The sequence below is a fragment of the Schistocerca gregaria genome, chromosome 3 (genome assembly GCF_023897955.1).
Source record: "Schistocerca gregaria isolate iqSchGreg1 chromosome 3, iqSchGreg1.2, whole genome shotgun sequence".
Classification (NCBI taxonomy): domain Eukaryota; kingdom Metazoa; phylum Arthropoda; class Insecta; order Orthoptera; family Acrididae; genus Schistocerca; species Schistocerca gregaria.
This window is the reverse complement of record NC_064922.1, coordinates 604,352,102-604,469,749: the sequence shown is the minus strand read 5'-3', so window position 1 is coordinate 604,469,749 and position 117,648 is coordinate 604,352,102. Positions and strand designations below refer to the sequence as shown.

At 39.5% G+C, this 117,648-nt stretch overlaps 1 protein-coding gene across 1 annotated transcript; it reads left to right on the top strand.

Annotated features, from left to right (window-relative positions):
• The first annotated feature begins 14,068 nt into the window (after window positions 1–14,068).
• Window positions 14,069–107,610, top strand: LOC126355144 (uncharacterized). The gene is made up of 5 exons (XM_050005340.1): window positions 14,069–14,144; window positions 35,620–35,680; window positions 80,420–80,564; window positions 97,838–97,924; window positions 107,390–107,610. The coding sequence occupies exons 2-5, from the start codon at window positions 35,631–35,633 to the stop codon at window positions 107,501–107,503; spliced, it is 396 nt and encodes a 131-aa protein (XP_049861297.1). The 5' UTR covers window positions 14,069–14,144; window positions 35,620–35,630; the 3' UTR covers window positions 107,504–107,610.
• Window positions 107,611–117,648: the final 10,038 nt, after the last annotated feature.

Sequence of the window (117,648 nt, the reverse complement as noted above, 5' to 3'; positions counted from 1 at the left end):
GGATTTGTGTAATGCTTTTGTTCCAAGCGGGTTTTACCAGTGGCAAAAGGCAATTGAACGTTTCAGACTTCATGAAAAATGCACACTTCACTGTTCGTCCGAGACCGCTGTGGCAACTACGAAACAAGGTACCAATGTGTCATCCCTTATCTCAACACACAACTGAGAAGATATGACACATGCACGAAAGGTGATTTTAAAGACAATAACGTCCCTCCAGTTTTTAAGTCAGCATGGAATAGCAGTTAAATGAAATTGTTTCGTTGTCTAGCGATGTACGGCAAAACAATGTGAAATCTGTTAAGGAGAGACAATATTTTTCTCTTATTGTAAATGAGATTTCCGCCATATCAGTGAAGAAATAACTATCCGTATATTTCAGATATGTCGCAGATTGAAGATGTTTTTATGGGCTTCTATGAAGTAGCTTCAGCATGTTTTAGGACGTTGTCTGAAGTTGTCCAGGATGTCATATGACGTTTATCGCTCGACATAAAATACCATACTGCCGTGGTCAACGTTACGATGGCGCGAGCAACGTCAGTGGACATTCAACCAGATTACAAAGTAGGATTTCTTAGTTGGAGACGAGAGCTATATTTGTACATTGTTCGGCGCAAAATTTGAATTTGGTAGTACAAGGTGCGATGCAAAGGTATTAGTTATATGCGAGACTTTCTGGTGATTCTTCGTGAATTAGTATCGTATTTACTGTGAAACCACAGAAAAAAATTAAAAAAGAAAGAAAACAGTGTGAAGTGTGTCATAACTGGAGGAGGAAATGATGTGTACAAAAACCAGAGTAGCCTTGCAGTAAAAGCACTGAAAGAATCGCTAGGAAAAATTTCCTAAGCCAGGGTATTTGTCGTAAGCATTCCGCACAGACAGGACTGAACTGAAAAAGTAAAGAAATCATCGCAAAAAAACAACAGATAATTCAGGAAGATTTGTACCAGTCTTGTGCACTCAAGTTTCACTGTGGCAACCAGTTGTGTCATAAAACATTTTACCAGACACAGACTGCACAGAAACCAGCTAGGCAAGGAAATGCTGGCCAAACAAATTCTCCAGACCATAAAAAACTGTAGGAGTGGACACCCACGAAAAAATCGCACTACCTGCAATAGGCTCGCTGCCAATGGCATATGAAAAGAAGACCGTACAAACGCCACATGAGGGAGAAACATCACTGGCAACACCTCGTGAAGAAGAAATGACATCAGCACCAGCACGTGAAGCATCAATCTCACCAGTGGCGTTATCAGTAGCAGCATTAGGAAATGAAGCAGTTGCAGCAGAACCATCACATACCATAACAAAAATTTCGCCGCAACAGTAACTGCAGTACTGTGGGGAGGGGGAAAGAGAAGCGCGGTTGTAGAATCAGTGACAAGTGTTGCAGGTAAGTGAAAAACAGTGCCTCCTCTCTGTATAAACGATGTTTTAGTGGAATGCACCAAGATGAAGAATCCCATAAGATAAGTAGTATAAAGATACCACAGCTTCTCGCCAAAAGGTTCAGTCTGAAGGGAATAACAGTTCCGAGATTAAAAGTTACTACCTTTACATTCAATAAATAAAAGATGAAGATTTTTTTGTAAATACTTTTGGCCTAGGTATTTTTTGTTTGAATGAACATTGGGCTATTGTGGGTGAGCTTACAGTGGTGAAACTTGATAACAATAATATACCGTGGTAGAGTAATATGGCGTACAGGTACGCGGTGAAAGCGTCTACACAGCAATTGCCGACATAGTGTAACTGAGGCGGAATAAGGGGAACGAGCCCGCATTCGCTGAGGCAGATGGAAAACCGCCTTAAAAACCATCCACAGACTGGCCGGCACACCGGACGTCGCCGGGTGGATTCGTGCTGGGAACTGGCACGCCTTCCTGCCCGGAAAGAAGTATATTAGATCGCATAGCTAACCGGCCGGCCAAGTTTATCGCTTACTGCATTTTCACTGTATCCGAGTAAAACTTCAACAGCAGGCACAGCGTTTCAAATTATTACTTCTTTACTGCTAACTCTTTTCGTAACATAGTTTGCAGACAGTATCCACAAATACAGTTCCTACAAAATTAGGTCATTGTTCGACTTGTAGTTAATGAGGTGTGACTTTATAAACATTGAAAAACTAACTTTTGCTTGCAATAGAGCGTAAATCAGCCAGGCTCCACTCATCCAGCGTTTGATAATGAGAGCACTTAGCAATTTCCATCTAACTTTACAAGTAATTTAAACTCTTTCTCACTGACATATCTTTCTTTAAATATTTAGCCCGTTGACACATTTGTAAAGTAATAAGACGTTTGAAGCTGTTTCAAAGATATGTGAGAGTTCGGTTATTTAAAGAATAGGGGCGAGGCGTTTCTAGTTAATTACTGGAGACCGGATTATAAGCATTTGCATGTTGCACATGCATTTGCATATTTGGTTCCTTTTCACCGTTTATTGCATATTTTAACCACAAAGTAGTGATGATTCATATTTTCGCTCTATGTTTACAATATTTTAAAAATTTATACAGCTGGACTCTAGATCGATCTAGTTTTGATGCCTCACAGATTAACCGCGACCTAGAACTGCGTGCACGCTGCCATACCGTACGCGTCGACAACAATTAAATTAAACTACGCAAGCTTCTAGTTGCACGTCCAGTGTTTCAATTTAGCTTTCTATTTACTTGTACACAGCTGAACGTGTTTACGACGTGTAGAGTGTAATGTGTTGTGCGCCATGGCGCCCGAAAAAAGAAACGTCGTTTCGTGGAACATTTACATATGACGGAATTGACATATAGACCAGCATGTCAAGACAAGTCTTCATATCGCAGGAATGCAGAAGAATGGACTACGACAACAACTTCTGACAACAACAAGTTGCAGTAACAGGGATTTGTCCAAAGGTAAACAAAATCTTCGGTTTATCGTGGATCTATGCGAAACATTCATTGCAAGCAATATTCCTCTTCACGAATTTACAAACCCTATCCTCAAAGGCTTCTTGCGCAAATATTGCTTAAATCAAAATATACCAAATGAATCAACATGCATAAAAATTACATACCGACAATTCACGTAAATATTCTGGAAGATATACGCAATGAGTTCAAGGAATCTTATCTGGATTCCAGTTGATGAAACTACAGACACTTACATTGCAAATTTAATTGTTGGTGCTTTGAAAGAAGAGCCTTCTTCTTCCTGTTAGCGGTCTGCAAAGAACTTCAAAAAGTAAATCATTCTACAATCGCCAGATTTGTGAATGAGGGTATTAGAAAAATATTTCAAGAATCTCCTGCAGATGAAATGGTGTTTGTGTTCATTTCAGATGCTGCTCCCTATAAGACCGAAGAAGGAAAAGCCTTCTAAGTATTTTATCCCAATTTGATTCGTGTGACGTGCTTTGCTCATAAGGTGCGTCCACACTACTCGTGCTTGCCAGACGTGTGCTCGTCATACTCTTCTTTCAGGAGACTTGTCTGACTTGCGCTCGTGCTGCTTTCATCTTCGTCCCCACTACTCCAGTTGCTTGCCAGACCTTGGCCCGTGAGGATCCGCACCGTACTCGCAGTCCTCGCCAGTGCCAGTTTCCTAATTTAAAAAATGGACGTGCGGTTCCAGGCACTTCAGTCCGGAACCGCGTGACTGCTACGGTCACAGGTTCGAATCGTGCCTCGGGCATGGATGTGCGTGATGTCCTTAGGTTAGTTAGGTTTAAGTAGTTCTAAATTCTAGGGGACTGGTGCCCTCAGATGTTGAGTCCCATAGCGCTCAGAGCCATTTGAACCTTTTTTTCCCCCTTGGGATGCGCCTTTTAGCTGAGGAAGAAGATGCTGCAAGGACCCAAGAGAACTGAGGTGGTGGATGATGTATGCTGATGTCGGCTGCCAAGATCGAATTTCAGACGGTGGTATTTTTCTAAGAATATGAGTAATGATATCATCGTTTTTCCAGACGATCGTATCCTCCCAGGTAGACAGAAAAAAGTACCCTATGTTATTGTCGCAGGCGACGTGTTTCCCCTTAACCGTCATATAATGAAGCCGTATATTGGACAACAAGCAATTAAAAGAATTTTTAACTATGGACTTTCTAGAGCACGGTGGATTGTGGAACACGCGTTCGGAATACTTTCTTCCGTATTCCAGATACTAAGAATGCCTGTATTACTACAGCCTGATAAAGCCCAAAGTATTATTATGAATTGCATATACCTCCATAATTTCTTGCAAAAAAGTTCTGCTTCTAGACAAATTTATACCCCTGTGGGAACAGTGGATCACGAGGAAAACAGGCATTTAAAGCCAGGAACTTGGAGAAACGAGATCACTCCTATTACATCGTTTACACGATTAACGATCATTCCATGACGTTCAACGTAGACTGCTCAAGAAATTAGATATGAATTCGTTGCTTATTTCATTTCCGAAGAGGGAAGATTGCATTGGCAAGGTGATTACCAATAATATATTTTAAAAAATTTTCAGCTACTAGCTACGTATGTACTAGTGACTGTCTGACTGCATACATTTCAGCTACATATATATGTCAAGTCTTACCTTCATTAATTCCTATTTCATTATTTTTATTTCCTCAAATAACACAATATAAAAATAAAATATACATAAATGTGTTATTTATTACTACTGTATTTATTTATTACTAGCTGAGTACGCAGCGTTGCCCCAGTATGTATTCCAATCCTGTTAGTCCATTTCCTCCTTTCCCCTCTGTGGCGATCAGAGCCCAGTTTGCATAAACCCTATAATTTAATCACAATTAGAACTTTTTAATTTTTAAATTTCAAAACTATAAGCAGTTATTAGGTATACTGCTAATAGAAATTGTAGTAAGCTAAAATAAATGTGGGCTGGCCAGTGCGGCCTGCGGTTCTAGGCGCTACAGTCTGGAGCCCAGCGACCACTACGGTCGCAGGTTCGAATCCTGCCTCGGGTATGGATGTGTGTGATGTCCTTAGGTTAGTTAGGTTTAATTAGTTCTAAGTTCTAGGCGACTGATGACCTCAGAAGTTAAGTTGCATAGTGCTCAGAGCCATTTTTTTTTTAAATAAATGTGAATAAAATATCTTAAGATAAGGAATGAGATGATTAATAGTATATAAGGGAATGATAGTGTCAAGAAAGGAGAATATAAGATGAACATCAACAAAAGCAAAACGAGGATAATGGATTGAAGTCCAATTAAATCAGGTGATCCTGAGGGAATTATATTAGGAAATGAGGCGCTTAAAGTAGGAAAGGAGTTTTGCTATTTGGGGAGAAAAATAACTGATGATGGTCGAAGTAGAGAGGATATAAAATGTAGAGTGGCAATGGCAAGGAAAGCGTTTCTGAAGAAGAGAAATTTGTTAACATCGAGTATAGATTTAAGTATCAGGAAGTCGTTTCTGAAAGTATTTCTACGGAGTGTAGCCATGTATGCAAGTGAAACGTGGACGATAAATAGTTTGGACAAGAAGAGAATAGAAGCTTTTGAAATGTGGTGCTACAGAAGAATGCTGAAGATTAGATGGGTAGATCACATAACTAATGAGGAGGTATTGAATAGGATAGGGGAGAAGAGAAGTTTGTGGCACAACTTGACTAGAAGAAGGGATCGGTTGGTAGGACATATTCTGAGGCATCAATGGATCACAAATTTAGCATTGGAGGGCAGTGTGGAGGGTAAAAATCGTAGAGGGAGACCAAGAGATGAATACACTAAGCAGATTCAGAAGGTTGTAGGTTGCAGTAGGTACTGGAAGATGAAGGAGCTTGCACAGGATAAATAAGCATGGAGAGCTGCATCAAACCAGTCTCTGGACTGAAGACCACCACAACAACAACAACAAGGGAATAACATCAAAAAATTTAAAAATAACAAATAAGCAGGGACCGAAATGTAAGCTGAGAAAGACAAAAAGTTAAGCAGCTTTGCAGACAGAACCCAAAAGGGACTGAACCCCATTGAGTTTGTTAATAGGTTTTTTATAAATTTCCAAAAATAAATATTTTTTACTTACATCTGTGTTGATTGCCTTCCCCGGCTGATATTTGCAGTGCAGAAATTCAAACGCTTTGAAAGTGAACCAGTTTGGAGCGTTCACTTCCTCAACCTCAGCGCCACACTGCCCAGGCTCATTTTTCTTCTGGCAAACTTTCCTGTAAGTGGCTAATAAGATGGTTTTTCTTTCTCTCTTTTTCTTTTTTAATTCGGCCACGTACACTCGAAGTTCTGTGGCGACGGAATCCCACACTTCACTTTTTAAAATTTTATTTTATGTTGGGAGTTTGATGCATCTCACAGCGCAGGATGCTGTTCATAAATATTTGTGAATTTAATGGTAAAATCGTCGGTCCACTCAATTTTTAAAGAAAAACCGATGTGCACAACACAGAAAAAGAAAAACAAAGACAATGCTATAAGACTGCAGCGAGCCAACTGGTCAATGCTTGTTGCCGTGCATGCGACTCGCGCAGCTCGCCGCGCATCCCTTTGATGTACCGACAACAGCCGGAGCCAGACAAGCCATATGCTCGGGCGGCTCACAAACCTGTTTCGTGGCGAGCCCTCGGACCCTACTTGCCTCCACATTACTCATATGGCTCGCAAGTCTCACAAGTACACAAGTCACACGAGTAGTGTGGACGCACCTATAGAGTACATCGCCTTGCTGAAGAAGTATGTTCCACGTTTGCGGATGTAAATAAACGGATTTCATTCACGAGGAAAGTGTTTGTAAAGGTTCTTGCTCACTTCAAGACCTACAAAGGAAACTACCAAATGTGCCTTTACCTCCTGAGCCAGAGCTAACTCATTGGGGTACGTGGGTCGAAGCTATGTTGTTTTACAAATGAACATTTCGAGGCCATTAGAAGGGTAGTAAACGACTTAGATAGCGCACAGGCTTTGGCAGTTTGCCAGTGCGAGGATTGATTCCGGTATTAAAAAGGACATAGCACTCATTTTTTCCATGTACCTGCAAGTACTAAAAAGCTTGAAACTCAAGCTTGGCGTTGAATGAATCTATTCAGTTACAGAATAAAATTATTGTAAGGAAAACCTCCTCTTTGCCGGAGGTATTCCCAAGAAAACTTAAAGAAAAGTTTGAAAATTTTTTAAACAATAACCCAGGCTTTGAACGCTTGTACCGAATTGATAATTTTATTTATGGGACAGGTGAACTTTTACCAGTAACTATAAGTGCCAACATAGCACCCAAATTCAGATACTGCCCAGTTACCGTAGTTGATGTAGAACGGTCCTTTTCTGCTCATAAAAATGTTTTTTTGAGTGATCGAAGACACAATCTTACTACCGAACATTTGGACAGTACTTGGTCGTTTATGTTTACAGTAGTAGAAAAATGTAAAATACTTTGTAAATGATGTTTTGATCCCAAAGTATTAATTAAAATTTATACTGTGCAAAAAATTAATGATTTTATGTTGCTCTTTAAATAAAATAAACGGTGCTTTTCTGCTCATAAAAATGTTTTTTGAGTGATCGAAGACACAATCTTACTTCCGAACATTTGGACAGTACTTGATCGTTTATGTTTACAGTAGTAGAAAAATGTAAAATACTTTGTAAATGATGCTTTGATCCCAAAGTATTAATGAAAAGTTATTCTGCTCAAAAAATTCATGATTGTATGTTGCTCTTTATATAAAATATTACGGACTCTTTGAGCGTTCTCCTCATCTTGCGATATATCTCGAAGTTGGTCCTGTACTTATCGATTGTTTTGCTGCGCCTCTCTCGCATTGCGTCCGCTTGTTACCGACAACAATAGCAAAGGAGGAACAATTCGTGAATTTTTAGAAGATATCCCAGAAATGCCCCGTTGCCAACCTCTGTCAGAAAGTATTCGGAAATGATATCATTGTTTCAATGTATCGAGTTTTCGTGTGGCCGGCGCTTTTCTTCGTAATTGATATGCACAGGTTCGACTTGAGATGTAATGCGCGCAGTAACTACCATGTTTGTTATTATTTAATCTTTCATATTTCGATACTTTTCATGCATTTTTAAGCATTTTTCATGCGTATTTTTAAGGTTTTCATGAGGCATATATTCCGGTCTTTATTAATTACACTTCACGAATCTCTGCTATAGGAAGATGAATCGCTTTATACATATCTATACAGCTCATTGTATATTACATTACTATTTATATATTACAGATTTTATAGATACTGCTTACACAATTTTGGTAATACAATCGTTATATAAGGGGAAATATCGTATTAAAATCAGTCTTTATTGGTTTAGTGTCGAACCCCTAAACCCCAAACGAGACGACATTTCTAACATTTAAATCTCCTTTCCAAGCATCTTTTGTGCTACAAATCGTATCACTGATGACTTTTAGAATGGGAAAGTACCGTCACGTTCTATTTGATCCGACAATATCAATAAAGTTTTCTGATTGTAACAGTTAACGTGTACGCATGACATTTTTTAAAATAGAGCAACTCATGATGGTAGGGGCATTATTCGTTAATCTATACGCTTCATAACTTAACAGATCATCGGTACATTATTTCGCGATGTGTTATACAATTTCAGTGGGTAGAGTGTTACATAGTTGCCTACTAGATAATAATTACGAAAAAGTTAGTTGTTCATTTGTCTTGTATCTGAGGTTCTGTGAATTAGTTTATAGACTCCTTGGATGAGCTACAGATTCCTAGCAAAAAACACGATTCATAGCAAACGACACACTCATTGTTAACGTATATCTCAACTGTTACAGACACGATCGCCGACTATCGTACTTTACAGGGAGTCGTAAGTACTACAGCCTATTATTTGCAGCTCATTTGACCAGTGTAGATCGTCACATATTAAATAGGTAATTAATTTGATAAAAAGTGGGTAAAGCTGAAAGAGGATGTTTTACTAGGCATAGTCCTCTTGGAGGTGGTATCTCCTTCCACTGACCTCTGAAGCTGCTTACCGAGCGATTTGTAGGGGACTTCGAACCACGTTGCGGATTTGCTTTTTTCTCGTTAACAGTTAATTCCCAGAGGCTATCGAACCTTGGATTTGTAATTTGACATTTATCTACGATTTTTTTCAACTGTGGGCATGGATGCCCACAGAAATTCATTAAAGTGGGGAAAAGATTCGAAAATCGTCGTTTTCTGTATAACTGATTCTGTGACTTTGGAAACGTGTGCTACCCCGAGAACTAATATTGATAGGATGTAACCAAAAATAAAGAAAACGCCACATCAAAGGTCGTCGAAAAGGAAAAATAGGTTATAAACTTAAAAAAAAGAGTAGTCATATTTGATGGCACTTCGTTTGCATACAGAGCTGATCGTGGTAATGGATTTATTGCATTACTTTCATAGTACATTATTTAATGTACACTCACGAAAAGATTTGCCTTGCAAGCCATATTTTAGGTTGATCGAGAAAAGGGTAATTTCCAAGAATGATTGCCTATCGAAGTTGGAGGGCTCCAAACGATACGTATCGAACGTGCGATAGCAAATCGATTATGAAAGTCTTGGCGCGCGTTACAAGTATGTTTCACAGCCGTTCTATATTCTGTGTATGGACACTGGCGTCATCTGAAGAGACGAACTCCACAGAGTGGTTCACGAATTCGTGGTCGAATCCTTTGGCTTTGAGAATCTGGTACGACTGAAACCCGTTTGTGATGACTGTTGTTCCAGGCAGTAAGAAATGTTTTATGAGACCCACTAAAGTCACCTTGTCTCGGGACAATACCCTCACAACAAAACACTTGCAGGGCTCCCTTTCTGTCCCACCGAAAACCCAAATATGATCTACTTCACTTTTAGAAGGTCGTCCTCTCTGATTCTTTCGTCTAGCAATAAGAGATTCGTCTACTTCTGCTGTTTTATTCGGTCCACCAATTGGCACACTGTCATTTTTCACAATCACGTAGCACCCTTCTCGGCAAAGCCTGAAGTAGTCACACACGGTATTTGCCGATACCTCAGTTTCTGATGCTGTCGCTTGCAACGTGTAATCTCGAATCCAGCATGACACTAAAAATTACGCTCGTCTCAATCGATAATATGGAGGACTCGAACCACGTATTTTTCCTGATGCTGCTTCGCTTTCCGCAAAGTCCACAATGAAATTGCAACGGAATCTCAGTGTCGACACTCCTCTTACGCAGTTTCACAGACTTCGCAGCACCACAGTCAACACAGTCCCTCCTTTCCTCGTCCGGCAGAGATCCATATTTCCGGCAAAAAGTCAAACATTTGTCTATGCTGGATATGTATGGTATTAGTTTTCCATGTGAGGCAATCCGCAGAAGAAACGTCAGAAGCAGCAGACATTATACTCTCTATCAGTGGCGTAGCGTGGTTGGAAAGGTTGGGTAGACTCTGCAGTTATTATAGGGAGACAAAATAGTACAATAAACTATAATTTAAACAAACTACTACTACTACTACTACTACTACTACCACCGCCACTAATAATAATAATAATAGCTAACTTGTTCAAGAAACGATGACAAATTTGTAGAACTCCAGCAACAAGACAAGAAGCACTTACATTTTCTTGTACACAAGTTCAATGCGCCTGCCTTTTCTTTCCACGAGTAAGTCTATAACTCGGTCTACAAAGGTCTGATCACTGGATAGCTCCCCAAGTACTGTCTTTTCTATTGCTAACGTGCTCAAACACGACAGCCGGATGTTGGACATCGAATTCCTTAAATAATTCTTTACTCGTTTAAGAGTACTCATGCTTTGTTCGCTGCTTGCTGCAGATGCGGGTAGGGTCAAAACCAAACGCAGGAACTTCGTTGTTTCTTCATAAACGGAATCTAAATCATCGCTGAAAATGTACTTTAAGAGGATTCTTGGTGATAAAAGTTTTTTCTCATCAGCGTATATGTTACACAGTTCATTTTCAACTTGTTCTTGTTTGAAAAAAAAAAAAGGCACTGTTCTAATAATTGAAGCAATTTCAACTTTAGGAATTCTTTTTAATAGTTCGGGAAACACTTTTCGTTCAAAAGTTCAACAAACTGAATTGGGGGAATATCTTGAAACCTTCTTTCCATCTGAACAATTTGCAAATCCAGTATCTCGTAAGTTAGTGACCTGAGAGATGTCTTTTGACTGTCACAGAATGATAAGTTGCCATTTAAAGACAAGCTGCATTTAATGCATTCATCAACGAATGTTTCCGTTCTTAATTGCCGTAAGTTTCTCAAAACAGTTCTTATTTCGTCGTGGCAAGCAGTTATACTGACAGATTTTCACAGAATAACATTAAAGAGATTATCAACTTAAACAAAGCACTCTCTGTAGAAGCAAAGCAAGTAGGTAAACGTAGGATCATTCATCCGTCGTTTCATTTCCAAAGCACAGCTCAAAGATTCTGGGTCCCACTGAGAGTATGTCTCACCTAATATATAATTAAAAGAACTATATAGTACTTAGAAATGACTAGATGTGGAAACAGCCCTGGAACGAAAGTTCCAGCGAGCGTTGCTTGCATGTGGCAGTTTAAATCCTGTCTCAGTTAGCAATACAGTTCGTTTTGATGATTTGCTGAAAAACGAATGGAATGCAGTAAGATCACTTACAAACATGCGTACTTGTCGTATGATTTTGGAGGCATGTAACAGTACCACATTCAGTTGGTGTGCATACCAATGAAGAAACAGCGCATAGGGGCAGAACTGCTTCACCAATTGTAGTCCTTTTTCTCTGCCCACCGTTACTGAAGCGCCATCATATGTTTGACTAATCACTTTTCCTTCCACATTCCATTCTTTCAATACTGCATGAACAATGTTTGACAAATCTTCAGCAGTTTTATCTCCAGAAACATCGTAAAATCCAGCGAATCGTGCCTCAATTTTGTCTGCAATACAGTATCTGAATATTATACTCATTTGACTTTTACATGATATGTCTAATGTTTCAACAGTCTGAAACGAAATGAAATTGCAGTTCTGACTTTCAGATTTTATTTTCTCTTTAACTGCCAGAGTTATCATTTCTATTACATCATTCTGTATATCTGGAGACGTTCGTTTAAAGGTTGAGGATGATGACAGATGGTCTCGGATTAACTGATCTCCTTGAGCTAGTAAATCCAACTATTTTAGATAGTTACCTTTGTTGCTGGAGGATTCGTCTTCTCGATGGCCGCGAAAGGCTAGTTCTTGTTTACAAAGAAATACAATTGCCTGACTAAGACGAGCCAATACTCTCCTGCTGTGTGCAACTTGTTCGTTGTATTTTACAGCTGTCAGACCAGCGGCTTCAGAAAGGGCGTGCTCAATTCTACATTTTCCCAATTACTGAAATGATTCTTTGCTCTGCAGGTGAAGTTTTGATATCTGACGTTTTTATGCTTACGTGTCAAAGTTCTTTATTGTACAAATGCCCTCATTGCATCATTCCTTTTCACCACCAAACAGAAGACAAAAATAACAATATAATCTGTTATTAACTGCATCACATTCAGCCAAGCATACTTTTCGTACCAGGCTGCCTGAAAACTGCGTTTTTGTTTGGCTTCACTTAAAACTACACTGAGTATATGAGTCGGCCGTTTGTCCTTCAATTCGCTATTTTTTCGTACGTTAATGAAGAAAAAAGGCGTTTTTAATAAAAATTCTATAAGGTGTACAGTTGCTGGCTCACTCATGTTGGCGACACAACAAAAATATGCACTAAAATCACGCCAGAATGACTATGAACACAAACCGCGCGACTGTTCACTTCCGTGTTAAAAGCCAGCATAGAAGCGGCAGACACTATTCCCGATACGTGCTAGCAAGTGCAGCGCACCGGCCTTCGTGGTAGAGGGGAAGTGGAGGGGCGCAGGCGCACACATCCAGGTAAGGGAAGGGAGGCAGAGACTGGGAGTAGTCGAGTCTCAAGCAGGCAGATATACCAATACTCAGGGTGCGGCGGCGCGGGCTACAAAACTGATGTCTTCGCACATTTAGTGCTCTTCGTAGAAAGTTGTTCATATTTTTGTTATGAATTACTATTGCATCTTTGTTAAGCACGAATACAGGGGAGACTAAGTCTCAAAGTTTCCCCTCACGCTACGCCACTGCTCTCTATCAAGAGGAACCATGTCGATTTCCCAAAGGAATCGCAAACAATTATGGCGAGAATGAAATGTACATGAACTGAAGAAACGACGCAAAACTGATAATAATGACTATCACAAATAATTGATCATAATGCGTGCCACGAGACTTCCATAGTTTACTATCGCACATTCAATATGTATCATTTGGAGCCCTCCAACTTCGATAGGCAATCATTCTTGGAAATTACCGAGAAAAGTATAACTCAGGGCCAGTACACGACTATCACATTATTGTGCGACCATGTCATTTGAAGTGTGGAATTTGTAGCTCTATGACTGCGTGTGACACTGTGTTGCAGAGCTCCCGATTCGTAGAGTGGATGTCTTTCCTACTCTGATATTTCATATCTTTTTTTCTTTTCTTCTAGCACATAAAATGGTATTTTCTTTTTTCGACTGGTACATTTAGCTCAGCAGACTAATTATAGACGTACACACGTACAGTGTAGCACGGCTGTGATATTCTGAGTCCACTGTAATATCTATGTCGTTTAAAACTGAATTGAGAATCAGCAGTCCAACACTGATAAACGTCCACCGACAAACGGTGGTCTACTATTGTGATTCCATTGTTTAACAAAAGGGGAGGATGACCTGCTGAGAATTTTGAACAGATTACGGGAAAGTATACTATAGCTATTTTCATGTTGTGCTGAGAACTGTCGTGGGTGGGGTGACCTCTTTCTGCTACCCTACAAGGATGGTACGCGAAAGTGAGAGAGAAACGAGTGAGGATGTGTTTTGCCACTACTGTGTATAGATTCGCACCCATATTGACTGCAGAACAGTGCCAAAACCGCCACCACATCAAGCAGTCGGCATAATTTCCCGTGAATATCGTGATGTATAAGAAAATAATGATTACTAAAGTCGCGGTATTGCCCCACGCACGTCAGGTTAAATTTACATATCACTAGATTGGCAGACAATCACTGCTAGAAGTTCGTGACAATTCTGCTAAGTATAAAAAACTAAACACTATTTATGGGAAAAGTGACCAAGGTGTTTACCCCCATAAAAGTTAGTTACTAGCATATTTTATGTTTACGATGCATAACACTACACATCAGATTGACTTCTAAACCCTCGTATATACAAAACTAACATCCATCATTCCATGCCTTGACGATTTTGATTTAATTTAGGCCATCTATTGATCTGCTGTACCTGCTTGGTATTGTTTCTGGTACTAGGGAATCAATATGCCTTGAAAATATGTCTGGAATCAGAACAACAAAAATGAGGTCCTGTTGCAATGGCACTGGCCACTTTAATCCCTTAGCCAGGGAAAAGTGGTCATTATGTAAGCCTTCAGAAAAATGCATACTTTATAGTTCCTATATACTATTTTCTTTTTTAATTGAAAGTGTTGTGTGATACCTTACGACATGCAGATTCAACATTTGTAAGCAGTTAGCTGCTGTCGATGGTTTGGTGAAAATTCAGTTTCCCTTGTGGCAGACACGGATTCAGGATTTCTTTTGGAGGGGGAGGAGAGGGGAGGGACAATTTTTTTGTCCGTGGCCTAGCTTCCAAATAATTACTTCTAAACAAAAAATTCATACAGATTTTAGTTTGTTGTTTATTTATTATATGTTGAGAATTATGGTCTGATTGATTTATATATGCATGCCATATGTGCTCCATGAAAGTTTGGCGGAGAGGGGAGGGGGCGAACAGGCACACCAGTCCATTCGCCAAAAATCCTCTCATTCCAAGAGCTCTTCCACCTGTGAAGTTCAATGCTGTTGCACATTGTCATCGGTAATAATGAATAAGAATAAGAATCTTTATTAGCCGTTCAGTATTTTCTTATACAATGGGCTTCATCAATAAGTTCAATTACAGTATAAAGATGGTTATATCCGCATAACAATGTATATATGTCATATGAATGTTAGTGTAGTACAATAGCACACATTTTATATATTGTTACTTTTACAATAAGAAAGAAAACATTATACAGATTTATATTAAGCAGGGAGTATTCATGTTACTGACACTGTCATTATCATATACATGTTGATGACACTATGTCATTGTCCTAAGCTATTAATACAAATATAGAGCACTCGAAATAGGTCTATTATGCCTGTATGTTAGATATTGTTTTTCCAAATTTAGGTCCTACTACAGGCAGAGGTACCATTCTTTATGTTAAAACAGCAAATCTGCCATATTACAATCTTTATATTCATCAACTGAGCAAAATGCTTTACCTTTGAGCCATTGACCCAATGTCATCTTAAATTTATTTTTATATACTGTTTGTACAATTTTAGGGAGCATATTAAACAGTTCGAGGCCTACATATTTATAACTATTATGTATCTTGGACAATCTAGAGTATGGCAGATCAATTGTGTGGTTTCGTCTTGTATTGTGCGTGTGGACAGATGACCCAAGGGGTATTGAGCTATGTTTTCTTTTACGTGTAATAAGCAATAATAGATGTACAAACAAGGAACTGTCACAATGTTAAGGTTTTTGAAATGCTCCCTGCAAGTATCCCTAGGAGAGAAACCCACTATACATCAAAGAGCTTTTTTTGTCATCTGAAAATTAATATTGAATTGGAAGAATTTCCCCAGAGCAGAATACCATATGAAAGATGGGGGTGGATATAAGCAAAATATGAATGCAGCAGTAATTTTGGCTGACATTACTCCTAAGCTTATAAAGTAGGAATGAAGTCGATATTGATTACACCACTGATAAAGACACACATGGGGAAGGGGTACAATGTCACGTTAACACTGACCAGTGAGTGCACTGTGATCAAAGATTGGGGGTTAGTACATCAATGTAACATTATACCTTCCCACACAATAACACTGGGACCACTAAAATGATCCTTTTCAGTAGTATGCCTGGGTGCATTAAGTACTCTTATGTCGCAAGAGGTGTGGAAAGGTAATGCACCTCTATGTACATGAAATAGCAAATATTGTTGCCCAAGAAAGATAGTGTTTCAATGGAAGGACAAAGTCATTCTCTGTTTTTTCCACTACTCAGAGGTGACGTTTATGTACAAAGTTGATCACTTCCAGGTTACGTTTATTGAAGGAATGGAGGAATGCAGTCCTCTGTTCTGCAGCTCATTTGTGGTAAATATGATTGGCATGTGTCTCTCGTCTCCCGTTCTGTTGTGCAGTGGGCATAAAGTTTGTTAGTGGTTTTGTCACAAGCTTTTTGTCATGCCACTGCTTTTTGACATCCACCAGAACTGCCAGTACTGAATAAGGGGCAACAAATGTGTAGAAGTCATCCAGGTAAGCCACTTGCCGGGATGCCGTTGCCCCTTGCTGGCTCCTCATTGGCCATACTTGGCTGACTCTTGGTCACTTCCTACATCACGAGGGCCCACTTCAGTGTTGCTGTGGTCCACATCTTGTTGGACTGCCCACTCTTAGCCAAACTGAACAGACTTTTAACCTTCCTGCCACAGTGCTTATGGTATTAGGAGACAATGCCTCAATGGCTAATTTAGTTTTACGTTTTCTTTGGGAGGGAGTTTTGTATTACTCAATCTACGGGTGGGCATCTGGCCTTCTCTCCCTGGCCTTCACCCTCCCTCTTTCTTAAATCTTAATCGCTCTTTCTTTGCTGTTTCTTTGTCTTGATGTTTGTCTTTTCCTTATTTGTGTTTCTCTAGCTCTGCATTTTTTGGCTGAAGATTTTACTGTGTTGCAGAGTTGATAGCTAATCCTTTTTCATTCTTGCGATCAGCCAGCACATGCCAACTGCTGTATTTTAATACCTTCCACTGCTTTTTTTCTTTTAATGCATGTTTTCCCCTACTGCTTTGCTGCTTTGTATTCTCTTTCAGTGTGGTTCCCAGTTGGTTTTACACTTTTTTACTTCCCCCAACTCCTTTTGGGGATGGTTTTACCCCAAGACCTGGTTGCATGAGGAAAAAGGGACTGAAGACCCTGTAGTTTGGTTCTTTACTCTCCAAACCAACCAAGACAGTCCTGTTTAACAATATTCCGGGATGCATAAGTACCCTCATACGGTGAGATAATGCATCCCTATTTCTCTGGAATGGTTAATTTTGTTGCCCAAGAAAGATAATGATTTCAACTGAAGAACAAAGCCATTCTCTGTTTTTTACACCTCTTTGAGGTACTGTTGATGTACAAACTTGATCACGTTCAGATTACGTTTTTTGAAGGAATGGAGGAATGTAGTCCTCTGTTCTGCTGCTCATTTTTAATAAATATAATTGGTATGTGTCTCTCAAGTCTCCCATTTTGCTCCGTAATATACATAAAGTCTGTCAGTGATTTTTTCACAAGCTTTTGCAATGGCTCCAGTTTTTAACCTCCATGAAAACTACCATTACTGAAAAAGGAACACATTGACAAAATGAATGTTGTTTAAATTGTTTAACATGTGATGATACAAGCCAAGAGTATTTGCTGAGATACTTATGCCCAAAGTATCACTTTACCTCTTTACCTTTGATCAGGTGTGAGGAAGATGGGAATTAGTAGTCGTTATCCGGCTGCCAGGGGCTCAATAGGAACTAAAGTTCTTTGTAGTTGTCTCTATGTTTGTCTAAAAATTTTCCAGTTGCACAAGGAACATTTGACCTTTCACACACATCAGATTCAAGAGAAACAAGAACCAGCTCCTCTTCACAGGGTTGACGTAAATGATTCATGTTTTTCAGAGCACTGTTTATTGAAAAGTGTATGATGTATAAGAAACAAAAAGATACACTCACGAAGTTTAAAAAGCCCACCTCATGTCATGTACTTGTTGATGATGACAGACCTGTAATAGCACTCTACAAGATGTCGGCAGTGTAAGAGAAGAGTTATTGTGTGTTAGGCAAAGTGCCTTTGTAGTAAATATGGAAAAGCTGCACCTGGTGCTGGTTTTACCAGTTTCATAATACTGGTGTCTGTGTAAAGGGAAAAGCATGAAGAAACCACATTCCTCAGAGTAAGTTTTCGAATATGAAACAGAGCTTTGTGTACAGCCCACAAAAATCTTATAAGGCAGGATTGGGCATTCTGCTGAAAACTGTGAAATGTTTTGTGGTGATTTTTTATTTCCAACCATACCGTGTGCAACTGTTGCAACACATGGCTCAAGGTGATTAGTACATGCCATTGCAGTTTTATACCCAAATGCAGTGCCATTGATATTCAACAATGAGGTGATTTTCCATCTGTCAGGAAATGTGAGTCATCGCAATGTGAAAGTGCGGAGTACTGCACTGCTGCATGTCCATATGTAGTTGGAAAGCGATGCACCAGAGGTGAATGTCTTTTGTGCCACATCCAAGAAAATGGTGCATGGCCCCTTTTTCTTTATCGAGTATATGATTACAGATTGTGTGTACCTCGATGTGTTGCAGTTTTGGTTGTTGCTACAACTGACTGCTGACTACTTGACTTTCATCTTTCAACAGGATGAGGCTTCACCTCAGTGGAGCACTAGAGTCTAGATTGGTACCTGCCTTGTGGCCATTTTATCCCTACTAGTATTAAAGTTATTGGTACCTCTCACGCTACTTGCAGATGTAGTGTGGGAAGATAGCTAATATTAGAAAATGATGTCACTTTGACCTTTGAAGGAGAATGGTGAACTTGATATGTAAATAAACAGTAGAATTCACACTCTTAGTCACATTTTATTTTATTAGCATTAATGGTCAACTTTTCAGCCATCAAGATATCTAAAAAAGGAAATAAAAAGAAAATTATTTCATATTTGTAAAATATGAATTATTACGTATAAACAGAAAAATGAGAGACAGCAACAAAAAGACATGTTGTGGTTAATAATGGATAAAAGTTAATAAATCTTGGCGCTGGTGGAGGGATTGGTGACACACAATAAAAATAAATATTTACTGAGAGTATTAAATTTTAAGAAAGGGTAATCAAATACGTATGCTGATTACTTAAACTTGTTACCTTCTAAACGCAAAAAAACTGTAATTAGGCCTACATATAAAAATAAATTGAGTTGTTAAAATTAGTAGCAGTAATGTAAAATACGTTTGGAAGTACAAAAGATAAGGAGTAAAGAGTAATTTATGGTTTTAGCTCTCAGCTGAGATGAGTGGTGATTTCTTAATGGGTGCTGTGTTGTCAGTTTTTGAAGTGCATTTTGAATTGCATCTGAATATAGAACTATTTGCTGTCAGATTATCATTGATTTCATGAGAAATTTTAGTTTTTCAATCTCCACTGTGCGTTAGAAATGAAATACTGTCTCTTCTGTTTTGGTGGAGGTGAGCTAAAATATACTTAGGTGTACACAGCTCGTGCATTGCATGCTGCTGTTTGGTAATTCATTTAAGTTTGTCATAGCTTATCAGGTGCTAGAGTATGGATTGTATAACTAATGATGACATTCTTGGGGGTATGATATCAGTCATTGAAATTGATTAATCTAAGTTCAGGAGACAAGGGCATCCATGTAATTGTTTGTGTCTGTGTGTTAGAGGGGGGGGGGGGGGGGGGGGGAGAGCCAGTTGGGGCTGGATCCAGTGATCTTGTGTATTTTTTTAATATTTTGGAAGATGAATTTTGACTTGTAAGTAGCCATAAAGTCTTTTAAATTATTCCTGTGAAAGAAAGCACCTAACTGCAGTATATTTTTCCTTTTCCTAAGAGCTATCAGGAGTGGGGTGGGAGGAGGGGTTGGGTGGGGGGGGGGGGGAAGGGGAGGAAGGAGGGTTCAGCACTGCAGGCCCCTTGCCACTTCCCCCTCTTCCTGGGTATAGGTGCTGTTGTTGGGAGACAAGAGCTTGGCAGGGGTGAGCATGTCAGTAGCACTGAGAAACAACTGAAATTTTTAAAACTGAACAAAGCTTCCAGGGCCCCACGGAATCCATGTCAGATGCTATACTGAATTTGCAGCTGAGTTAGCCTGTCTTTTAACTACAGGCTATCATAGATCACTGAAATAAAAAGGTGTACCTAGCAGTTTGAAGAAAGCACAGGTCATAGCCATCTACAGGAAGGGTAGCAGAAGTCATCCCAAAAACTCAGCATTGTCCAGTATCCTTAACAACTAAGTATTGTAGAATCTTAGAACATATTTTGAGCTCAAACATAATGAGGTATCTAAAACCTTCATGACTCCCAGCATGGATTATGAAGACATAGATCATGTGAAACACAACTCATACTTTTCTCAAATGAAGTACTGAGAGCCACAGATCAAGGGAGTCAGGTATTCATTGCTTTCCAAAAAGCATTTGACTCAGTACCACCTATGTGCTTATTACCAAAGTATATTCATGTAGGATAGCAAGAAAAATTATGCACTGGATTGGATACAGAAGTAATTTTGGATGTACCCCAGGGAAGTATGTTGGGATGCTTGCCATTCATGTTGTGCTTACATGAATGACCTATGCACATAGTACCCGATGGCCATAATATCAATGAGTCAAGTTGGAATTGGCCAACTCAAAATATACCTGCGTGTAACAATTTGTAGGGCTGTGAAACGGACACACAGCCTCAGTCGTAGGTAAAGCAGAAAGCAGATTACAGTTCATTGACAGAATACAAGGGAAATGTCATCAGTCTGCAAAGGAGACTGTGTACAGAACACTCATGCAACCCATCCTAGAATATTGCTCAAATATGTGGCACTCATACCAGATAGGATTATCAGGGCATATTGAACTGATACAAATAAGGATAGAGTGAATGATCACAGGTTTGTTCAACCCATTGGAAAGTCACGTGGACGTTGAAAGAACTGAGCTGGTGATGGTGAAAGATAGGTGAAAACTGTCCCTGGAATTCCAACTTAGAATGTTGCTAGAAACAACTTCAAATGGTGAATTTTTGATTATATTACAGCCACTTACAGATCACTCCCACAAAGATTGTGAAAACAAAATTAGACGACTTACAGCATCCACAGAAGCATTTAACCCAAGCAGTACCAATGGGGTCAAGGTACTTTGTGTCCAAGTTTTGTAAATATTATAATTAAGTCACATACTTTATGTTTTAAATTTTGAAGAAAATATGCATTGTTTTCTATTAAATCTTCTACCAGATTCTTCAATTGTTTAATTTTTTTTTAAACTTAACACAAAAATTGAATGCTAAGTGATATGCAGTAGAGAAGTGACTTTTCACAAAAAAAGTCATATGGTATCCAACATTTTCAGATTCTGGACCCTACTTAGACACCAAGTCACTTTTTTGTAGGATATTAGATTATCTTTAATGAAATCTTTGCTTTCATATACTGATGCCATAAAATTTATATAAAGCTCCATAAATTTGAGGGATGCCAACCAGATTCATAACTGCAACATTGTCTCCAGAAGTGATATGTCGTTCCAGTTCTCAGCCAAATGGAAGGCTTGAACCAGAGAGTTTGAAGGGTATGTGACAAGCTAGGCTTTGACTTCCTTACCTTGGCCCACAAGGTTAATGAAAGCAGGCTCCCCCTGATTGGATCAGAAATGCAATACATATGAGAGGCTGCTATCCAGGTAGTTGACTGCATGTTGGGATTGCAAAAAATGTCTAATTAGAATAAACAAATCTCCAGGCAGCCAAGACCCCAAATTACCAGGTGTCTGTAACTAAAAACTGATTTTGTGATTTTGTTGTGAAAACTGGAGTGCAGGCTGTATATGCTACAGGACACTGAAACATTGTAGATATATTCATTAATTGATGCACTTGTGGAGTACCTGAAAAAAATAATAGTTCACTTTCTGCCACCACAGGAAAATATGGTGCTGGAAGCAGTCAGAAAGTGGTGTGGGGGCAGAAAAAGGGAAGCAATAATCAAACACATGATAATGGTGGTTCTGCCATGTTCATTAGGATGTGGTCACAAGTAAAACATGTTCGGTGTGGACTCTCGATTTAGTAATGTGCTGAGGCTAACACAGCATGGTTGACAGTTGCTTGCAGCATATCCAGTGTTATCTAGAGTGATATGTTTTCATATGCTATCCTTCAGATCAGGAAGAGTCCAGATACATCCCTGATAGACACAATCTTCCAGGTGTCCCCACAACCATAAGTCACAGGGATTTAGGTTGGGTGGCTCTGGAAGGCCACACATTTTGAAATTGCCTAAAGCAGATGCAATCATTACTAAAGTTTTCCAAAGCAAATATTTCACCTGGCAAGTGACACATGGTGTCACCCCATCTTGCATGAAAATAATGGTTCTTGCAAAGTTGGAATCAGGTATTGCACAAGGAGGTCCTTATAACATGTAGGTGTTACTGTTATATTAACAGGCTGTGAGCTGTCATCTCCTTGAAGAAAAATGGACCAAGAATGAAGGAGCTTGTGAAACCACAACAAAGCCTTATAAGCTGTGCAGTGGATGTTCCTGCACATGTGGTGGAGTATAACCCCTCATGCAACAGTTCTGTGCTTGTCAATCTGTGCTTGTCAATCCTAAGGTTGTTCTTCAACCATTTGTTACCCATTTACATGCACGAAAATATGAATAGTAAAGTCATGGTGCTATAGCTTTTCTTGTGACCTCATTTGGTGCACATTCTGAATCTCATAATGATACCAATGTAAAATGTGCTGCAAAATGTTTTAAACTGTTGGCGAGGCAAGCAATAATTCCCATGTTACAGCTGAAGTACTGGATGCAGAATTTGGGATATACGCTGTACAGTCAACTGTAGCTACAACTGCACCAGTCACTACCGTGGGACTGGGTCACCTACCTCTCCCTTTTGCACCACCTAATTTACCTCTTTCTTCAAATTTCTTGATAATATCCTTTAGCCCATTTATTTGTACTGGGCCTCTTTGCAGCTGTTTCTGTTGACACAATTCCAGCAGTGCAGTCCTGCTTTTGTTGCCATTCTGATGAAACATCTTTACCAGCATGGCATGGCCTTTTCTTCACAGTAGCCACACCTTCTTAACCCTTTACACCAAGAGTCGCTTTCCAAAAGAAATCAACATGTGTTATCAAGTGACAAACAGCATACTGACATCAAAACACAAAACATTTTGCATTCTGACTGCTTACAGCACCATATTTTCACTTGGTGGCAGAAAGTGGGACTATTATTTTTTTCTGCATACTCTAACTTACCTACAAGGTCTCATTGTCCTCCAATGTATACAGTCTGCACTTCAGCATTCAGAAAACCATTAGTTTAATTATAACCCCTTGGTATTAGTGCAAGACCCAAAGAAATGTCCCTCACAGGTCAGACTATTAAAATCCTTGAGATCAGTTGCTGACACATTCACAGCGAAGTCCCATAGTCTGAAGCATACTGGGAAATCAGTGGTTGCTCACATAGTTGTAGGTAACAAGATTGGCTAAAACTCATGACTGACAGCAGTAAGATTTTTGGAGTTAAGTGAAGTGTTGAAACTTCCTGGCAGATTAAAACTGTGTGCCCGACCGAGACTCGAACTCGGGACCTTTGCCTTTCGCGGGCAAGTGCTCTGGCAGAAGTAAAGCTGTGAGTACCGGGCGTGAGTCGTGCTTCGGTAGCTCAGATGGTAGAGCACTTGCCCGTGAAAGGCAAAGGTCCCGAGTTCGAGTCTCGGTCGGGCACACAGTTTTAATCTGCCAGGAAGTTCATATCAGCGCACACTGCGCTGCAGAGTGAAAATCTCATTCTGGAAGTGAAGTGTTCATTGAAAGGATAGGCTGATAGAAAATGGAGGTGGCATATTTGTTACAGTAGATAAGAAAATCAGATCCACTAATATAGAAATTGGAGCTTCATGAGTGATTGTCTGGGTAAGGTTCAATATGAGGGGAGGGCCTTTTTTGGCCACAAGGCTCACCATGAGATGTAACCAAAAACTTTAAAGAAAACCTCAGCATGTTAGTAGATATGTTCCGTAGTCACACTGTCATCATTGGAGGAGACTTTAGCTGCTCAACAATCAGTTGGGGTAACTGAAGTGTAAGACATCCTGTGAAACAGCACTAAATGCTTTCTCTGAAAATTGGATGCAGGTTGTTTAAATGTTCACTTGTGATGGAGGTATATTGAGTCTAATGGCAGCTAATAGCCCTAAATTCTTTGAGGATTTGAATATTGGCACTGATATTAGTAACCATAAGGCAACTGTAGCAAGAGTTACAACCAAAGTACAAAGGGTGACTAAAAAAAAAGTTGAAAGATTTATGTATCTAGTAAAGTAAATGTAGAGGCAGTAGTCATATCTGAAGGAAGGTCTAGAAAACCTTTGGCTCTGTGTATGTGATGTAGAGGAACTATTGCTCAATTTTAGAAAAATAATTGACTAAGCACTGAGTAGGTACCTAGTAGAACAGTTCATGTGGGGGGATCCACCTTGGTATACAGTCTCTGTAAAGAAGGTTGCACAGAAGCAGCAAACACTGTACAAAAGATATAAAACAAAGCATAGTCCTATAGAGAGGAAGATGGTAAATAAAATGTAGTTGGTTGTCAGGAACACAGTGTGTGTATGCTTGTAAAGAAAGTTGCACAGAAGCAGCAAACACTGTACAAAAGATATAAAACAAAACATAGTCCTATAGAGAGGAAGATGGTAAATAAAATGTAGTTGGTTGTCAGGAACACAGTGTGTGTATGCTTTGACTATCACTATAACAGAATCTTATCAAACGATTTCTCAAAACCTAACAAAATTCTTGTCTTAGGTAAAGGCTGTCAGTGGTACCAAAATTAATGACCAGACACTAATGGCTGACACAGGAACTGTCTGGCACAGGAGCTGATACTGAGGCTAACAAAACAATAGTAGAAGTGCATTTTAAGATGCTCCTTTACATAGAAAGATCCAGGGATACTGCCTCAGTTTAATTCTTGAACCATTGCAAAGATGAGTGGTACAGATACTGGTGCCAATAGTAATGAGAAACAGCCGATGTCACTAAAACTGAAGTAGGCTCTAGGGCCCATCAGACTCTGTACTTAATGTTCTATGGAGTTTAGCTCCATTTTTAACTGTAATATACTGTAGGTCCTTTGAACTAAGCAACTATGCCCAGTAGTTGGAAGAAAAAATCACAGGTTACACAGAAGTATAACGGAAGTGACCTACAAGCTCTCAACCAAAGACAGGGAGACACCTGTTACTTCAGTGCCCTTATTTTAATCCGCTATGGGCCCGTTTACAGTTGTCACCTGATATACCTTCCCTTTTAACAGATGACACGCGCTCGGCCAATTGTGTCTTTGAGTTTATCAGTATCAGTGGGATGGCATCGGTCATTTGAAGCTCACTTTTGGGGAATACAACCCTCCTTTCAATAGTAGTTTTCTAAGTTTTCCTTCTGGTTTTAGTTTCCTTCTTTCTTGAGTTTTGCTTCCATTGCTGCTGATTTAACATTTGGTTTTTTACCCTTCCCTAAGAGAAGGAATGGGCACTTATGACCGTAGCAGAAAAAAAAGAACCATTATATTTGACACACATTTGCTGTAGAATGTCAGAACATATTAAGAACTCAAACATAATATCTCGACAGAATAACCTCCTCCATGCCAACAAGCACTAATCCCTATAACTTTTTCATACAAAATATTACTCACACTTTTCTTACATGTCATCCTGAAAGTTGTGGATTAAAGTAGTCAGGAGAACAGTGTTTCTTGACCAAATAGCATTTGGCTCAGTACTACATCAATGGGTATTAATGAAAATGCAGTGACATTAGGTGAGGTGGACGTTGTGTTTTCAGACTGAAGACTGGAATGATGCAGTCCTCTATTCTTGCCCATCCACTGTAAAAGTCTTAACACCTGCACCACTAATGCAACCTACACCCATTTGAAACTGATTATTGTATTCAAGATTTGGTCTTCCTTTGCAATTTTAACCCTTTGAATTTCCCTCAGTTATCTAATGAACAATTCCTTGATGCCTCAGGATGTGTTCTATCAACTGAGCCCTTCTTTTGTCAGGTTGTGCCAGAAATTTTTTGTTCCCAATTTTATTCAGCACCACTCCATTTGTTATTTATGTTTCTCATCTAATCTTCAGGATTCTTATGTAACCACATTTAAGAAACTTCTATGCTCATTTTGTCTGAACTGCTTATTGCCCTTGTTTCACTTCCATGAACAACACCATAGGATAGACCCCTTTAGAAAAGATTTCCTAATACTTAAATTGGTATTAGATGTTAACAAATCCCTCTTTTACAGAAATGCTTTCCTTGCCGTTGCCAGTCTACATTCTAATACCCTCTCTACTTCTGCCACAATCAGTTATGTTGCTGCCCAAATTCCAGTGTTTCATTGTAACTGTTAGAGTTATGAAAGCACCCAGGGAATGCCACAAAAACATTTCCCAGACCATAACACTCCATCCTGTGTCCTGGACCCCTCCAATGATTCAATGGCCATCTGTCCAATGGAGCATAAAATGTAATTTCGTCTGAAAAGGGCACCTGTTACCACTCAGTGGATATCTGGTTATGGTACTTGTGTACTATTCCAGCCTCCATTGCCAATGAACAGCTGTCAGCATGGGTGCATGACCCAGGCGCCTACTCAACTGTCATTGAGGAGAGACTGTTCATCTGGACAGTTATTTGCTCTACAATTGCACATTTGTTCACCCACACATATACACAGCCATTGTTCACCCCTGTCGTCTATGAACCATGGGGCACCACAGTTTCCTTAGCACTGCTTTTGGATGGTGCCACTTTACCATGCATGGTATACTTTAACCATGGCAGCCAGACGTGTATCTGTCCTTTGTCTAAAAACCCTTTTGGACATCAGCTAAATTCCTCTGCTTCTGCATTATGACAATGACTGCCCTGGTTTCCACATCTTCCCGACACACTTTATCTTCCCTATACTGCTAGCGCTGCCACCTGCTGTCTGTGAGTGCTTATTGCACATTGACATCAAACAAAGGTGGTGGTCAAATTTTATCCATGTTCCAAGCCTTGCTAAATATTTCAGAGCTTTCTACTTCAGGTTTCACTAGCTCTTGGTTCCAAGAATGATGTGAGCATGACAACTTTGCTGGTGCTAGTAAATTCAGGAAATTGTTATGAATACTTTGACTATTTACTATTATAATTTTTACAGTCGAAGTAGCTTTGCTTTGTAAGCTGACTGATTTTGCTCTTCACATACTGAGTGGTGAGCATTCATCACTTGACCTCAAACTACCACCTAGCCTAAAAACAGAATGTATGCACTGCACAAGTAGTCTGCTACTCTAGTAGCTACTTTCTTTGTATAGTGAACCCCCGACCTATCCAGGAGAGACATATAATTCTCCATCCCGTAACACAGATCCAGAAATCTGCAGCCAAGATTATCACAGAATCAATGGAGCCTTTGGTGGTGACTCCACTCAGCTTCAAACCAAAGGACACTAATCAATTCTGCAAATTATGAGAGCTCTGCTTGCACCCTGCAAGTGAGGCCAGCATTCTTCACCACCTCTGCCAGCCCCCGTAGTCCATTAATTTCAATATTACTTGTGTTATTGAGAGATTTCTACTGATGTGTTACTGTGCTACTTTCTCTATTTCATCTCAAAGCCACCAGTACATCTTCTATTGTATTTTTTTCCCTGCTTCAGTCAAAAGTTGCCTAATACTCACTCTGAATCTGTCAGCAACCTCTAATTCCTTCAATTTATCCAGGTCCCATCTCTTTAATTTCCTATATTTTTGCAATGTCTTCAGTTTTAATCTGCAGTTCATAAGCAAAAAATTATGATTGTGAGTCCACATGTGCTCCTGCAAATGTCATACACATTACAGTCTGGTTTTGTAAGTCTCTGACTTACCTTTATATAATTAATTTGAAACCTCCAGTGCTCTTTCTCATATAGAACCTTCTTGCATGATTGTTAATTGAAATGTTAGCAGTGATTATATTAAGCTGTGTGCATAACTACCAGGCGATTTCCTCTTTTGTTCATTTCCCACGGTTCATATTCTTCCATTATTTTTCCTTATCTTCCCAGCTATTGAATTCCTAGATGTAATATAAAGTTGTAGTACCATAGTGACTGTTGGCTTTTTGTCTGTCTTGGCTATGATAATACATTCACTATCATGTTGATAGTAGCTTACTTACATTCTTATTTTCTTACTGATTATTGGGCCTACTCTAGCACCACCTGTATTTGATTTTGAGTTGTTAACAAGTACTGAGCTTATCAGAAGTCCTGTTCTTCCTGTTACCACACTTCACTAATTCCCATTATAATTTATAATAACCCTCTCTTGGAGAAACTATGAATTAATCATCATATATACACTTCCAGTGACTATTACTGATACTGCATTTATTGATAAATGTTCCAAGAGATGTTATATTAATACTTACTTTGGCATTAGCATCTAGGGAATGATTAAAAATAACAATCTTCATTGTAGAAAGGTTCATGCGGGTATTTAGTTGGAGCATATAGTTGAGTTTTAACTTCAACATATTTATTTTGATGATCTCTCATTACACATTTTGATTACAAGAAGCACGGCTTTAACACAAAAGAAAAGCATTTGATCAGAATTTCTCTTAACAAAAAACGGTTGCAGTACAGTTACTAACCACAGACTGCCCCATTTGGCATGCATTCATCTCTGTCTAGCAAATCATGTTTTTCAAAGTTATTTGCTCAAATTGGAGGTCGATCTCTTTTACAAACAATAAGAATATAAGTAAACTTTTATCTTTTTATATGTAAAAAAAATCTGAGAATAACAGTAGTAAAACAAAAATGTAAAATTTCAAGATATGCCACTTCAGAAGGTTTGCTTACATTAGATTATGTATCATAAGAAATTGTTTTTACAGAAATTGGAGGGTCTTTAGAATAAAATAATGTTTCTCAACTTGACGGATAATAAGATTTTATTTATCATTATCTAAATTAAATTTGGAAAATAATCAAATCCATGTGGCGTTAGTTGTTTGCTTAATTAGATTATGTATCATAAGAAATTGTTTTTACAGAAATTGGAGGGCCTTTAGAAATAAAATAAAGTTTCTCAACTTGATGGATAATAAGATTTTATTTATCATTATCTAAATTAAATTTGGAAAATAATCAAATCTATGTGGCGCTAGTTACGATTGCAAAAATGTGTGGTAATACAATAGAAAACCTGGGAAAATAGTATAACTATACAAATTCTCCAGAATATAGCATACTTATATAAAAACCATACTTTTTTTACCGTACAACTGAAATTAGAATAAACATTGCCAATAAACAAGATGAAGTAATAACACGAGCTGGTACAGTAATCTTTGGTTCATTTAGAAAACCCATAACATTGGTTTACTATAAACTTCAACCTATGATTTTTAAATTCTTTAACCTATGTGCCCATTTAAGGGCTATGACATTTCATGCTCTGTCCTGTAGAATTCCAGTTTTGTTTTTCCTGATGGTGATGTTTCCTGAGGAGTTGTCTCCTGGAGATACGAAGGAGGGCTACTTTGTTTCTGGATTATTTTACTAAAGAGGATGCCATCATCATTAGACTGCACAATATAGATGCATGCTTCAGTGGGAAAAAATGACTGCTCTGCTTTCTCTTGCTTTCAGCCGTTCACAGTACCAGCACAGCAAGGCCATGTTTGTTAATTTTATAAGGCCAGTTCAGTCACCCAATTATCTGAAATATTGCCCCTGGAACTATGAAATATTGCCCCTGGAACTACTTAAAAGGCTGTCACCCATCTTCAGAAATGATGAGTTTGTCAGATATCTCCTACAGAATTTGCTTTGCTATGGTTGCACCTAATGTTCCGTTATCTGTCTCATTGATGCACACAAGCCACCCCACCTTCTTAAGGTCTTATCATTCATGGGGTTATCGAATGAATTGTGTGATGGGATTGGGGATGTACTGGTGTGGAGGATGCAGCATATTATTTTGGATGGAGAGTCAACAGATGTGGAAGCAACTTCAGATGTGCCCCAGACAGGTGTGTTGGGACCCCTGCTGTTCATGATGTGCAGGGTGATTATAATTAAAGTTAAACTTTCAAACTGCTGTAGAAATAACACCACTGGTCAGAATGTGTCAAATTGCAATTGAATATTATCAGAGAAGGGGAAAAACATATGGTGGAAGAAAAATAAATAGTTACAAAATGTAGCAATAGATAGCCCAGTAAGCATCATAATGCAATTGTGGTCGACTACAAATGACAAATGAATCATACAACAATGCCTAAGGTGTATGTTTGACTTTAAACAAACTACTACTCAGTGTGCATGGTTGTGCAGGTGTGATACTGTTAGTTACATAAGCCCGTCCACCACGGCAATGTCATATCACATTGGATGAGAAAAATTGGTTTTTAACTGTCCTGAGGCCAAGAACGGCATAAAAAGCAACACTCACATCAGTTTTTAATTGTCATGAGGCCAAAAACCACATAAAAGCATCAATCTAAATCATATCAGATTTCTGTGTGACTGGCACAAAACATATTCAGTATGCTGTCCACCATTTTCTGCAAGAAGTTGAAATCGAGAAACAGCATGTTCCACAACTGTTTGAAGTGTTTCCAGGGTCATGCTCAGAATATGTTGTGCAACACATACCTTCAATGCTGCTAAGTTTGCAGTCAGAAAACTGAACACAACATCTTTCAGATAGCCTCACAGCCAGAAGTTACACAGATTAAGATCAGGTGATCGGGATGGCCAGGCTTTAGGGAAATGGAGGCTGATAATTCTAGCAGTTCCAAAATGGTGCTTCAGCAGCTGCTGAACTTGATTTGCAATGTGAGGAGGTGTGCCATCACGCATAAAAATGATCCCGTCCACACCGTTGGAGATCTGGAATGATGTGGCTGCAGAAAAGACGCTCATAGCCCTTACCAGTACAGATGAGAGGACCGGAAGCACCTGTCTCTTGGAAAAAATATGGCCTTATGATAAATGATGCCGTAAACCCACACCACATAGTGTCGTTTCCAGGATGAAGTGGTACTGGTTGATTTGCATGTGGGTTTTCTGTTGCCCATGTTTGACAATCCTGTGCATTGACATAACTGGTCAGAAAGAAGTGGACTTTGTCTGCCCACAAAATCTTTCACGGCCAATCACTGTCCACTTCCATGTGAGCAAGAAATTCTAAAGTAAAGGTCTCTCTTGCTGGCAGGTCAACAGGAAGCAACTTGTGCACATGGGTAATTTTGAATGGATAACAAAGAAAGATGTTTTGTAGGATTTTACACACCATGCTCAAGGGTATGTCCAATTTTGGGCAATTCTCCTTGTGCTACACATTTGCACACCACCACTCATCTTCTCCTGCATTGCTGTGGCATCTGCTTCCACTGACATTGAATAAATTCGTTTCCTCCCTCTACCAGGTTGCACACCAAAAGAACATGTCTTTTTGAATTTCAAAACCATTTTCTCCAGAACCATGGCAGTCATTGGACCAATGCCTTTTTTCAAACACCTGTGTCCAAATTTGTGCAGAGTGACTTGTACACAGTCATCATTCTTGTGGTACAGCTTTACAAGCAAAGCATGACCCTGCATTGAGACTGTCATGGCGAAAATCATAGACGTGAAAGAAGGGAAAGCCATGTACCCAGCGTGTTTATACCAACTTCCTTGGGTAGTGCACATGACAGGTGTTTTCATTTAGGTATTCTGACGCATTCAGTGCCATCTATTGAACAATTTTCACACTTTTTTTTTTCTTCTGCCATACGTTTTCTCCCTTCTCTGATAATATTCAATTGCAATTTGACATCATTCTGACCAGCGGTGTTACTTCTACAGTATTTTGAAAGTTTAACTTTAACTCTGATCAACCTATATATTGATGACAAGACATTTCAGTAGGAACCTCAGACTTTTTTGCCGTTAATGCAGTTATGTATAATAAAGTACTGTCTGTAAAAAGCTGCACAATATTAAGGTAGTTCTTGATAGGACTTCAAAGTGAAATAAAGACTGGCATCAGGCTTTAAATGTTAAGAAATAAAATTGTGCACCTCACAAAATGCAAAAGACCTAGTGTCCTATGATTTCATCATAAGAGGGTTATAATATAGATACCATAAATTTGTGGGGATGTGAAACAGAATGATCTCTTAGTCTCAGTAGTAGATAAAAGAAGTTTATTGGTAGTATACTGGGAAATGCAACCAGTGATATGCCTTTGAAGTAGAAAGTTCCCCACCCTGAATCTCTCACTGCCTTCCAGTCTGAACAGAAAAAGTGTCTAGTAGGAAAATTTACTCAGACTGTCCAAGATGTTTTACAGAAGATACAGAATCAAGGCAAAGAGGTAGCATTCTGCTAGGTGGTGGAACAATGTCAGGATATGGGGAAATCATGCAGTGAAAAAAGTAGCCAAATAAGTATGTAGAAAAGGCATTGTGGTTTGGTGTGATGTTGCCGTCTTATTCTTAGGCAGAAGGATCATGTGTCAATGGGAAGATAAGTGGTGGAGGTGGTAAACAACAAATTGCAGACAATCAACCACCCAGGCATAGTAAACCCATTAGTATCACAATGACAGGAGGAAGTGATGCTCACAAGGCTATGAATAGGACATACAGTTTCTCCCTCTGGTATGAGATCCACGAATATGGGAAGTTTATAGAATACTCTTGTTATTCTGACAGATGAACTGATTGATAACTCATTATAATTTTGCATACATTCAGTGAGATCTTTGGTGGGGCTTGGGAGATTACACCTGCTGGTGCCAGGTCACCTGGGAATACACTTATGGCAGATTTAAAGGCTACTGTGGACTGCCACGCTCTCACTTGTCAGCCAGGAAATGTTTACAGTAAGCTCTCTGTCATATCTTGCACTATGTGGTTTTCTCCAGGACTGTTATTTGGAGCTTTGGTTAGTGTATGGGTTTGCCTGTCTGCCTAATCCATGACTATTGTCACTCACTATTCAACCAGCTGTCATGTTTTTAGTGAATGTGTAGCATATTGGCACACTGAGAGCATGTATTGTATTTGAGTGTTTCCCTGTCTAACCTACGAACAGTGTTCTCCAGCACTGGCATGTTAGTTATTGAACAAACACAGAACTATACTGACCACAGTGTGTCCACCCACAGAAGTCTTTTTCTCTTGTATTTTTCCAGAAGAGTCAAGAAGGACCCTGTCACATTAATGTGACTATGTTTGATGTCAACATCCAATAACCATTCACAGATGGCAGGTGGCAGCACGAGCGGTGGAAGGGTGGAAGGTATATTTGTCGTGAACAGTATACTTTAAACACTTGAACCATTATGGCACCAAACAGTTTACAAACTTAGCCATTTCAGAAATGCTTCCATCCTTGGCCTGAAAGCCAATGATCATGCCCTTTTGGACTTCAGATAAACTGCTCCATTTCTGTGTTAGGGCAACAAGTGTGATGTTTCCTGCATTCTCCTGACACTCTATAAAGAGTGTTTTCTGTCTACTTCCACCAAAAATGGACAATCTGTGAAATATCTGTCAATGATTTTCATAATGTTGTTTGAACACCAGGCTATCAGCCCATACCTTACCATATGCATTTTCTTAGTCTAGGAACAGTGGCATTGTGGAATTTGTGTAACTGAAGTTGTGTCTAATGTGCTCTGTGAGTATGAGTACATGTAGTTCTGCAGAAACCTTTTCCTGGAATCCATTTTATTCTGATCTGATGTTTTGGTCATCCCTCAAATTTCCTTTGATCCTTTCAAGTGCCTTGTTTTCAAGTTTTTTTGCCATATTGTGGAGTAGGCTGTTTCAGTGGTGGTTTTGAGGATATGTAAGTACCTTTATGTGTCGTGTGATTTGCTCTTCCTCACACTGTTCTCTGGCTCTGAGGTTGGGCTGTGTTAGTGAGTTTTGTTCTTTGTATGTGTTAACTAACCACTGAGGTTTTGACAAGGCATTGAAAATGACTCCCTGAGTCACTTTCATCACCATCTTGGCTGGACATTGTTGTCAAAGATTGTTTTACTATTCACTTAACTGTTTTTCAGGTTCTTCCAATAATGTTCACTTACACGCAATCTTGCAAGTCTCTGGTTTGCTACTAGGGTGTTCTATCAGAAATGTTCATGCGTAATTGGGGGAAAATTGGGCTGGAGATGATTTGCAATGGTGGTTGTGCTTTGAGCACATTATGTAACATGTAGTATTTTTGCTGTAAGTTATTTGACAGGACTGCCCAGCATTTCCTTTGATGACAGGTCTGTTGATGGATTTATAGTTTCTGTGAGGACCCTGTGATTCTGATCCCAGTTAATCATGTCTGATTTTCTTGGGAAGTCAGATGGAGGTTTCATCCTGCAGAATTCGACCAGCACCACGTTGTGGTCCAAAGTAAGATCTTGTATTGTATCCAGTGTTATGACACAATCAATGTTTTGCATGATTATTATGTCTAGAATGCCTGGGCTGCATCCTATTACATTTGGAAGGTGAGTAGCATTTCCTGGCATATGTACGACATGGTAAAATGAATCTTCAAGCTGGAAGAGCTTGTTATGCTTTAGGTTGGTTGTACAGGAATTTCATGTCGGATGTTTCACATTGAAATCTTCATTGTTTGCAACCCTCAGTTATCTACCAAAGGTACACCATAAGTCCCCTTCGAGCAGTTGACAGTTTGGGGCCATATGTGCTGCACTGTCAGTCAGTTTGCCCCTTTCAGTTTTTATGGGAACAATGGTAAGCTCCAGTTCTAATGGGGGTAATTGGGGGGGAAGGGGGGACTTCTGCATGATGCAGTACCATTTTTAAATTAATATGGTTGTGGCTCTTTCCCACTTGTTTGGGCAGACTGTATGGTAACCAGTCATATTACAAGATCTGAGATGGAAAATATAAATTCCTTTCTGAAACTAGCAGGGCATCTGATCCATGCTGAAGTAGAAATTTTTGCAGTTTCATTCTCTCTCTCTGTATATAGTATAGCTGGACTTTAAGGACATACTAAAACAAATAAAGTGTAAAAATGTTAAAATAAAATTTCTAAATTACCATTTCTGTTACAGCAATCAGGAGCATCAATCTTATTCCTAGCACTGCATTTATACCATATCTTATCATGTAACAAAATATATGCCTTCATACAATACTCATATAGAATATGCATTTAAAAGGAACACATTGAGAAATATTCCACTAATAATGTGTTGATAACATGATTGATAGTACTGAGAGAATTACACAGGATTAATTAATGTACCATAGAGTGAGATGAATACAAATCCTTGTAATTTCTTGAAGCATGAAGCATGCAGAAAATATAAATTCCTTTCATTTAGAGTGAACATGCTATTTTACATCAATCAGGTAGTCAAGAACACATGTTTGTATGTGGTAATTTAAAACTTCTAATCTGAATCTCTTGCTTTTTCAGGCAGTATACTATTGGTTACACCATCTGAGCATGCCTCATGACATTTCTTAGAAGCATTTGTTAAAAACTGCTATACTTAACTGATTACTGATTTAATAACCACTCTTTTAAAGTAAAGAGTTTGCTTTTAAATTAGTAAATTCTTTGTGTCACACATTCCACTTCTGTTTTAGTTGCTGTAAAAATGCTGAAGGAAATACTTGTGATGTTTTTCATCCCATTCATTGTTACTGGGTAAGTACAAAGGCAAATTAAATGTGACCTTTAGATACAGTTTTTGTTTTGTTTTACTTCAGTCAGCTAACTATCTTTTAAGTTAATGACCATTTTCTTATGTGGATGTAGAGCTTCTTTTAGTACTTGAAAGTGTGTATTGAGCTGGGTGTGGAATTCATTGTTTGGATAAAAGGTAGTGCCAACACTACTGAAAATCATACGAGACATTATTGACAGTGGTTCACCATATCACATCCCCTCATTGTGGTTGCCCCATATCTCTATCACCATCCCCCACACAGATGGAACGTGTTGTACACTATCAGCATGTCCATCTCTGTTGATGACTGCTCTATAGCCCAGATGACGTCTTCATTTCTATTGCAGTACTTGCCATAAAGATGTTCCATCGTTCTGGTGAACAGGTCATAATTGCATGTGCTCATATTGGGTGAATATAGTGGATGTTCCAGTATCTCCCACTACCACATACACTGGAGGTCTTCCATGGGATTCACTGTACAACATCATGCAGTGCAATGCCATGAAGGATGATTGGATACCGAGCCAGAAAGTGCTGCCCCTTTCTTCCCAGTGCAGGATGAAGGTAATATCACAAGAAGCTGCAGTAGTAGGCTGCAGTAGAAGGTGATGCAAGATTAAGGCGTGCATATTGTTAGCCTCAATGAACATCACTTTGGTACCAGCTGGTTCATGGTGCATTTTCTGTGGGTGAGGAGAACCAGAAGATTTCTATTCATTGGATGGCTACTTAAATCATGGTTTTTATGACTGAGCCCTGGTTTCATCCATATGACAAGGAAGTCTTTCTTCACCCTCCCTGAGGTGATGATTGAGCATTTCCTCTGCATGTGCTCTGACCATATGCCACTTCAGTCTTGATCCAAGCATGTTATTTATGTTTCCTAAAAATGCTGTTAGACCACTTGAACCGGTGTCCTACACTTTAAACATTGCCTGCTGAAACTGACTCAAACATAGATGTCAGCATTCACTGCCCTACATAAATTGATCTTATACTATCAGCTACAGACAGCATGTATACCATTTGATGCACATCCTTCATGTTACAGCAGTGTTACCACTACTTTTTATCCAACTCTCATACAGTATGTGACAAAAATGGTAGATTTTATCATCATAGAATATTTATGTACCTAAATACTGCTCATTTAAAGGTTTGTAATGACTTATTTCTGGTTAAAAGATTCCTTTCCATCATGGAAAAAGTTTTTCAGGAGAAAAAACTTTGATTTCCTTGAAAAAGTGTTTGAAGGTAACTTTTTTAAGGTATTAAATTAAAAAAAAACCTACTTTCAAACTCAAATGGGTGCTGGCAACACGTTTTATCAGTGAATCATTAACTCGTGAGAACTAGGATAGGAAGGTCTGCATCAGTATTCGTTTAAAAGATGACAGAAAGGAGGGAAGAATAAGAAATCAAGGAAGACAAAGAAGAGGAAAAGAAAATGATGAGGCAACAACTAAAAAATAAACCTAATAATAATAAATGAGAAGAGGACCTATGGAGAAGAGGAGAATGAAGAAAAGACACAAGTGTTGAGATACAAGGTCTCATCCAAAAGCTTAGGGAAACTGATACTTAATGGAAGGTTTCAAGTGGCCTATGTGTCACATTAGAAAGGAGTTTTTGTGGAAACTTTAAAGCACATGCTAAGGTGCTACACAATTACATACCTCTCAGGTAGAGCTGTGTAGAACCTCATTCCAAAGCAAGAGTTATGCCTTCTGAACATGAACATGGAACAGAGCATCCACTCTTCAAATGCTTTGGGGTCATGCTCTCACACTGACTGAAAGGAGTCTCCCACCTTTTGGCCCTTCAAGTTCACGTCCCATTCTATCGTTTGACCTCCCACTTTCCAAATTCTACAGAAGTGCGGGCCATTTGGGGAAGGATGCCTTATGTGGTGCACCAGTTATCCATAGTGCAATTAGATTAAATCTCCTGCATCTCCTCTCATCATGGGTTTGCAACTATTTGGGTGTGGATACCTTCCGGGGGTACGTCATCTTCTTCTGTTGTCTCCTGTCCTCTTGTGCCCCAATGACAAAATTGGATTTCTTGGCACCCAACATCCAACACGGTAGCCAGTCCATTGTAGTGCGGGCAATATGAACCCACTTTGTGGGAGCCCCCTCACAACACAAGGATTACACTGCTGATGTCTGAGCTATGAACTCTCGATGAATGCCAAGAAGTAGATGCCCATCTTCTTGGGGCATCGTGACTCCCAACAACGGCCATCGTACTAGGTGGCCTTTGCTGTGGCTGGGTGGCGCCTGTGGGGAGAGCCTCTGATGAGAGTGGGTGGCATGAGGGCGGATGACCTACAATGAAGCGGACCAAGTTATCTTTTGCTGGGGACTGAATGGTCCCAGCAGTCTCTAAAAACAGAAAAGTTGACATTAATACTGAGAGGTATGACCCCAAATCGTTCCCCTTCCTAGCCACATCATTGGACGAACGTAGCTCCATGGAAAAGAGAGAGCCTTATTCGCCAAGGTATTTAGTCAGCAGCAGAACGGATTGGGCTCCTTTTAGCTACAAAGCCTCATTTTTTTGTTGAATACCTTGAGGATAAGTTTGGGGAAGTGGCTGCACTGTCAAAAATGAGAAATGGGGCAGTCCTTATACATCCAGCACCCCCCCCCCCCCCCCCCCCCCCAGTCCTGTGCATTACTCGCCTGTGTTCACCTGGGTGATATTCCCCTTTCCATCGCTCCCCATAAAAGTCTCGATATTTCCATTGTGACCTCCTCTTGCAGTCTGATGATGAGCTCTCCACCAGTTTAGAATGGCGGGGTGTTTATTTCATCCTGTGCATCTGCAGGAGACCCAAAGACAATAGGGTGGCTACTGGAGCCTTCATCTTGGCCTTTGAGGGTGATACATTGCCTGAAAAGGTCAAGGTGATAGTCTACTGCTGTGACATGAAACCTTACGTCCCTCCCCCTATGCGGTGCATTAAGTGCTTGAAATTCAGGCATGTGTCTTCCTGCTGCCATTCCAGTGCCACATGTAGAGACTGCGGACATACAGTGCATCCAAGTACTGCATGTGCACCACCTACCACTTGTATCAACTGTGGAGAGCACCATTCCTCCTGCTCACCAGACTGCACAGTACTCCAAAAGGAGTGGAAAATTATGGAGTACAAGACCCTGGACTGGCTGACTTACCGAGAGGCTAAATGTAAATTTGAACGATTGTACTCCAATCGATTGACATTCATATATGCTGCAGCAATGCTGAGATCACCCTCTCATGTGCCAGTAGTTCCACATCCCCTGCCACATACAGTGGGCCCTCTGGGCCACCTGAATACATTGACGCCATTGGTGGTAGGGGGCACCTACTTCAGGAGCAATACCTCCCCAAACGAACCAGGATATCGGTCCCCTCCCCCAGCAGCCGGAGATGCACCAGCATCCTCCGGCTCCTCTCATGTGGAAGGGGTCCCTTGGAACCTTTTCTTCTAAGGTCTCTACTAATGCCACAATGTACTCTTGCCAATGGCATAAGGAGTCACAAGCTGCTGGCCGAAGGGCTGCACGATCTTCCTCCATTCCTGAAGATACTTCAGAGATGCCCTCCCAGCAAACCCCTACAGAGAAGCGAGAGAACAAACAAATGAAGAAGTAGTCTACTAAGAAACAGGATCCTCCAGTGGCCCCAACACCACCACTCCCTACCAGCTCTGCATCTGAGGATGAAGTGGAGATTTTCGCATCCCCCGAGGACTTGGCTCTCACTGACACCTCATCCGCAGTGACAAAGGATACAAATACTCAACCAGTAGCGGCAGGTGATGCTAGAACATAACCTGCCTCCTTGGTCATTACATGTCGTACCCGATTCCAGAAAGTGTCATCTTCCAGTGGAACTGCGACAGTTTTTTCTCCCACCTGGCTGAGTTACATCAACTTTGAAATGTTACACCTGCTTTTTGCATTGTCGTTCAGGAAACCTCGTTTCCTGCAATGCGGACCCCCACACTTCATGGCTATCGGGGGTACAACAAAAACTGTCCTGCCTGTGACAGACTGTCAGGTTAAGTTTGCATCTTTGACCTTACCTCTGTCTGTAGTAAACCTGTGCCTCTTCAAACACCTTTAGAAGCTGTGGCTGTCAGGGTGAGGATAACACAGGAAGTTACCATATGTAACATCTACCGCCCTCCAGATGGTGACGCACAACCCCATGTATTGGTTGCACTCTCCTTCTGTTTGATTTTATTGCCCATAACCCTTTTTGGGGAGAAACGAAGATTACTGGCTGTGGCAAAGATGTTGAGGACCTGCTAACTCAACTTGACTTTTGCCTCCTAAATACAGGTGCCCCCACACATTTCAATGTGGCCCATGGCTCATATTTGGCCATTGATCTCTCTGGCCTTCTCCCATCTATCAACTGGAGAGCACATGACGACTTCTGTGGTAGTGACCACTTTCTACTCTTCTGTCCCTGCATTCCTCATCTCGCCACTTGTCCAGGTGGGCTTTTCCCAAGGCTGACTTGGACACTTTCACATCCTCTACTGCCGTTGAATCTCTGTTGCATGACACCATTGATGAGGTGATTCACATCATCACTAAGCAGCTGAGTCCGCAATCCCTTGTTCCTCCAGTTGCCCCCCAGCGGAAGTCAGTGCCTTCGTGGTTGCCAGAAATTGCTGCGGCCATTAGAGACCATAGGCAGGCTTTCCAACATCACAAGCACTACATGTCCCTGGAGAACCTCATTGCCCTCAAATGGTTCTGTGCCCAGGTTTTCCTACTCATCAAATGAAGCAAACAGGAGTGTTGGAAACGCTATGTCTCAAGCATTGGAACACAAACCTTCCCTTCCCAGGTTTGGACAAAGCTTCGCTAACTTTACAGCTGTCAGACCCCTGTAGGTGTCCCTGGAATTTCCACAGATGGAACTGTATCTGCCAATCCAGACGAAATTGCAGAGTGACTTGCTGAGTATTATGCTTGCATCTCTGTGTCTGAGAATTATCATCCCACCTTTAGTCTTCTCAAACAGAGGGTGGAACGACAACACCTCTCTTTTGCTCCATGACACCCTGACCAAATAATGTCCCTTCAGTGTGTGGGAATTTCTCAGTGCTCTTGCTGACTGTTCTGACACATAACCTGGCCCAGACCACATCCATTCGGAAATGCTGAAGCATTTGTCAGTGGATTCCCAGGGGCACCTCTTTGCCATCTTCAACCACATCTGGAGTGATGATGAATTCCTGTCACAATGGCAGGACAGTATCATCATCCCATTTCTAAAACCTGGTAAGAACCCACTAGATGTTGATAGTTATCATCCTATGAGCCTAACAAACATTCTGTGCAAGCTACTCAAACATATGGTGAGCTGGCGGTTGTGTTGGCTTCTTGAGTCTTGGGGCCTTCTGGCTCCATCACAGGGCAGTTTTCGCCAAGGGGACTCCGCCATTGACAATTTGGTACACCTGGAATCTGCCATTTGATCGACCTTTTTCTGGTGACAACACCTTGTTGCCGTCTTTTTCGACCTGACAAAGTCATACAATACCACTTGGTGACACCGTATCCTCGCTACTCTACATGGTCGGGGTTTCTGAGGCCCACTTCCAATCTGTATACAGAACTTTTTGTCACTCTGCACTTCCAGAGTACGCATTGGTGCATCCCACAGTGCACCCCAAATATAAGAGAATGGGGTCCCGCGGGGCTTTGTCCTGAGTGTCCCACTCTTTTAATTGCCGTCAATGGTCTTGCATTAGCAGCACGATTGTCAGTCTCTTCCCTCCTACATGCTGATGATTGTTGTATTTTCTTTTGCTCCTCTTCTGTTGTTTTGGCTTAATGCTGGCTGCAGGGAGCTATACAGAAGGCGCAGTTGTGGGCCGTCACTAATGGCTTTCAGTTTTCAGCCGCCAAAACTTGCGTCATGTACTTATGTCATTGTTGTACTGTCTATCCCCATGCAGAATTTTACCTCTATGACCCTACTACAAGTAGTGAAGACTTGCCGCTTTTTGGGACTGATATTCGACACTCACTTAACTTCAGCATAAGGGCAGGTGCTGGAGGCACCTTAATGTTATTCGATGCTTGAGCCACACTGACTGGGGTGCTGATTGACGTACACTGCTGCAGCTGTACAAAGCCTTCATACAATCCCATATTGACTACATAAGCATGGTGTATGGTTCAGCATTGCCCTGCGCACTGCGTCTGTGGACCCTACTCACCACTGTGTAGTTTGGCTTGTGACGGGAGCCTTCCAAATGAGCCCCATGAACAGCCTTCTTATGGAAGCTAGTGTTCCTCGATTGTGGATCCAGCTGCAACTATTGCTTGCAAATTGTACCGCCCACATTCACAATTTGTCTTGCCATCCAAATTACCATCTTCTTTTTCCTCACATGGTGATCCATCTCTCGTAATGGTGGCTCAGCACTGGGAATCCCCTCACCGTCTGTGTCTGGTCGCTTCTTAATGAACCATGTGGGTCCACTTCTGTACACCTCCATGGTCTGTACCTTGGCCACATCTTCGCCTGGACCTATAACAAGGCCCAAAATGCTCTGTTCCACGTGAGGTCCTCAGCTGGCAATTTCTCTCTCTTCTCAGCGATTTCCAGGGCTTGAAATAGTCTACACTGATTGATCAGTGATTGGCAGTGTTGTTGGCTTCGCTTACGCTCGCATTGGACATACTGAATAGTTCTCCTTGTCAGATGTCTGCAGTGTTTTCATTGCAGAGTAGGTAGCCATTTGTCACACCCTTGAGGGTATCCGCTTCTGTGTTGGTGAGTCCTTTGTCATCTGTAGTGACTCCTTAAGCAGCCTACAAGCTCTCGACCAGTACTTCCCTTGACATCCTTTGGTAATGACCATCTATGAGTTTCTTTATGCCCTGGAGAATAGTGGATGTTCAGTGACCTTCATCTGGACCCCAGGACATGTTGAGATGCCGGACAATGAACTTGCTGACCACTTGGCCAAACAGGTTACCAGTAAACCAACTCTGGAGATTGGCCTGCCGGAGAGCGACTTGCTATAGGTATTGCTCTGCGAAGTTTTTCACATTCTGTGATACAGAATGGCGCACCCTCAGTACACCAAATATACTCCATGTTATCAAGGAGACAACAAATGTGTAGCCGTCATTCATGTGAGCCACTCGTAGGGAATCTGTTGTCCTTTGCCAGCTCCACATTGGCCATACGTGACTAACACATGCTCACCTCCTCTGTCACGAGGACCCACCTCAGTGTCACTGTGGCTCCCCTACGACTGTCACTCACACTTTTAACCTCCCCGTCACACTGGCTATGGTGTAGGGCAACAATGCCTCAACAGCAGATTTAGTTTTATGTTTTATTCGTGAGTGGGGGTTTTTATCATATCATCTGAGGGTGGGTGTCTGGCCTCCTCTCCGAAGCTTCCGCCCTCCCTTCAATTTCACTCTGCCATCATTTCTGTGCATTTTGTTTGCCTTTTTTGTTCGCCTTTTCCCTATATGTGTGTTCATCCCGCCTAGTCTTTTTGCTGGACATTTTTGTGTGTCTCAGAGTGACTGGCTCATGCTCTTTTATTCTTGTGGTCAGCCAGCCAAGACCATCTCCTCTACGGTTATAATACCTTCCTCTACTTTTCCTTGTGGTGTACATTTCCCCCTTTTATTTGTTCCTTTCGTTTGTTTTCTCTTTAAACGTGGTTCCCTGTTCCTTTTACCCCCACAAATTAAATTTGGATGTTGTTTTTTACCTTGAGCCTTGTTTGCATCAGGAAAAAGGGATTTGATGATCCTGTAGTTTGGTCCCTTTGTATCCTAAACCAACCCACCAACCAACCTGTCACACCGAACTTTCACTATGTTTTCCTTTCTTCATGGACACTGCTCAATTGGATGTGGTTGATAACTTACATAAAAGTAGTCATTTGTCACTTACAATATTGCTAAAAATTCAAGCAATGTCTGGAAAGAAACCATCGACATGGATGTTTATCAAGTCTAACTGGCCTCTGTGCATCCAAGAAAAATTCTTTTGAAACCAGGGAAGGATTACACTTACCTCAGTAGTTATAATGTTAACCTCTCTGTGTTGGGAAGAACTAGGGCTGTATAATGAACCATTCTGTTAAGTGGATCCTGAAGTACCAACAACTGTTTAGTTGCGCTGTGAGTTTAAGTGATTCCATTGCATCACTGATAACCTATTTGTTGTGAATGTGCCTATGGCATAGGTTATTCTATCCTACTGTCACATCATGGATGTTTCTTAATATCTAAAGAAGGCCTACGGCATCACTTTGAAGATCATAATAAGCTTGGAAAGCTCCACCGTGGGGCTCCCTGAGATACTTTTCAGTCTTTGGATAGTCCTTCCTATCCAGATGGGTCTTCAATTATTGAGTCAAGGAAGCCCTGTCTGATAAACATGAACAGGAGAACTGTTTCAATTAGGAGGCCATCCTGGACATGTCCACCTTTTCTGTCACTATTAACAACATAATATCCAAGATTCAGAGGCTAATACAGGTTCCCTTTCCCATGCTCATTTTTTAAAACAAGTATTTTATCTTTTATTATTATTATCATTATTATTACTGTTTCCTTCTCTTCTAAGCTTCCTATGGGAACACAATATACACAGTTGGCAATCAAGAAGTTGTAGGAGAGGATGGTGGATACCAGTTTCATATTTTTACCAGAGGAAAGCAGTTGTGTTCATTTATGCTATTCAAGATATGGTCCATGTGTAACAATGCTATGAATGAATTAGCAATCGGATCTTAAGATGACATAATTTAGCATAACTGGCTGATATTAGCCTTTCCATATTATACCATTTCACTACTGCATTCAGATATGTCTCATTACTTTACAAAGAAAGCAATCAATTATTGATAAAATAATCTAAATGGGCAGATAAAAAAATCCACTCACCAAGCAGTGGGAAGGGTACACACACACACACACACACACACACACACACACACACACACACACACACACACACACACACAAAACTTTTCACAAGCTTTTGAAGCTAGTGACTCCTTCTGCTGACAAGAGTTGAAGGGGATGGAAGGGGTGAAGGAAAAGGACTGGAGAGGTTTAGGGAAAGGAGTACAGTTTAGAAGTCACTCAGAACCCTGGGTCTGGGGAGACTTACTGGACAGGATGAGAAGAAAAGACTGATTGTTGAGACTGCACTGGATGAGATTTGAAAACCTGATAGCTTAAAGGTGGAAGACAGGGTAATATGCAAGGCAGAGATTATGACAAAAACATTGTGCATGAGTTAATAAGAATGGTTCTCTTCTTCCCCCAGACAATAGTTTTTTAGAACTCTGTGGGTGGGAACTACAATAACATGTCCTTGGTTCTCGCCACCCAACTGGTCTTAATTTACGTTAATTTCTTCAGTATCAGCATTTATTCACAATAACTACTCTTTTATACATTCCATTTCAGTTTTCTATATATTTTCATTTTCTGACTAGTCTGTTTTTCGCTGTCCCCCATCCCACATCCATTACATACAGTTCATTTAGTTTCTCACTCTTATTATCTCTTGCATGATGTTTTAGTTGTAATCCCTATCTTGCATATTACCCTGTCTTCCACCTTTAAGCTGTCAGATTTCAGGTCTCAACCAGTACAGTCCCCAACAATCTGCCTTTCCTTCTCATCCTGTCCAATAAGTCTCCTCTGACTTGGGGTCTGAGTGACTTCTAAACTGTACCTCCTTCTCCAAACCTCTCCAGTCCTTTTCCTTCACCCCTCTTCCTTCCCCTTCAACTCTTCTACCAGAAGAAGGAGCCACTGGGTCTGAAATCTTGTGAAACTTAAATCCTTGTGTGTGTGTGTGTGTGTGTGTGTGTGTGTGTGTGTGTGTGTGTGTGTGTGCACCCTCCCACTGCTTGTGAGTAGATTTTTTTTATCTGTCCAGAAAGGTGGAATACTTTCCAAACTAATCTATTTGCAAAAGTAATGATGACTGGCGTTGCTCATAGTTAAGTCAAATTGCCTGTTCAAATAATTCAGTAACAAATCAATGAAATCTTCTTACTCTGATATAATCGGATGATCAACAGCATGAATGGCTAGTATTGTCAACCGGCCTTTCTTGTATTTTATGAGTGCACAAGGATTAGCAGCTTTCTTTGTAGGCCATATTTGTTGAAAACATTGGTGAACCATTAACTTCATAGTGTATATGTTTGATTTCCTCTATACCAGTGGTGGATCATGCAAAATTTTACCAATGTGCTACAATGTGGTGGTCTCTAGCATTATAACTTACAACTAAATTGCCTAATTTCAGGAATGTTTACTGGATAGACTCAGATTTGTTTTTTTAAAGTAGCATTAGCACATCAATGGCACACATCAACATATGTTGTGCAGGATTCATGTAACCAACCATTACAACTGACGCACTGAATTCAGTCAGAAGTTTTATCTGGTTTTGAATAGTTTTCCCCACAACCAGTGCACTTGTCTTCTTCTTCTAGAAGTTCATCACTTGACTCTTTGTTGTGGTCAACATCATTTGACAAGTCTGAACCGTCTGAGCTTTTTTCACTAGTTGTTTTCCAATAGGCCTAGTTCTTTTCCTTTGCATCAAGTTTCGATTTTAAATTTTTAATATGCTTCTTTTGACATCAAGTTTGTAGCTTTAATTTTTCTAGGCCTTCATGTGTGTGGTTGAGATATGAATCTAGTTCGCAAAGTTGAGATATTGTTCAGAATTTTTGTAGGGGTGACTTGGTTTATTTCATTTGAAATCACAGGCCAAATAGGCCTATTGTCTGATCCTGTAGAAGGTCCTGGTGGAGGTGACATTGCTCTTCTTTCATGGGGTTTTTGGCCATGTTTGTGTGCTGAAGTAGAGTTGATGGCTCTTTCAGTGGATTTGGGGCTAGATATCTGCTCTAGTAAGGGAACATGGAAAGGGTGATGTTCTTTCATGGAGTGTTTGGACAGGTATGCAAATGTTTTCATTTCCTGTAAGTTACCTGGGTTACTTCTAAAAACATAATGTGGAACTACATTGGCATTAAACGAGTAGATTCCCATTGCTATGAATCAAGAGGTGGTGTTCCCTGGTGTTTGGTGTTTCAGCTTTTTTCCAACACTCTTGTAGTAGCTTGTCAAATTGCATCTTAGCTTCTGATGTGGGTGATTTTTCTTGCCATTTTTCAACAGCACTGTAAAAATGAAGCTTTAAAGATCTGAAGACAAATCGATCTAGCAACTGCAGATAATGGGTATGGCTGAGGAGACACATTAAAATTATACTATTCATCTCAGCATACTCCACCTGTGCTGAACTAGAGCTTGAACTATAGCGATCCAAAACCAGCATAACTGTTACAAGGCATTTGTGGGACATGAAATGATCCCTTATTGATTCAAAAGAGATCTCAGCATTCACATAGGCAGATTTATTTGGTGTGACAACTTTACTTCCCAGTGGCATGTTACTCTTCCACTCTTTCTTTTTGTTCACTCCCTTCATGACAACATAAGGAGGAAGAAATATGAGGAAGAAACATCCCTTCAGCATACATGTACTGTAATAGTATCTCCTTTTTCCAACAAAGTAATCACAGGAAGTGTTTTTCACCCCTTTTCAGCTGTAACAGTACCAGGTCTCCTATTTAACTGAAGGCCTGTCTCATCCTTGTTAAATGTACTTCCCAGTTTATTGAGCAAATCATTTTCTTCCATTATGGCTGAAAGTAAGTTGAAATATTCCCTGGCTTCCTCATGATTCATTCCCTGGACTGTGGCCAAAGACACGTGTTCAGATTTTTATACACTTGGAACTGGTTGTTAAGATAAGAACAGTTATAACAAATCATAACCTGCTTTTTCCATTTTAGTTATTAAATTTATGCTTTAGGCCAAGCTGCACAGCAAAATCATGGGCTAGACTTTGTACATCATATCTTGTTAAGAGAACACCATGGGCCTGCATTCTTTTTTACGTGGTGGACAAGTCATAAATTATTAGCTGAACCCAAACAAGAACTAGGGCCATTTGAATTTTGGAATCACAGCAAGTCTTTAATTTCCTCTCAAGAAATTTTTTGCCGATGCTAAATAAGTACATTCACAAGGCAGGCTCTTCTAGTGGATCATGGAAAGAAGACAAGCTTTAAAATGTTATTAAGGAGTTCACTATTTCCAGGTAATAAAGTAAACAATGATGGTTATTCTGTGAGAAAAGCTGCCATAGAATTTTATATTCCCAGGAATATTAAACTTCATGGAAGCTTTTCTCACTGAACAATAATTATTGTTTACTTTATTAATAGCATTTTTAAGGTCGTCTTCTTTCCATAATCCCCTAGGTTTTAGCCTCTTGGCAACAAAGGGTTCACACTATTGTAGCCTTAGGTATAACTTCCACATGTATGCTTTAGAGAAGGTGCCTGTTCAATCTGAGGCAATAGCTTCTATGCCAGGAAGCCGTTGCTGTGGTGCTGTTGGCAGTGGGGGGGGGGGGGGGGGGGGGTGCCAAAGGGGAAAGCCTCCAATTGGATTGAGTGGCATTGAATAAATGACCCACAATGAAATGGATCAATCTCACACAAACTGGTGGCCATGTCAAGACAGCCATCTCAACAGATATAAAGCAAGATTTTGATGCAGAGGCTTACATCTCTTAGCACTTCTTTGGGCACATAGTGGTATCAGAGTCAGCCAAGGAGAAATGGAGATGGATTGTTTGCCCAGTTCTTGGTAAGCCCCATAACTGCTGGAGAATTTTTTGCAACAACAAAGCCACCATTATTCATTGAAAATAATGAGTATAGGTTGGAGAAGTCACTGCAATAGAGAAAATGAGAAATGGGCCTCTGTTCATCAAAACTTTGAACGGCAACCAATCACAGGTGCTTCAGGCACCTCTGACAAGCTGGGTATATACTAGTTACCACCTCTCTTAATAAGAAACTCAGCAGGATTCAAGAAGTCACCTTCCTTCAAGACCTAATGCTGATGATGAAAAACATGAAACAATGTGGAGTACAATTTATTTGTTGCACCCAGAGAGGACCTGGATAACAGCATGGTCATAGACTCTTTTTACTATCCTTAAATAGAAATGTTTTATTTGAGAAATTTATGGTCATGGTTTATAGATGTGATTTCAGACCCTACTTTTGTCTTCTTATGAGATGTTTTAAGTGCCAGAGGCTTGGACTTACGTCCTCCTGCCATACTAATGAGGCTACTGTGGGATGTGCGGAAGGACAACGCATGAAGGTAGCCCTTGCGAACTACGCTATAAATGTGTAAAAAGCCTAGAACATGTCTACTCCTTGTTTGCCAACATGTTCAGTTTTCAAGAGGGAGAAGAAAATCGAGGAATATAAAATAAAAACCTTAACCATCTGTCTTATGAAGATGATAAGAAAAAGTTTGAATGACTCCACCCAGTTGCCATGGTGTCAAACTTTGCAAACATCATGTCAAAATCCTCACTTAGCATGACGGTAAGGTCTCAAACATCATCTTCTGACCCTAATCACATGTTAATGTCTTGTTTTTCAGTCATGGGTCAGGACATCAGCTCTCTCAACCCCCAAACCCGCAGCACCAATGGTCACTACCCATCAATGTAGCTGGAGTTGCCTTATCCTTCTCCAACATTGCCAGAGAACAGGCCATCTGCCAAGGTGCTCCCCACCTAGGCTGAAACAGACCAGCAGTCTGTCATCAACCAGTGGCTGAAAAGAGCCAGAGGCTGTGGGATAAAGAATGGTCCTCCTCTATCTCAGATGTTAAGACAGGAAAATCATCACAGCAGCCAAAATCTCACCGGGATACAATGTACAGATTTAAAGTTGAATAAAATTGTGCTTCTCTCATCAGTCCAGCCCCCATAAGACAAAGCCCTTTAATACCAATGAAGAGTTACACATTCAAGTTTTAATTACCACCTTTGTTATGCACATTGGATGACCATTAATTGTAATGATTGTTCATGGAGTTAAAATATTGTTGGCCAGGTCTAGCGGTAGTTTTAAAGAAGAAATACTCATCTTATTTCTTGAGGATCTCATTAAAATCGGTTGCTGGAATTTCTTCCATATGGAAGCCAGGTTCTCTTGTAGGCCTGGAAGCCCTACAGATTGACGTGTTTATAGAATAATGTAGTCGACAAAACTGATTTGTATGTAATTTTAATATTTAATAGACCTACATGCCTTGCTGCCATAAATTTGCAATGTTCACTCAATGAAATACATTCCATTTATACGCAACTCCACAAAAATTCACATTTCTCCTTCCTTCCTTCGTCCCACACACACATGCAAGATAACCGCACCCAGTTAACATTGTTCCATAGCACACCAGTAAAGATATAGTCAAACTAAGATCGAAACATAGAACATTAAACTGAAAATAATATAAAAAAAGACATTTATTACTCAACAGCACAATAGAACAAATTATGTTAACACATATTCATGTAAGCAAATAATATATCTTTTTGTAGTATAGTTATTTTATTAAATTTGTTTTTTATTTTTATTTTTTTATCACAGGGATTTATTGTGTTAGCACTATATATTATACAGTCAGAGTTTAAAACATTTCAGATAAGATTGAAAAAGGACAAAATTGAAAATTTGAGAATATAATAAATGGCTTATTGCATATTACACCCCCCTCCCCCCCTCCCACTTCCCCGCCCCTGAGAGTTTTGCTCGCATTCAACTGTACGAGAAAGTTTCACAGGTGTGCACGATGTTTACAAATTTGAAAAGTAGAGCATGCAGTAGAAAAGGTGTTTTCGAAATTTCGTCGTAGGTTTCTGTGGTCTGAATATTTGAAGGCTGATAAAAAGAGGCATCTGGTGTGTGCTGAACTGGAGGATGGTGTCCGATGGTTCTTCATACTGCTGATGCCTTTGATGATTTTTTAGGAGTGGACACAGCTCCCAGAGTATTTCCTACAACGTTTCACGGTGTAGCTTCAGAATCTAACATTTCCTAATCACATAAATGAAATATTTCATGTGAAAATTGCAAGATAAACAAGGCTCCCAGAATTTGAATTAAAAAAATAAATAAATAAAACAGAGAAATGTCAAAATAACTTCTTAACTGATATGAAATTAAGTGAGAAGAATACTCGGCATTCTCTTTGACAAAAGCTAATACTAACTCATCTTGGGGAAAAAAAAGTAAAGCAAATATTAATGCATTAGAGGTAAGAAGACTAAAACTAACACCCAACTATCAGTAAATTTTAACTTGTATGCAGATCAGATAATGATAAGATAAATGATTTGTACTCCTATTGCTTGACTTCTTAAAGTTACTCAATTTTTGAAGAGTTAATACTATTTTGAAAACAGCCTTTTCTTTTACTTTCATCATTACTGCAAACTACGAAACCACTTGCAATATTGTAGATTGCGATATCAATTTAACTACTGAAAAATGTGATGCCATGTCTCAGAAGCAAGTCCCCTGTGCCTTACATTGTCAGTAGTTCATGAAATACTGTGTACAGCATAGACACTACTAAAATGTCAAAGCATTTTATAAGGTTCTAGGATACTAGATTATGTGCATACTAGTTTCAAATACAACTCCGATATGCTAACATGGCACAGTTTCAATTGGGAGCACCATGTAGTGTGTCTAAACAAACACACGGCCAAAATACAACATCTAGCACAAAAATGAAAATGTTCTCTCCAGATCATGGGATTGTCTGAAATTTACATATAATTTCTGGTTGAAAAGTCACTTAAAACTAGATAGAATTGGAAAAGGCCCATTTAGGTAATACACAAAATTATATACTGTGCACAGATGATATTATGAATCAAATTTTGGGAAACAAGTGCCCACAGATTTCAATAACTCTCCTGATATTTTTTTACACAGTTTGATGAAGACAGGATTTGTTTGTTTTAGAGTTCTATGTCACAGACATCATACGTGAAATTGCTTGGTGCCTTCTGCACTGTTTACAAGTAGTTCAAGGATAAAGAATAGTATACACATATTGTTAGTTATCAGACAGTATCTTCAAGGTTTTTACAGAACTACACAGGAGTCCAAAAAAATGTACCACTGTTTAAAAGCCCATAACTTGCAAACTAATTGACGGAGTTGTCTCATTTTTGGTGAAGGTGTAGCTTAAAGTCCAACTTAAAGATATCACTGTAGGTGTTCGTAATGGTCACCTTTAACATCCACACACAAACGATGCCGCTGAACTGCAGCACGAACTACTTACTGCAACGTGTTCAGTTGGATATTTGCACATGATTGGATTCTCAAAGTTCATCCAATGTGCATGGCTTTTGTCGATAAATGACGTCTTTTAGTGTTCCCCCACAGGTAAAAGTCCAGAGGAGTTAGGTCTCGGGAATGTGATGGGTCCTCCACAGCACCTCTACAGCCTATCCATCTTCCTGGTAGATTTTCTTCGAGATACGCCCTAACACGAGTTTGGTAGTGGGCTGGGGCACCATCTTGTTGAAAGTAAACTCTTCCATCTCCATATAAGTCTTGGATGGCAGGTAAAATGGATGTCTGAAGCTTCTGAAGGTACACCTCACCGGTAACTGTGCCGCCAAAGAAGAATGGCCCAATCAAGCCCTGGTAAGACAACCCACACCTCACATTTACTCCTGGCTTTGTCTATATGGACATTCAGATTTTCGGTGGCCCAGTAGATGCAGTTGTGGCGATTTACTATACCATTGAGTTTGAACTGTGCCTCAGCAGACCGCAGAATCATCTCTGCAAACTCTTAATCGTTGCACACCGTGTTAGTAAACCACTCACACTACTCCATTCTACAATTTGGGTCGTCCTCATTCATTGCGTGTACCAATCATGGGATGTAGCACTTCCACTTTGCTATCTTCAAAATTCGCTGAACACTTGAGCGATTCACTCCAGTTCCACGGGCACACTGTCTCACAGACTTCTGTGGTGAGTGAGTGAATTGTTGTAATGCACGACAGGAGTTAGCTGGACTTGTTACTGTTAGAGGTCGTCCAGATCGTTGTTTGTGAACATCTTTAACACACCCTCCGGCTTCGAATTTCTCTCGAATGCAACGAATCATTAAATGTCTCGGTGGCTTCCTTTCATCGAATGTAAGCCTTGTGCCAGCCATGTTGACTCAAGTAACTAGGTGCAACTAAGAACAAAACACTATCGGGGGACTGTCATCTGAAAAAACAAAACAATGCAATATAACGCTTGTGTGGCGATTGCTGGAAATACGAACTATTACACTACCAAAGAAGAGACAACTCCGTCAGTTAGTTTGCCAGTTATGGATTTTTAAAGAGTGGATACATTTTCTTGGACCCCTCTGTATTATGCAGTTTTTTATGGGGTGGGGGTATAGTATTCAATGGCAAAGTAGTCTTTGTACTTGTTAGTATCTTTCAAGAATTGATCTCTTACTCTTAGTTGGTTACATAAATAACAAAACATCAAAGAAAATATGTAATAGCAATGAGATACAAATCATTTTGTGGGACATGGTTGTGTTGAAACACTTACAAACTAGAATTTCTGTACAGATAACTGATCATTACAGGTTTCAGTAGTTATAACACTTGGTGCACATCAAGCATGAGACGAATTCAGTGTAAAGTCTCCCATCTGGGGTAAAATATTTCAAAACTTAGCATATACTTCGTGTTTTCAGAAAAATAACAAAATAACTCCCACATCTCATTAGATTTTCAGAAACAGTAATGAAACAATTATATGTTTTAAGTATATAGTCTGACACAATAAGTAGTTCAATTCATAAAGCCTTTTTGGTGCTGAATACATCAACCATCAAGTGTTCAGTTGTGTTATCCTGACTTACATGGTTCAGTGTAAGTATAAAAAATTTTGTAATTCACAAGTAAACAGTTTTCACTTATCATTACCTTTCAGCAGTGTACAAGTATGTAGTGGTTTATAGGTATACAGGGTGAGTTGTGTAAGATGTAACACCCCCTTTATTCCAGAGGCGATTGCACGTATCGGCATGCGGTTTTCAGTGAATCATAGCGGACTATACACATACATTGGTACATGCACAATAATCACAACATTTATATAGACTGAGATAATGAGGCAAGTAAATGTTTCTTAAATGGGATGCTATACTTTTTTTACCATCATATGAACGCACTGGAAAAGACGCATATAGTGATGTAATGCATGTTGCTACTGTGATTCAAACTTTGCCTAAAAGAGGGCGGATGAGGACTTACCTACGTAGTGTAGGCCGTGCATGCTGCATAGAGCATGGCAACTCACCTTTGGGTCACGCGAGGCATGTTTACAGTCTGCCGCCGCTTCCAACTGCCTTGACCTTCAATCGTACAATATTTCCCAGCGTCTTTTAAGCGAAGTTTGAATTACAATAGCATCATGCGTTACATCACTATACCTGTCTTTTCAGAGTGTTCGAAAGATGGTAAAAAAAGTATAGCGTCCCATTTAAAAAACATGTACTTGCCTCATTATCTCGGTCAATATAAACGATGTGATTATTGTGCATGTACCAAAGTATGTGCCCCAGAGTCAGCTATAATTTGCCGAACACCACTTGTCAATATGTGCAATCGTCCCTGGAATAATGGGGGTGTTAGCCGGCCGGGGTGGTCTCGCGGTTCTAGGCGCGCAGTCCGGAACCGTGCGACTGCTACGGTCGCAGGTTCGAATCCTGCCTCGGGCATGGATGTGTGTGATGTCCTTAGGTTAGTTAGGTTTAAGTAGTTCTAAGTTCTAGAGGACTAATGACCACAGCAGTTGAGTCCCATAGTACTCAGAGCCATTTTAATGGGGGTGTTACGTCTTATGCGACTCACCCTGTAGTTGTTAATTCACTAAAAACAATCTCCATTTTACTTCCTATTTTCAAGTGTCATGTTCTTCACATTAATTACCAACAAGATGCTAACTCATTTTTCAGTGTACAGATTACTGACATTTTGCCTAATTACAAAAGATGTCACACTGCTCCTAGAATAAAGTTTTCTGCATAAATATAACTGAGTATTTACTTGCATATGTTACTTAAAATTAAAAACTACTTTCATTACAAACCTTGCTGACTATGTATGCCTTTCATAAACTTTCTCTACAGTAAGAAAAGACATCATTCTTCTCATTACATCAGTAATACATCATTATTTCATTAAATACATCAAATATCTTCAGTGCATCAACATAACTCCACCTTACATACTTATAATAGCACCTCATTACCCCACTAAATAGTCCATAATAATAATAATAATAATAATAATAATAATAATAATAATAATAATAATCACCTAAGAAAAATCACCTGCTTCATCTTACCCAATAGATCAACCTCACATAATATCACATAGCAGCAGACCTTACAATTGATATAGCTTTTCTTATAACAATAGAAACAGACATTACACTGTTTATATGCTTTATTATTTTACTGTACGTAATCACTGTATTGCTTGCACAACTCATTAATGTATACAATCATGTTACTTCAACTTAAGGGACAGAAAGGTAATGTTCCCTATAATCACTTCATTACTTTCAAATACGCTTCACTAGGGAACTATACTTTCCCTTGTTACATTATACAAACACTTTTAAAACTAGTGCATGACACTAAACATCTCAGGTGTACTCTTCTACTAATAGCTATATATACCGTGTACTTTCTCAAAATTTACCAAAAATTGCAGATACACTGTGTACTAATCACATAACTCCTGCAACTGTACAATGTTTATTGGTTACTCAGTGTGTTCAACATAATTTGATATTGTAAAATTCGATTACCTTATCTTTTTGGTATCATTGAAAAACTTTTCTCGCTACAAACAGAAAAACATCCTCCTGATTACTTTTGCACTCAGAAAACAGGTGTTAACTCTCTGCATTTTACATGATCAGAGTTTTAGAGATTTTATGTTTCTGTTTGCTGTCAAAAAATGACTGTTCACCAATGTTTCTACTCGAAATATATGTCACACTCTCTTTAAAAATGTTAACCCTACATTACCCGAAATCTAAGACAGTTGAAGATACTACCTAACTTTTTACAAACTAATGACAGGATAGGATGAAGGTTAAGTGACATCACCACAGAAGTATCCCAAACAGATCTTGGGACCATCTACTTGTTTTCTACAAATTTTGCAAACTTAAGTGTTTCTTTTTCCAGGAACTGCTCTACAAAATCATCTGTCCCATGAACTAACCCCATTTGAATTCTTTCTGGTAGCCTTCTCTTAAGTGCATCTGTTTGAGTTAATTCATCAAAAGGTTGGACTAAGTGCGCAATTTTCATGATATAGTCTTTGTAAAACTCTACATCGGACAATTTAAAAACTCACTCTTTATCCTTGCCTGTTCAGGGTCAGACCAAAACTTTTTGAAGAAATACTTTTCAAATTCATCTATTGATTAATTGCTGTAGTCAAGTTGGTTGGCCCATGATAAGGCTTCTTCTAATGCTCTTTTAATGAACTTAATTTTTAATTCATCACTCATATCATGGAGAAAACTATCGTGGCAATGTTGAATAAAATCAGCTGGATGAAAATGTTTGTTACCAGGGAAACACTTTTTTTGGCCTAGTGTGTTGGGTGTCCTACATTATACACTCCTGGAAATGGAAAAAAGAACACATTGACACCGGTGTGTCAGACCCACCATACTTGCTCCGGACACTGCAAGAGGGCTGTACAAGCAATGATCACACGCACGGCACAGCGGACACACCAGGAACCGTGGTGTTGGCCGTCGAATGGCGCTAGCTGCACAGCATTTGTGCACCGCCGCCATCAGTGTCAGCCAGTTTGCCGTGACATACGGAGCTCCATCGCAGTCTTTAACACTGGTAGCATGCCGCGACAGCGTGGACGTGAACCATATGTGCAGTTGACGGACTTTGAGCGAGGGCGTATAGTGGGCATGCGGGAGGCCGGGTGGATGTACCGCCGAATTGCTCAACACGTGGGGTGTGAGGTCCCCACAGTACATCGATGTTGTCGCCAGTGGTCGGTGGAAGGTGCACGTGCCTGTCGACCTGGGACCGGACCGCAGCGACGCACGGATGCACGCCAAGACTGTAGGACCCTACGCAGTGCCGTAGGGGACCGCACCGCCACTTCCCAGCAAATTAGGGACACTGTTGCTCCTGGGGTATCGGCGAGGACCATTCGCAACCTTCTCCATGAAGCTGGGCTACGGTCCCGCACACTGTTAGGCCGTCTTCCGCTCACGCCCCAACATCGTGCAGCCCGCCTCCAGTGGTGTCGCGACAGGTGTGAATGGAGGGACGAATGGAGACGCGTCGTCTTCAGCGATGAGAGTCGCTTCTGCCTTGGTGCCAATTATGGTCGTATGCGTGTTTGGCGCCGTGCAGGTGAGCGCCACAATCAGGACTGCATACAACCGAGGCACACAGGGCCAACACCCGGCATCATGGTGTGGGGAGCGATCTCCTACACTGGCCGTACACCTCTGGTGATCATCGAGTCGACACTGAATAGTGCACGGTACATCCAAACCGTCATCGAACCCATCGTTCTACCATTCCTAGACCGGCAAGGGAACTTGCTGTTCCAACAGGACAATGCACGTCCGCATGTATCCCGTGCCACCCAACGTGCTCTAGAAGGTGTAAGTCAACTACCCTGGCCAGCAAGATCTCCGGATCTGTCCCCCATTGAGCATGTTTGGGACTGGATGAAGCGTCGTCTCACGCGGTCTGCACGTCCAGCACGAACGCTGGTCCAACTGAGGCGCCAGGTGGAAATGGCATGGCAAGCCATTCCACAGGACTACATCCAGCATCTCTACGATCATCTCCATGGGAGAATAGCAGCCTGCATTGCTGCGAAAGGTGGATATTCACTGTACTAGTGCCGACATTGTGCATACTCTGTTGCCTGTGTCTATGTGCCTGTGGTTCTGTCAGTGTGATCATGTGATGTATCTGACCCCAGGAATGTGTCAATAAAGTTTCCCCTTCCTGGGACAATGAATTCACGGTGTTCTTATTTCAATTTCCAGGAGTGTATAATGTTTTAGATAAGCCCCATCTTGTAACTGTTGTACTTGTTTTTTGATAATATTGACGTCACTATGTAAGTCTGACAAAAATTGAGTCTGTTATCTCAGCTATCTTCTGAACTTTTTCATCTACATCTGAGGCAGCATTATCTATTTTCTCATTTAACTTATTCATAAAGGTTACATCATTGTTTACTACTATCTCCAACAGCATCTTTACATCTAACTTCAACAGCACCTATCTCAGATCTGAGGTCTGTGTCCACTTTCTGTACTTTTGTCTCCAAGGATAGTATTTTGGACTCTGTAGCCTCTACCCTCCCCTCTACTTTTTCACATCATCTTTAGCTTTCACTTGAGAAAACGCATCAACTAAGTCTTTTTTAACATTAGAAATTTGCACATTAAGCTCTGCTTCTGAGACTGTTAACGTTTCAAGTTTGTCACTATTTTTGTCCAGTGATGCAGTTTTTTCAAGTTTTTCGCTACTTTTTCAAGATTTGCACTATTTTCTTTCATTGATGACATTAATGCAGTAAACATGTCTTGTAAATTTAACTGTTTGTGTTTCTCACTCAACATTGTTTCACGTACTTGTGACTGTTCTTGTTTCTCAGACTCAAATCTAACATGCTACTGTCTAAAAGGCCCGATTCTTCACTGATTTCATTTAACCATTTAGGTTGACTGTTGTCTGATACATCCTGAAACATGTCTTTATTGGCCATGTTCAGTTTAAAATCACTAGTTGAAGCTGGTAGATTCAGCATATTTATTTCATTGTTCTGATCATGATCCATTTTTTGGAAATTTGTTCCTAAATTATCAGTGTTAAAAAAAACCATCTAAATGTACACACAACACTGCACTGAGAAAATGCAAAAACTAAATTTTTAATTGGTATTTAGCTTATTATTGTCCTGGATGGGGAAGATGGAATCATCTTTGGTAATAATGCTTCAACCTTTTACAACCATGTATGTCCATAGTGTTGCGTTATTCCAAAACTTCTCCACATGTACTATGTCTAACTATATTTGTTTTAAAAATGTTCCACTTTGCAATACAATTTTATGCTTTTTGGTCACCTGAAACATAAACACTTTCAAAAATCCAAATGTACAAGTATCCTGGTCATAATGGCACCACTTTAATGACCACCTTTTTTACGCACATTGAATGACTGCTAACTGTAATAATTGTTCATGGAGTTAAAATATTGTTGGGCAAGGAAAAATATCTATCTTGTCTCTTGAGGATTTCCTTAAAATCCGTTGCTTGAATGCCTTGCTGCCATAAATTTACAATGTTCACTCAATGAAATAAATTCCATTTATATGGCTGGGAAAATAGCAGGAAAGTTAAAGGGGGGAGGCACTGTCATGAGTGATAAAATACCAGTGGTTGTAGTATTCAGAAAAGACACTTTTTTAGGGTAGTGAGGACAGAAAGAAACCAAATTTTAAGAGAGGTTAGGACTGAGACAAACCTTCAGTTTGAGAAAGAAACCAAAAAACATAATTCTAAGAAACTTCTTGACAGATTAAAACTTTGTGCTGGACCGAGACTGGAACTCGGGACCTTTGCCTTTCTTGGGCAAGTTCTTTACCAACTGAGCTACCCGTGCATGACTCACACCCCGTCCTCACACCTGTAATTCTGCCAGTCCCTCGTCTCCTACATTCCAAATTTCACAGAAGCTCTCCTGCGAACCTTGCAGAACTAGCACTCCTGGAAGAAAGGATATTGCAGAGACATGGCTTAGCCACAGCCTGGGGGATGTTTCAAGAATGATATTTTCACTCTACAGTGGAGTGTGTGCTGATATGAAACTTCCTGTCATATTAAAACTTGCCTGCAAAAGACGAAGGTCCCGAGTTCAAGTTTCAGTCCGGCACACAGTTTTAATCTGCCAGGAAGTTTCATACCAGTGCACACTCTGCTGTAGAGTGAAAATTTCATCCCCAGGCTGTGGCTAAGCCATGTCTCTGCAATATCCTTTCTTCCAGGAGTGCTAGTCCTGTAAGGTTCGCAGGAGAGCTTCTGTGAAGTTTGGAATGTAGGAGACGAGGGACTGGCAGAATTAAGGCTGTGAGAACGGGGCGTGAGTCGTGCATAGGTAGCTCAGTTGGTAGAACACTTACCCGTGAAAGGCAAATGTCCCATCTGCACATATATATTGGTATATGTGTGGATGGATATGTGCGTGTGTGCGAGTGTTTAACTGTCCCTTTTTCCCCCCAAGGTAAGTCTCTCCGCTCCCGGGATTGGAATGACTCCTTACCCTCTCCCTTAAAACCCACATCCTTTTGTCTTTATCTCTCCTTCCCTCTTTCCTGAAGAAGCAACCGTTGGTTGCGAAAGCTAGAAATGTTGTGTGTGTGTTTGTGTGTTATTTTATTGTGCCTGTCTACCGGCACTTTCCCGCTTGGTAAGTCAATATATTTTTCCCATGTGGAAGTTTCTTTCTATTTTATTTAAATATTACTTCACATTCATAAATTCTTTTACGGATTAGAAGGATCTGTAAGCAGTGAGGATTTTAGTTTGTGTCTCATAAAATTAAGTAATATCCTATTGCTATGTTGATATTGTGAATGCTTGAAACCAGTGCGAAACTACAAGTTTAATACACACCTGGAAATTGAAATAAGAACACCGTGAATTCATTGTCCCAGGAAGGGGAAACTTTGTTGACACATTCCTGGGGTCAGATACATCACATGATCACACTGACAGAACCACAGGCACATAGACACAGGCAACAGCCTTTCACTTCAGGACTACATTTCCGGCATTGTCACCAATACTGCCAAGTGTTTTTAACCCTTTCAGATCCACTGTCAGACTACATCTGACATTATGATTTTTGACATTACGATTTTCCGATATGGCTCCAATGTTGGACAATGTCTGAAATATTTCCATTATTGTGCTTTCCATTCACTCCATTGCTGGAACTCATTAGGCGCATGGCAGCACTCAGTACAAAGATCTGACATCTCAAAGCATGTTGCATTCAGATGTTTCTAGTAAGATAATGCCTGGTAGGAAACAAGTAAGTGATGATGATATTGCCAGCTGGCTCCTTGAAGACATGGAGAATGAAAGAGAATTTAGTTGAAAGTGTTCAGGAAGAAACTTCTGCCGTGTGCAGTGAAACAGGTTCTTTTGAATCAAAATCTACTGATAGAGGAGAAATTAATGAAGAGACACAACCTTTTAATCTACCCTCTCCTTTCTGCTTGCAGCTACCATTCATGTTAATCTTTTATGAAGATCTGAGAGGAGCAAATATTACAATGAACTTTCTAGTTTAATTATCTTTTCACATAGAGTTGGCTCCAGTTCTTCTTGTCAAAGGGTCTGATTCTTGAACCTCAAATTCTCACATTCCTCATGGTTGAATAGATCTAAATAAATTTGAAGATTGTTGTTGCAGAATTTTTAGTGTTACTTTAATATGTTTTGTCACATTTTAGTAAATCATACAGTCTTTTGATTTTCCACATTAACAAGGCCAAAATTACATTGTTCGCACAAAATACAAAAATATGCCTGGCATGCTTACTGCTCTCTCACTCAGTGGAAATAACAATATTCCAAAGAGTTCACAATTTTTCTTGTCAGATGAATTTCTATTAGTTCATGTTACATTATTACAATTTATTATTAATCAATTAATGAATCCAGAAATACACATTGTAACTTGCTGCTATGGTCGCAGGTTCGAATCCTGCCTCGGGCATGGGTGTGTTTGATGTCCTTAGGTTAGTTAGGTTTGAATAGTTCTAATTAAAGGGGACTGGTGATCTGAGATGAGATGTTAAATGCCATAGTGCTTGGAGCCATTTGAACCTTTTCATAAATTTTAAGTTGAAATGTAACAGTGTGTATAAAATAATACGAAAGTTTTAAGAAAAGCAGCTGAGATAATACTGACGTTTCCAAAATTCAAAAAATAATACTGGTATCGGCAGCTGCTGTTGAGGAAAAGTAATGTTAGAGGATGTCCTGTTACAACCTGCAAGAAATACCTGGAAAAATATCATGATGGCAATGATGATCTCATGAAGTTTCATTTCTCGGCCATGCCATGAGGTTCCACCAATCGTTATGGAGTTCAACCAACATCTGAACTTGAATATTTCCAACTCTGATTCACTGACAGTCGTATTAGTGGAGTCACGAATGCTACAAATATGCATGCTAAAGAACAAATACAGAATGTCACTCCACTTACCAAACACTCAGTTTGGCACTCACAGAGAGAGATACTTCTCTCTCTTTAAATTTTGATAAAACACAGTATATACAGTTCCGTACAGTAAATGGCACAACTCCAGTAATAAATATAGACTTTGAACAGAAGTCTGTAGCTAAGGTAGAATTTTCAAAATTTTTAGGTGTGTCCATTGATGAGAGGTTAAACTGGAAGCAACACATTGATGGTCTGCTGAAACGTCTGAGTTCGGCTATGTATGCTATTAGGGTTATTGCAAATTTTGGTGATAAGAATCTCAGTAAATTCAGTAAAAGCATTCACTGCTTTCGTATGGTATCATGTTCTGGGGTAATTCATTGTTGAGTAGAAAAGTATTCATTGCTCAAAAATGTGTAATCAGAATAATTGCTGGAGCCCACTGACAGTCATCCTGCAGACATCTATTTAAGGATGTAGGGATCCTCACAGTAACCTCACAGTATATATATTCACTTATGAAATTTGTTGTTAATAATCCAGCCCAGTTCAAAAGTAATAGCAGTGTGCATAGCTATAGCACCAGGAGAAAGGATGATCTTCACTATGCAGGGTTAAATCTGACTTTGGCACAGAAGGGGGTAAATTATGCTGCCACAAAAGTCTTTGGTCACCTACCAAACAGCATCAAAAGCCTGACAGATAGTCAACCAACATTTAAAAATAAATTAAAAGAATTTCTAGATGACAACTCCGTCTACTCATTGGCTGAATTTTTTGGCACAGAAGGGGGTAAATTATGCTGCCACAAAAGTCTTTGGTCACCTACCAAACAGCATCAAAAGCCTGACAGATAGTCAACCAACATTTAAAAATAAATTAAAAGAATTTCTAGATGACAACTCCTTCTACTCATTGGCTGAATTTTTAGATATAAATTAAGGGAGGGAAAAAAACTAACTTAAGCATTAGTGTCATGCAATATTTTGTGTAATGTAATATCTTGTACAGACATCTTTCATTAACCTGACACGTTCCACATCATTACGAAGTGTCGTATTCATGATCTATGGAACAAGTATTAATCTAATCTAATCTAATCATTAGAAGAATTGAAGGCTTTATTTTGTGTAATATTGAACATGGCCTTGAATTTTCACAGAAGACTGGCTAGAATGAACTCCATTTTTTAATTATGATTTCTGTAGTCTGTCTTTTTCAAATATTTTGGAAGCTGCATTTAGTTCCACCTGTCACAGCTCAAGTTTGTCAGTGTATGAGAGGGATCAGGGTGAAGAATGTTGGTATGTATATTGACAGTATATGCAAAGAATTTTATGTACTAAACAGAAGTGCAGTTGTAGACGGGAGCATGGTAGGATTCAAAGGTGGAACTCAATTCAAGTGGTACAAACGAAGAAGCCTACAAAATGGGATTTATGATCTTTCTTTCTGTGAGACTCAGAAAATGGTTTTTCTCAGATTCCATGTTATGGAAAGACAACTATAGAAGGTTTAATTTATCCTAATTTATCCTTTTGCAACCCAAACAGTAGTTCAGTTGGCACAGCAATTGCTAACTTGTGCAGTTGGTTCAGGCTATCACATCTTTACTGACAGGTTCTACATTAGCCCTCAACTTGCCCAGGAATACGCAAAATGAAATTTCTTCTGACAGGTACAGTTATGCCTTCTAGGAAGAATTTTTCATGAGATTTGAAGAAGATGAAACTTGCTGAATATGAGTTATGTGCCTGTCAAAGTGAGATTAAAATTATGTGACAAAGTTGTTAAACCCAATTGATCACTGGTTGTAGAAAGAAACAGTCTAGAAAGAAACAGTCTGTGCAGTTCTTGAAACCCATTGTTATTATGGAATACATGAAGTTTCTGGGAGGAGTGACAGGGCTGAACAGTACTGTGGTTGCTATGGTTTTGCAAGATCATGTTGTTGTTGTGGTCTTCAGCCTTGAGACTGGTTTGATGCAGCTCTCCATGCTACTCTATCCTGTGCAAGTTTCTTCATCTCCCAGTACCTACTGCAACCTACATCCTTCTGAATCTGCTTAGTGTATTCATCTCTTGGTCTCCCTCTATGATTTTTACCCTCCACACTGCCCTCCAATACTAAATTGGTGATCCCTTGATGCCTCAGAACATGTCCTACCAACCGATCCCTTCTTCTGGTCAAGTTGTGCCACAAACGTCTCTTCTCCCCAACCCTATTCAACACTTCCTCATTAGTTATGTGATCTACCCATCTAATCTTCAGCATTCTTCTGTAGCACCACATTTCGAAAGCTTCTATTCTCTTCTTGTCTAAACTATTTATTGTCTACGTTTCACTTCCATACATGGCTACACTCCATACAAATACTTTCATAAATGACTACCTGACACTTAAATCTATACTCGATGTTAACAAATTTGGCTTCTTCAGAAACGCTTTCCTTGCCATTGCCAGTCTACATTTTATATCCTCTCTACTTCGACCATCATCAGTTGTTTTGCTCCCCAAATAGCAAAACTCCTTTACTACTTTAAGTGTCTCATTTCCTAATCTAATTCCCTCAGCATCACCGGACTTAATTCGACTACATTCCATTATCCTCGTTTTGCTTTTGTTGATGTTCATGTTATATCCTCCTTTCAAGACACTGTCCATTCCATTCAACTGCTCTTCCAAGTCCTTTGCTGTTTCTGACAGAATTACAATGTCATCGGCGAACCTCAAAGTTTTTATTTCTTCTCCATGGATTTTAATACCTACTCCGAACTTTTCTTTTGTTTCCTTTACTGCTTGCTCAATATACAGATTGAATAACACAGGGGAGAGGCTACAACCCTGTCTCACTCCCTTCCCAACCACTGCTTCCCTTTCATGTCCCTGGACTCTTAGAACTGCGATCTGGTTTGTGTACAAATTGTAAATAGCTTTTCGCTCCCTGTATTTTACCCCTGCCATCTTTAGAATTTGAAAGAGAGTATTCCAGTCAACATTGTCAAAAGCTTTCTCTAAGTCCACAAATGCTAGGAACGTAGGTTTGCCTTTCCTTAATCTTTCCTCTAAGATAAGTCGTAAGGTCAGTATTGCCTCACGTGTTCCAGTATTTCTACAGAATCCAAACTGATCTTTCCCGAGTTCGGCTTCTACTAGTTTTTCCATTCGTCTGTAAAGAATTCGTGTTAGTATTTTGCAGCTGTGACTTATTAAACTGATAGTTCGGTAATTTTCACATCTGTCAACACCTGCTTTCTTTGGGATCAAGATCATACAAGTGGTTAAATAATATGGTTTTGGCTGATTGCAGTGGCTGTAATGAACAGTTATATTCTTCACTCAATAAAAATAAGAATGTGGGGAACAGCTGCAGACTCATCTTTCTTATAGAAGAAATCTAATCAGATAGGTAGTTGGCCAGGTGGAAAATACAAATTCAAAAGAGAGAGGAAGACCATTAACATCTAACACCAAGGAGAGACAATATGGGAACACACATTTTATTATCCAAAACAAAAGAAAAAAGAAAAATCAACAAAAGAGTGCATGATTTGCAGCAAATGCAAGGATTAAGGAGGAAGAGGAGAAACAATTTTCTACTGTAAGAGGAAGTGTGGACTTCACCCTGGAGAATATGTTAAGAAGTACCATATAGAAGGAAATTATGAACAGTCATAACCAAAAACTGTATGTAGTTTCAAAAACTAATGTAAAAGAAAATATAGTTGTTAAGTGAACTCACATTGCATTTTTTTAAACAGCATTGTAATAACCCATGATTTCTTGCATCCTTATCTGCATAAAATAAATAAGACAGTGGAAATTATTGGAATATTAACAATATTAAGAAAAGGATAGATTGCTGCTTACCATAAAGATGAAGTGTTGAGTTGCAGACAGGCACAATGAAAAGACTGATTGCCTTCTCCAGCAAAGAAAATACACATGACCACACAAGCAAGCATGCCTCATGCACAAATGACTGCTACCACCTGCAGCTCTGACATCAATGTGACTATCACTTGAATACCAACCTCTTGTGTCAATGTATGTGTGTGTTTTCTTTATTGAAGAAGGCTTTGGCTGAAAGCTATGATGTGTAAGAGTCTTTTTGTTATGCCTATCTGTAACTCAGTGGGTCACCTTTAAGGTGAATAGCAATCTATCCTTTTCTGAAGATGGTTAAAATGAATAAGAGCTGGGGAGAAAACAGTGAGTAGAAAAACTGGATTGTAGAGGACTCAACTATTCAAATCATCCTTTGGTACTCTTCACATCCGGTGGGTCTTGACCATAGGCTCACCAGAAATGTCACTGATCTGTAATAGATTAGCATGTTTCATGTGAAACCTGCTTTCTTCTACACAAATGCCATTGTGACAGCAGCACTTCAGAATTACATTATCTGTAAGAAGAGAGAGAGAAAAACCGTGTTGTGAGAGCACATGCATATAGATAACATAAAACCTTCATGAATTAAGCTACCATTTGAAATAAACTGCATAATTGTCTCTACCATAGCTCCTTACTAACACATTTTTGTAACCAAGGAAAGATTTTATGCCCACTCTGCAGTGGAATGGCTACACAGTCTTCCTTCAATACTGGTTTTCTAAACTTTTCCAACCAGTTTCTGCGTGAACTGTATAATTTTTCTTCCAAAAATTCCTTGTAAGTTCCCTGAGCATCCCTGTTAACATTTTTCTGTTGGCTACACTAACCTATTACAGTGGTAGAAGTGTGTCTTGAATGTTTTTTTTGTCTGATGCTGTGCTTTTTTTTATAAGGATTCGAAACACTGGAACAGAATCATTGGTCTTTATCATGTCTTTTATGTAATTTGCTTTACACATGCACTGTAGTAAAAATTTATTTGCCTTTCTATTACTAATTTTACTAGTTCATCACAATTTCATGTCACTTCTTAATATTATTCCTAAATATTTGTCCATTATTTTGCTCCAGATGTTTGTTACTAATCTTGTAATCAGATGTCACAAAACTTTCTCTCTCTCTCTCTCTCTCTCTCTTTTTTTTTTTTTTTTTTTTTTTAAAATAGGCAGTACAGACCTCATATTTTGGTCTACTTTAGATCCCTTTGTGTGTGTGGGGGGGGGGGGGGGAGTACTCTACATTAGATTTGGTCATCTTTGATAAGTTGTCTACATTCATGTGATTTGTTATTATGTATTCATCAATATTCTAATTATTATTGTTACTGGGAGTTGCGTGCCAAGTTAACTGGTACGTCAGTTCTAAAAGGTTTTTTTTTATCATAGGCAGAAAATATCATTTTACTGATGAATCATTTTCTCCCGACAGAGCCATCCTCATTTATTTTTCTCTTCAAGCTTTGCAGGAAACTTACTACTTGAGCATTGCCACCAGCATAATTGGTTGCAATAATTTTCCTTCCTTTGCCATAATCCCTGTTGACCAAGTTAAGTGATGTTTCTGAATGTAGAGAAAAAAAACTTCTGCAATTGTGGCTGCTAATTGCTGGTTCCTGTGTGATGGTTTAAGTGAAAAGTCTGTCAAGAAGTGCTGCCATGAGTACACTTCAGAGGTCTGACTCTAGCATTTAGACTTGTTTAAATTGTTTGTTGCACATAATCCAGTGAATGACAGATGTCAGTGTAGTCACTTTGGATGCTGGGACCAATTGCATTCGACTTCCTGCTTGCTTATTAAAGAGTCACAAGCTTGAATGGCCCAACCATCTACTCTGGGAAATAACGAAAATCCACTTGTCTGATTTCCACACTGTAAAAAAACACTTAAAAGTTCTATGACTATGCCACGTCTTTTCATGACTTCATTTTTTTCTTTGTGGAAAAAGAAAACTACTAATTTTGTTGTGCATCATTTTGTTGTTCCATAATGTTTCCCAGTAAATTTTGAAGAAAGTTGTGGTTTAAAGCTGATTTTTTTCACATCTGTTAGTGTAAAATCTTGGATTGTTAACAATTTATTTCCTTTTTCAAAATTTGTAACAGTCATTATGAAATGATGCTATGTGTATAGCACGTGAACTTGATTTAAAACCTGGTATTGAGAAAGTGTAACAGCTTGCAGCTTACTGGTCACTAAGTTTTACACCATACATTGTTGTGACACTACCATGTAGGTGTGTTTGTGTATAGCACAACTAGATTGATGTGAGTGTAGTTCCATCAGCTAGTGGTGATTCTCATATATCAGAAGCAGCACTGGTCCATAGGCACACAACTTGTTTCACCCCAGACTGCCCACCCTCAGCATTCAGTAAACAAGCTAGGCAACCATGGATGGTGAGACACCTTTTACTTCAGTGCCGATTGTGTCCTTGAGTTTATCAGTGTCAGTGAGATGACATCGGTCATTAAAAGCTCCTTTTGGCGGAGTAACCCCCCCCCCCCCCTCCTCCCCCCCCCCTCCTGCTCCTTCAATAGTAGTTTTCTAAGGTTTCCTTCCATTTTTAGTTTTTCTGCTCTTTGAGTTTCGCTCCCATTGCTGCTGATTTAACATTCAGTGTGTTACCCTCCCCTAATCCACAGAATGGGCACTTATGACAGGCATGATGTGCTCTAATCTGCAGTCCTCTTATACACCTCTATAATTCACAATGAATTTTGCACAAGTACAAATTTTGCAGCTAGTGTGCAACAGCAATTCTGCCGAAGATCAGTTTCTTTCCTTGAACACAATATAAACATTGTGCACTACAAAGTGCCTAGGTTCCCCAAAATCACTATCAATCAAGTCCTGTCTGTTAATCTTTTTCTTGTGTAATGCCTCCCCAAAACTTTAAGGTTATCTGCACAAAACACTGATATGATATGACTGTAGATTTCTCCCAAGTCACAATAATAAACAAAACTTCAGCAAAAATAGTTTTTGTTTCATTCATTCAGCAAAATTTTGTAGAAATATACATGTTAAACTCCTGTGTTACACACTGAAGACATTTAATTTCCTGCTTTGCTTGAGGGAACATTCAGATCCTTGAAGTGGCATTTGTTTTGGGTGAATTTTACACAGCTAGTAGAATAAAGTACACTTCACTGAGCAGTAAGCCTAGACTGAAAGCAAAGATCATAAAAAAGATAAGAAAACTTTACTCAAAGCATGAAATGCATCTGATGGGAGGTGCCAGTATTGCTGTACAGAGTTTTAGTCATTGTATATCCCCAGAATGCTCCTCCCAACAGCTCCAACCAGCCCAGTCCCAGATGTATTCTATTGAAAAGTGTCACAAAAAACTCCTCCACTTTCAAATATTCTTCAACTGGATTAACTTAGTTCTTTTATTGATCTTGTTGATAGCAAGGGAAAAGTGAACTGCAGTTGCCAAGTGAGAATTTTTCCCTCTGTGTAGATGTTGAACTTGCTGTTAAATTGTATTGCAATAACAGCTTCAATTGCAACAAAAATCTTAACATTATGAAGTACCATTATGAATATTTTTATAGCCGCAGCTGCTAGATAATATGCAAATTTTCACTTACTGACTACAAATTCATTAGTTCAACAAATCATATACATGTAACATCATTATAAATAATTTTTACACATGCCTTACTCTTACATATTAAATCTCTTGTTGAAAATCCGAACAATACTTAAGCTATGTATTGCACATCACAAATCCTTAGCTAAAAATGTGTGAAACTGACATGGTTCACAGCAGTGTACTACTTCCATCGAGAAGACATACATCTTTAAGTCTTGATGTGGATTCTCTGACTACCGGAATATCCTGTAAGTAGGCACCAAGATTTGGAATTCTTAGAATCTCAAGTGGTCCAATGCACAATAATGGCCACTTCTTGCTTTCTTATTCGAGATTGATGAATGTGGATGAATTTTTAAAAGCATTTTCTCGCTCGCCTGAAATATTTGTGTCCCAACTAACCTCTTGTCATAAATGTATTTTCTTTTGACCACTTTGTCTCTCAGATTCATCAATGGGTTCCTGACTTTCTCTTTCCACTTATCTTTATCACTGGTGATCCCTGGAATTTTAATCATCCATTTATTGTGCTCCCTCCTGTGCAACTTCAGCTCTGCTGTAATGTACTGTGTTGATGAATGAGACAGGTGGTTCACCATTTTCTCAAATGGTTTAATGTAATTGATAAATAAGGTTTACCAAATGTGATAGTAAGTTCTTACAAACTGATTTAGTTCATGAAACATCCTTTTAATGAGTTGTCCTCTGGGTGGTATCATGAGTTATCTGGTTCTAGTTCAAAGCATTACTCCATCTGTAACACATGAAATTTGATGCGTTATTAATAGTCTGTTCAGGATCGATAGACTGGTATCAGTTTTGATCATATATAGTTTCACATAATTAGTGAATAAGTCATAGAATACCATGACATATTTGCGTCCTCCGCATGCTCTTGGTTAGGGGCCACAGACACAGACAGGTATGATTCCTAATGGCTTATCTGGTACTGTGGCATGTTAAAGTCCTCTGCTATCTCAATTATCAGGCTTGGCCTTTTGACATAGTTGCAGGTTTCCAAGGCTTGCTGTACCTTCCTGCAAATATTCAAAATGTAACTGTAAGTAAGTAATTTATTAGTACATTTAATTATGTCAGTGTGGAACCATACATAATGTATATACCATATACACTTGTTTCTGTAGTTTGAGAGTATGCATACACAACAGTTTGCATTCTGACAGAGGAACAGGACATCACTACCTATCCAATCATACTACATCATTTAGTTATTATCTGCTTGATGCAGTTGTTGTCTTACAAGTTGGTGCCTAGTATATGCCTTTTGTAGCCTGGACATAATCTTGCATAAATCTGGTTAGTACCAGTGATGAATGTTATCCTGTATCAAAAGTATTGAATATTCAGCTGATTGATCATCTGGTATCATGTCTGGTTTGATACCTTCTGGCAGATGTGATAACAATTATGTTGCCCTTCCTATCAATATGTTGTATACTTGGAATGCTAACATCCTAAAAACTAATCTTGCTTGTAATTGTTTGTAAGTTTTCGAGAAGCTCACAATTGTTTGGCAAGGTTACTGACATTAGTATAGAATTGTGTTGGCAAATCCCTTAGGGCAAGACACCCACTTCTCTGATTTGGAACAGATAAGCACCTAAACCTGTCGATGACGCATTTTTCAGCAGGCAGAAATCAGTGGACACATCTGGGTGATACAAGATGTTGGAATTGGCTACTGACTTTTCAATTTCCTCAAAAGCCACTTGAAATTCTTTCACCCATGTTGAGAAGTTGTGTGGGCCAGCTGTTTCTTGGCCACAGCTTGGCAGATGTTGTCCATGCGGAGAGGCAAGTTGTTATTTCTCATTCACATGTAGAAGATGGCAGCTCTGTAAGTTTTCCTTTCTTGGGATAGATGCCTGTGACAGGAATGGAGTAGTTGGTAGTAGGAGGATGTGTGGGACAGGTCTTGCATCTAGGTCTGTTGCAGGGATATGAGCTTTGAGGATAAGGTTGGAGCAAGGGTGGAGAAGGGATGGACATAGATATTACCGTATTTACTCGAATCTAAGCTGAACTCAAATGTAAGCCGCACCTGAAAAATGAGACTCGAAATAGAGGAAAAATTTTTTTTCCTGTATCTGAGCCGTACCTGAAATTTGGGACTCGAAGTACAAGGAGAAAGAAAAGTTTCAGACCGCACTTCCAAATCGAAACAAAGTTGGTCCATTGTAACATGAGACACAATTGAGGTTGAATGGATGAAGATATGGCTACAGTAGTTTGGTTCGAGTCGTAAAGAGTTAAGCTTTACCAACTAGTCATTGCTATGTCTCAGGGCTCCATCCGTATTTGTATGGGTACCCTTCCTTTTTCACTTGCTTCGTCTGGCTTGAATTGATTGCTTATTTTACTTTGATCTGATAAGTGCGGTTCTCTTTGTTATAGATGTTTACGTCACTCTAAGCTGAAAATGCATTATTGTAGTGTGTCATGCATTGTTTGTCGCGTTCTGATACTTGTGGCAGTACCTATCAACATTTTTCAGAACTTCTGCTTATTTTGCACTCGATTCTAAGCCGCAGGCAGTTTTTTGGATTACAAAACCGGAAAAAAGTGCGGCTTATATTCGAGTAAATATGGTACTTAGGTTTGGTGGGTGACAGAATATCACTGTGGGAGGGATGGGGAGGATATTCCTCATTTCAGGGCATGACAAGAGGCAGTTGAAATCCTGGTAGAGGGTGTGGTTCAGTTGCTCTTGCCACAGATGGTACGAGTCTCAAGGGGCATGCTGTGGGCCTCAACTTTTGCCTCTCCCTGTCCTCCACCTTCCTTGCTCTCACTACAGCACTACACACACCTTCTTTCCCACCTACACATGTACTAGTTTTTTTCCCTTATATACTTCACTCCCCTCTCCTCTCACTTCTTGTTCCCGTTTTCCTGTCCCCCTACTCCAGCACAGCCTACAGACACTAACCCTAACAGCTCTACCCCATCCCCACTACACCCATACATTCCCCCAGGCATCACAGCATCTTCCCCCACATTTACCTTGCTATCCATCTCCTTCCCCACCCCAAGCCTCTGTCCAACCCAGAAGATTGCTGCTCACATCAGATGCAGTCAGGAGCCAGCACCCAGAGATAGTGATCACTTGTGTATGAGTTGTGCTTGTATGATGTGTATGTGTTTTATACTTCAGAAGGAGGACTTCATCTGAAAACTTAAATGATTTAGAATTATTTTTCACTGTGCTTGTTGCAGCTAAACACCAACCCTTTGTGATGAATAGTTGTCTGTCCTTTCCATATTGCAAATATTCCATGCTGAACTTCCAATCCTTCCATATTTCATTATTATTAATATTGTTTAATTTGCCTAGTTTTCATAAATTTGCACTTTAATTTTTCTACTCACAATATTTTTTAAACATAGGAGCTCTGTCAAATGGTTCAAATGGTTCTGAGCACTATAGAACTTAATGTCTGAGGTTATCAGTCCCATAGAACTTAGAACTACTTAAACCTAACTAACCTAAGGACATCACACACATCCATGCCCAAGGCAGGATTCGAACCTGCGACCGTAACGGTTGTGCGGTTCCAGACTGAAGCACCTAGAACCGCTCGGCCACTTCGGCCAGCGAAGCTCTGTCCCCTGACATTTTAGCTGACAAAGATGTTCCTTGTGTTTTGGTTGCAGTTTGGTCATTTTTTCTGTTTCTCTCACTACCATTTTCAAACATTTTATAAGAATTCCATCTTTTCATTAATTTCCTTCTGTAAATGGGTATTGGAATTACAAAGGTTGTCCATAAAATCCATTCACATATTGCCTACTTGACCTTGTCTGTAGTTGATGTGTATTTATTCACATTAATTCTTCTGACTTACGTTTAGCAACTGCTCTTTTAACAATTCCTTTAAGAAATATATATGTAGGGTGATTTTTATTAACATTTAAAAACACCAAAGTGACATAGACACTGCTCACTGTTTCATGTAATTTACTGTAAGACACATGTCAGGAAATACCCCAAAAGTGGATGAAAAATGTTCAGCATGTGGGGTCACCAGATGGCATACCTCGGGCACGTGCAGTGGTTGGGTTTGTCAATCCTACACTCACCAGTAGTAGGCAGTGCAACACATTGCTGCACAGTGATGCAAATTTCAAATACTTTTTGTTAATGTGATCTTTTGTAAATGTAGAAGTTACAAAATTACTCTCCTCGCTGTAAACAACCAAAAGCTGTTCTTGTTTTGCATTTCTTTCCTTTTGTCCCTTTTTTGTTTACATATGTTATTTCGCAAAGAAAACATAGGTCATTTACTGGTAACAATGAAATTCAGATGCTCATACACATTTATTTATGATGCAATACAGAAGTCTTTTGCTGTTCTGTACTTTGAAGTGAACCAGCGCAAGCCATGAGACTGGTAAATAATAAATCTTACCTCAGTGTAGATACAGATTGTCTAACCCAGGGCTTCCCAACCTTTTCAGCTGGCGAACCCTTTTTTCAGTCAAAAATCCATGGCGGACCCCTAGTCAGTCAAGAGCATAGTAACTTTAAATTTCAGAGTGAAACCCATAGGAACTGAAAGCTTCTTAATGCAAGTGTCATGTTTCCAATGACACCCCCCCTCACCGATGAATCAATAGTCTTTGGTTAAGAGATGAATGAAAACAACTTGAAACTAACGATCCAATTTGAATTCCCACGGTATCCAGACACTTACTAGTGGATTTACTCCCTTTGTTCAACACACTATAGCCTGATTAAAATTACTTGGTAATTGACATTCCACACATTGGAGTTGCCTTCCTCCAATTCAGTCAACGTCACGTCCAAACTGTTCGCTGTTGACAAGCTGCTGCTTGTGATCTGTTTACTTCCACTGTTTGGCTACTGTTGTGTAAGGAGCATGCATATTTCGTAACAGTCATGTGTGTGAATGTGTGGTTTTTCGTGAAATCCAAAGAAAAATGTTCAAATATATGTAAAGTCTATGGGACTTAACTGCATCAGTCCCTAGTCTTACACTTAACCTAAGTTAAACTTCTGTTAAGGACAACACACACACACACACACACACACACACACACACACACACACACACACACACACACACACACACACACACACATGCCTGAGGGAGGACTCCCTAGTCTTACACTTAACCTAAGTTAAACTTCTGTTAAGGACAACACACACACACACACACACACACACACACACACACACACACACACACACACACATGCCTGAGGGAGGACTCGAACCTCCGGTGGGAGCGGCTGCGCAATCCACCATGACATGGCGCCTCAGACAGTGTGGCCATTTCGCCCGGCTGTGAAGAAAAGAGGCAGACCCAAGATTGCCTTTAAAGGACTATTGTGACATCTATTGCGCAATGAGTGGGAATACATTCACCCAGTTTACATGCGTTTCCAAAACAGTATTTCATAAGCTGATGTCCAAGTTCCGCTTTTGGTTAGTCAGCTAAACACTTCAAAATTGATTCGGGAAAACTGCTTTTATAAAGCCGTTTTCCAGTTCCACAGTCTATTTTTGTGCCCATGTAAACAGCTCAGAAAGTCTAGTTATTTTTACGTATTTGCGTATCTACTGAATGGCAGCTGTCAGTCCATAGCCGGCAACTAGCAGGCAGTGTGGCAACAGTTTAGGCACAGCTGACAACTTCAACTACTACTTGGACACTATATCATGGCAGTCAGCTTTGACTGTAAACAAATTAGGAAAACAAACAAACAGACTCTCTTATTTCTATATAAGAAGACAAAGCATTTCACAGAACGTAAGACTTATTTTCTCAAAGGGAACAATTCTGGCAGAGGATGTCTACCTTTTACAAGGTGGCACGTGAAAAGTCCCCATTTGTTTACTCTCACAGCCAGTTGCCACATTATAGTGTCAGAGTAATAGCAAGTAATTGTAATTGAAGTATAGGCAGACCATATTTTTAACTGAGAGGGCAGAATATATTATAAAGAAAAGAAATTAGCTTTAGAGATCATTTTAATTTCCGTAACAAAAATATCAATGCCAACAGAATTCAATTAGTAATTATTTTGTAAATGATAGAAGACAGAAACAATATTCCTACAGAGCTATAGTTCAGGTACATTCACTGAGCATCTACAAAGAAAAATGCTTTCTTCTTTAATATAGATGAGTCTGCAGGAATAATAATGGAATCCTAATGTGATGGTTGAGGGTGCTTCTGCTGACACAATTTTGAAAAGTTGGGTTCAATTCTTGACAACTGGAGATGGATGTCTGGTTCCTCATCTAGACAGCTTCGGTACCTAGTTTTATGGACAGCATAGATCAAGAATCCAAATTCACACATGTATGTTGTGGCAAGCAGAAGTAGTACACGTTTTGCCTTTTCAACAAGGGGGTAGTATTTTTTGTTATCCAAACGGATCCAAAAGTGTGAGTAACCATCAATGTCAAAACTTGATCTATCAACAACTCATATTCATTTGAAGATAGATTGGATACAGTGAAAGAGTTGACCACTCATTCGTATTTCTGCAGCTTCTCATCTTCACCTGTTGGGAAATAATGCTCCAACAAAGACATCAAGCTTCGGAGATTTTCCAGGATTTGATGAAACAAATTCATCCCAAGTGCCAATGTTTTGTTTTTCAAAAAATCCTTGAGAAGAGAAAAACACTCGAACCCCCCCCCCCCCCCCCCCCTCCTCGACACTCTCTGTCCAAAAATTAATTTTCCTCTTTAATACTTGAACTTTGTCGATAGTAGTGACCTTTGTTTCACTTTGCCCTTGGAGTGATATATTCAGTTCGCTCATTTTGGAGAAAATATCTGACAAATAGGCAAGTATACACTGCCAGTTTTCGTCATTAATAAGGTCTGCGAATTTGATGTTATGCTCCAAAAGGAAAGCTAAGATCTCCAATCTTAATTTGTACAACCAAGAGAGTGCATTCCCATGTGAGAGCTACCTGAATTTTGTGTGGAGAAGCAGGGAACGATGAAGGCTTCTCATATCTTCACACAGTATTGTGAAGAGTCTTGACTTCAACGGCCTTGATTTTATGTAGTTAATGATTTGAATCGCTTTGTCTAAAACTTTCTTGAACGAAACAGGTATTTGTTTTGTAGCTAAAGCGTATCTGTGGAGAGCACAATGACTACTGCTGCAATTCTTGGCGTTTTATTTGCATTTTGTTCCGACTGTAGGACCCGTCATAGCTTTTGCACCATCTGTGCACACATCTATGCAATTAGACCATGAAACTTTATTAGTCCTTAAAAAATCATCCGATAGACGGAATATTTCAGTACCTGTTGTGTTGGGAGGTAGTGGTCTGCACAATAAGAGGTCCTCCTCAAAACATCCAGAATATTCATAACAGACAAAAGCCAATAAAATCGCTAATCCTGCAACATCTGTGGATTCATCGATCTACAGAGAAAATGAGTTGTGTTGGATGCAAGAAACAAGAGTGTCTTTCACATCATTTGACATGTCAACAATGCGTCTCTTGACAGTATTGTTTGAAATGAATGGCACCAAAGATACAAGCTTTACTGTCTTTTCACCTACCTTGCAAGAAACAATATAATTAACACAAGGCTTTATGAGATTTTCTGCAATGATATGAGCTTTGCCTGTTTTTGCCACTCGATAACTAACCAAGAAAGAAGCTTTTAATGAATTTTCATTAATTGTATTTGCATGAGTTTTCATGCAGTGCTGAGTAGCAGCTAGTTCAGCACTCTTCCTTTTGAAAAAAAATTTGATGTCTTTATCCTGGAAATCCAGGTGAGTACCTTAAAAAATGACAGTGCAATTTAACTGGAACAATTGAACTGTTTGGAAGGACTAGTGCACAACTTACACACTGAGCTTTACCCTCCTTTGTCTCCATAAAGCCCATTTTTAAATAGCTTTCATTTTACGCTTCGTCATTATACCACTTCCACAGGATATTGCAACCAATGGAGTACTTGCAGCTTTTCACATAATAAATCTGGCTGTGGAACTTCTTGTGGTTGTTCTTCCTTTGGTCATCCTCCCTCCTCATTCATTTCAACTGGAAACTTACGTTGTTGTGAAAGCGATGGGAGAAACTGCACCCTTCTTCAATGATCCTGACTTCACCCACCGACCCATGTTAGAAGTAATAACCTGGTCAAAAATCGACTTATGAAATAGTTAGTGCACTGCAAAGCAAGTTTAACATTTAATGATGCCTGGGGCCGCATGCGTGCCAGCGAGCGCTGTGATTGGTTGACTAAGCTTGCTCCGTGCATGCGTAAAAGGTTTCAGCGTATTTAGCGCCCTGAGCTGGCACACAAACGACACCCATATTGTTGTGAAACAGTTGATCAGAGAAGCCGCATTCTCCGGTACGAAACTGTGTATGTGTTCTCATTTAGGAACCACAAAGGCTGCTTGGGAATACGACCTGAAGTAAAAGTGCACATATTTTTCACACGAAAAAAATAGTGATGAATTTGATTTTTACATTTTTATTCAATAATTTTAGTCATTATTTTACTCAATTTGGTGAAAGGTGACTGAGGTCCCCGTAGAAAGAGCCGACGGACCCCTAAGTGGTCCGTGGGCCACACGTTGGGAAGCCCTAGTCTAACCCAATGAAAAAAAAAACCACCTCCCAGATGCAAGACTCAAACTGTGAGCCTCACACACTAAAGCTGTGCATAAGCCCAGAGTCACACCAATGTGAATACTTGACTGGAGTGGTGATAATCAGGTGTGACAGACTGATAGGTTCAACTGCTGTACATGCAGTGACTTACATCATCTGGCAACGTCACTTGTTCAACATTTGTCATCCAGTTCTGGGGTATTACCCAAAATTGTCTTATATTGTGTCCCAGAGTCATTATGTTACTTAGGAGGCTTTTAAGCTTTAGTAAGTGTGTGTGTGTGTGTGTGTGTGTGTGTGTGTGTGTGTGTGTGTGTGTGTGTGTGTGTGTGTGTGTGTGTGGCTTTGAAAACGGTCACTAGCATTCTTACTTACAAAGAAATGTAAAATAAACAACCTAGAAAATTATCTAAATATTTAAAAAAAAATTACCTTAAAATTCAAACGACCATTCCCATACAACTTTAAATCCAATTACTTGCCAAAAATCCTGGACACTGCACTTCTCAGTGCATGAAAAACAATTTTTGTATTCTCATCTTAATATGCAAACTTAAAATTATTCTGTTTATACACACAAAATAAATTGAGGGAAGACACCAAATTCATCTTGTGGTGAGAGTTTTTGGGCTTCATAGATGGCTATTGCACATGAAGCTAAAGCAGTTGGTGCAACCTCTCAATTCCTTGTTGACCAACCATTCCTTGGTTCTTCTCATTGATGTACACTCAGCAACACCTTTCATATCTGGTGTGGACCTCCAAACATAGTGGCAATGAACATTTCTTATACACTGCATCACAGAGTTCTAAATAGTGTTAGAAATTCAGAAAACAGAAGCAGTTCTCAGGTCATATGATTTGCAATAATTACCAAGGCAGAATGTAATCACTCATCACACATGCATACAAAACAAATTATGATTTGCATTTCCACATCACAAACACAAATATTTATTAAAATATTCCAGCTTGTGGAGGGATCACAGGAGTGCTACACAGTGAATTGGACTTCTTTTCCCCATATCATTGTCCTTGCTGCTGAGGTGCGTGGCATACGTTAGTGGGAGAATGAGTGGCTTAAAGTGAGAAACAATTAGCTGTGGTTGAAGAATGCGTGGTTTGACTGGGAACATGCTCACTATTTTCTGTGATGTCATAAAATATCAAGTGCCTATTAAATTTTTGTTTCTTTGCCTAACCTTTACACAAAGTGTTTAGAAAGAAAACCCAGCTACATCATAAAAGTGATTTTAAACATTGTGAGGTATTTAAACTTTTTTATACTTCTTATACACTTATCTATTTTTAGCATTTTCACCAATTCCAATTATGTTCATAGTCGTTTCTGGCAGTTTCTTAGCATTTTCACCAATTATGTTCATAGTCTTTTCTGGCGGTTTCAGCTTATTATACCAAATATTAAATTATCTTAAATAGTAATGACTGTACAAGCACCAGTCTGTAACCCAGACATTAAACAATAGAAACTACAGCTTGGAATACCAACAATATTAGGGAAAGAATAGATTGATACTCATCATAAAGATGATACACAGAGTTGTAGACAAGCACAACAAACAGAGTCTTACACATTTAGCTTTCAGCTGAAACCTTATTTCAGAAAAGAAATCACACACTATTTCACACAAGAAAGTACACGTTCTGCACATGACCACCATCTCTGACTTGGACCATCCAAGCTGCTGGAGATGGTTGTCATGCGTGCATGAGGTGTACCTGCTTGTGTGAATGTGTGTGTTTTCTTTTCTGAAGAAGGCTTTGGCCAAAAGCGAAATATGTAACAATCTATTCACTAAGCCTGTCTGCCACTCTGTGTATCACCTTTACGATAAGTAGCAACCTATCCTTTTACTAATACTGTAAACAGTAATAACAGTCAGCCAGGATTCTCACTGATCAAACTGGCAGAGCTTATTGTCCCAAAAGTAGCAGATTTGGAAGGAAGTTATTCTTTTTACTGAAAATGAAAGTAATATATCAGAGAGAATTAAGAAGTTTAGAAATGCCTGTTTTCTTGGAAAATTTCATTGATGAAATCTTTTATTTGCCTGAAACTGATGTAATGTTTAACCAAGTTTTCTGCGCAAGACAACACTTACATCCAGAGATTTCATCACTGAATAAGAAATTGTTTTTATTCCCAAAATAATTATGATGTTCCTATGTACTCATAGCAAGTGTTTTGTTTAGTTTTGAGGGCAGAACACACACAATTTCCACTGCAGAGAGTACAAAACATATTTTACTTTTATCTTCTTTTTATGTTTTGTTTTCGCTGAAGGACTGAAGAAGGAGCTTGTGAATGTGCAGCCTTTCTGTCACAGGATTCTGTGGAAGAAACACCACTTACAGTTCATTCGACAAGATTTAAAGCAAGCTGTGATGCTACAGGATCATTAACTTGCAAAAACATTTGTTTATTTCTTGTAAGTAATATTATTTAATTTTTTGCTAACGCTTCTCATTAGTTAATTTAGAAAAGTAAGTAAACCCATTGCCATTGTCTTACTTCAAACATACAAAAACAATACAAAGACCCTGACTTAACTTAATGTTTCAAGTTTCAACAATTTGCATGTATTAGAGTATTTCATGTATTTCCATTGTTGAACTCTTCACAATATTTATTCATACTTTGGCATGAAGATGAAACACATACATACCAACAGTATGATGACATTTTTCAGATTCAAAGAGATTGTGAATAAATCCTCTGAAGAGCACACTCTTTGATTTTTCTCCATTTGAGACCAAAGAATTTTTATTGATTTAACAAAATTCAAATAGGAATAAATTCTCTTGTATATGAAAGCTGATGCAGGTGCCAAGCTTCAGATGCTAACAACATAATATGATCAACAACTGATCAGCATTCTCGGATGTGAAGCAAGAATTGTTGATACTGATTTTCCTCCTGGTGCATAAGTTATATCAGCACAGTAATTGCATCTGCAGCTGGAATTAACAACTGCGAACAACGGATGTGCATTTGACCAGTAAGTTGTGAGCAGACAAGTGTTAAGCAATGGACATGCAGCTGTAGTATTTCAGCATTGTTGTGTTGTTGTTGTTGTTGTTGTCTTCAGTCCTGAGACTGGTTTGATGCAGCTCTCCATGCTACTCTATCCTGTGCAAGCTGCTTCATCTCCCAGTACCTACTGCAACCTACATCCTTCTGAATCTGCTTAGTGTACTCATCTCTCGGTCTCCCTCTACGATTTTTACCCTCCACGCTGCCCTCCAATGCTAAATTTGTGATCCCTTGATGCCTCAAAACATGTCCTACCAACCGATCCCTTCTTCTAGTCAAGTTGTGCCACAAACTTCTCTTCTCCCCAATCCTATTCAGTACCTCCTCATTAGTTACGTGATCTATCCACCTTATCTTCAGTATTCTTCTGTAACACCACATTTCGAAAGCTTCTATTCTCTTCTTGTCCAAACTAGTTATCGTCCATGTTTCACTTCCATACATGGCTACACTCCAAACAAATACTTTCAGAAACGACTTCCTGATACATAAATCTATATTCGATGTTAACAAATTTCTCTTCTTCAGAAACGCTTTCCTTGCCATTGCCAGTCTACATTTTATATCCTTTCTACTTCGACCATCATCAGTTATTTTACTTCCTAAATAGCAAAACTCCTTTACTACTTTAAGTGTCTCATTTCCTAATATAATTCCCTCAGCATCACCCGATTTAATTTGACTACATTCCATTATCCTCGTTTTGCTTTTGTTAATGTTCATCTTATATCCTCCTTTCAAGACACTGTCCATTCCGTTCAACTGCTCTTCCAAGTCCTTCGCCGTCTCTGACAGAATTACAATGTCATCGGCGAACCTCAAAGTTTTTACTTCGTCTCCATGAATTTTAATACCTACTCCAAATTTTTCTTTTATTTCCTTTACTGCTTGCTCAATATACAGATTGAATAACATCGGGGAGAGGCTACAACCCTGTCTCACTCCTTTCCCAACCACTGCTTCCCTTTCATGCCCCTCGACTCTTATTACTGCCATCTGGTTTCTGTACAAATTATAAATAGCCTTTCGCTCCCTGTATTTTGCCCCTGCCACCTTTAGAATTTGAAAAAGAGTATTCCAGTCAACATTGTCAAAAGCTTTCTCTAAGTCAACAAATGCTAGAAACGTAGGTTTGCCTTTTCTTAATCTTTCTTCTAAGATAAGTCGTAAGGTCAGTATTGCCTCACGTGTTCCAACATTTCTACGGAATCCAAACTGATCCTCCCCGAGGTCTGCATCTACCAGTTTTTCCATTCGTCTGTAAAGAATTCGCGTTAGTATTTTGCAGCCGTGGCTTATTAAACTGATAGTTCGGTAATTTTCACATCTGTCAGCACCTGCTTTCTTTGGGATTGGAATTATTATATTCTTCTTGAAGTCTGAGGGTATTTCGCCTGTCTCATACATCTTGCTCACCAGCTGGTAGAGTTTTGTCATGATTGGCTCTCCCAAGGCCGTCAGTAGTTCTAATGGAATGTTGTCTACTCCGGGGGCCTTGTTTCGACTCAGGTCTTTCAGTGCTCTGTCAAACTCTTCACGCAGTATCGTATCTCCCATTTCGTCTTCATCTACATCCTCTTCCATTTCCATAATATTGTCCTCAAGTACATCGCCCTTGTATAAACCTTCTATATACTCCATCCACCTTTCTGCCTTCCCTTCTTTGCTTAGAACTGGGCTGCCATCTGAGCTCTTGATATTCATACACGTGGTTCTCTTCTCTCCAAAGGTCTCTTTAATTTTCCTGTAGGCAGTATCTATCTTACCCCTAGTGAGATAAGCCTCTACATCCTTACATTTGTCCTCTAGCCATCCCTGTTTAGCCATTTTGCACTTCCTGTCGATCTCATTTTTGAGACGTTTGTATTCCTTTTTGCCTGCTTCATTTACTGCATTTTTATATTTTCTCCTTTCATCAATTAAATTCAATATTTCTTCTGTTACCCAAGGATTTCTAGCAGCCCTCGTCTTTGTACCTACTTTATCCTCTGCTGCCTTCACTACTACATCCCTCAGAGCTACCCATTCTTCTTCTACTGTATTTCTTTCCCCTATTCCTGTCAATTGTTCCCTTATGCTCTCTCTGAAACTCTGTACAACCTCTGGTTCTTTCAGTTTATCCAGGTCCCATCTCCTTAATTTCCCACATTTTTGCAGTTTCTTCAGTTTTAATCTACAGGTCATAACCAATAGATTGTGGTCAGAGTCCACATCTGCCCCTGGAAATGTCTTACAACTTAAAACCTGGTTCCTAAATCTCTGTTTTACCATTATATAATCTATCTGATACCTTTTAGTATCTCCAGGGTTCTTCCACGTATACAACCTTCTTTCATGATTCTTAAACCAAGTGTTAGCTATGATTAAGTTGTGCTCTGTGCAAAATTCTACTAGGCGGCTTCCTCTTTCATTTCTTAGCCCCAATCCATATTCACCTACTATGTTTCCTTCTCTCCCTTTTCCTACACTCGAATTCCAGTCACCCATTACTATTAAATTTTCGTCTCCCTTCACTATCTGAATAATTTCTTTTATTTCATCGTACCTTTCTTCAATTTCTTCATCATCTGCAGAGCTAGTTGGCATATAAACTTGTACTACTGTAGTAGGTGTGGGCTTCGTATCTATCTTGGCCACAATAATGCGTTCACTATGCTGTTTGTAGTAGCTTACCCGCATTCCTATTTTCCTATTCATTATTAAACCTACTCCTGCATTACCCCTATTTGATTTTGTGTTTATAACCCTGTAGTCACCTGACCAGAAGTCTTGTTCCTCCTGCCACCGAACTTCACTAATTCCCACTATATCTAACTTTAACCTATCCATTTCCCTTTTTAAATTTTCTAACCTACCTGCCCGATTAAGGGATCTGACATTCCACGCTCCGATCCGAAGAACGCCAGTTTTCTTTCTCCTGATAACGACATCCTCCTGAGTAGTCCCCGCCCGGAGATCCGAATGGGGGACTATTTTACCTCCGGAATATTTTACCCAAGAGGATGCCATCATCATTTAATCATACAGTAAAGCTGCATGTCCTCGGGAAAAATTACGGCTGTAGTTTCCCCTTGCTTTCAGCCGTTCGCAGTACCAGCACAGCAAGGCCGTTTTGGTTAATGTTGCAAGGCCAGATCAGTCAACCATCCAGACTGTTGCCCCTGCAACTACTGAAAAGGCTGCTGCCCCTCTTCAGGAACCACACGTTTGTCTGGCCTCTCAACAGATACCCCTCCGTTGTGGTTGCACCTACGGTACGGCCATCTGTATCGCTGAGGCACGCAAGCCTCCCCACCAACGGCAAGGTCCATGGTTCATGGGGGGGCATTGTTGTGTAACAATTCACAATAGATGAATGAACTAAACCTCTCTAAATCAAGTGTTTAAGACATTCTCCAGAATATATGTAGAAGAGAAATGTGTGGACACCTGCTGCGACTTGATTGAAATATAAAGCACAGATGATTCTTTCTTGAAAAAATCATCACAGGTGAACCTACCACAAAATGGCAAAGTGCAGAATGGGTATCTGATAGTTCGCCAAGACCAAAGAAAGTGTGTAGGTCATGCACAAGTTGAACAACATCCCAAATAAATAATTTTCTGACAGTTTCAAATGGTTGTATGAGTGTTCCATGCATTGTACACAAGTTTGGTGACTTAATGTAGAACATCTGAAGCACTGAAACCACATTCTTAACATTTCCACTCTTCTTCTTCTTCTTCTTCTTTTTTTTTTGAGTCGTGAAACTTCTTGGACACACAAGTTACGACAATATGGGTCTGAGAGGAAGTGGACATACCTAAAAAAGGTAATAATGTAAGTTGGACTGACAAACATATGAATAAGAAGGTTAATGTTGAGGAAACTGAATTATTTGACAAAAAGGGGAAATACAAAAATTTTCAGAAAAATAAACACAGCAATATAAATCATGTAAAAAGAGCAAGGAGGCTAAAGTATTATTGTTTCTCAAAATATTCATCTTTAAAATTCAAATACTTGTGCATAAAATTTTTCCATTCTGATGGTATCTAAAAAAAACATGGTTTTTGGAGTATTTGACATTTTTTTTTTTTTTGAGGTGATGAAAATCTTTGTCTACACATACAGGAAATAAGACATTGATTTGATGTTTCTTTCTATCAAATAGTCAAATGTTTGACGAGCTGTGGGGCAACTGACACTGCCAGATAAAGAATAATGTGATATTTTTACCAAAGAAATACATCTGTAGCAAACAAATAATGATAAATCATTCAGAATAAAACATTTTGCAGTCCTCCAAAGCAATAACTGTGATATTTTTTACATAACCAAAGAAAGAAGTGATCATTCTCCTGGAAATGCTTCACAAGTGAACCACCTTTGTGTCATGGTTCACCCCGTAACACCCAGATGACTGACTGCTGCTTAGTTTCCTGTTCATATGAAGATATGGCTGTTACTTCTGCTTTTGTGATGTTGTATATGACCTGTGAATTTCCTCTGTTTAATTTTATGAACAATTTCCTACACCAATTGACACAAGTGTGTTTCTGAGTTTATCAAATTGTGCAGAATCCACTGAGAATGAATTATATAAAGTATAACACAGTATTTGATATTCTTAGTATGGCTCTAATACATGGTAAGTTATGAGCTGATCCTTTAGAATCGTGTTGCACGCAGCATCAGTTTTTCTTGAAGCAACAGCTGATTTAGATTGATGCTCTTAAAATTAGTTGCTGATGGCAGTGTGTGACCATTAAGAGATTCAACAAACCAATAGTAAACAGATTTTTTTTGGGGGGGGGGGGGGGGGGGGATAAATCATGAAAAGTTGAACAGAGCCATTCAAGGCTTTTTTGCTGAGTTAGGCTTTTACAAAAAATGTAAAAAATGCATCCAACATAAGTATAATGAATTTTTCATTTCTTCACGACACTCTTTCTTTAAATGCTCACTGTAAACAAACTATTCAGTCATTTCCTGATCTGCCTTTGTTTTAACAAAAGCAAATTCCAAAACAATAATAATGTCATATTCAACAACAACCTCTAGTGGTTGTAAAAAAGTTACTCTTATTATTATATTACCCATGCAATTACATTATACTACCACTGAGTTAGGCAGCATATTGGTGAAACAATTGATTAGCATTTGTGAGAAGTAGGGTTCAAATCTTGAATTTGGCATCCATGTTTTCAATAAACCATTTCAGTCAAGATACTGAGACAGGTTCCGAACCAAGAACACATTTGTTTTTGTGCATTGTCATCAAAACCTGAGGTATTTTCAACCTATTAATGACATCAACAGACTTAATGTCAAGGTCCCTTGTGTTAACTTCATTGTTACAGTTTAGTTCCATTTGTTTATGAGCTTTGGTATGCCATTGTATGGAAGAATGCAACCATTTGACTAAAGGTGAGGCAATGTATGATTTGACTGGGCAATAGTAATCTACTTTCAGTGATGACACCTTACTGTGAAGTGCCTGTTAATTGTTTGCCTTGTTTTCCAGCTCCTACAAAAGAAAATGGGAATTCTTAAGGCTGGCTATAACTGTAAAAATTAAAATTATGCAATATACTTAAATTTTTTTGGGTCTTTTGTCCCATATATATTTCTATTTTATTATTAACATATCTTTTATTTTACTGTGTAATGCATTTTCTATTATTGAGCAAGCACTAACGGCTTGATATCATCTACTCTTTTCTTGAAAGAAATAAACATCTGTTGTATCTTACCAGTATTCTTAAGTTGCTATTCTTCTAAGTTTTTCGTCTTCCCTCCACTTCTGTCTTTTCCTACTTCTGTCACCCTTTTCTTCAAAGGAAGATGCAAATATGACATTTATTGTCCTAACTAATGTGACTCTTGTTTGCAACATTTAATTTCACTGTTGATGAGTTTTGCATATGTGTACTTCTTATATCTTGCATATTGTAAACATCATATGTCTGATCCTTGTCTTATTTCTCAAGTGATGTGTATTGGTCGACTGTTGTATGTCTATTTCACCAAAAATACTAGCACAGCAGTTTCCCTGTTCCTCTTATTCCCACCTCTACCCTTCTTTCTGTTGTGTGTGTTTTATTTTATTTTTTATATGTGCAAATGTCTTGATTCAATTTCGACCGCTGAATCTTTTTAGTGATTTTCCATTCTGATCTCAGTATGTGGGATAAGTTTGTGACTGCATGATTATGTTCTAACTCCAGGCCTACTAATTTAAGCTTAGAAAATTACTTAAAGTGAACACAGAAGCTTGAACATACTCATCTACATCCTGTGTGAGACCTTGTCTGTTAAGTGTCATGCTTCATGGTAATTTATGTCCATTTACTTCCAGTGCTATCATTTATTCCAGCAAACATTATTTCACTTTGAAATCTATACTCTATACTACTATAGAAAAATAAGTTGGTGTTTAAGACTGTTACCAAAATTATCGAAAATTTCTTGTCCAATTTACTACAGATTTTTACACAATATTCTAACAAAAGTTTCTAGGAACATAAGCTACATATTTTTAATATATATGGTACATTAATGTATTCACAGTGTAGAAAGTGGAAATAATATTAGCATCATGCAGGAACAAAACTTTACAACAGATTATCAAGACATATAAAATCTCTTTCTGAACTACAAAGCTTTAAAAAGTCTGTGACAGCCTACCTTCTGAAAAACTGCTACTATTCAATCTCACAGTATCTTACACAATAAAAAATGTAATTTGTATCTTTAATTGTAGAAATAAGATATAAATATACAGTATTTCAGAAATTTGTAATTAACTGTATAGATCCCAACTTGTAATAAAAAGTTAAATAATGTATGTTTTTACATTTGAAAAACCAATAGCTAAAAAGGTTTTCTGTCCAATATCCTGTGTACAATATATGTACGAAAAAGAGATTTATATGGACAAATAAATAAATAAGTAAATCAATAAACAAAAATATCAAATTCAGATACTCTACATATCTTTTTAAATATTTACACAATATAACATGAAAATAAAAGCTGTACTACTATATAAGGACAATTTGTTTAGGTTTGGTACCTTGAAATGTTCTTGAGCAGTTCACTACATCTTTTTACATGATACTCTAATAAATGTTCATTTATACATGATATTTTTTTAATATATATGGTAGTTGTAGTTGTCTTCAGTCCTGAGACTGGTTTGATGCAGCTCTCCATGCTACTCTATCTATGCAAGCTTCATCATCTCCCAGTACTTACTGCAACCTACTGAATCTGCTTAGTGTATTCATCTCTTGGTCTCCGTCTATGATTTTTACCCTCCACGCTGCCCTCCAATGCTAAATATGTGAACCCTTGATGCCTCAGAACATGTCCTACTAACAGGTCCCTTCTTCTTGTCAAGTTGTGCCACAACCTCCTCTTCTCCCCAATTCTATTCAGTACCTCCTCATTAGTTATGTGATCTACCTATCTGATCTTCAGAATTCTTCTGTAGCACCACATTTTGAAAGCTTCTATTCTCTTCTTGTGCAAACTATTTATTGTCCATGTTTCGCTTCCATACATGGCTACACTCCATACAAATACATTCAGAAACGACTTCCTGACACTTAAATCCATACTCGATGTTAACAAATTTCTCTTCTTCAGAAACGCTTTCCTTGCCGTTGCCAGTCAATATTTTATATCCTCCCTACTTCGACCATCATCAGTTATTTTGCTCCCCAAATAGCAAAACTCCTTTACTACTTTGAGTGTCTCATTTCCCAATCTAATTCCAGCAGCATCACGTAATTCAACTACATTCCATTAGCCTTGTTTAGCTTTTGTTGATGTTCATCTTATATCCTCCTTTCAAGACATTGTCCATTCCCTTCAACTGCTCTTCCAAGTCGTTTGCTGTCTCTGACAGAATTACAATGTCATCGGCGAACCTCTACGTTTTTGTTTCTTCTCCATGGACTTTAATACCTACTCCAAATTTTTCTTTTGTTTCCTTTACTGCTTGCTCAATATACATACTGAATACCATCAGGGAGAGGCTACAACCCTGTCTCACTCCCTTCCCAACCACTGGTTCCCTTTCATGCCCCTCGACTCTTATAACTGCCATCTGGTTTCTCTACAAATTGTAAATAGCCTTTCGCTCCCTGTGTTTTACCCCTGCCACCTTTAGTATTTGAAAGAGTATTCCAGTCAACATTGTCAAAAGCTTTCTCTAAGTCTACAAATGCTAGAATTGTAGGTTTGCCTTTCCTTAATCTATTTTCTAAGATAAGTCTTAGGGTGAGTATTGCCTCACATGTTCCAACATTTCTGCGGAATCCAAACTGATCTTCGCTGAGGTCGGCTTCTAGCAGTTTCTCCATTTGTCTGTAACGAATTCGTGTTAGTATTTTGCAGCTGTGATAGTTCGGTAATTTGAACATCTGTCAACACCTGCTTTCTTTGGGATTGGAATTATTATATTCTTCTTGAAGTCTTGAGTGTATTTCTCCTGTCTCATACATCTTGCTCACCAGATGGAGTTTTGTCAGGACTGGCTCTCCCAAGGCCGTCAGTAGTTCTAATGGAATATTGTCTACTCCCGGGGCCTTGTTTCGACTCAGGTCTTTCAGTGCCCTTTCAAACTCTTCACGCAGTATTGTATCTCCCATTTCATCTTCATCTACATCCTCTTCCATTTCCATAATATTGTCCTCGAGTACATCACCCTTGTATAGACCCTCCATATACTCTTCCACCTTTCTGCTTTCACTTCTTTGCTTAGAACTGGGTTCCCATCTGAGCTCTTGATATTCATACAGGTGGCTCTCTTTTCTCCAAAGGCCTCTTTAATTTTCCTGTAGGCAATATCTATCTTACCCCTAGTGAGATAAGCCTCTACATCCTTACATTTGTCCTCTAGCCATGTCTGCTTAGCCATTTTGCACTTCGTGTCGTTATCATTTTTGAGACGTTTGTATTCCTTTTTGCCTGCTTCATTTACTGCATTTTTATATCTTCTCTTTCCATCAATTAAATTCAATATTTCTTCTGTTACCCAAGGATTTCTACTAGCCCTCGTCTTTTTACATACTTGATCCTCTGCTGCCTTCACTACTTCATCCCTCAGAGCTACCCATTCGTCTTCTACTGTATTTCTTTCCCCCATTCCTGTCAATTGTTCCCTTATGCTCTCCCTGAAACTCTCTACAACCTCTAGTTCTTTCAGTTTATCCAGGTCCCATCTCCTTAAATTCCCACCTTTTTGCAGTTTCTTCAGTTTTAATCTACAGTTCATAACCAATAGATTGTGGTCAGAGTCCACATCTGCCCCTGGATGTGTCTTACAATTTAAAACCTGGTTCCTAAGTCTCTGTCTTACCATTATATAATCTATCTGATACCTTCTAGTATCTCCAGGATTCTTCCATGTATACAATCTTCTTTTATGATTCTTGAACCAAGTATTAGCTATGATTAAGTTATGTTCTGTGCAAAATTCTACCAGACGGCTTCCTCTTTCATTTCTTACCCCCAATCCATATTCACCTACTGTGTTTCCTTCTCTCCCTTTTCCTACTCTCGAATTCCAGTCACCCATGACTATTAAATTTTCATCTCCCTTCACTACCTGAATAATTTCTTTTATCTCATCATACATTTCATCAATTTCTTCATCATTTGCAGAGCTAGTTGGCATAGAAACTTGTACTACTGTAGTAGGCATGGGCTTCATGTCTATCTTGGCCACAATAATGCGTTCACTATGCTGTTGGTAGTAGCTTACCCGCACTGCTATTTTTTAAATTCATTATTAAACCTACTCCTGCATTACCCCTATTTGATTTTGTATTTATAACCCTGTATTCACCTGACCAGAAGTCTTGTTCCTCCTGTCTCCGAACTTCACTAATTCCCACTATATCTAACTTCAACCTATCCGTTTCCCTTTTCAAATTTTCTAACCTACCTGCCCGATTAAGGGATCTGACATTCCACACTCTGATGCGTAGAACGCCAGTTTACCTTATCCTGGTAACGATGTCCTCTTGAGTAGTCCCCGCCCAGAGATCTGACTTGGGGACTATTTTACCTCCAGAATATTTTACCCAAGAGGATGCCATCATTTAACCATACAGTAAAGCTACATGCCCTCGGGAAAAATTACGAGTGTAGTTTCCCCTTGCTTTCAGCTGTTCGCAGTACCAGCACAGAAAGGCCATTTTGGTTTGTGTTGCAAGGCCAGATCAGTCAATCATCCAGACTGTTGCCCCTGCAACTACTAAAAAGGCTGCTGCCCCTCTTCAGGAACCATACGTTTGTCTGGCCTCTCAACAGATACCCCTAGTTGTGGTTGCACCTATTGTATGGCCATCTGTATCGCTGAGGCACTCAAGCCGCCCCACCAGCGGCAAGGTCCATGGTTATATACCATATATATGGTATATAAATATATATCTGTTACCTAGAGGGGAAACATTGTCAACATTGTTGGCAAAAATCTCAAAGTTTTTAAGCAATTTCCTTCAAATAGTCACACAATGCTCTGATGTTTCAATGGAAATAAGGCACATGTTATTAAATATACATGGTATATAAATACATATGTATTTATAAATGGGTGAAGTTGTTAGCATAAATCTTGAAAAGTTCTTGATTGATTTACTTGAAATTTTTATATAATACTGTAATAAACATTCAGACAGACAGGCTACATGTTTGTTTTTTAAAAAATATATGCAGTATATCAATGTGTATATACTACATAAAGTGGAAATCTTGCTAGCAAATTTCTCAAAAAATTCTTAAGTGACTTCCTTCAGATTTTTACCCTATACTCTAATAAAAATTCAGATGGACCTAATCTACATATATTTTACCAACAATATGCAGGTTTTCTGTGACAACTGACTGCAAGGAAGGAAAGGTGTGCTATAAAAATTGTGTGGTTTTGTTTTCTTTCTCACAGTTTTAACTATGATGATAGGACATTTAAAACATTAGACAAATTGTTTCTCTTGTATACATTCTTTCTCCTTATGTATAACTTTAAACAACTTGTACTCAACTATATGCCATTTTGTTTCTTCCTTGTAATTGATTTTAACAGAAAACAGGACAGTTTTATTTGTGGCTGACTGGTTTGTGATTAGAATATTGCCAATGAGTCTGAATCATTTAAAACTTTGTAATACTACCAACTTACAGATGAAAACAATGCAAAATACTTTAATTGAAGGTGCTATCCAGCAGCAGAAGAGGTCTCTCATACCCTATATACCAATGATCCAAAATGATTTACCATTCATTTTAAATGACTCCAATTTCCACCAAGATTTTGCTAGCAATAACAATAAACAAAGCTTATGGTCACAGAGAAGCCCACTTTCATTTGGATGTATTTGTCAGTAAGCAAAATTGGTGCATTTGGGGGACTGAGAATCTGCATTTCACGATTGAGAAGTCTCTTCACCCTCAAAGGGTGACTGTGTGCTGTACAATGTGTAGTCACAGAATAGTCAGTATGATATTACTTGATGGCATGGTGACTACCAAATGATATGTGAAGATTTTGGAAGATGATTTCATCCCTATTATCCAAAGTGACCCTGATTTTGACAAGATGTCGTCCATGCAAGATGGAGCTTGACCCTATAAAAGGAGGAGAGTGTTTGATGTTCTGGAGGATCATTTTGGGGACCACATTCTGGCTGTGGGATACCCAGAGGCCACTGGCATCAGCCTTGATTGGCCATGGTATTCTACAGATCTGAACACACGCGATTCCTTCCTGTGGGACTATATTAAATACAAGGTGTACAGCAATAACCCCAAAACCATTGCTGAGTGAAACACATCATCACTAAAGATGGCAGGCATATTAGACATGTAATAACCTAAATCAAAATATCTGTAGTGACATTTACATGTTAAATAAAGTGTGTGCATGCTGTGGTTTGTAACTTATTTATGTTTTTTTTTTTCATATAGTTCAATAATTTTCACGATCACAAAGCATTACTGGGTTTGATAGTGTATTAATATATTCAATGATCTAAAATGAAACAAGACTGCTTGGTGGACTTCTTGTCAGGGCACATTAGTACACAAATCTTTAACCAACTTCAAAATTGAGCTAAATCAGTCAACTCTGTGGCAGTTGATGAACTGGCTTCTAAAGATGTGTTCATGTAATCTGTCAGAAAATGTTGTATATGAGGTCTGACACAAAAGAAATGAGACTAGTGCTGCAAATATGTGTATTTACTAGATATGTTCTATTATTCATGGTTGCCTTCAAAGTAAGGCAAAATTGAGTCCATATACACCTACATTCATCTGTTCCATAGCTCAGATATTTCTGTATGTTATTTATTGTAAGATTGTGTAGATCCAGTGCTCTTGCTTCATACATGAGTAGCAGAACACAGATGTACACTTTTAGTATAAAGTGATCATCCACAACCCCTTTGCTGAATCATTGTGATGAAACTAGTTTCAGCATAGGAACCTTTGCAGATTGGAGCACTACTGCTAATGCTTCTGGAGGAATCACATAGTATTCAACATTGAGACCAAAACCAGGAATAACCTGCGAGCCCTAGTGACAGGCATAATTTATTTTTGACACAGGGCACAACCTGGAACTGGTTGCTCTCTGAGGGTTCATGGGGTGCCTGGCATGACCTTTTCAACATACAGAATAGGTCACCTGCACATACACATTCTTTTCCTTACATTATAAGTAAAACAAGTGATTCCTGAATAGACAGTGTGGCCCCAAGTACCACATGTAAGGTAGCTCCTTCAAATAGTAATTAACATAAAATTGTGCATTAATTGTTGTAAGCATAGTTTTGGTGGATATACAAACCAATGTTGCACTATATGCCTGTAACTAAGAAGCAGTAGTTACGTGCAAATACTAAGTGAATGTATTAGTCTTTTCTCACTGTCTTGTTGAGAGTTTGCAGATCATTTCCATCTGGTTATCTAGAGTGGCAGGTTTGTTATTGTATTGGCTGAAACACTTTCTGCAACTTTTAAGTCTTGATATTTATTTTCTTCCAAAACAATTCTTAGAAGAAAACATAAAATGGCCTATATTTAACCTCACCATCGATGCCAGAACTTTTTTGAAGAATGCATTTCTTTACTGTCCACATTTTTGTGATTAAAACATATTTCAACAAAAGTATATGTTTAGGCAGCTATTGTTTTAATGCTATAAAAGGATGATTTTTGGAATTTAAATTTTGAATGTGTAGTTTGTGACTTTTTAATAATTTTTGAAACAGTATGATTTTAAACAAAACTTTCTATTTTTTGCCAGTAAACAACAGAATGTTTCTAAAAGGTATTGACAATTGTTTTAAACAAATTTTGTCTATGCAGAAACTTTGTGTAATCCCCAGCTTGCTTATTTTACAATTTTCGTGACTTTCCTTTAAATAATGCATTTTGAATGACAGTGACTATGTTCTTTTACAAATGCAACAATACCTAAATCTTGAATAATAAATCATAATTCAAATAAAATTAAACAAAAATTGTATAATTTCAGAAATGTGTATGTCATTTATTATGAATTCAGTATACTGAATATAGTATTAAACAAATAGTTATGTCATAGTTTGTTTCTAATTACCTTCACTCTTCCAAAGTAAATGATACAAATCTTTAGTTGGTATAGGTTACACATTCATATTACACACAACAATAACCCAAGAAAAATGTTTGTTAGTTACAACCCATTTTGTATGAATTGATTACATTTATGTGACCATCTGCATCATATATATATAGTTACTGTAAAGTATACCAGGCACTTCGGCTGATGGAATTTTGTCTACCCTCCAGATACATTTGTTATCACACCTCCTTTTAAGATCTCCTTCCGCTGCCAGTCTGAAACAGTGACAGTTGCGTCATCCTGTCAGAAAATTCTCAGGATGTATGATCAAAATATTATAGACTTCAGGAGTAACTGTTCATTGTTCTGTGTGTGTGTACAATGTTGTAGACAGCACCCTGTTCACAAATGCAGCCCACATTCGGTGGACTCTACAAGACTCAGTTCTCCAGCATACAATGTAATCTGCACCAAAAAAGTCAGAACATTAACAATAAAGTTTTGTTGTGGTCTTCAGTCTGAAATCTGGTTTGATGTAGCTATCCATGCTACTCTCTCTTGTGCGAGCCTCTTCACCTGTAAATAACTACTGCAAGTTACAACCTTCTGAGTCTGCTTGCAGTATTCATCTCTTGTTTTCCCCCTACAAATTTTACCCCTCACACTTCCCTCAAGTACTAAACTGATAATACCTTGATGTCTCAAAATGTGTTCTAGCAACTGATCCCTCATAATCAGATTGTGTCACACATTTCCTTTCTCAGTTCTGTTCAGTACCTCCTCATTAGTTACATGATCTAAGCATTTAATCTTCTTGATTCTTCTGAAGCATCACATTTCAAAAGCTGTTCTCTCCCCATCCAAACTGTTTATTTTCCATGTTTCACTTACATACATGGCTACATTCTATACAAATATCCGGAAAAGGAATCCTAACACTTACCTATTTATTCGAAGTTAACAAATTTCTCTTCTTCAGAAATGCTTTTCTTGTGATTGCCAGTCTACATTTCCTCTCCACTTCAGCCATCATCAGTTGCTTTGCTGTCCAAATAACAAAACTCATCTACTTCTTTAAGTGCCTCATTTCTTAATCTAATCCCCTCAGCATCACCTGATTTAATTTGACTATTTTCTGTTACTCTAGTATAGCTTTTATTGAAATTCATCGTATATCCTCCTTTCAAGACACAGTCTATTCCATTCAGCTGCTCTTCCAAGCCCTTTGCTATCTCTTTGACAGAATTACAATGTTATTGACAACAAGTTTTATTTCCTCTCTATGAGTTTTAAATCCAAAATTTTCTTTGGTTTCCTTTAGTGCTTGCTCATTGTACAGTCTGAATAACATCAGAGATAGGTTACAAACCTGTCCCACTGACTTCTCAACCACTGCTTCCTTTTCATGCCCCTCTGTTCTTGTAACTATCATCTGATTTCTGTGCAAATTGTAAACAGCCTTTTGTTCCCTATATTTTACCTCTGCTACCTTCAGAATTTCAAAGATTTTTCCAATCAGTATTGTCAAAACTGTTTATTATGAGTCTACAAATGCTATAAAAGTAGGTTTGCCTTTCCTTAACCTGTCTCCTAAGAGATTTAGTAGGGTCAGCATTGTCTCATGTGTTCCTACATTTCTCTGGAATCCAAACTAATCTTCCCCAAGGTTGGTTTCTACCAGTTTTTTCAGTTTTGTGTAAAGAATCCATGTTAGCATTTTGCAGCAATAACTTACATATCTGTATGCTACCTCCTGGTACTCTTTACCTAATGGTTGCCATTATTTGCAAAATATTCAATTTTCTGATGACTAATAGACCTCTCCCTTTCTGCACATGATTTAGTTTGACATGGATGATATATGCCTCTCACCAGTAGAAATGAGTTGCTCTGGCTCCGGCCTGTTATCAATTTTGAACAACACTGTGCAATACTTGTTGGTAGAGGGGGTGGGGTGGATGTACATAGCAGAACCCTCCCTAGACCCTGCTTCATCTGTAAAAGATCCCCCAGCACCCAATAAAAGCCACTCATAGTCAAAATGTGAGTAGGTGTGTGCAGGTATGTTGCTCCTGAAGAGAAAATAGTGGCAATAGAATCAATGAGTCCTTGTGGTATCTTAAATATGGGTGATTCCATGTGAAAGTGGTCTAGGGGTCCCCAACTAATCACATCAGTTTTCTTGAGGGAAGTCATTTTCATTACCAGGCTATTTCTTATTTGTGAAATAATCACTTTATTTCATGATTAGCTATTAGCTAATTTTGCACTCTTGGGTATTTTCAAGCTGCCTTTATTACTTGCATTACAGTAAAAAATTGTAATTGTGTGCAATCTTATTTTCCACACATCTGTGTGGAGGAAGCAACATCTGACGACAGCTTCCTTGATAATGGTTTCTTAAAATCATGGGCAGCTATGGGCACAACTAACTCAGATGTGAATGCCGTATGCAGGAAAAGAAAACTGCAACACTTAGCATGTTTTGTCATTGTATCAATGTAAAACAGATTAAAATACATTTGTTTCACTTTTAAAGTAAAACTACATGTGGTATGGTCAATATTTTAAAGTCAACTGTGTTTGTCACCCTATGCACCAAGTATTAAAATCTGCCTGTTAGAAATGTGTGTATCTTCCTCTGGTCATTTAGGGAGCCTGTACACAAAATTTGAACAAAATCTGAGATAACCAGCTAGGGATAGTCTCTAGAACTACTCCCACTAGACAGTGAGTCAACCACATATAAGGAACATAACTTGCAATTTGTTCACTGTACCGTTTTGCAGTTTCCTGTTTCTCAAAGGCAGTCAAGTGCTTGAAGACAAGGTAAGTCATTCAGAATATTCTGTGAGTGTCACAATAGCATGCATGAATAAACTCTTCACAGTTTACAAGCCATACTGTTCTAAAGAAAACACTTGAGCTTTCACACTATCTCAGCCATCATTGCCAGTTATTTTCTGGACAACCAGTGTTTATTTGACAATGTAGTAATAATCTGATACAGTGCATAATGTCTTTATTATGTCCCTGATTAATTATTAAACTGTCTCCAAATTTTCAGACCTTGCAAGCAGGAAATACTACATCTACTGTCCTGTGCCAGTCTTTGAAGAGTGATCCCATTAGGGCAAACCTTGAAAGTGTGAAGGTAATAAAACATTGTTTTGTTCTGTTGTAGTGTTTACTATTGCCACTAATCTCTCTCTCTCTCTCCCCCTCCCTCCCTCCCTCCCTCCCTCTCTCTCTCTCTCTCTCTCTCTCTCTCTCTCTCTCTCTCTCTCTCTCTCTCTCTCTCTCTCTCTCTCTCTCTCACACACACACACACACACACACACACACACACACATTGAAAATTGTACAAACAGGAATTAGTGAAACAAGGACAAATTGAGCAAGACAACCATACATAAAAATGGTAAAACAGATAACAGTTTATGTCCATTGGCTCTGATCTTATAACTACCTCCACAACAACACTTGCAAAAATAGTACTAATGACTTTTTGATACATGTAGCTACAGAAATCTGATCTGAAAAACTATTAAAAATTATTTGTTATGACCCTTTACAGACTATGTTTGCAAGCCATAGAAGTTGCTGCCCAGAACTGTACTTCTGAGTATCTAGTTATATAAATTTGCTCATCTATTAGTGGTGATTCAGGCGCTTCAGAGTAATTTAACAAAATACTTGTGACTAAAATTGTTTCATGTCTTGCAAAGACAACATAACAGGGGTCTGTGATATTTACATTTCAGTGAGGAGTGAAATTGTGTGGGGAGAGATTGGGACAGTGTGGAGCCTATGTAATGGCTTCTTAGTGGAAGTTCTATAGCATATCCTTACACAAAAGTACTACCGCCTGCCCCAAAGTTCCTCGTAGTTTCTAGATCTGAGGACGAAAAGGATTTTTCATCTCTTAACCCATTCACTATTCAGAAAGGTGTAGATGTCATAGCTGAACCTGTCAATTCTTGTACCAGGATGTGTAACGGTACCTTGTTGTTAGAAACTGAGAGCGATTTTCAGGCACAAAAACTGCTTCGTGCCACACTCCTGTACATGTTCCGTGTCCGGGTGGAGGCTCACTGCACTTTGAGTACATCGCATGGTGTGGTATATACTAGATCACTCGAAGGATTGACTAACAAAGAGATTCAGTCTTTCCTCGCTGAGCAGGGCGTGACGGCTGTCCATAGGGTCATGAAAAAGGTCGACAATGATCTTGTACCGACCTGGACCCTTTTCTTGACGTTTGATAATGTTCTACACTGCCGTTAAGCATCAAAGCGGGCTATGAGGTTATTTCTGTTCGCCCCTATGTCCCGACACCTATGCACTGCTACCAGTGTCAGCATTTTTATCACACCTGCCACTCTTGTTCTAATGTGGCTAAATGCATCACTTGTGGCAGGGACGCCCATGAGGGTGACTGTCCACCTCCGTCTCCTCGTTGCGTGAACTGTCAGGGTGACCATGCAGCATCCTCCTGCGACTGTCCTATCTACAAGGATGAATGCTGTATACAGGAAATTCGGGTCAAAGAGAAAGTGTCCACCTCGGCTGCTCGCAAGCTGTTTGCTAGTAGGAAGCCCATGCTGCTCCCAGCGGGGAAATACAGTACTGTCCTCGCCTCTCCTTGGACTACCAGGGAGGTGTGGACGCAGACATGCGATCTGACCTTTAGCACTACGGTCATCCGTTCGACCAGTGCTAAGATCGCCCGGTCAGTGTTTCCTCTTCCTCCCGTCACCCATAAGACACAAGCACCTTCATCAGCTTCTGCCAAGACTAAGACCCAGAAGTCAGATGCATGGGCCTTCAAGAAGGAACCGTCCCGTGAAGACTTCCTACGTACCTCAAACTCCCAGCCATCGACCAGTACTTTGACTAAACGACCTTCCAAGAATGCTCATAGGAAGCAAAGTTCTCCTTCTCCACCACGGTGCGTTTCTTCTCCTGCGCCACCCAGCTATTGCCGCCCCAGGCTGTCATCCATTTTGCCTTGCTGCACCGCTGGTAGCTGAACATCTGGCCATTCACCGGTGAAGGAAGATTCCCCTCCCGGCCATCTTAACAAGATGGCCGACAAACCTATTTAAAAAATGGATGATGACTCTCCACCTATTGATAGTGGCAGCAGTGCTCGCTCGAAGCCAGGCCCTCAGCGTCCTTCGAGGTGACCCCTTCTTGCTTCTCATTTTTCTTTTTCTTCTCACGATGACACTTCTTCATTGGAATATTTGCGGCATTCGCTCCAACCGAGAGGACTTAAAGTTGCTGCTATGCTTGCAGTGTCCGCTCGTCGTAGCTCTCTAGGAAATAAAGCTATGCCCATGTGATCAAATTGACTTGGCACACTATGCCTCTGTGCGTTTTGACCTACCCCCTGTGGCAGGTATTCCGGCTCATGGAGGGGTTATGTTGCTGGTCCGGGATGATATTTAGTACGATCCGATTATATTGCACACCGACCTGCAGGCAGTTGCCGTCCGAATTACTCTCCCCACTTTTACATTTTCCATTTGTACCGTTTACACTCCATTGTCGTCTGCCGTTACCAGGGCAGACATGATGCAAATTAATGCTCAGCTACCTGCACCATTTTTGTTGACTGGAGACTTCAATGCCCACCATCCCCTTTGGGGCTCTCCAGCATCCTGCCCGAGAGGCTCCCTGTTAGCAGACCGTTTCAACCACCTCAATCTTGTCTGCCTCAATACTTTTCTTTCGGACATAACTCACACCTATTCCCATTTAGACCTCTCTATATGTACTAGCCAACTTGCATGCCGGTTTGAGTGGTATGCACTTTGTGATATATATTCGAGTGACCACTTCCCTTGTGTTATCCATCTCCTGCATCATACCCCCTCTCCATGCTCAACTAGTTGGAACGTCTCCAGAGCAGACTGGGGGCTCTACTCTTCCAGGGTGACCTTGCAGGATCAAACCTTCGCAAGCTGCTATAATCTGGTCGTACACCTCACGGAAGTCGTTCTCACTGCTGCTGAATATTCCATCCCTCATACTACTTCTTCTCCATGTCGTGTACCAGTCCCCTGCTCGTCGTGCTTTATGCACCTTTAAACGCCACCCTATGATGGCGAATTGTTCGCAAGCTGCTATAATCTGGTCGTACACCTCACGGAAGTCGTTCTCACTGCTGCTGAATATTCCATCCCTCATACTACTTCTTCTCCATGTCGTGTACCAGTCCCCTGCTCGTCGTGCTTTATGCACCTTTAAACGCCACCCTATGATGGCGAATTGTATCAATTATAAATGATTGCTTGTGCAGTGTCATTGTGTTATTGAAGAAAGCAAGAAAGCCAGCTGGGCTGCTTTCAAAAGCACCAACAGTTTTACTCCTTCTTCTGTTGTCTGGAGTAGCCTGCGCCGGCTATCTGGCACTAAGGTCCACTCACCAGTTTCTGGCTTGACGGTCGCGAATGACGTCTGGCTCCTGAGGATGTCTCCAATGCCTTCGGCCGATTTTTCGCAGAGGTTTCGAGCTCCGCTCATTACCTCCTTGCCTTCCTACCCCGAAAATAGGATGAGGAGGCAAGGCCACCTAACTTCTGCTCCTTGAATAATGAAAGTTATAATTTCCCATTCACCATGTGGGAACTCGAAAAATGCACTTGCCCAGTCGTGGTCCTCCGCTCCAGGGCCTGATTCTATTCACATACAGATGCTCCTGCGGGTAAAAGTTTTCTTCTTCGTACTTATAATGGCATCTGGATTGAGGGTCATGTTCCCACATGCTGGCGTGAATCTATCACTGTTCCGATTCCTAAGCTGGGGAAGGACAAGCACTTGCCTTCCAGTTATCGACCCATCTCCCTTACCATCTGTGTCTGTAAGGTGATGGAACGAATGGTTAACTCTCGTTTGGTTTGGCTGCTCGAATCTCGACTCCTACTTACCAATGTACAATGTGGATTTTGTAGGTGCCGCTCTGCTGTTGACCATCTGGTTACCTTGTCAACCTTCATTATGAATAACTTCCAACTGTGGATGTGTTCTTTGATTTAGAGAAGGATTACGACACCTGTTGGAGGGCGGGCATTCTCCGCACCATGCATACATGGGGCCTTCGCGGTCACCTCCCTCTTTTTATTTGTGCCTTTTTAATGGATCGACATTTCAGGGTACATGTGGGTTCTGTCCTGTCCGACGCCTTTTGCCAGGAGAATGGGGTGCCTCAGGGCTCACTTCTGAATGTTGCGCTCTTCACCATAGTGATCAGTCCAATAATGGACTGCCTCCCAGCTGATGTATCAGGCTCCCTTTTCATGGACGATTTTTCCATCTATTGCAGCGTGCGGCGTACTTGTTTCCTGAAGCGCTGTCTTCAGCATTGTCTTGACTGTCTTTACTCCTGGAGTGTCACCAATGGCTTCCGTTTTTCTGCCACGAAGTCGGTCTGTATTAACTTCTGGTGCTACAAAGGGTTTCTCCCATCATCCTTACATCTCGGTCTCGTTGCTCTCCCATTCATGGAGACAACAAAATTTTTAGGTCTTACATTTGACAGGAAACTTAGCTGGTCTCCACATGTGTCATATTTGGCTGACCATTGTACCTGTTCTCTAAATGTCCTCCGTGTTCTCAGCAGTACATCGTGGGGAGTAGATCGAACCGTGCTACTTCTCCTATATCGGTCGATCATCTGCTCAAAGCTGGATTATGGGAGTTTTGTATACTCCTGTGCACGGCTGTCCATCTTACGCCGCCTCAACTCTATACAACATCGGGGGTCACGTCTTGCGATCAGAGCGTTCTATACTAGTCCCGTTGAGAGTCTTCATGCTGAAGCCGGTGAATTGCCACTAACCTACTGGCACGATATACTGCTTTGTCAGTATGCCTGTCAGCTGTTGTCAATGCCCAATCACCCGTCTTATCGTTTCTTTTTTGATGACTGTCTCGACCATCAATACTGGTTGTATGTATCTACCCTGCAACCCCCTGGAGTTCGCTTTTGTCGCCTCCTTCAGCACCTTGATTTTTCACTCCCTGCAACCTTTTGTGCGGGCGAGATCCAAACGCCAACTTGGCTCCAGGCTCAGGTTTGTGTTCACCTTGACCTCAGTTTGCTCCCAAAGGAGGTTACCCCAGCTTCAGTATACTGCTCACGGTTTGTCGAACTTCATTTGAAGTTCATTAATACGATCTTCATTTATACAGATGGCTCTAAGACCAATGACGGTGTCGGGTGTTCTTTTATTGTTGGGGCACACAGTTTTAAATACCGGCTCCATGGCTATTGTTCGGTCTTCACAGCTGAGCTGTTTGCCCTCTACCAAGCTGTTCTTTACATCCACAGCCACCGACATTCTGTTTATGTCATCTGCTCTGATTCCCTGAGTGCCATCCAGAGCCTCAGTGATCCATATCCGGTTCACCCTTTCGTGCACCGGATCCAACTCTCTTCAGCAGCTGGTGGACGACGGTTCTCTGGTTACCTTATGTGGGTTCCTGGCCATGTCGGTATCCCTGGGACTGAAGCTGCAGATGCCGCGGCCAAGGCTGCAGTCCTCCAGCCTCGGACAGCGTCTTGTTGTGTGCCTTCATCTGATTTTAGCAGGGTCATTTGTCAGCGCATTTTATCGCTGTTGCATGCTGATTGGGCTACACTTACTGACAACTAGCTTTCGGCCTTGAAACCTCTCCTCACGCCTTGGATGACCTCTTCACACCCTTCTCAGTGGAAGGAGGTCATTTTGGCTCAGTTATGAATTGGACACTGCCAGTTCAGCCATCTGATTTTAGCAGGGTCATTTGTCAGCGCATTTTATCGCTGTTGCATGCTGATTGGGCTACACTTACTGACAACTAGCTTTCGGCCTTGAAACCTCTCCTCACGCCTTGGATGACCTCTTCACACCCTTCTCAGTGGAAGGAGGTCATTTTGGCTCAGTTATGAATTGGACACTGCCAGTTCAGCCATCACCATCTGCTGACGGCTGGGCCGGTGCCGTTCTGCCCATGTGGGCAATTGCTTACGGTACGGCACATTTTAACGTCCTGTCCAAATTTTCATACACTGCGCATTGATCTAGAAGAAAACATGCACTTAGCAACTATAAAGGAAATGCTGCATGGCAAAATTACCTACAAACTGAACATTTGGTTGAAAAATTAAAACAAATTTTGAAAACAAAGTATTGGTTAAACTTAAATTAATTCTGTGTTGGGAGATGCAGGACAATATAAGTTGACCCCCGAAACATCAGTTATGTCAGCTGAATTAGCAAGTTTCAGTAGTTCAAATGTATATGTACCAAAATTTTAAAGTTTTGAACTTGGCTGAACGCAGCAACTGTAGAGCAGAATCTTCATGAGGATAAAGTGAAATCAGTTACAGAAATGAAAGATTTGTTCAGACCCCTTGATCCAGGTGTTGATGTATTTAAAAAGCCTTCTTTAGAAGTATCAGTGGTTATACTGGTTACATAATGTTGTGAAGGTACATTAAAATTGTAACCATAGTAACTAGATCATGCTGACTGTCAGTAAGTTGTGTGAAGTACTGGGTGATAATGATCAGCACGATTTCTATGGTTTTATTATTATGGAGTTAAATTTCATCTTTCATTGGTGCCTTATGGCTACAGTTTTAATGTACCTCCTCATCATTATGTAACCAGTGTAACCATTGATTTTTCTGAAGACCATTTTTACAGACATCGCAACATTGGTAAAGGGTTTTGAATAAATCTTTCATTCCTGCTACTGATTGTCCATTATTTTTGCATCTGATTGGCTGGATTTCACTTTGTCTCTTGTACTTACCAAAATGGTGGGAGAAAAATCAGATCCTCAAGTAGAATTACAAGTAGTGAAATACTGCTGCAGATGATGCAATAACAATCCCCTGATTTCCAACATCCAGAATGTGAAGTACATACATGGAGGAGAGCATAAAAGGCCATCACAGCTTTCATAGGAATGGAATGGCTGGTTATATGCTTCTGGCCATTAAAATTGTAAAACCACACAAGTGGCATGCAAGAAATGTCAGACTGGCATGAAAAGTGTACTATGTGCTTGGATGTGAAAATAACATTTGTGCAAAATTGCACAGGATAGGTAGCACCATCCTTATTCTGTATATCAGGAAAAAATTGTGCAGGTTTCTCATTAAATTTGAATGTTGTGTGTTTGTAGGTATATTGTGTTATGCCTCATATAAGAATGGGAAACATCTACTAGCATGTGTCCAAATTTGACAGTAGTAAGTTCATGTTCATGTTCTGCAGTTACTGCTCTGCAGTTTTTCAGTTTGCATTTGTCAAGATGCCATGACCGCCATGTGAATATGGAATCTATACATTCAGAAGGGCTATGCAGGATCTCAATGATCCCATGTGACTAGCACACAAGAGGACAAATGTATTGTTTGCTGTGCCATACAAGATCGAACTAACACAGCACATACCTTGTGTCAGGGAATGGGCTGTCCACACAGTTAGTGTGATGACACCTGGAGCACCCAGATTGGCAGCATGGTGTTCATTTTTGTGAGTACCCTTGACTCAGCTGCAGATTAAGCTGTGCCAACATAGGTGCACTCAACGACAATGCTAAACATAGGAGTGGCACCATGTTTCTTCAGATGGGTCCCAGTTTTATATACAGCAACATGAGGAGAGCAGATGTTGCTACATATTACATTTGGCACCATCATTCTGGCCCAGTATACGTGATTGGATGGTATTGTGTGCCATTGAGCACAAACGTAGCCATTAATTTAGACAATAGTCTTTACATTTCTGATGGGTTGAGGCCAGTAGCTGCGCCCAATCTTTGATACATATTACGTTATCTTTCAATAACATAACACTAGACTGCATACTGCATGTGCTGGGTTGACATACATCGGTACAGAAGGTGTTTGACTTGTCCTGGTGAACACATTTTCCAGATCTCTCATGCACTGACTACATCAGTATTCTTTGGCTCTGACTGAATTCTCCTATTGATAACAAAATTCAAAATATTAGGGTTTCACAAAAACTCAGCTTTGATACCCACACAGGAAAATTGTTGCAGATTACTTTTGTCATAAACTACAGAGCCAAAAAGCTGGTACACCTGCCTAATATTGTACAGGGCCCTGCAAGCACACAGAAGTGCTGCAACATGATGTGGCATGAACTTGACTAATGTCTGAAGCAGTGTTGGAGGGAATTTACTTGATAAATCTGTAAGAGTATGAGGGGGTGGAGATCTCTTCTGAACAGCACATTGCAAGGCAACCCAGATACGCTCAGTATGTTCAAGTCTGGGGAGTTTGGTGGACAGCAGAAAGTTTAAACTCAGAAGAGTGTTCCTGCAGCCACTCTGTAGCAATTGTGGATGTGTGGGGTGTCAAATTGTCCTACTGGAATTGTTCAAATCTGTCGGAATGCGCAATTGACATGAATGGATGCAGGTGATTAGAAAGGGGGCTTTCATACATGTCACCAGACAGAGTCATATTACATACCACTCCACCTGCACTCACCACACTCTATTACAGAGCTTCTACCAGCTTGAACAGTCCCCTGCTGACGTGCACTCAAGGGTACACGAGTAGGCCTTTGGCTCCAAAACACCATATCAGTGATGATGTTTTGTTGAATGGTTCACACGGTGACACTTGTTGATTGTCCAGCATTGAAATTTGCAGAAACATGTGGAAGGGTTGCACTTCCGTCATAGTGAACAATTCTCTTTAGTTATTGATGGTACCATTCTTGCAGGATTTTTTTCCGGCTGCAGCTATGTTTTACCGGATTTCTGATATTCACGGTATACTCATGAAATGATCCTACACCAAAATCCCCACTTCAGATACCTCAGAGATGCTGCGTCACATCACTCATGCGCTGACTGTGACAAAACTCACATCCAAGCTCACTTAAATGTAGATAACCTGCCATTGTAGCAGCAGTAATCGATCTAACAACTGCACCAGACTCTTATATAAGCATTGCCGACTGCAGCACCATATTCTTCCTGTTTACATATGTCTGTATCTGAATAAGCATGCCTATACCAGTTTCTTTGATGCTTTAGTGTACATCCACTGTGCAATCTGAGGAACAGTGTCAGTAAAGAACTCGTACTGTATGCATATTTTGTACTTTTTTCTGCCCACATGAGTTATGCAATAGTACTTTGTGGTAATTCTGTAGGCTTAAAATTAGTGAATGGGAAAAGAAAACTAACAGGTTCATTGCAGTACTTACCTGAAATTAATCATGTAGAGATTGTTTCATAATATAATGACAGAAACTAGTCTGTATGCCTACAACTGCCTTGCTTTTGTGAGAGGAAACCTTATCCATTACCATAACACAAGTGGTGTTTATACAGTTAAAATGCCGTATACAAGGCTGGCAAGGACCCTTAACTGCTACTAATGTCTCGGTCATGTCTGCTGCAAGAAATTACCTGAAGGTATCAACACAGTGTTAATAAAACAATTTAAAACTAGCATATTTATGCTGATGTTACAAATACCTTCCAATTTTTGAGTAATATTCCCTTTATTTTCTGTATTAGTATGGCTTGCTTTGATTTTTGCATGTATATTTGATAAAAAAAAATTATGTTGCAGCCATCATTATTTTCTCGTCCGTGCGTGAAAAATCCATGGGAATACACAGGAATGACGAGTCCTACACCGGTCTGTTGCCATGAAGGAAGAGTGGTTGAATGTGTTAATGTTTAAGGGAGCAATCTGTAAACAATTTCATTGTAAATAAGTGTTTCCTCGTAGTTTCTGTAAATGTTAATGTTAAATGTAAACCACTAGATTATTAAACAATGTATGGATTATTTTATTTCTTTGCAACTGCTCTAACAACAATGTTCTCATTTTTATGCACATTTTTCTTGTTGAGATGTTTGAGCAGGGAACACATTATTTTATGGTATAAGAAAACACTGTCCATTATAGAGTGTAAATTTATCTTCATATATAAAGGTAAATTTGCAGACTATACAGTAGTCGATGTTTCCTATGATGAAATACATGACAGCTTTGGACCCACAAACAAACAAAACTATTTTCTACACCTACATCTGTACTCTGCAAACCACAATGAAGTGCATGGCAGAAGGTACCAGTTATTAGGTTTCTTCCCGTTCCATTCAGGCATGGAGTATGGGAAGAATGACTGTTTGAATGCCTCTGTGTGTGCTGCAATTATTCTAATCTTCATTATCCCTATGTGAGTGAAATGTAGGGGGTTGTAGTATATTCCTAGAGTCAACATTTAAAGCTAGTTTTTGAAACTTTGTTAGTAGAAGGAAAAAATGTTAGCTGGAGCACAGAGTGAGCAACATGCACACGTTTTAGTTGTATGAGCACTAGGCATGTTTCTGTGCCTAACATTTCATCTCATAATGTCATATAATTACATTGATGTACAAATTTCATGAGTATTGACTTCTTCAGATATATCGTGTGTTCAATGAAAACTTCTAATTCTGACATTTGAATAGCAGCTTCATTGTCAGCTCTTTAAATTGAGCTTGGTGGTTAGTAGACAGATCAGTTAGGAGATTTTTTGTGGATATTCCACTAGTACCATAATTAGAGGTGGTATGCAGGATTTTACAGTATCCTAGTTTCAGACATTGCAAGCACTCTTGCTGCTTGCCTTTAAGGAAATACATTATGTACCTTTCTTCTGTATTACTGTCCTTAATAATTGGAGTACCTTAATGCTTAGTGCCTCACACCAAAGGATCATAAATTTTCTTTACACAGTGAAAATGACTTATTAGTGACTAACAGTATTTTAAATTTTCTTCAAGTGTGAGACTAACTGATTTGTATACAACTAGTTTCTTCATGATGAATTTCCAAGTGAAACAACACTTTGTTTGAAGTGATCTTGACACTTTCTTCAAATAACCCATGATCCTGTTAACCCGCCATCATGAAAATAAGAAGTTGATGTCAGGAACATCATATTTCATAAAGACAGGGATAAGTTTCATTTGTCAATTCCAACTTTCAGAATTTCTTATTCCAACAACAAAAAGCTTGGTTTAGTTCATAAATGCTTTCTTCAAATGACTGCCTTATTGGTGCCATCATTACACACACCCCTTAAGTTGCCTCATAAGAGAGGGGTAAGGGGGGGGGGGGGGGGGAGTGGTAAAAAAGTAATGAGAATTATTTTACAGTAATTTATTTGATGGATTTTTGCAAAACACATACACTTGTTCAAATGATTTTTCCATTGGTGGAAACAGTTTTTAAACTTATCTGAAGTTACACTATTTACTGCCTCTAGCAATTTCTTTCCAACTCTTTCACATCTTGGAAAGGCTTCCCTTGCAAGATATTTTTCATTTTTGGGAATAAAAAATATCATTTAAGGATGGATCTGGTGGGCAGAAAAGGCGGGAAATGGTTGTCATTTGGTTTTTGGTCAAAAATTGTCATACTCAATGCTGTGTCCACAGGAGTATTTTCGTGATGCAAAAGCTGATCTTGAGTGCAACAGTCACCATATTAAAAAGCATTTTCATTTGCTGCAACACTCAATAGTGTTGGAATATTGGAGATTTGCATCACAGGACGAAAAATGTAGTCATAATAAAAACTGCCTAATTACTAGTCTAGCTTAAAATCAACTACACCATCTTTTAAAACCCAAATTGGAATTTATTGCAAAGATTTGTTTCTTAAATGTTTATGGTTCTTCACAACCTCTTAAAGCAGTGACTATGTAACCTACATGAGTGTTTCGCTGTCTCTGCTTTGTTATTGGCTCACGTAACAACTAATATATGAGGTAAAATATGTTGCTACGAAAAGAGCCCTGAAATACTTTTTAGGGGTGCTGTGCTGTGCCTTTCTTTGGATCATTCATTTTCAACAAAACAAAATATATTATGTTCTTCTTATTCTGGATCTGGCTTTCTATAAAAAGAACATTGTTTCGTTACTGTAACTTGCTATAAAGTTCATCATATCTTCCTTATTTCATAGTTATTGAAAAGGTTAATGAAAATTATTTCGTTATCAATACTGATGTTGCAGTACGCAATGTTTGTTCAACATCAAAATTTTGCAGTGGACTTAACAATAAAACACCAGTGAGTACCATGACTAACACAAGAACATGAGACTATTATCAGAGAAAAAGATGTTTTTACTATAATGTTTGCCAGACCAGAACTACACACTGCCAAGATTTATGTTATGAAGGTAAATTATCTTTTTGCACTGTTAATATCATCCGTAGCCCTCATCCACCTTTACAACACATCATAAAATCTGCTGCTCTGCCCTAGTTGAGGTATGATTGGTTTCAGTTAATGCAGTTTGAATGCGCCGTGGCAGTGGCTCATTCATTCATAGCACAGCTCTGCACCACAAATAATATTTAAATAGCTGGAAATGTCTTAAAAGCATGGGATAAAATACCAGGCAAGTTTTCACTGAGTAAATTCAAAACATTTACACACCTTTACAATTCAGTACCTAGTGGCGTCCTCTCAATCTTGACAAAAGAATGCTACACAAGCATACAATATTGCATCACAGGCCCTTCCTACTCACATAACTCCAAGATGATGACAGAGAAATTAATTCTTGGTTGCTACTATTTATTATACTCGTGACATATTCTCATCTTTGTTTGATATTTAATAAGTATCGTCTGTGGCAGTTTCAGTACACGCCGACACAGATATCAGCTTTAATTGGTACATAATTCTCTTTATTACATAAAGTTCACATAATCATTGTCCACACAATTAGAATCATCCAGTTCAGTTATTCTTTTCTACTTTTTTTTACCACACATGTGTTTTGCTAGGAGATGTTACAATGCTTCCTGGCAGAAACTGACTAAAGAATATTCGGCAATATGCTGCCACTAATGCCCGTTTCGTCATTGTTTCTCACTTTATTTGCGATATTCACTTTGTTTGCTCTTTTACACTATAGTTTTATTTACACTGTTTATGGTTTTCTCACACTTTGCGAGGTGACTGTAAACCTAGTCCCAGGGTCATTAGTTTTCTGGCTCCCCCATTCGGGCTATGTGCGGTCAGGAAACCTGGGAAAACTGCGCCTGAGCCATGGTCACCTCACCTAGTTTGCAGTAAAACACTGTCTGATTGTACATCAAATAAGGTTGGCATTTATCAAATGTTCATAGATAAAGTGTCACATACAAAATTTATTAATGACAAAATGTTAAACGTTTAATCCCCTTGTTGAAAACGTACCTCCTAACCTAACCTAACCTAACCACTCTTACATGTCCGTGGTAATGTGTTGCATGTCACACAGAAAGTGATGAAAACATATAACATATATCATCTAACAAATTAATATTTTGAGTTTATACACAGTAAACTAAAGAAAAAATGTTTTTCATGTAATTTTGTGTCCAAATCATTTTCATGTTAGTACATTAACAGCGTAGTCAGTAATGTTTGGCTGAATGTCGACATGTCATACGGAGCAGGCAGCATGAAGCAATTGCTGCGTAGCGCCGTCAGCACCGTCTGGAACGTGGCATGTCAGCGATCGCTGGGGTTTTGGGATGGCACCCGAGCAGTCGCGAACTGCCTCGACCGTTCACCAATGTCGGCATGTTGCAGTTGTTTCCCATGATCGGCTGGTGGGCGACACGGCACACGTCTCTGCTTCTCCGCATGGCTCCCCATCAAAACGCATGAAACAAATATTCCACAATGGCGTACTGTCTTTAAGGGTACAACTTATTAGCTGTGGAAGAAAATGCAACTTGGTTAAAAGCATTTATTGTTCAGTAGGCCATCGTTTCGCTGGTCTGCACAGAATGTTTTGGCATAGTAGTTGGTTCCTTGTGGCTTCACAACTGAATCACACACTGACACTGGTATTTAGGGTTTGTCACACACATGTATTACTAGACACTTTCATTTGTTCTCACGGTCGATACGCTGCCAGAGTGTCTCTCAACACGCGAAAATGTTTCGGATCACACACACTAAATGTTTCTGTCAAGCGATATTTGTTTTAATCAACTCTGAATGGATAACTACCGTTTTTATACCCAGTAAATTTATTGTTCGTTGAGCACTGTACTATGACAGTTAGTCATTCAGCACTTGATTTATTCCAATGTGTATATTGGTGCAGATCCAACAGTCATTTCCTGTCCCTGCACACAATATTCCGTCCTTTCCTGGATTGTTTATGCGCACAGTTTATTTTTATTAACTGGTCTTTGCATAATCACTCTCATCTCTATTGAGTCCATTGTGTTTACCATGTTCATTACACACTTTTAGTATTACTACTAGGCATATATGGCTTTTTTTGTAATTATTTAAAGGTGTGTGATTTTTGGTACATAGTTTTCTTTTTGTTTTTCGGTGTAGCCTGCCCATCTAACAAACAGATTTTACCATGTGCATGACAGCTGGACTTGGGCATATTGCTCAATAAATACTTCAAGTAGTATTAGAATTTTTTTTTAATGATCTGTCCTACAGTTTTCGCATTGATGGACTTGATTCGCGTACCGCGTAATCAATATTCAAGGACGTGTACCAAGTACACGGGCTTCAATTGAAGCATTGATACATACATTACCCATTCCGTGTGATCTACACTTTGTATGTACCAATGCTTCAATTGAAGCCCGTGTACTTGGTACACGTCCTTGAATATTAATTACATGGTACCTGAATCAATGACAGGTCATTGAATAAATAATTTTACTACCTCACTCTAAAATCTTGCGACGTTTTGTGGGGCATCACCTCTATGTGACAGCGGTACACCTTGATTATTCCTGGCCAGTCAGTAAATATCATTGTTGTTGTTGTTGTTGTTGTTGTCTTCAGTCCTGAGACTGGTTTGATGCAGCTCTCCATGCTACTCTATCTATGCAAGCTTCATCATCTCCCAGTACTTACTGCAACCTACTGAATCTGCTTAGTGTATTCATCTCTTGGTCTCCCTCTACGATTTTTACCCTCCACGCTGCCCTCCAATGTTAAATTTGTGATCCTTTGATGCCTCAGAACATGTCCTACCAACTGGTCCCTTCTTCTTGTCAAGTTGTGCCAAAAACTCCTCTTCTCCCCAATTCTATTCAGTACCTCCTCATTATTTATGTGATCTACCTATCTGATCTTCAGCATTCTTCTGTAGCACCACATTTCGAAAGCTTCTATTCTCTTCTTGTCTAAACTATTTATCGTCCACATTTCACTTCCATACGTGACTACACTCCATACAAATACTTTCAGAAACGACTTCCTGACACTTAAATCTATACTTGATGTTAACAAATTTCTCTTCTTCAGAAACGCTTTCCTTGCCATTGCCAGTCTACATTTTATATTCTCTCCACTTCGACCATCATCAGTTATTTTGCTCCCCAAATAGCAATCTAATTCCCTCAGCATCACCCGACTTAATTCGACTACATTCCATGATCCTCGTTTTGCTTTTGTTAATGTTCATCTTATACCCTCCTTTCAAGACACTGTCCATTGCATTCAACTGCTCTTCCAAGTCCTTTGCTGTCTCTGACAGAATTACAATGTCATCGGTGAATGTTATTGGCGAACCTCAACGTTTTTATTTCTTCTCCAACCTACTCCAAATTTTTCTTTTGTTTCCTTTACTGCTTGCTCATTATACACATTAGGGATAGGCTACAACCCTGTCTCACTCCCTTCCCAACCGCTGCTTCCCTTTCATGCCCCTTGACTCTTATAACTGCCATCTGGTTTCTGTACAAATTGTAAATAGCCTTTTGCTCCCTGTATTTTACCCCTGCCACCTATAGAATTTGAAAGAGTATTCCACTCAACATTGTCAAAAGCTTTCTCTAAGTCTACAAATGCTACAAATGTAGGTTTGCCTTTCCTTATTCTTTCTTCTAAGGTAAGTCGTAGGGTCAGTATTGCCTCACGTTCCAACATTTCTGCGGAATCCAAACTGATCTTCGCCGAGGTCGGCTTCTACCAGTTTTTCCATTTGTCTGTAAAGAATTCGTGTTAGTATTTTGCAGCTGTGATAGTTCGGTAATTTTCACATCTGACAACACCTGCTTTCTTTGGGATTGGAATTATTATATTCTTCTTGAAGTCTGAGTGTATTTCTCCTGTCTCATACATTTTGCTCACCAGATGGTAGAGTTTTGTCAGGACTGACTCTCCCAAGGCCGTCAGCAGTTCCAATGGAATGTTGTCTACTCCCGGGGCCTTGTTTCAACTCAGGTCTTTCAGTGCTCTGTCAAACTCTTCACGCAGTATTGTATTTCCCATCTCATCTTCATCTACATCCCCTTCAATTTCCATAATATTGTGCCTTCTTGTAATCGGAACGTTCCAGTGAGCAAGAGTCCTCAAGTACATCTTGTAATCGGAACGTTCCAGTGAGCAAGAGTCCTCAAGTACATCGCCCTTGTATAGACCCTCTATATACTCCTTCCACCTTTCTGCTTTCCCTTCTTTGCTTAGAACTGGGTTTCCATCTTAGTGGCTCTCTTTTCTCCAAAGGTCTCTTTAATTTTCCTGTAGGCAGTATCTATCGTACCCCTTGTGAGATAAGCCTCTACATCCTTACATTTGTCCTCTAGCCATCCCTGCTTAGCCATTTTGCACTTCCTGTCGATCTCAGTTTTGAGACGTTTGTATTTCATCAATTAAATTCAATATTTCTTCTGTTACCCAAGGATTTCTACTACCCCTCATCTTTTTACCTACTTGAACCTCTGCTGCCTTCACTACTTCATCCCTCAAAGCTACCCATTCTTCTTCTACTATATTTCTTTCCCCCATTCCTGTCGATTGTTCCCTTATGCTCTCCCTGAAACACTGTACAACCTCTGGTTTAGTCAGTTTATCCAGGTCCGATCTCCTTAAATTCCCACCTCTTTGCAGTTTCTTCAGTTTTAATCTACAGTTCATAACCAATAGATTGTGGTCAGAGTCCACATCTGCCCCTGGAAATGTCTTACACTTTAAAACATGGTTCCTAAATCTCTGTCTTACCATTATAACCTTCTAGTATCTCCAGGATTCTTCCATGTATACAACCTTCTTTTATGGTTCTTGAACCAAGTGTTAGCTATGATTATGTTATGCTCTGTGCAAAATTCTACCAGGCGACTTCCTATTTCATTCCCCCCCCCCCCCCCCCCCCCATTCTATATTGATCTACTATGTTTCCTTCTCCCCCCTCTCGAATTCCAATCACCCACGACTATTAAATTTTAATTTCCCTTCACTACCTGAATATTTCTTTTATCTCATCATACATTTCATCAATTTCTTCATCATTTGCAGAGTAAATGTAACCAAACAGTAAAGCTGCATGCCCTCGGGAAAAATTACGGCTGTAGTTTCCCCTTGATTTCAGCTGTTCGCAGTACCAGCACAGCAAGGCCGCTTTGGTTAGTGTTGCAATGCCAGATCAGTCAATCATCCACTGCAACTACTGAAAAGGCTGCTGCCCATCTTCAGAAACCACACGTTTGTCTGGCCTCTCAACGGATACCCCTTCATTGTGGTTGCAACTACAGTATGACTATCTGTATCACTGAGGCACGCAAGCCTCCCCATCTCTGGTATCCAATAGAATATAAAGTACACTCAGTTAAATGCCGTGAACTGAAATCCATACCACTCATGCATCACTAACTGATCTACCCTCTCGCCAGCAGATAAAGTGATGTGTGAATGGCCTACACGAAGACATGTCATTGCTACTTTATCCCTCCTCCATTCTACGAAGGAGGATCTTACGCCAAAAGTTTTCCCGACAAATTTACTTGACTGTTATGTCAGCTTCTTCACTTCTCTGTTCTCCGACGAGCTCTGGTATCCAAGAGAATATTATCTCTCTTGCTTTTCGTAAATGGATACAAGTTAATAAAACAAAATCAGATGCCATTATCATGCATTTATTGTAAATAGACACTGTGAAGTTTACAGCAGCGCACTTCTGGTATTCATAAAAATAAATAACCCGAAAATGGTAAAAGATTGCTTATGTTCCTAGCCAACATAGAGTTGTCACATGGATTGTATCTAACCGCTGAAAGTGTAAATTTTTCCCCGTCATCTGTTTGGCAAAAGTTGAAGTTTTACTGCACTGTCTTAAAGCCACAATTTAAACCAATGGCTGGGAATCACCTCTGACATCTTCTGTATCAAAAATGAGTTATTATTGGTACTTATAAATAAAGTTACAACTGTTTGGTGCCCCTTCTCCGGGTCTCGTAGAAAGTCATTCCTCATGTAACCGGCCTGCAGTAAGCACCATACAGCACAAATAAGCTGCTCAAGCTCTCTCTGGCAGTGGGAACAGACTCCCGATATCGTATAGTATTTCTATAAGCTAGTGCTTGAGATGATGATATATTGTCTAAATTACCGTAATACATTTTTAAAAAATCTAATAAAATAAAATATAAAGGGCTCAATTATGATAAACTACGTCACAGGGTGGACTTCAGATACACAAGAAGGCTGGTGACTTCGTTTCAATAATGAGATTACTCAAAGGCCAGTAAGAAAAATGACTATATGGGTTTGGTCAATGATTCTGATTCCAATTGCAATTACTGTCGCTGTAATTTCCTTGCTACTGACCTCGCGCATTTTTCCGGCCGTCAGTACTGGGTGGGCTGGAATCGTACCAGTCATCAAATCCATGCTTTTTATTATGGGATGGCTGCCCATAGCTATTCTGACTTCTACAATTATTACCATTTTGCGAGTGCTCTTGCCGCTTGTTACCACCCCCACCATTTCCATGGTTGTGGTTTGGAGCGCTATTATTTCTGTCATTTTTACACCCTGATCCATTGGTCCATGAGTGATCACACGCTGCTTTTGCGTCTTCCTGGATTAAGTCTATTGAATCTAGAACAGACAGGAAATGTACCATGTCATTCTCTGGTACGTGTATTAGTTTCTCTTTGATATGAATGGGTAAATGTGATTTTAGGAGTCTTATTATGTCTCTTGGTGAGAAAGGCTCATCCCAGTAGCGCATCTTGTTTATATACTTCTCGAAATACCATCTCAGATTCCCAAGACGAGCTGAGTACGGTTTGGGAGTGTAGACTTCTTCACTTAGCCGCTCTTGCATACAAGGCGACCAGTACTTTGGTAAAAACACCCTTTCGAACTGTTTGTACATCATGCAGCTATTTGCTACTTCCGTAGTCCACAACACTGCATCACCATGAATGTGTGACATTACATATTGAATTTTCTGTGCTTCGTTCCACACAATACGCAAGATATTTTTAAAGCTTTTTATGAATACTACTGGGTGTACTGACTTCCATTCAGTAGTAAACGTTTGAAACTGTCTATTTTTGATCAAACTTTCTTCAACCAATATTTTTGAATTATACTGGTTTGCTCCTGGGACTTAGGCTGTGTGCTCTGAACTGAAGCTACAGCTCTTCGCATTATCGCCTAAAGATTCACCACTGTTGTGTCGTGCATAAGTTTGTGCATTGCCAAAAACATTGGCTGTTGGCAACATAGTTTCGTGTTCAAGATGTTTGCTGCTCTGTGCTAAACCCTTTTCCAAGTCAGATATCCATTTGGTGATATTCACTTGCCACTGTGGAATATCCTCATTTGATGGTTTGCACATCATTCTGTACTTGACTATTTACGGTGGTACTGAATGCTTCACACTTTCTATCTGCCATGGCTGCTTGTACCTTAGAATCAATATTTTTGTTGATCTTCGCTTCTAGCCATGAGTTGAATTTGGTTTCAATTTTAGTTGGTTGTTCGTTCGACTTCTGCTCTACAAGCTGTGTAGAATCTATTTCTAGCTTTGCTAATCGGTTGACCAAAACACCCACCTTGTTT

Bases quoted from the DNA above. Each gene is read 5' to 3' on its own strand.
- LOC126355144 (XM_050005340.1), top strand. From the start codon at position 35,631: ATGCTGAAGGAAATACTTGTGATGTTTTTCATCCCATTCATTGTTACT. The intron at 35,681-80,419 runs GTAAGTACAAAG...TTTTCGCTGAAG, and splicing joins ATCCCATTCATTGTTACTGG to GACTGAAGAAGGAGCTTGTG. The intron at 97,925-107,389 runs GTAATAAAACAT...ATTATGTTGCAG, and splicing joins CAAACCTTGAAAGTGTGAAG to CCATCATTATTTTCTCGTCC.